Raw genomic sequence first — 123,327 nt, forward strand, 5'->3', positions numbered from 1 at the left:
TGTCGCTTCGGATACAGGTATTCCCCTACCTTAGCACTTCCCTTTTTGGCCGTCTTAGGGGCTGAAGTCTCTGCCTCTGCGTCTGAAACCTTCTTTCCAACAGGTAGAGTCGTAGCACTCTCGGTTTTTAGTGTGACTTTAGCTTCCTATCTCTTCTTTTTCCACCTGCGGATTTTCTTCCCTATCGAGGTTGCGTCAAGATTGCTAGGTCTTGGCAAAGAGATGCCGGCCTGCTTCATTTGGGCTCAGGTCATGACCCACAATGGGATAGATGTGGCCTCCCCATCGAGATTTTCGATACCAAACAGTCCCAATGGGACATATGGTACGTTGGCTGAGCTAGAGGATGGCTTTCGCTTTGGGCAATCTATAAAAAGATGAGTGATTCTACACTCTGCGCACCTTTGGTCAGCCTTGTCTCTGTTTTGCTGCTTTCTTTCAGGGCAGCATGATGAGACATGACCGAGGTGACCACTGGATCCTTCGTCTACCCTCCTAGGCCCCTACATCATCCCCTTCCTAACGCCATCACCGACATGGGTCGATAATCCATGAGGACCGCGTTGCCCTCTTTGTTGTGCGAGAAGTAAGGGTATATATAGGTCTCTTCCTCATTCGGCTCCTCCACATAGTGGACTGGAGCGTCGCTTGATGGATGGGTCACGTAAGGACCAAGCAGTCTAGGTATGCCTGTAGGGTTTATGTCCATTCTAAGGATGACTGGTTTCATATCGTTAGGCGCGGGAAGAGCCAATGGGGCTCCCCTTCCGAAGAATGGCTACGGCCTATTCGCTAGGTAAGGCTGGCCGTAGGGTTGCGAGTATGGAAGTCTTCTTGGTAATCTGCATTGTGCGACGTCATGGCCAAACCTACCGCAATTAGCACAAGGTCTTGACCTAGGGTCTTGACACTCGGCCAGTAAGTGGTTTCCACCACAGTACATGCATTGGACGTGCGGGTGCATTGGTCGTCTTAACATGTCTTGCAACTTGGCTAATTCCAACTTGACATCAGCCAAGCCTCGGTCTGTCTTGGTGGCCTTCCCCTTATCTTGGGATGATGGGATTGATCGCTCACTAGAGGCTGACGCTCTCTCTGAACCTCGCGGGTTGTTCTCCTCTACGTTCGAGCCCCTGGAGCTCTGCTCTTTCAGCTGATCATCGACTCTGATGGCTTCCTCAAACACTCTAGCCACCGCATCTCGCTGCAAGCTTGAATTGCCTGCCAAAGCCTTATATAACTCCTCGTCTCGAATTTCGCTGATGAATACAGTCAAAACTGCTCTTTCAGTCGGTCGCTCGCCCAGAGGGATTCTCTTGAAGAGACTCCTCACATGGGTTACGTAGTCGCGGATGTCCTCCTTCTCTTTCTGCTTGACGTTCATCAAGCGTACTAGTAGGTTATCAGAGTATCTGGACTCGGAAAATCTCTTCACGAAGAGATCCTTGAGGTCATTGAAGTTGGCTCGCTCTACAGCATCTAGGCTCGTATACCACGTCCTACCCTTGTTGCCTAAGCAAAGCCCAAACGCTTGCGAGCGTTGAGTTAGGTCGTTGAGGCCGTTGGCTTCACAGACTTGCTCAAACTGCTCAACAAAGCTGTATGGGTCATCATGGGGTTGGTACTTGTCGAGTTGCTTGGCAACGCTCAGTATTTTGGACTAGCTCTTTGAGCCTTGGTTCGCCCCTAGTCCTGCGAGCAGCGATGTCGCTAATGTCGCGGCACTTTGTTCTGCAGTCGTGTTATCTAGCAGTTGCTTCATGAGAAGCTCGCTCAACATCAAGTCCCCCTCTAGGGCTCTCTCATGATTTGTTCGGTTCCTACTTGCTAAGTTCAGCACTCGCTGCACCTCGTGCAACTCCGCACTTTGCCGTTGGCTTCTAGCCTACTAATCCTTATTGTATTCGATTATGCTTTGCAGGCTAGCTTTCTCTCCTCTTCTAGATATGAGATGATAGCATCTGCAGTCCTAGTACGGTGCTCATACCGGGCTTGTGCGTCATAACTGCTTACCAACTACTGCTGAATAGCATCTGGGAAAACGTTCAAATCGAGTTCCTCATTAGACTAGGGGTCTGAGCTTTCCTCTGCTTGTCGAGTTGTCTTGCTCCACCAAATTGTCGATCAGGTTCAGTAGACTTGTTAAATCCACGTTATTGGCGCCCCTTGCTTGGTCTTGATCTGCACTTTGATGATTTGTGTATATCTTGGGTCTTCTCCTATTGGTGGGTTCCTTGAGTGGTTTATCTGAGTGAGTTCCTTTGGTTATTGAATACAAACCTCAATTTATGATCACTCAGTGTGTGTGTCGTTTCTCGTGCACTTAAGCTTAATTAGGCTTTCAGCTTTCTTAAGTGTACTTCAAGTGCAGAAATTCAATGTGAGTGCAGCAAGAAATTCCTCAGCATCTCCCACGCTCTTGCTTGTTTTGGGCCTGATAGGCTTGTAGATCCATTTTCTGGCCGTTTTGTCAGGGTTTAGGATTTTCTCGTATGTTGTCTTGTTCGTTTCCGGTCAATCAGGTTTTACAGCTCAGCGGTTCACGTCTAAGTCCTTGGGTCTCACAACTGCCCACTTCTAGCTGCCAAGCGGCTGCGCACTACGAATTCTCCTATTACGTGTACCAGAATCAAGTTTTGAGCACCCGAAGGGTTTCGACAGTTTACGCTACTGCGTATTTGTCGGGTCAAGTCAAATTTCTAAAAAAATTGATAAAAAGTTACACTCGAACCAATTGGTCCGAATTGCAGGGTCCGAATAGGTCACTCGGACGGGCCGAGGGCCGAATTTCAAGGTTAGACTTGGACGGTTTTGATTCGGACAGCCAAATGGAAAATTCGGACAAGGTGACTCAGACAGGCCGAATGGCGAATTCGGACAAGGTGACTCGGACGGGCCAAATGGCACTTGGGCCGAGGACTGAATGTGGAAGGTGGCCAAGGGCCGAATTTGAGGCTCGGATGGGTCGTTCAGATGGGCTAAGGTCGAATGTGCCACGTGGCAAAAAGTTTTGACTAGGACGGGGGAACTCGGACGAGGGACCAAATGGGTTCACTCAGACGGTTTGGATTTGGACGGTTGAGGGCCGACTAGGGTTGGCCGAGTGGGCCGAGGGCCGATTCTGGGACTCCGCCCAAGAAAGGCCACTTGGACAGGCCGAATGCGGCGCGCATAACCCGTGCGAACACGATTTTGATCGATTCACCAGATGTAGGCCAGCACCACGACCATGCACTTCCAGATCCTATCTAGGAGAGTAGAGGGAGAGATTCATATACCTAAACAGACTGGTAAGTGCGTCAGTGATGCAATCAAATCAATACAGGCTGGAGCTCTCTCTCTCTCTCTCTCTCTCTCTCTCTCTCTCTCTCTCTCTCTCTTTCTCTCTCTCTCTCTCTGTGAAATGGCACGAATGAGCTCTCCCTTGGCCTCCTAGCTCTTATACCCCTTCCCAAGAGTGGCGTTGATGCCCCCAATTACTCACTTGCCGATCTTAGGCGTCACTAGCGAGCATTTTACCCATTTTGCACGATTTTTGCCCTGTTTCAAAATAGTAAACCCTACCCTTCTCCGGTTTGATTTCCTAATTCTAACCTACGCTAAATACAACAAAAATCGAAGGCAAAAAACTAAAATAGATTCTCCATGCTTTCCAATCATCAAACAACCAAAATATCCCAAAATACTTGTATTGAAGATAAAAAACACCCAAACTTCCAACCTATCTCAAGCTCCGTTTTGGGGATGAATCCCCTACTTCGATGCTCGATATGAGGCGCGCAAGTGCTCAAGCTTGAATCCGTTGGTCCCGACAATGAAACCAAAATGTGGGAGCTTTCGCTCAACCGCCAAGACCCATGGACCGCTTATTGCTTCAAGTGTTTCAAACGAGCTCTAATGGCTATCTCTCACCTAACCGACGCGCCGTCGATCCTACGAGTGTAGTGAGATTACCTTGACGCCAATGCGAGTAGCCTCCTCTCTTGCACACCTTGGTAGCTCCACGATTCTCAATGCTAGCTCAAGCATCCTCAATCCTCCTCCATCTCCAAGCTCCATCCTCCATAGTTGTGCGCACAAGAGAAGAGAAGAGAAAAGAAGAGAAAAAGAGAAGAGGAGATGGTGAAGAGCTTCATCCTCTTGATCCCTCACTCCCACACACTCACCGTCTCACACTCTCACACTCCCTTTCTCAAGAGCACACACAAGCAAGGAGGAGAGAAGAAGAGAAGAAGATGAAGACTCCTTTTGCCACACACCCAAAGAATGAGTTTCCATTCACTTTTTGAACTTTATATATAAACCCTAAAATCCCATGGGTGCCCATCCCCTTTTTTGCATTACCGGCCATTGTGGCAAGGTCATTTTCCCATTTCCCTCTTCTATCCTTATGCCTCTAGCCTATGCCCATCTAATATTTTACAATTGGCACAGGAGGGAGCCTGGCGCTCTTTTACAAGAGTTTTCCAAGTTTTTTGAGGCGCCTTTCATTTAAAATTATGCCTTTGGTCTCGGCTTAGCCTTTAGAGGTCGCCTGCGTGTCTTTGCTCTTCTTCCACGCTTTTTCCACTTTTTCCTTCACTTTTTGTCTTTTTTCGCCATCTCGACTTGGGGTTAACATTAAGCTCCTGGAACTCCGCTCCTTCATCTTATCATCGACTCTGATGGCTTCCTCAAACACTCTAGCTAGCACGTCTCGCTGCAAGCTCGAATTGCCTACCAAAGCCTTATATAACTTCTCGTTTCAAATTCCGCTGATGAATACAGTTGAAACTGCTCTTTCAGTCGGTCGCTCGCCCATAGGGATTCTCTTGAAGAGACTACTCATGTGGGTTATATAGTCGCGAATGTCCTCCTTCTCTTTCTACTTGACGTTCATCAAGTGTTCTAGCAGATTGTCGAAGTATCCAGGCTCGACAAATCTCTTAATGAAGAGATCCTTGAGGCCACTGAAATTGGCTCGTTCTGCGGCATCTAGGCTTGTATACCAAGTCCTTCCCTTGTCACATAAGCAGAGCCCGAATGCTTGAGAGTGTTGAGTCAGGTCGTTGAGGCCGTTGGCTTCGCGAACTTGCTCAAACTGCTCTACAAAGCTGTATGGATCGTCGTCATGAGGTTGGTATTTATCGAGTTACTTGGCAACGATAGGGATTTTAGACTGGCTCTTTGAGCCTTGGTTCGCTCCTAATCTTGCGAGTAGAGATGTTACTAGTGACGCAACACTTTGCTCTGCTGCCATGTTATTTAGCAGCCACTTCATGAGAAGCTCGCTCAACGTCAAGTCTCCTTCTAGGGATCTCTCGTGATCTGTTCGGTTTCTTCCTGCTAAGTTCAGCACTCGCTGTACCTCACGCAACTCCGTGCTTTGCCTTTGGCTCCTAGCCTGCTGGTCCCTATTGTATTCGACTATGCTTTGCAAAGCCTTGCGGGCTAGTTCCCTCTCTTCTTCTAGGTCTGCGATGATAGCATCTACCATCCTACCGCGGTGCTCGTACCGGGCGAGTGTATCGTAGCCGCTGACCAGCTCTACTAAATAGCCTTCAGGAAGACGTTTAAGTTGAGTTCCTCATTAGACCTATGGTCTGAGCCTTCTTCTACCATAGTTGCGTTGTCGTGCTCCACCAAGCTGTCGATCAGGTTGAGTAGATTTGTCAAATCCATGTCGTTGATGCCACTTGCTTGGTCCTACTTCGTACATTGATGGTTTGTCTACGTCTTTGGTCCTCTCCTACTGGTGGGTTCCTTGAGTGGTTTATCTGATTGAGTTCCTTCAGTTATTGAATACAATCCTCAATTTATGGTCACTCAGCATGCGTGTCACTCCTTGTGCACTTGTGCTCAACTAGGCTTTCAATTTCTTTAAGTGGATTCAAGTGCAAAAATTCAAGGTGAGTGCAGCAAACAATCTCGAAGCGTCTTATGCACTCCCTCTTTGTTTTGGGCCTGATAGACTTGTTGGTTAATTTTTTGGCTGCCTTGACAGGGTTCAGGGTCTTTCTAGTATGTCGCCTCGTTTGTTCCTGGCCAATCAGGTTTTAACTGCTCAGCGCTTTTCGCCTAGGTCTCTGGGTCTCGCTGCTGCCTACTTCAAGCTACCAAGCGGCTACTCCCTACGATTCCACCTATTCCATGTGCCAGAATTAAGTTCTGAGCATCAGGACTTTCTACAGTTTGCGCTGCTGAGCTTGGGTCAGGTCAAATTTCTGAGAATTTGATAAAAGTTTTCACTCGGCCTAGTTAGTTTGAATTACAAGGTCTGAGTGGGTCACTCAGACGGGTCGAGGGCCGAATTGAGGACTCGGACAGGGTAGACTCAAACGGGCCGAGACGCAAACTCAGACGAAGTCACTTGAACAGGTTGACTCGGACAAACCGAGTGGTCAATTCGAACTAGGTCACACGGAGCCGAGGCACTTAGACCGAGGGCCGAGTATGATACGTGGCCGAGGGCCGAATTGATCGATGGTCCGAATGGTCGACTCGGACGGGCCGAGTAGGTCTAGGCTGAGGGCCAATTAGGGTTTCGGGCCGAGGGCCGATTTCGGGACTCGGCCCAAAAGCGACCGCTTGGATGGGCCGAACGCGGCGCAATGTCGACAGCGAGAGCTCGATTTCACTCGGTTCTTGCGATTTAATCAATCGTGGCAAGCATAAATCTCCAGATCCTATCTAGGGGGATAGGGAAAGGGAATCGTATACCTGAATAGAGCGGTAGGCTCTCGTCAATGGTGCAATCGGATCGAATCATGCGATGGCTCTCTCTCTCTCTCTCTCTCTCTCTCTCTCTCTCTCTCTCTCTCTCTCTCTCTCACTGAAATGGTCATAAATGAGCTCTACCTTGGTCTCTTGGCTCTTATGCCCCTTCTTGGGTATAGTGTTGGTGCCCCCAATCACTCACTTGCCGATCTTAGGCCTCACAAGAGAGCTTTTTACCAAGTTTTGCACGATTTTTGCCATGTTTTGCCCTGCTTTGCAACAGTAAACCCTACCCTTCTCCAGTGCGATTTCCTAATCCTAACCTACTCTAAATGCAACAAGAATCGGAAGCAAAAAACTGAAATAATTTCTCCATGTTTTTCAATCATCCAACAAACAAAATATCCCAAAATACTTGTTTTGAAGATCAAAAACACCCAAACTTCCTACCTATCTCAAGCTCCATTTCGGGGATGAATCCCTTACTTCGATGCTCGATATGAGGCGCACAAGTGCTCAAGCTTGAATCCGTTGGTCTCGACAACGGAACCAAAATGTGGGAGCCTTCGCTCAACCGCCAAGACCCACGGACCGCTTATTGCTTCAAGCATTTCAAGCGAGCTCTAATGGCTATCTCTCACCTAGCCGACACGTCGTCGATCCTATGAGTGTAGTAAGCTTACCTTGATGCTGATATGAGTTGCCTCCTCTCTTAGACACCTCGGTAGCTCCACAATCCTAGATGCGAGCTCAAGGATCCTCAATCCTCCTCCATCTCCAAGATCCATCCTCCATAGCCGTGCGCGCAAGAAAAGAGAAGAGAAGAGAAGAAGAGAAGAGGAGATGGTGAAGAGCTTCATCCTCTTGATCCCTCACTCTCACTCACTCACTCCCTCACACTCTCACACTCCCTCTCTCAAGAGCATACACAAGTAAGAAGATGAGGAGAAGAGAGGAAGAAGAGAGCTCTTGTTAGCCACACACCAAAAGAATGAGCTCTCATTCACTTTTTGAACTTTATATCTACAAACCCTAAAGTCCCATGGGCACCCATTCCTTTTTTACATGACCGGCCCTTGTGGCAAGGTCTTTTTTCCATTTCCCTCTTCTAGCCTTATGCCTCTAGCCTACACCCGTCTAGTATTTTACAATTGGCACAGGAGGAAGCCTGGCGCTCTTTTACAAGAGTTTTCCGAGTTTTTTGAGGTGCCCTTCATTTAAAACTGCGCTTTTTGCCTCGGCTTAGCTTTGGAGGTCACCTGCGTGTCTTTGCTCTTTTTCTATGTTTTTTGTGCTTTTTCCTTCCTTTTTTCGCCATCTCGACTTTGGGGTTAACAGTTACTTTTTGATGCTCCATGTAACAGTTACACTACCAAGAGAAAACATAAATCCATTTGTAGATCTTCTGTCTAACATACTACCATCACAATTTACATTTGTGTATCCAAACACTTGTTACAGCATCCTTACTTGCCTCATTAAAAAATCCATAATGTAAAGTGGACTTCACTTACCTCCATATGCACCTAACTGCATCCAAATGAGGCTTTATGGGCATCTACATAAACTAACTAATAAGGCTTACAACATAGCTCAAGTTTAATTGTGTGGTAGTCATGTAAATTAGACTCTCTACTATCCTCTTAAACATAGTAGGGTCTTCTATCTCATCCTCAACGTCAACACTCAACTTCACATTTTGCTCCAATGGTACTGAAGGAGGCTTACATGCTGTCATATCATACTTGGATAACATATCCAAGCCATACTACTTTTGGGATAGCCATATACCATCATCATCACTAATCTCAATACCAAGAAAGCATCTTAGCTTACCCAAATCCTTCATCTTAAACTTCTTCTTCGAAAGGTCCTTAACTTCAACAATCCCATTGTCATTGTCACCTGTAATAATCAAGTCATCCACATAGATAACTATGATGACCAAACTTGCATCTCCTTTCTCACATAAAGTGAGTGATCAGCATCAAAAATTTAAAAGCTAATATTGACAAGATACTCTCCGATCTTATCAGGCCATGCTCTAGGTGCTTGCTTCAACCCATAGAGTGCCTTCTTTAACCTGCACACATATGTGGGATGATCTAAATCCTCATAACCTACTAGCTATTCTATATACATCTCTTTTTGCAATTCACAATGGAAGAATGTATACTTAACATCCATTTGCTGCAAACTCTAATCTTTGGTTGTTTGCTAAGGGAGTCATACATCTAACTATTACCATCCTAGCAATTGGACTAAATATCTCTTCATAATCTGTGACATATGTTTGAGCATAGCCTTTTGCAACTAGTTTAGCCTTATACTTGCTAATCGAACCATATGCATTGTGCTAGATTTTGTAAACCCACTTAAAGCCAATAGCTTTCTTGCCCTTAGGCAAGGGTACCAAATACCAAGTCTTATTGACTTCTAATGCAACCATCTCCTCATCCATTGCTACATTCTAATGAATATGACCAAGAACATCCTCAAAATAAGTGGGCTCAATATCCTCAATTACCTTTACTATATAAGTATAATGGTGAGCTACATAACCTTCAAAATCAAATCTTTTAATAGGGTATCTAACCTTGCTAGACATGCATACCATTGGATCACTCAATGGAGCCTTTACACTACTATGTGCTCTTTGTACACCTGCTGGTGTCTTGACTAAGGGAATACTAAGCTTATTATCCAAACTCTTTGAATCACTAGAATCTCCATCAAATCTCAAATGACTAGTAGATGCATCATTACCATATCTAACACTTTCTTCTTTAATTTATCTTTACTTACAACACTTGTAGATCCATCTAAAGATATGGGGCTACTCTTTAGTCTCCTAGTACAAGGGGTGGCTACTATAGGTGTAGTACCAGATGATGTTTTTGTTCCACTAAGGCTTCATGATTCTTGCTTTTCTTTCTGCATATAGCTATCATTATCGTTATCATTATCTAATACATCACTAGTAGATGTATACTAACTGTTCATCTCATAAAATATAATATCCCACTTATGACAATTTTATAACAATGATATCCTTTCTTCTCTAAAGAGTATCCAATAAAAATATTTTTGCAGCCTTCGGATCAAGCTTCTTTCACAGCTCATCTGGCACATGAATATATGCAATACATCCAGATGAGCCTGATGAGCCTAATGTGTATAGGCAAGAACCCATAGAGTGCAAGACATCAGGCTTCTTGCCTATAAAGCATTCTTCAAGGGTCATCTCATGAACTCCAACTGTGGGAGTTCTATTCATAATATAGACAACAGTATAAATAGCTTCAGATCAAAAATATTTTGGCATATTCTTTTCAGCCATGAATGTCCATGCAGCTTCTGTAATATGCCTATTTTTATTTTGTTGATCCCATTTTGCTGTGGGATATACCTATAAGTAAACTGTTTTCTTATCCCATGAGACCTCAAGAAGCCATTGAACTCATTAGAGAGGTATTCTCCCTCTCCATCTGATCTCAAGCACTTAACTTTCAATCCCATTTCTGTTTCAATAATTATCTCGAAAGATTTGAAGTATACCCATAGCTTCATTGAACAATCATCAATAAAAGTGACAAAGTATTTGCTGCCACCAAGAGATACATTCTGTGTAGACCCCCTAATATCTATATGCATAACATAAATTATATTTCTACTCACACCTCTGTCACGTGAAAAGGTTTATCTTGCTTGATTACTAAACTAGCATGATTCACATACTTTATGAAATTCTACAACTCTAAAAGTAGACAACCCTGTAACCAATCCTTTTGACTACATTAATTTAAGCTATATTTCAATGTCTATAACCACTCCTTTTTCTTTAGTGTACATAGTAGCATTCATTGTAAGAATTCCAGTATCTAAAGTGAACATGTGGCCAACTCTACTTTCTTTTTGTGACCAACTTGTACTTATCATTAAAGTCTTCTACAAAACAGCCTTTTGTATTAAATTGAACCTACAATCCTTACTCTACCATTTGGCCAACAGATACTTAATTCGTTGTGATTGATAGCACATATAATACATCTATTAGACTCTTTGTCTAGCCATCATACAAGGACAATGTAACTTTTTCTATGTGTGAAATTGGGTGGCATGAATCATCACACATATGAACATCACTCGGATGTTATAAGTCTTGCATATCTCCGAATCATTCAACATGACTGGTCATATGATAAGATGCACTTAGATCAACATACCATACATCATCATGTGTCCCCCTTCTTGTAACAGCATTCATCATATGTTGCATAACAAACATATGCTTATTTTTATCTTCATTCTCTCATGAAGATTATGCATAGTTACCTTGCTGCAATTTACCACTGTAGATATCATTCTTCTTAACATAACAATAGACTATAACGTGGCATGTTTTACCACAATAATGACAAACAATAGCAGAATTTTCAGAATCTCTATTTTTCCATCCACCTCTTTCTCTAGAGCTCCCCTTGCCTCTAAAGTTTCCACAACCTCCTAAAACTTGCATTTCACCAAATTGTTGATTTAACCTGTTTTGTTGATTATCACCAGCATGTCCCATACCACAGCATCTCAAAGAGAATCCGTCATGTTTCCTTCTTGAACTTAAGTAAAATGCTTGGAATTATTCACTATTTCTTTCAGATGAGTCACCTTGCATATTGATCTCTCCGATAATCATGAGAGAGACCAACTCATCAAAATCTAGAAATGGCTTCGGTACATATACAAAAGTGACAAATGATTTTAAGTATTCTCAGTATTAAGTCTATCCAAAGTAGAAAAAACCAAATCATCATCATCATCATCATCATCATCATCATTACATCAATCGCTATTAAAGCATCTGCAATGCTCCTCACCTTCAAAACATACTCATTAACAAACATTTTCTCTTTCTTCAAGGTATTCAACTCTTGCTTGAGTTGAATCTTTTGTGCCTTTGTATTTACTAAAAATATGTTCTCAAAAATTGTCTAAGCTACATGTGAAGTTTTTTCATTCCTAATATGTCTCAATATAGTATTATCAATGACTACAGATAGCCAACATATCACCTTTTTGTCTTTTTCATTCCACTCTTTCTAGGCCTTTAATTCATCTACAGTCGTCGCAGGGATACTCAGCTCTGGTTTATTTTCTTCGCCTGAAACAAACTACCCTTTCCAATGAGAAAGTTTGTAGCATAGAAATTCCATGAAGGGTAGTTATTCTTGTCTAGCTTCTCAATGATGGGATTTTCACTATTCTCTAACATTATCACAAAGATGATATAAAGCAACAAGCAAGTTTTGTACAACCTTTCACAAGTGTCAACAATACACCAAGCAACCTTTTTCACCGATTGCTCAAAGTTATATGTAGTTTGCAACCTATTTGCATATAAAACTTATGTTTACTTCATGGCAAACACCTCAAAAACTATAGATTCAAAATCTACAACTTGTACACCCACTTTCGATCAATACAATCAAAATCGTAGTAAATCTTGAAACTATTGTCCGTAACCTTGCGATTCTAAAAAAAGGCCCGAAACGACCTCAGATATCCAAATAAATAACGGACAAGTCCTTAAGGGCTAATGTATAGACTATACAATGCTCTGCTTGCACACCAAATCTCATAACAATATGAGATTTTCAATCTGCCATTGCTTTCAGTGCCTCCACAGGCACTATCCAAGAGAAAGAGTGAAATAATGGGAGAGCTTCTTATTGATTTATTGCTTGCTCAAATCCTTATTTCTTCTCCTTCACTTCAACCTTCAAAACCAGCCTCTCTCAGTGGCACCACTTTGATACCATGTCAAGAATCACATGGTGGGGAGACTTGCTTAAGCTGTTGTGCCAAACACATACCATACACATAAAAGGAAGCTCACTCAAGAACATAAAAAGAGAGATGAATGCCAAAACATTTTCTTATTGGTTTTTGCTTCTTCTTTCACACACAATACAATGTACACAAAGTATAGATAACATTCAATATAAAGAAAAGTGACCTACTAAGTTAAAATGTGCATAATTGACTATACTAATTGATTGACACTATAACTATGCCAACTCTAGGTAGGTGTAATAAACTAAATATAATAAGTCATAAGTTAGTGGCCATGTGAGAATCATAATGACAACTAGCGTGCTAAGTGTAGATGTGTAGACCCATCTGGTCAAGTTGTCCATCATCGAAGTAAAAATAAAACAATAGAATGCAAAGATCAAGGTTGAGGGTGTGATATAGGACTTGCATAGGGTTGAGGAGACTTAACAATCAAATACTTTTGTGACTCTTGACTTCAAGGGGAGATAAAATATGTGCAAGACCAAGTGACCCAACAATGCCTCCTTGATTTCGATAGCATTGTTCCAAAGTATCCCTTAGGAGGACAATGTTGAATTGGAAAACAAGGTAGTAATGGCAAAGGTAAGACAGATCACATCTAAATGCCTTCTTGAATGCACACACAATTTTTATATTCTCAACTTTAGTATTTTGTGCAATGGCACTTCTATCTTGAATTATATAGCATACAATAAATAGACTATGTGATATATTTATGACCTAAACCACCAAGAAGACAAACTATGCTACATAGCATAAATCAAATAGACAATGCCCTATATATCATAAAGTACATAGAATGTGTGGTTGTTATTCATGATAGAGTACACAAAACAAAGAGACTATGCCATACAACATAAAGTATATAGAGGACTTTCTCTCTATAGAGGGTATGGAATAACAACTCTTTAATCAATTGTTGTCTTTAATCAATTGTTGACACAATGTAGGCTACTACCAAAAAGGATTCATTGTGTGCTTCACAATCACAAAGTAGCATCACAAGAGTTTGGGGTCATAGGAACCCCCCCCCCCCCCCCCCCCCCCCCCCCCCCCCCCCCCCCTCTCTCCCACTCTATAGAGGGGATGGAATGACGATTCTATTATCAATTGTTGACACAATGCAAGGCTACTACCAAAAAGGATCCAAGCTACTAAACAAGAGGGTCAAAATAAATGGTTAGATTTTGCAACAAAACAAAATGGAAATGCAATGATCATGCGAATGGAAAAAACCTTTAAGGCAACAAGCAAGAAAAAGTGGAAATTGATGGTGCAAATAAAGTGAAACTAAAGCATTTAAGTCTAAGAAAAACCCCATTTACATTCTCAAAGAAACCTTTCTAGAGTATAGCTAGCATTCATTGCGTGCTTCACAATCACAAAGTAGCATCACAAGAGTTGGGGATCATAGAAATGCCCCCCCCCCAGAGGGGATGGAATGATAACTCTATAATCAATTGTTGGCACACTGCAAGGCTACTACCAAAAAGGATCCAACCTACTAAACAAGAGGTTCAAAAGCAATGGTTACATTTTGCAGCAAAACAAATGGAAATGCAATGATCATGCAAATGAAAAGAATCTTCAAGGCAACAAGTAAGCAAAAGTGGAAATCAATGGTGCAAATAAAATTGAACTAAAGCACTCACAAGTCTAAGAAAAAAACCCATTTACAATCTCAAACAAGCCCTTCTAGAATATAGCTAGCATTCATTGAGTGCTTCACAATTGCAAGTAGCATCACAAGATTTTGGGATCGTAGGAACCCCTCCTTACTACTAAAAAGGATCCAAGCTGCTAAACAAGAGGTTCAAAAGCAATGGTTACCTTTTGCAACAAAACAAAGTAGAAATGCAATGATATTGCAAATGAAAAAAACCTTCAAGGCAACAAGCAACCAAAAGTGGAAATTGATTGTGCAAATAAAGTTGAACTAAAGCACTCACAAGTCTAAGGAAAAACCCCATTCACATTCCAAAGAAGCCCTTCTAGAATATAGCTAGCATTCATTGCCTGCTTCACGGTCGCAAAGTAGAATCACGAGAGAGAGAGAGAGAGAGAGAGAGAGAGAGAGAGAGAGAGAGAGATATATATATATATATATATATATATATATATATATATATATATATATATATATATATATATATATATAAGAAAGGAAGAGAGAATTTCAAATTCAAATGTGGTAGGTTTGAGAAATCCTATAGGCTTGGGGGACACTCTAGAGTTCATGGACATCCCTTAGCCATGGCCAAAAATTATATAGCATAAAATAGATATAGATATATAACTATATGAATATATATGTTATATGAGTATAAAGAGCTTTCATATCTCTTGGGATCACCACACAACTAGTCTTACTTATGTTGTAGATTCAGAAAGCCCTGAACCTTCAAAGGGCTTCTTGAACCTACCCCCTTTTCCAAACCTCCATTTTTCAATTAAAACCCTCTCCCCTCCCCTCTCTAACCATGTAATCTCTACTTTTCTCTTTCCCTTCCCCTTTTTAATTAAAAGCCCCTTCCCCCCTCCTCTCTCTCATTGTACGACCTAGACTCTCTCTCTCTCTCTCTAAAATTTAAACCCCTCCCCTCTCTCTCACATATAATCTCTCTCTTTCTTTTCCCCTTCCCTTTTTAATTAAATTCCTCTCCCCTCTCTCTCTCATGCGTAGGACCTAGGTTCTCTCTCTCTCTCTCTCAGTAAACTTTCTTTTGATTAAATATTTTTAAAAGATTTTTTAATTTAAATTTTTTCGAGCATAGTTTTTCACATACTTTGAGAGCAAGATAGAAGAAGAATGAGAGAGACACAAAGAGAGAGAGTGAGAGAGAGAGAGAAGAAGGATTAAAAAAGAAGAAATAGAAAAAGACGTAGGGGGAAATAGGAAAGAGAATAGTTTTTTTTAATTAAAGATTTTTCGTCCTCCCCCTCTCTCTTCTGTGTTAGATTAAACTTTTTAATTTAAACTTTCCATTTAATTAATTTTTAAAAAATAATTTAAAGTTTTTTAAACAACTTTTCACACATTCTGAAAGGGAGAGAAGAAGAAGAATGATTTTTTTTTAAAGAAAGAAAAAGACAGAGAGGGGGGAAAAGAGAAAAGATATCTTTTTTAAATTAACCTTTTTTTATATAGTTTTTGACTTAGAGAGAGAAAGAGTAGAAATATGTAATCTGAAAGAGAGAGAGAGAGAGAGAGAGAGAGAGAGAGAGAGAGAGAGCAAAAATATGTAATCTGAAAGAGAGAAAATAGGGAGAGAGAAAAAGGAAAAGAGAAAATAGAGAAATAGAGAAAGAAAAAGAAAAAGAAGGCAAGAGAGAGAGAGAGAGAGAGCAAAAAAGAAAGAAGAGAGAGAGGGAGGAGTTGAGAGAAATTTATAGAGGAAATATTAAATTTAAGAGAGAGCAAGAGGAAAAGAAAAAAAGAAAAGAGAGGAGAGAGGGGGAGAAGAAAAGAGGGAAGAGAGACAGAGAGAAGAAAAGGAGAGAGAGAAAGAAGAATCATACTACTATATTATTTTGGTTGTAGGTTTGGAAAGCCCCAAACCTCCAAAGGGCTTCCCGAACCTACCCCTTTTTCCATACCTCCCTTTTTCAATTAAGACCCCTCCCCTCTGCTCCCCTCTCTCTCATGTGGAATCTTTGCTTTTCTCTTCTTCTTCCCCTTTTTAATTAAAAGCCCCCGCCGCCCCCCCCCCCCCCCACGGATCATTCTCTCTCTCATTATAGGGCCTAGGCAAGATCTCTCTCTCTCTCTCTCTCTCTCTCTCTCTCTCTCTCTCTCTCTCTCAAATTAAAACCCCCTTCCCTCTCTCTCACGTATAATCTCTCTTTCTTTTCCCCCTCTCCTTTTTAATTTTCTCCCCCTTCTCTCTCTTATGTGTAGGGCTAGGTTCTCTCTCTCTCTCTCTCTCTCTCTCTCTCAATTAAATTTAACTTTTTAATTTAATTTTTTAAAAAATAATTTAAAGTTTTTCGAATGGTTTTTCACACTTTGAAAGGGAGAGAAAAAGTAGATAGATAGATGGATAGAGGGAGAGAGAGGGAGAGGGAGAGAATGATTTTTTTAAATTAAGAAAAAATCAAAGGGAGGAAAAAGGAAAGAGAATAGTTTTTTTAAATTAAACATTTTTCTTCCTCTCTCTCTCTCTCTACTTTAATTAAATCAAACTTCTTTTTAAATCAATAGTTTATCCCTCTCTCTCCTGCAATTAGATTGAACTTTTTAATTTAAACTCTCTTTTTAGCTAAATATTTTAAAATATTTTTTTAATTTAAAATGTTTTAGAGTCTTTCACACATTTTGAGGGAGAGTTAGGATGATAAAAAAGAAATAGAAATAGAAAAGAGATGTCTTTTTTAAATTAACCTTTTTTTATATAGTTTTTGGCATAAAGAAAGAGGAAATATATACTTTGAAAGAGAGAAAATAAGGGGAGAGAAAGGGAAAGAGAGAAATAGAGAAGAAAAAATATAAAGAAAAAAGAACTATAAAAAAACTTGAAAGAGCACAAGAAAAATAAAAAAAGATAAACTGAGAAAAAAATGCAAAGAGAGCAAAAAAGAAAAAAGAGGAGACAGAGGGGGGAACATAGAGAATTATGGAGAAAACATAAAATTTAAGAGAGAAAAAAGAAAGAGGGGAGGGAGAGAGAAAAAAAGCGAGAAGAAAAGGAGAGAAACTGAACACATAAAATTATAGAATATATAATTTAGAAAAAATAGAAAAAAAATTAAAGAGAATAAAGAGAAAAAAAGAAAAAGAGAAGAGGGAAAGAAGAAAAGCAAAGAGAGAGAGAGAGAAGAAGAAAAAGAAAAAAGAGGAATAAATATAAAAAAAATAGGAAAGAGAAAAGGCTTTTAAATTTAATTATATTTTGAGAGAATAAAATTTAAAAGAGAGGGAGAGAAGAAAAAAAAAAATTTAGGAGAAAGTGGAGGAGAAAAAAAGAGGGTAGAGAGAGAGAACATGAACATAAATAAAAATTGTATATTAAAAAAAGATAAATTTACATACTTTAAGAGAGATTGAGAGGGGAGACGTGAAGAGAGAGAGAGAGAGAGAGAGAGAGGGAACATTGAGAGAACTATAGAGAAAATATAAAATTTAAAAAAAAAAGAGGAAAAAAAAATCTAAACAAAGAGAATAATAGAGAAAATATAAAATTTTAAAATTTTAAAAAGAGAATGAAGAGAATAAAAAAGGAAAAGAGAGGAGGGGGGGAGAATAAAAGGGGATGAGTGAAGTTGTCATACTATCGCACAATATCTTCACTTGCCGCTTTGAGGCAACGAAGTTGATATGAAGCAACCTAGCATTTCATGCGTACGGAACCCTAGTAGCTAAAATGAAACAAGCCCGATCAAAAGCCTCATACATCTAAATTAGAAGGTTGAATACTAAGGACTATTTGAGCTATAAATATGAGGTCATGTCCCTCAAATGCCCACCCTCTCAATCACTCACTTATGCTCCCAAGTGCCAAACATTGCAACCCCAAGGAGAAGCCATGATCTGGACATTGTAGATCAAACAATTATGAGATGCACTATGTGGACTTCGTAATTGGGTAAAGTGGGATGGGGTTAATGAAGGTATGCTAATGTATCCCAAGCACTTTGCATCAAGTGGCAACCCAATGGGTTGGAGGGGACCAACAAGCAAGTTCACCCTTACACTAACATACCAAATGTTTGTCACGTTGGATCACCCACACCCCATTGTCATCTATCCATTATTTCACTTGCACACAAAACATGTAGACAAAGCCTTGAAAGAAGCTAGTACCTATTTGATGTAAGATAGATCCCTCAAATCCTCTCATGTACTAGTGTTACTTTGTTAACTTCATTATGCCATGTTCTCTTTTAATGTTTACTCTAATTCACTTTGCACTAATTTGCCACTTAATAACACCCCTCTTGTAAAAATACGGTGGTAACTTCTCGTGTTGATTAGTTGACAGTGAAAACAACACATGCCCACCATTCCTACACTTGTCATCAAATATTATGAATACGTGTGAACAATACATGCAAATTTCTACACTTGTCATCAAATATTATGAATACGTGGGCCAACACTTCGTACAAAAAAATTTGGTCGCTAAGATCATTAAATGGCACTAGCAGGTGAATTTCTCAAATGACCTTTCAAAGCGCATTTGAGCTGAGCGGGCTATTCACAATCCAGATGATTTTCTCATTTACTTTTCTGCTGTGGCAAAGACATGATTAGATTATGGCACTTCTCAAATGAAAATTTCAAACGTAGTATCTGATTGGTTTGCTCAATTACTTCGGCTGTACAGTCCAGAAGTGAGCACTGTATCATCATATAGCAGCGTTGCATTCAAACATTCAGTTCATGATGGTCCAAGGAAATCTTCCAGTCTGCATCAAGTAATTTCATTTTGCTAAAGCCACTTTCAAGGTTCTTTCGCATTACCAGTGCAGCACGGAGCCTCCAATTGCATTTTCCCACAAACAGCATTGGCAGTAGAGAAGCCACCTGAGAAAATTATTTGCCCTGAGGATTAACGACATGTTGATTGGCTCTATTTCCTGGTGGAAACAGGTAATACCTGGTAAGCCAATTTTCATTTTCTATTCCGCCATCAACTGCTATGTACGATGCCAAGAACCTCAGAACCCCATTACTGCTTAGCGTCGGACAGAAAAGACTGCAAACATGTTTGGCTAGCCATAATAGTTGTACAGATGAAATGCACTTGATTGGCTAGCCTTTTGAGTTTTACAAATGAATATGAACTTGTTTGGAAAAATGGAGCTCCATGGATCCTCTTGTGAGGAATGCATTATCTATAGTACAACTCACCCAAGATGTTGTCTGGGTTCCCAATCAGCCCCACAGACAGACATCTGTCAAATCAGTATCTTATATGTACATCCAACCTCCTACCCCATAAAAAGACCCTTGCCTTCACAACTTCACATTTTGTGCAATTGGAAGCTGACACTGCATCAATGCCATCTCTTATAGCCATCCTCACGTAGCACTCCTACATTGACAGGAAATGAATCGAATGCCATTGACTGACAGGAACAAATTGTCACCAAAAGCGACCTCTCCATGGCAAGTTATCCTGTCAGATTCCATCGTCTGACATATTCAAATGGGTATGGAAACAGAAGAGATATCCGTCTGCTGCTGTAGATTAATATCATCAGTTCAAAAACTTGAACTTCGGAAGTCTTTTGAAAGCAACTTCTCTTCCCGGTCAGCTTCTGCCTGCCTGCGGTGTTTTTCATGGAGGCGGGTGTACAAGCCCACTACTGCTTCTGGATCCAATCTGTACAAATTCATCTTCCGTTGCGCTTGGCACTTCACTTTGTAAGCAACCATGATATGACCAAGAGCCAAAACCATGGAACAGAGGAGGAGAGAGAGGATTCCCCACGTGCGTTTCATATGCAGGGCCCCTATAGAGTGGGATAGGGCATGGTCATGGAATACACAAGCTTTTACAACAAGCACGATGGCAGAGAGCAGTCCACAAATGGAAGCAGTACCCAAGTAAGGTCCATAGGTCAGGCTTGGTATCCCACATATTGAATACACACCTGCATGAACAACAAAAGAATTCATCAGAGACCGAACTCAAAGATAACAGGAAGCAATGCACAAAGTGAGTGAATAGAAGACCGTAATACTTACAGAAAATGGCCAATGATCTGACAATAGATAAAAGAGGAATATCGACGAGAGAAGATTGGAAACTATAAGTGGACCAGTCATAGTTAAGCCTGAAGCATGAACTGCAGCATGCGAATGTCGAAAGTAATAAGCACGGAGCTATGACATCTATCACAGACACCAGAAGGGGAGCTGATGACAGCAGCAATGATGCTATTAATATCAGCATGAAAAACACAGTCCTGAAAGCTCTCCTGATAGCCTCTGCACCCGTGCTTCCTCTGCCGGACCCCATTTGCTAAGCCTGTACTGTTGTTAGCTCCTAAGCACAAGGCAGTGTGCTGCAAGGCTGAGAATCTTCAAATGTAAATCCCTGCAAGCCTGTGTAATTGCTAAACCCCTCTGCTCTTGAAGGTAAATAGTCTAATCCTGCACACGAAACATTGCAAATTCTTCCTTGTGATCTGTCTGTAGTATTCCTTGAATGCACCGGATCAGGATTACAATTATGAAGCTCCTGCAAATAGAAGGGGTAACATCAAGTAAGACAACCAATATCGGAAAATTCTGCTCTCAAATTCTTGAAACTGTGGCAGAAATCAGACTGGATACAAAGGAAGGTTTTAGGAAAAAGAAGAGCTACAATTCGTAGCCTAGCTTGCACAGTTTTCTAGTAAGAAATGCACACAACATAAGAAGTTCCATTAGATCGTCGAGAGAGAGTCCTGGATTTAGATAGGAAAACATATCAACTTCAAGAGAGAGGAAACCTTTCAGTGGACAAACGGCAGAAAGAAGGTGCACGAATTGATCCTATTAATTCATCCTGCACTTCCGATCGGGAGGGATAATTTTAAAGAATCATAATCGGTTTCGACGGGGAAGAAAAAGAAAGCCTCAGGAATGATCTGATACCTGTTTGACCTTGTATGGAGAGAACAGGGCCGAATCTAGTTTTGTTTCTTCATCCTCGCTTCAAAGACTTGTCCGATCCGAGGAGTACCTCCTCCACCTTTTGTCCTGATGTCGCAAGGCGCGGGCATCTGGCTCTGCTGCTGCTTCTTCTCTGAGATTGCGTGTGGCTAACCGCGGACGGTAGACGAGACAACGTTCTAGAAAGGAAGAGGACGAGAGAGAAGAAGAAGAAGGAGGAGGAGGAGGAGGAGAAGTAGAAGAGAACAAGAAGAAGACGAGATATGGATCTTTGGTAGTGTCTCCCCTTTCCTCCTTTTTGTGCTCTTTTCTTTAATCTTGCTGAGGTTTAGACTACAAAGTGAGAAGGGAAGAGGGAATTCTTACATCGCCGCCATCGCCGCAGCCTGCGTCAACGAGAAAAGCATTCCACGCCAAGTGGAAGCAGCACAGAAGAACACCCACACCCTCTCTCTCCCCCTCTTTCTCAGTTGAAGGAGAAGAACTAGAGAAGAAACACTACTTTTCTTTTAATAGATCAGTAATAAAGCAATCTTATTTATACATAATTTATATATAACTATAACTATAACTATCACTCGTTAAGATAAAGATCATTGCTATCATTAACTATTGTAATTATAAATATCATTTCTCTTCATCATTATTATTATTATCATGCACAATTATCGTTATTATTGTTACATCATTATTTCACATGTCATTTTTTGCTGTCTCGTTTAAATTTAAATTTAAAATAACGTTAAGGTTGAATTCGTTCGAAATTACTACTAATCTAAATCCATTCTACTATCTGTAACTAATCATTGTGTTGTTATTATATTCACCTCTAAAATAAAAACTATGATTATTAACCCCTCCAATAATTATTTCTATATGGAATACACATACTGGCATTATTTTTTTACGCATAATAATAATAGTAATAATTAAATAATGAAGTGAAGTTTTATATTAATGGATAAAATAACCAATAATAATAATATCGTTAGACGGCTTCCACACATTACTGCTCACGAACAGAACTGCAGGCCTTCATTTTTAATATTAATTATTCGTTTAAGACTCTCTTTACTATTTTCATTATTATTATTTCTTTTTCTTGAATTTCTCATTATAATTGTATATTGTAGGTACTCTCATTTACTGTTGGTTTCAATTAACTGCTGAATCCTCTGATGATTCGTGCACGCTCTGGAAATGAGTCCCCCCCCCCCCTCCCTCCCGCCCTTTCCTTTTGTTTATTTGGGGTACCTTTTCCCATTTCCAAAAGTTGTATTTTATATTTTGGGGGACTCATTATCAGAGAGATTCAGAGGCAGTGACCGTTTATATGGCTCCTTGCAAAATTCTTTTATCCAAATTCAAAAAGGTTAACTGACACTAACTAATTCTTTACCTTACCCCCCCCCCCCCCCCCAAACCCTCGGGTTCACATGTTCACATGCCTTGCTTGGCCTTATACCTTACCCCCTAGGGTTCACTCAAGATCTCACCAAAAGACGTGCACTTCACGCTTTATAAACTTTGTAAAGGTTTCCATGGTTTTTTATGGCTTTAAGTTGCCTTTCTAATGCCAACTCAACACTTGCAGTTTACACCCATCAAGTAAATGTGCTTAGAGCTAGGGCACACCCTCACCAATGAAATTTACTTCAACAAGCCACATTAATTACCACAATCAACACTTGTAGAACAATGTGCACTTAAACTCCTTGACTTTTAGAAGTTTATCACACCATTTCAACGTGATACTTTGTTCACTACTACAAGTTGAGCAATGTGGCACGAGTGACGATCTTGCATTAATCTCTTCATTGTCTTTCTCGCTCTCTCTCTTATGAGTGCGTAAAAATATATACGAGCATATCCAAGTATTCTACGCACATAGAAAATTCACAATTGAGTGAACATAAGCCCCCCTATAGGTTAATCAACACGTGAAAGGAAGCACTCTTAGGCCTAGTTCATTAACCCAAATTATCAAAGTTCCATTATTTGGTTGAAAGCTTCTTGATTAAGTAAATTAAGCATGGGTACCAAGAAGGGACTTGATTACTTGATTGCATCTACCTTGTAGCTAGCTTCTCACAATCGTGCTTAGAGATTGATGGTTGATATTACTCAAAACCAAGATTCAATACATGTTTCACATTCACACAAGAATTCCCATCTAATAACACTAGAATAAAGGCCCCACATCATCTGTGTGAGCTAATTGGTAGACACATATGGAGCTAACAAGGTCAATTGGTATCTTTTCAATGGATATACACATACTTCTTGTTTAGGGGAAGTTTGAGAGGCTCTAATAGATTATTAAAAAGGGATAACATTTAGAATATGAACAAAGGATACATAACTTGGTTGTTATTGAAGAATAAATTTGCAATAAGGTTAAGATAGAGAATCTACCAATAGTAGTTGCAAGCTACAACCATCTCACTTAAAATGCATCAAAATCATCCCTTGTCTAGGGAGGTTTAAAATAAAATACAATAGAAGATCACTATATCCCCCTTTCTTTTTTTGAGAGAGAGAGAGAGAGAGAGAGAGAGAGAGAGAGAGAGAGAGAGAGAGAGAGAGAGAGAGAGAGAGAGAGAGAGAGAGAGAGAGAGAGAGAGAGAGAGAGAGAGAGAGAGAGAGCTAAGGGTGGACCTAGGGCACATTTCTAGAATCTTACATAAATTCAACACATGCTAGAGGAGTTCACCAACATGTTGTGCATGTGTCTTCCTAAAAGAGGATTAAAGAAGGTTGGCCACCTACATGACTCACACAAAGTTCCAAGTTGAGATCAATAGCTATCCAAACATAATTTGTGTCCAAATTAAAATGTTTGAGCATTATTATAAATACATTTCAAGTCTAACATCTATGGAATTAGATATAGACGTTGTATTACACTTGATGTGTATGACCTTAATTTGTTTGACATTGGACAAAAATCAATTGCCTTTACGATAATTGACCTGACAACATGGTTTAGCATTGTTGCTTAGATGTGAAAAAAGTTCATGTAGGCAAAACATAAATGCAAGTTGCATATCAAAAGTGATTGAAGTCATTTGTTCTTCTAATGGGGGAAGGGGGGTGGTAATTTACATCTCTTAGGTAAAATATGACAAATCCACTTCACAATGAAATGTGTTCTAGATAGAAATAGGGTAGAAATATTTATTGCAATATATTGCACATGACAAAGATTCTCATTAGAGAATAACACTTGCAACAAAGGTTGTGGGTAGTTGCATTACCAACCACCATTTCCCTTATTATTCGAAGTGAAAGAAGTAGGTATATTCCTAAGTGATTAAGTGTTTTGGATAATCAACATTAACAGCATCCACAAGGAGTGTTAACATGTGGTCCGAATGTGTTTGACTAATGGACATTAAGAGCTTCCATGAATTGTGTTTAAATAACATGCTATTTAATTATAAGCTCATATTTGTCAAATCAAGATTCCACCATGATAATATAATCACTCTTTGGGAATCCTTGAACGTTTCAAGCAAGAACCAAGCCAAAACTGCTCCCATTAACAGGGGACAACTTTTCTCGCAAGAAACCATCTAAATCAAAAGAGTAAGCCATTACGTCATGCTTGGTTGGAAAAACATTAAACACCCCATTGCAAATCGTATCCAAGCTTTGACCACAGGTGACAAGAGCTTGAAGGCTCAAAAGCCATGTTGGGAATTGGAAATCTTATCTCTAAATCTTAGAAAATGGTCACGATTCTCGAAAATGGGCTCATATCAAAAGATTCTATTGTTTGTTTGATTTCGAAAAGCAATTCTTCAAACAAGGTGAAATGTACTCTCACATGATGAAATCAACTTGCACAATTCATTTTCTCATTTTTGTCCTCAACATTAAGTGGCATGTTCGAGAATAAACCTTTTTCATTTTCCAAGGGTTTTTGTTCTTAAAGCTTGGCATTATCGATGCCATATAAACATTATTTTTTCAATGATTCATGTAGATGGAGAAAATAATAGGCCTGCTAAAGTTGGCCCCTATCTTTAAACCCTACCATGCTATTTTTGACACTCAAAAGCAAACTAAGCATAACAAGTTAATCATAAATAACAAAAGTTTGAAATGGAAAGGTTTTCTTTTTACCAATCCAATTCAAGAATGAGGATTATAATTGTATTGATCTTCAATAGAGACTAATAATATCACAAATATTAAGAGTATGTGTTGTTATTGCCAACTCCTTCTTACTCATCAAGCACAAAATATTTGATTCTTATCTTTTTCTTCATAATGTATAAGCAACTAAATGACCAATGCATTCCGTACTATGAGTTGAACAACATACCATCTAAGTATAGGAAATATAACTAGGGTCACAAATCTTGTCCATCATCATTCTAGACTATATAGGTAGCATGAAATATTAACATGTCTTTGTTGCTTTGCCAACTCCTCGTCACTCATGAAAGAAGAAGCCATTCTAGTACTAGATGACATGCATGTTATAAAAAAAGGTTGAAGAAAGTACCATACATGCTTAGAAAAGCAAGTGTACAAGATGATGTCTATGTTTAGGTAGCCTCCTAAAAGATTGGGGGAAGTTTGTTAACTTCCTCTCAGGTCCAAAGTTTAAAGTTGATTGATGTACATGCTTTTGAATAGCATAAATCCATATTCATAAAAAAGTTTAGAAAAGCATGATGAAAAGAATGTGGAATGGATAATCAATATGTGTAACAAATGTGGAATGGCTAATAATTACATATACCCTTCATATCAAATGAGTGGCTAGCTACATTTCACATGTGCAATGGAACAAAAGTTGCAAATTTAGTACTACTTTTGTCAAAATAATACCTATGTAGACTGAACAACATGGAGTGCATTGAGAAGCTCGTTAGTTTAGTACATGATGACTTTTTGAATCCATAAAATATTAGCCAAAATTTTATAAAATCTACAAAGTACAATTATTCATGTTCACAAGCTTCTAAGCCTTCAGCAATAGTTCATTGTGACAACATACAATTATACAAGCCATGTGATAGCAACTCAAGCCACATTGATTGCCTTTATCTCATTCCAATAGTTATTAGGATTTGGTACTTAATGGATGAATTATATACATAAGAGGTGGCTCATATATAATGATGATATAAAGAAAACAAATAGCCATATGTATACATTTTAAAAGTGAGGGCAAGTTCCATTCACTCACTAAGATCTATCTTAGAATCCAATTAGCTTAGCATAGTTCTATTGTAAAACCCTTTTATGTAGGATTCACAAGACCATGCGGTAAGGTTTGTGCTTAGATTTTTTATATGCACAAATTTAGACTTCTTTACAGAGATTTAATACAATTGAGAATTTTGTTCATGGAAGGATTCAACTTTGTTAAATAAATAGTTTTACCCACATCATTCCATGAATGAGTAAGCTAGGTACTTCTAGATCAAAAAGCTATATTGAGAAGCTTAAAGGCCATAATTCTTTACTTCCCATAAATAAATCTATAGCTCTTGCAAATATAACCATTTATTCAAGTATTACAAATTATTTGAAGATATCATGTAAATACCAAGCAAGAAAAGCATATAGAGAGATCATATGCTCTTGTTGCTTGGTAAAACCATGTCACTAAGAGAATTTGTAACGCCACAATGTCATTCACCTTCTTTTGAAATGCCCCAAAGTTAAATCCCTATGGAATTGCATTCAAATGTGGCTACAAGAGGCACTCTATAGAGAAAATATAACTATGAAGACTACTCTCTTTGAGGGACCAAGCATCTTTTGATGAGGAGACCTTGAAGGATGTTAATTACACTAGGTCATTGACCATAAAATCCATCTAGAGGCTCACGCATTAGGCAATCTTTAGAGGTGTGAAGCAAAGGTGGATGAAGCCCATAAACTAAGGGATGAAATCTTGGCTATTCTAAAAATAGTTAGCTCTAGTCTATAAGGTCTTTTGTAGGGAGAATGGCAAGAACTAGAGACTTAGCAATAGCCACAAGGCATGTGTAATGTTGTAATTGCTTTACTTTCAATATAATATGCAATCATTGTTAAAAACAAAAAATCATATGGGCTAGCATACTAGCACCATTGGTGATCCCATAATTAAGCATAAGTGGAGAATAGTAGATGCAATGCATGCTTGGAGCCATGTATTTTGGTTATGTAGGAAGTGAATGACTGTGGGTGAAACAAACTACAAAGACCATGTGAAATTTGTGCTTGCATACTTTTCAAGATATTGCAAGCAACAAAAGCATATGGGCTAGCATATTAGAGCCATGAGTGATTTTATAATCAAGCATTTAATATATTACAAGCAACAAAAGCATATGGCTTAGCATATTAGAATAACGAGTGGTTCTATAACTAAGCATTAGTCTAAACTAGTAGATGCAATGCGTGCTTGAAGCCATATATTTTGACTATGTGGGAGGTTACTAACTATGGTGAGACAAATCTCAAAGCGTATGTGATCTTTATGCTTGTTGGCTTTTCAAGTAAGGTGCATGCATCTATAGATTAATATAACAAATGGACACAAAATGTTGAAAAAGGTTAGGCATTACTCAAGATAGAGTTCAACATTCACAACATTAAGCATCTACAATTATCAAATGAAGAAGTCAACACTACTTAAAGGTCATATGAAGTGTGCTATTCAAGTATAGGTTTCCCCTTCATTTGAAAGGATGTGTAGATGAGTTGGTCATCTATCAAAAGTTGGATATTCATATTTTGTCCAAGGAAACTACCTTTAGAGGATGAGTTTCATGATGGTCGCAAGAGAGAACATTAAAGCACAATGTATATATTATTAATAAGCAAGATCCTTTATGAAAGACTCCTATATTATATTTTTGGGCTTCTCTACACACAAAGACATGGTAATTCAAACTATTATGGTAAGGAGGGCTACCTTGCCTATGCACTTCCATGTTTAATCAAATTCTTTTTCCTAAGGATGTGTTTGTGCATGAGTATCCAATCTAGATCACAATCCTCAAAGTACATGCAAGTTAGAGCCAAAGCTTTCCCACATTAGATGTGTCGAATTTGTTAATTCATCAAAAAATTATGTTGTGAAACCAACAAATTTTTTATGCCTCTGCATAGTGATGGATAATACCAAAAGTTCATTCATTTCCTCATGCTTGTTTCAAGTGTAAGTAGTATGGCCACTCTACATAATAAGACCCTATAGACATAAGAAGAAGAGCTAAAAAGTGAAGTTTGGCAGAGGAGATGATATTTAAGCAAGAGAAATCCGACTCTAATAACTTACTAAAACAAGTAAGAGGACTAACTTCTTAGTGAGGGAAGAGAAATATTTTCTCTAGCAATTGGATTGAGAAAATATGGACTCAAACGAGAAATGCTCTATTAAAGTGAGTGTGATAAAAATGCAATTATATGCACAACTTTGGCCAACAAGAAATGGTAGAGTTTACCAACATGTCCATATCCAATGCAAGGTAAAGTGTTACAAGAGGGTCCATTAGGCCCCAACTCAAGCAACCTTCTTCCAATACCTATTGCACATGTCATTGTATTTTGGCCTTTGGGTATGTATTACCATGGTTCTAAGTGACCGTTTTTGTTGGTTAGATGGGTGGTAGAGAGGTACCATGGATGTATCCCATACCTAGAGTGTGGTCTTCTAGATGGGTGGTAGGGAGGTGCTATTGACCTACTCCGTACCAAGGTTGTGGTTTTTTTTAAGATTTCCTTACTTTGAAAGATTTTGGGTCGTTGGCTCTAGAATTTGTGAGTACTTCCTTTTGACTCACATGGACGCACTTACTAGTTTTACTTATTGCCAATCATAATATATTATTTAGATTTACATGATGCATCAAACGATAAGGCAATAAGCTCTTTCAAAGTAATTTATGTTTACTACTTTGTATTATTGAGCTGTAACTTTTTTAAGTGCCTTTAGGATTTACTTTTAACTAGGAAAATTTTGTTGATTTGACCATATCTTTAGTATATAATAAATTTAATCGAATTGCTTCCATTAAGCTAAAAGTTTACATATGCATGTTAAAAAGTTGTTATAATTCTTCAAAATGTTTGACTCATTTTGGGTTCACACATGTTATTAATTAACTAGTATCTCTTAAAGTGCAAAACATTTAGGTGACACATGCCAAATTCCCTTGAAGGCTCTTAAAATTTAGGAATAACTCTTACACAAATGAGCTTTGTTAGATAATTTATTCAATAAAAAGTGTTGCAAGTCTAGATGGCCAAACATGAAGAGCAAGTATTAAGAGTGATCCTTTTAAGGCAAAAAGAAAAATCATTTAGTTTCTCTCTCTCTCTCTCTCTCTCTCTCTCTCTCTCTCTCTCTCTCTCTCTCTCTCAAATTGAAAGAAGGTCAAGCTTGATGAGCTAAATTGAATTCATGGAGATAAGAAGGGGAAACTAATGCTAGTGAATCCAATTTTGGAGCTCCAACTTCATCATAAACAACTCTTTTGTCCATCATATTACAAGTATTTATTTATAATGCACCACAAGTGATTGATAAGGGGATAAATTTTTGTCTTCTTTACTTAGCATAGGTTCTAATTAGATCTAGCAAGTAAATGCATACTTAAGCCCTCCTATGCTCCATGTATGACTATGAATAACTCTAGGATTATTGAACCTACCAATGTATTGGATGATTTAGATTTTACGTTTACCAACATTAAAATAGGAATGACATTGGCAAGACTAGTTTCATTTGAAGTAGAAGTCCCAATTATTGGCCTTTATATAACATAATAGGGATTTCAAATTCATATTAGCACGAAAAATCTATGCAAATTGGATATTAACCAAATGGGTTCTTATTTATATTTTGAGCATTCATGCACCATGTTTCTTGAGTGGATAATGTTGATATGTCATTTCATACAAGATCCATTCCATTTTGGCTACATACATGCATAGATCCATTCCCTTTCAAGTATATACATGCATAAATGCAATAGCTTGATAAATAGATTCAATAGACCTATTTCATTTCATTCTAACTTGCATTATCTTGTGATTTGAAGTGGACAAAAGTAATCTCAAAATTAACTAGTCATCAACATAATGCATCAATTAATGATTCATCAACATAATGTTGTATTGGTATAGCTATGTGTTAAGAAACAATTTTGATAGATTCATATTCATCAACATAACATACCAATTAATGGTTCATAAACATAATGTTGTTGTAGTATATCTATGTGTTAAGAGATGATTTATATAGAAATGTGTATTCAAGTTGAACAAACAGAGGGTGTGTGTGTGTGTGTAAGGCTCGAGGAGTCACTTTCAATATATAAGTCCATCAATCAGTTCAATAGGAGTGATTTTAAAAAACTATTTTTTAGATTTGTTTTTGCATACAAAAGGTATAATTTATTAAGGATATTCACATGTCAAATAGGAAAAATGCATATTTTATTCATGATAAATTACATATAAGGGGTTTATAAATTAGACCATGAACTCGTATGACAATAAGGATTTACATATAATGAATCCCTTGAGGTGTAAGGGTATGTGTTAAGAAGCCACTTGTGTTAAAACTTATAGTCATGTTAAGCATAGTTGTATTACCATATTATGATAGTGATGTCTAAGAACACTTTAGAAACATCAATGAACTTTTTTTCTCTTTAGGTGGTTCCCCCCCTTTGCATGTATATATGCTTAGCTGGGCTACTTTATCTTTTATAGTTGGCAGAATTAGTAAGAGTCATCTTGTTGGTTGCATGCTATTGAGATAGTCAATCTCATTATATGTGTGTATTCCTACAACCCTAGCTCTATGTCTAACAATTGGTTCAAAAGCAAGCTTGTGCATCAAGATAGTGAGGTCATCTTCTTTATCTTGAGGAGTCATCTTAGGAGAAGAAAGGTCTTGATATAACATGCTTTGCACTACTTAAACCAAAATTTTCAATCAACTTCAGTTTTTGGGGGGTTATTTTTCATGCTAAAAAGTTATCATATCTTCTTTGGGTGTAGTTTTTCATCAATGTTCTTGACTGAAACTACCATTTTTTTCTACCTTGGGTGTAATTTTTCTTCAATGTTCTTGATTGAAACTACCATTTTTTTCTATCTTGGGTGTACTCTATCTTCAATGTTCTTGACTTAAACTACCATTTTTTCTATCTTGGGTTATGCTCTTTTGTAGGCTCACATTCTTACCATTCTACCTCTTTGTAGGTGACTATTCACTACTTGTAACTTTTGACACAATGGCAATAATAGTAACGTATTCAATGTGTTGAATGGATTGCAGAGGATAAGATAAATGAGACAAAATACCTAGACTTTATTGAAATATATGATGTGTCATGTAGTGGTTGAAAAGGGACTTTGGAATGTTGCTATGACTATGGAGTTGTGTGGTGCATTTGTACTAGCAACTATTGCTATTTCCTCAAGTGTAATGAAGAATTAGATAGGTCCTAATATTGTAGAGTTGTACCTCCACCTAATCCTATTGTACTAGCCACATGGACATTAAAAATGGGATAGTAGAGATGCACATGCACATGCTTTGATTTCTTTGTCTTGTACATGTACCATTATCTCACATATTCATAACTCATGCAAGATTTCTAGTGTTTGGAACACACTTACTACTTTTTATTAGGTTCTCAATGAGGTGCTTATTTGTGTAAGTAGTTGGAGTTCGAGCATAAAAATGGCAGTGACTCTATGCATTAGGAAAAATTGAACTCTCTCTTGGGCCTTTAAAAATAATATGATCCAAGAGTTGGGCCTTTTGGATTGTCCAATAGCGGGGTAGGATGTTCACCTTTATATTAATTGAATCATCTATCTCCAAATATTGGGTATGTTGAGATGGCAAGCTTAACACATGCAGATATTGATGATGGACCACTTGGTTAGATGGGTCTGCACATCTACACTTAGCATATCGGTGGTCATTATGAATCTTACATGGCCAATGAATTATCACTTATTGTGTTTGGTTTATTACACCTATCTACAACTGGCATACTTAAAGCACTAGTCAATTAATATAGTCCATTATGCACTATTTAACTTAGTATACCATTTTCCTTTATATTGTACCTTATCTATACTTTATGTACATTGAAAAGTGTGTAAAAGAAGAAGAAAAAACCATCAAGAAAATATTTTGGCCTCCATCTCTCTTTGTGTATTATGGAATGACCTTCTTCTTGTGTGTATTGTGTGTGTTTGGTGAAATAACTTGAGTTTGTGTCCCCACCACATAATTCGTGGCATAGTATCAAAGTTGCACCATTGATAGAGGCTAGTTTTGGAGATTGAAGTGAAGGAGAAGAAGCAAGGATTCAAGCAAGCAAGCAACGGGTAAGAAACTCTCCCATCCTCCCACTCTTTCTCATGGAAAATACCTATGGAGACATTGAATAGAGGAAAAATCTCAGATTATTGTGAGATTTGGTGTGCAAGTAGAGCAAGATATATTTTGCAAAGAATCCCTTTAGGATTTCACTACTTTTTGGCAACTTGAGGACGTTTCGAGCCTTGTTTTGGAGCTACAAGGTTGTAGATAGTAGTTTCAAGGTATACTACAATTTTGATTGTGTTGACAAAAAGTGGGTACACATGTACATATTTCCAATTTGTAAGTTTCGAGGTGTTTGAATACATTGCAAATTACATGTACTATTGAGCAGTTAGTGAAATTGACAGCTTGGTGTGTTGATGTGCACTTGTTATGAAAGGTTGCAGAAGACGTACTTGCTATTTTATATCAATTTTGAGATAATGGTAAAGAACAGTGGAAAACCCATAATTGAGAAGTTGGACAAGAACAACTGCCTATCATGGAAGTTCAGTGTGATAAACTTCATGATTAGATGTTAATCCCATTGCAAAGAAAGCAAAAAAAAAAGACACAGGGCAAAGCAAAAAAAGGTGGCCCAATGGAAAAATAGGAGTAAAAAGACTAAAAGCGTAGGGGCAACAATTAAAAGTCCAGGGTGACTACAAAAAGGAAAAGTCGCATTTTAAATATTAAAGTGCACCCTAAATTTTTATAAAAGAGTGCTAAGCTCCCTCCTATGTGCACTTTGTAAATGTAGATGGGCATGGGTGAAGGAACAATGTTAATAGGAAGGGAGTAGGGAAATAGAACCTAGGCTAAAAGGGCCGGTCATGTAAAAAAAGAGATGGGCATACAAGGAGGAGGCATGGCATGCATAAAAAGGCAAAAAGTGGTTAGCAAATATCACAAGAGTATTATCTCATAAGTTCTAACTCAAATCAAGCTTGTTTTCTTAACTGTAAGAGCAATCACAAATTATCAAATCAAGTACAATATGCTATCATGTATCATAAACAACTCTGCATTCCATCATTCATACATGATGCCATAGCGAATCAACTTTGCATGATTACATTCAATGTAGATTGTTAGGGAAGACAAAAGCTTATGAGTCAATTACAAGGCTTGTAGGGCAAAGAGACTTGCTTCAAGAGAGCTTCAAATTGAGTTCCTGATAAGAATAAGTTACCACGGGCAAGAAATAAGAGAAAAAGCTTCTGTTAATTCAACTCAAAGCATCTATGAATGATCTACAAACATTGCCATGCCATAGGGGCACATAATACTTGCATATTTTGACAAGATAACTTTTATAGAGTAAGAAATGAATTAAAAGAACAATGCTATAGCTAATTCTCTAAATATGACTGAAGATTTCAGCCCCAAATAAGCCCAAATATCTTCTGGAATTCACCTCTGATGATAGCATAAACTTCCCCTAACACAGTGTCGATGCGTTGGCATCCAAAGTCTACCACAGGGGTAAGAGACAGCAGGGTGAAGGTAGATTCACGAAGAGGAGTAGACGAAAGAGAAGGGGTTCGAAGAAATTGAAGACATAGAAGAATACTCCTAAAAAGAATTATAAAATGAAGAATACTAACAGAGATAAAGACTGTCAATTTATTCCTGCGTTATGAGAATATAAGACTCTAATTGACAATCTAATGCCTCCATTGGCTCCAAAAGGGGGTAAAATACCAGAACATGAGAAAATGAGGGAGTGAGTGTGTGAGAGTGAGGGACCATGGTGGAGAAGCTCTCCATCTTCTCCTCTTCTCTTCTTCTCTTCTTTTCTCTTCTCTTGTCTCGCATGTAGCAATGGGGCTTGGAGCTTGGAGCTTGGAGCTTGAGGATTGAGCTTGCTTGAGCTTGCACCTTTGGATTGTGGAGCTACCAACGAAGAGCACATGGGAGGACACAACACTTGAAACAATAAGCAGTTTGTGGGTCTTGGCGATTGAGCATAAGCTCCCACATTTTGGTTTCATCAACGGATTCAAGCTTTGAGTGCTTGCATACTCTAAATCGAGCATCAAAGTAGGGTTTGCCCCGAATCGATGCTTGAGATAGGTAGGAAGCAAGGGAGTCAGAGGGCATTCAATCTCCTTTGCAAGTAAGTTTTTTTTATTTTGAAGATCTAGGTTAGTAGGTTGGGATGTTTGCTTTGTGGTTTGGACGCATTAAGGTAGGAAGAAATAAGGAAAATAAAGGAAATAAATAATAGGATTATTGTTATTAAAATAAGGTAAAATAGGGAGAAAAAGGGCTTAAATGCATTAAGAGAGCAAAGAGAGAGAAGGAGGAAGTAAAAGAGCAAGAGAGAGGGTTTTAAGAGGCAAAGAAGGGGGGGAGAGAGCTTATTTGTGGGTATTCAGTCAAAAGAGAGAGCTGCAAGGTAGGAGCACATATTTGCTCATCGATTCGTATTCCTGCGTATCGGAGCCCTACAGGTATACTCTAAGCATCATTTGATGCTTGTTAGTTAGGACCTTGGTTGCAATATTAGGATAGGCACTTGGAGTATTTAATCAAATTTTCACCATTTTGGACCCTCGTCGCTGCACTTGGACGTTGTTTGTGTACTCGAATTGGCCTCGACTAACTCAGACAGTCCGAGTCATAGTCCACTCAGACGACCACAAAACTGTCAGAGTCCAAGACTCAGACTTGGAACCTAAACCTCATTCAGTCTTGGAGGCCCTTGCTTTTGGCCTCGGGCGACCTGAGGCATCATGCTCGGATGGGTATGCAACTTGGGCTCGAATGTTCGAGTCTAGAACTCAGACACTACACCTTGGATAAGTGTACATAACAATATTTCTAGCACATCAAACCCATGCCATGGCTGGTAGAGCCTCAGTCCAAGCAAGGCGACACCTTTGTAGGCCTACATATGCATAGAATGGCTAATAGAGTCGACAAACTCAAGAATCACGACTTGACGGTCCAAAAATGATTGCGATCACTGACCATTAGTCGCTTATCCCACTAGAGACCCAAATTAGCTAATCGAACCTGCTATCCCTTAAATCACACATCTAGAATGTAATAGAGACTAGAATGGACAATAAAGGGTGGTTGTTACTTGTATAAAGAAGCTATAATTAGCTGAAACTAATCGGAAAGAGTGTGATTTGCATTGCTTCCATTGAACTTGCACACAACATCACTTAAATACTTGGAGTGCACTAGAAAAGCAGAAAGCCTGATTTTGCACAATGTACATCTAAAAGCACCACTCGAGCGTCTAAGTGCATGCAACACTAAGGATTATTTTGAATAACAAGGAACTTATCTAAGATAACATAATGCAATGAATCCACTAGTAGGAGGAGACCCCCAAATGCTAGACGAATGACCAAGAAAACCAATCACCTAGACTGAGAGGCTTGAGTCATTGAGCTGCTTAGGGAGCAACAAAGACCGGCACGATTAGGAACACAACTTTACCCAATATGATCAGTCTGTTTGATACCCTAGTTGCTCAGGAAATCACCGACATGTCAAGAACTAGCACCAACCCTGGAAATGATAAACTCAACTTGGAGGAATTCCCAACAGATATCTAGCGGCTTGTAAACCAATATGACATGTGAACCAAAAAGGTGCATCATAGTAGCATTGTCAAGTTGATGAATATTAGCCAAAGGGACAAGGAGGATATTCGAGACTATGTCACACATGTGCAAAGCCTCTTTAAGAGAATCTCAAAGGCTAAATGACCTAATGAATGAGTAGCCTTCACTATATTCACAAACAAAATCCGAAGCGGAGAGCTTTACAAGGCCTTGGTGAGCAACTCAAACCTGCAGATGGACGTGCTAGCTAGGGCCTTCGAAGAAGCCATATGTGTGGATGAACTACTCAAGGAGAGAAGCTAAAAAAGAACTTGAGATAGCACTGCCTCTAGATCGTCAGAGAGAGCTATGACCAGTAGCAAAAGATCTAGCTAGAGCACATAGGACAAGGGAAAGAGTATTGACTAGAGCCAAGAGTTGGCAAACATGAAGTTGGAGTTGGCTAAGCTTCAAGAGATGATGAGAAGGCCCACACGACCTCACATACAATGCATTCTTTATGGAGAGAATCACCTTCCAACCGAGTGCCAGGATCCTAGATCGAGACCATGTGCTAATTGCAATAGGTTTGGCCATGATACAATGGATTACAAATTGTTGAGACGATTCCCATACCTGCAGCTGTAAAACCAACTATATTACCTAGGGAATAGACTGCATGAATTTAAGAAGGGGAGCTCCATTAGCTCTCCCAATACCCAATGACTCAATGCTAGTCGTCCCTAGGATGGATGTCAACCCTATAGGGATACCCAGACCACCTGAACCCATTATGACCCATCCACCAAAGCGACACTCTGATACATTACATAGAGGAGCCAAATGAGGATGAAGGACCTTGATAGATTTCAAACCAATGCCGATGATGGCATTAGGCATGGGAAGAGGTAAAGATCTATGAGGACGATAGAACCAAGAACTCATCACATGCTAGAATTGTGGTCACCCAAGCCATATTTCATCTCATTGCCCCAGAAAAGGAAGCAAGCCAATTAATACAAGGCTGACTTGAGATGTCCAGAGTGCAGGATCACATACTTTTTCATCAAGTGCCCTAGGTAGAAAACCTCCACTAGTTCAACAATTGCGCCATCCATACCATTGGGGCTGTTTGGAGTTGAGACACGATAGTAAGGCCACACCAATTTTGTTGAATGTCATGACCCAAGCACAAACCAAGCACACAAGAAGAGCCATAGGAGAAGGAGAAAGAGAACAAATGCAAAGGTTACACTCAAGACAGATAATACCACCACATTACCCAAGGGGAAGCAAGTCACAGAGGTAGAAGCTAATGAGACGTAGAAGTTACCCACTTGTGGAGACTGCAAAGTTTAATGTCATGCTAGCTAATGAGATGAAGGTTAGAACATTTAGAGTAGTGAAAATTTGGCCCTTCAAGATAGCAAGAGTTCAGTTCTTCTCAAAGAACTTCATAGTCATGACGGGAGTGGACTATGACATCCTACTAGGCTGACCCTAGATGCGAAACACATTAGTGAAAGAAGATTGGGGTAACGGTCTAATATTCTTAGGTAATAGGTCGAAAGTTGTGAGGGTCGAGATGGACACCTGAAAGACCATGCCGGTTGACCTAGATGCCATCTTTGCCATCTTGAAAGGAGACTCACAAGTCAAGGATTCCTATGGGCTACTACTGAAGTATATCCCTTGCCCCAAGATGAGTGAGATTGGATGCATCTGCTAGGCACTATCGATCTACTATTATCAGATGACATGGAGGATTATAAGCAAGTTGCGAGGACAACCAATGAGTCTGACAAAGCCACACCATCTCAGTTTGCCAAAGAGTAGGACCACACCATCAGTACCACTCTACATGATGGCCAGAAGCTCTAGCAGTCAACCAACACTTGTCCCTTTCCACATTCCATCTAACAAATTCGAACTCCTGGGGATTCTTGAACATTTGATGAGAGAGCTAGTTGGCAACCCATTTGCCAATCTCAAACCCCTCAAGAACCTCATGGAGGAGCCGAAGTGGAAATGGAACAAAGTGCATGACTTGAACCTATTGTACATTTGGGCACTAATCATAAACAAGAAGAAGATTGAGAATGAAAGCCCAGGAAATGATGAGCAGCTAGAATATGACAATTCCGATGACGAGTACGAAGAGTTCTACTCAACAAATGAGAAAAGTGAGGAAGGGGCTGAGACAATAGAATACAATACAGATGACCAAGTGATCAAACACATATGAGTAGACTCCAAACCATAGAAAGCCAATGTTTTTAGGATTGAAAGAGAAGTCATCAAGATGGAATGCGACCAAGATTACCTAGGTGTATGTTAATCCTAATTCGAGATGGAAGAAAAAGAAGTCAAGAATGTGGATGCAACAGAAGAAGTAGGATGGAGAACGGCTAAAAACGCAAGGACGGCCTAAAAAAGAGAGCACCAGGATCCCTCCTATGCAAATTGTAAAAGGTAGGCAGGCATAGGTAAAGAGAGAAGGCAAATAGAAGGAAATGGAAAAGAGAACCTTGCTACAATGGCCGGTCATGTAAAAAAGGGATGGGTGCCCAAGGGATTTAGAACATGTATAAAAGCCAAAAAGTGAATAGAGAAGCTCATTCTTGGGTGTGTGGCAAAAGTGGGCTCATCTTCTTCTCTTCTCTTTGCTTGCTTGTGTGTGCTTGAGAGAGGGAGTGTGAGGGAGTGAGTGTGTGAGGGTGAGGGATCTTAGAGGTGAAGCTCTCCATCTTCTCCTCTCTTCTTCTTCTCTTCTCTTCTCTTGTCTTGTCTCACGCGCGACTATGGAGGATGGAGCTTGGAGGTGGAGGCTTGAGGATGCTTGAGCTTGCATCACGAATCGTGGAGCTACCGATGTGCTTGAGGGAGGAGGAAACTCATTCCGGCATTGAGGTAAGCTCACTACACCCCGGTAGGATCGAAGGCGCATCGGCTAGGTGAGAGATAGTCATAGGTGCTCACTTGAAATGCTTGAAGGAATAAGCGTCTGTGGGTCTTGGCGGCTGAGCAGTGAGCTTCCACTACATTTTGGTTCCATTGTCGGGACAAACAGATTCAAGCTTGAGCACTAGCACACTTCAAATCGAGCGTCAAACTAGTGCTCTTTGTGGATAGGAGCTTTGGGAGTTTAATCTTTGAAGAAAGTAAGTATTTTGTGCTTTTGATGATTAGGCAAGTAGGAGAAGTCATTTTAGTACTTTACTTTTGATTTTTGTTGCATTTAGAGTAGGTAAGATCGAGAAATCAAAGCGGGAAGCTTTAGGATTACTGCTGTAAAACAAGGCTAAATAAGTTACAAACCAAGGAAAAAAGGGAGAAAAGAGTGCATGAATGGATTTATGTCACTAAGAGAGTGATTGGAAAAGTCGAGGAAGGGTTTATAACCCAAGAGGCTAAGGAAGAGCTCATTTGCAACTGTTGCATTGAGAGAGAGAGAGAGAGAGAGAGAGAGAGAGAGAGAGAGAGAGAGAGAGAGAGAGAGAGAGAGAGAGAGAGAGAGAGAGAGAGAGAGAGAGAGAGAGAGAGAGAGAGAGAGAGAGAGAGAGAGAGATGCATTGCCCGCATTGGATTGATCACTTCTCCTAGGTGTTTTTTGTGCATTACAGGTACACACAACTCTTCTTCTTTATCTATAGCTTTGATCTGGAGGTGCATGATAAGTGGCATTACCTAAATTGTGCAATTTGATTGATTCTTTGTCGTATCTACCAAAATCGTGCTGCGTTTTGGCCTGTTCGAGCGATGGCGATTTCGGGCCAAACCCTAGAATTGGCCCTTGGCCCTTGTGTGCTTGGCCATTCGTCCCATTACCATTCGAATGTTCACCGCTTGTCCTGGCCCCACTCAAGACAAGTTGACATTCGGCCCGGCGTTTGAATTAACCATTTAGACCAACTTGGTATTTGGCCCACCTGACGCCCTTAGACACCTACATTCGGATGGTCCGAATTTGATATGAAAGAGCACACACACACACACACACACACACACACACACACACACACACACACACACACACACACACACACACACACACACACACACACACACACACACACACATAGAGCGATTGTAAATTGAGGATTGTTTGTAATTAACAAGGAACACACTTAGATGTAACCATGTAATGAACCCACCAGTAGGAGAGGACCTTGAGACATAGTTGGGTGATCGAAAACCCAAGCGTAGGACAAAGCAGAAGAAACAATAGAGAAGCCAAACATAGCAGGGATAGATTCCATGAAAGAAGAAGTGGATCTACCCAATCTAATTAATCTCATCAACAACCTGGTGGAGAGAGAGACCGCTGACATGGGAGAGACAAGCACTAACCACGGACGAGATGAAGAGCTTGACCTGGGTGGTCTCCCAACAGAGATCCAGTGGCTAATCACCAATTACAATCTACAAACCTAGACAGACCACCATGGTAGGATGTCCAAGGATATCATAGTAGACTTAGAAGAGAAGAGAAGCCTAGTGCAAGAAGCTTTGCAAGGCCTAGTGACCTACAATCACGAATAGCAGGCCAGGTAAAGCATGGAAGTGCACAAGATTCAGCGAGTGTTAGCGCTAACAAACAAGAATAGGACATGCCCTAATGTTGAGAGGGAAAGAGCGCTGGAAGGAGATCTTATGCTAAGCTTCTCATGAAGTGACTACTAGATAACACTTCCGTCGGAGCAAAGTGTCGCTGCAATGGCAACCTCATTGCTTGCAAGATTAGGAGTTACCCAGGGCTCCAAGAGCCAATCTAAAATCCATGTAGTCGCGAAGCAGCTAGAAAAATACTATCCAGACAACAATTCCTACAACTTTGTAGAGCAATTCGAGCAAGTCTGTGAAACCAATGGCCTCGCCGATCTCGCTCAGTGATCACAAGCTTTCGGCCTATGCTTAGGTGATAAGGGGAAGGACTTGGTACATTAGCCTAGATGCCATAGAGCAGAATGACTTCAATAACCTCAAGAATCTCTTCATTAAGAGATTCTCGAAGGCTGGGTACTTAGACAACTTGATCGTACGACTCATGAATGTGAAACAAAGAGATAAGGAAGACATAAGGGATTATGTGACCCATGTGAGGAGTCTCTTTAAGAGAATCCCGATGAACGAATGACCCATGGAGAGAGTGGTGTCTACAGTCTTCATCAGTGGGATACGAGGTGAAGAACTCTACAAGGCCTTGGCAGGCAACTCAAGCTTGCAATGAGACGCACTAACTAGGGTCTTTGAAGAGGCCATTAGAGTGAATGACTAGCTCAAGGAGAGAAGCTCTAGGAGCTTAGGTTGAGAGGAGACTAATCCTAGAAACTCTGAGAGAAATTGAACGTCAAGCAAAAGATCAAGCCCAAGTATTCAGGACAAAGGAAAGGGCGCTGACCCAAGTCAGGAGCTAGCAGAGATGAAGATGGAGCTGACCAAACTACAAGAGATGATGAGACGACCAACACGCCCTCACAACCAACACCACATGTCAGAGCTGAGTGCCAAGACCCTAGGTCCCGACCTTGCACAAATTGCGGTAGGTTCGGTCACGATGCCATGCATTGTAGACTACCAAGGAGACTTCCGTATTCACAACCTTACAATCAGCCTTACCTAGCAAATAGGCCACCAACCTTCTTTGGAAGGGGAACTCCATTCAGTCTCCTGCCACCCAATGACGCTAAACTAGCCATTCCTAGGATGGAGATAAACCCCACATGAATACCTAGACCACCTGGACCCTATGTAATCCATCCATCGGAGCAACAATCCAATCCACTATGTGGAGGAGCCGAACAACGAAGAACCTTATGTGAACCCTTACGGCTCGTATGACAAAGAGGGTAATTTGATCCTTATGGATTACAGACCAACATCGATGATGGTATTAGTTAGAGGAATAAGAGGGCAGTCCCAAGAGCCAATCTGATCCTTATGGATTAAAGACCAACACTAGTGATAGCGTTAGTTAAAGGCGTAGGAGGGCAAACCCAAGAGCCGATCTCATGGTGGACGACTTGCAATCACCCAGGACATATCTCCTCGCGTTGCCCTGAGAGGGATCATGCCAACTGCGATAAGGCAGATCTTAAATGTGTGGGGTGTGGAATTACTCATCTCTTTACCGATTTTCCTAAATGGGAACCATTCTCTAGTTTGGCAATCGTGCCATCAGTCCCATTGGGGTTGTTTTGGTGTTGAGACACTCGACAGGGAGACCAAACCCATTGCATTGCGTGTCATGACCCATGCGCAGACAAAGCAGGCTAGCATATCATTGCTAGGGTCTAGCAAGATAGATGCAGCCTCAATTGGAAGAAAGAATCGTAGGTGAAGGAAAAAGAAACCCGATGCAAAGGTCACGCTAAACATGGAGAGTGCCACAACACTGTCTGCTGGAGAAAAGGTGTCAGACGTAGAGGTAGAAACGTCAGCTTCTAAGACTATTGAGAGGGAAAATGAGAAGGTAGTGGAATACCCTAGCCCAAAGTGCCAACTTGAATCCATTGAGAAAGTGAAGGAGTGGGTGAAAGAGGTCCAAGAACACCTGAAAGACACTAAGCCCATATTGGAAGATGAGATCGATGATCTCTCAAGCATAAGCATGCCAATCTTACCACCATGACCAAAATCAAAAGATGTGACTGTACCACAAGTAGTGCCGCTTAGACAGACCTTGAATGCTATGGGCCAACGAATCAGTCAAGGCCATTGGCCTAGAAATGCATGATTTGGAGAAAAGAAAGTAGCTAGCAATCTCCTCACCACACTACTGAGACCACCCCTCGACCTTTGGCCCGTGAATCAAGCAGTACCCTCTCGGGGTAATCCGTGGTGCGATCTTGGAGATTATCTACCTTGATGCTAAGCAGCCTACGAGATTTTCTTAGGCAGCATTCGACGATGTGGCAAGAGCATAAATAGTGGGTTGAAGGTTGGTTGACTTGCATGAACATGATGCAGAGAAGCAAATACCGAGTCTAATGCTGTACTCAATACCCAAATCCTTGCACGTCAATGCTTTGTGGGAAGGCATGGAAATGCATGTTGTCTTACTGGTCTTAGCTCTCGGAGATACCACAAGAAAGGGAATTGTAAACATGGGGGTAGGAGTTAGTGTGCTTAGCCATGTAGTAATCTAGGCTTGGGATAACCTGCATGTTGAGAATGCTAGGTTTAATGTCATGCTAGCTAAGGGAATGAAGGTAAGGCCATTCAGAGTGCTCAAGAACTGGCCCTTGAAGATCGCAAGAGTCCAATTCTCCGTTGACTTTATAGTCATGAAGGGGGTGGACTATGACATCCTGTTAGGCCGCCAGCCATGGATGCACAATGTACGGGTCATTATAGAGGATTGAGGTAATTTTCTAATCTTCTTAGGCAATAGAATAAAAGTAGTGAGGGTAGAGATGGACACTTGGAAGATAACACCAGTCGACCTAGATGCCATCTAAGCCATGCTAAATGGTGACTCCCAGATTAGAAAATCTTACGGGCCATTGACTAAGTATATCCCTTGTCTAGAAGATGAGTGAGATTGGATGCACGTGCTAGCCACTATCGATCTGCCATTCTTGGATGGTAAGGAGTACGAGCAGGTTGAGGTAGTCTCGATAAGCCCAGAGACGAACCTTCAGTGCCAGTCTGCATGATGGCTAAGAGCTCAAATGAACGACCAAACCCTATCAAATTCCATATCCCTAGCAACAAGCGAGAACTCCTTGAGATCCTAGAGCATATGACAAACAAGCTAGTAGGCAACCCGGCCGCTAACCTTAATCCTCTCCAAGATCTCTTGGAAAAACCTAAGTGGCGATGGACCAAAGTGCACGACTTAGGCTTGATGTACAATTGGGCCTTAGTCTCATCGACAAAAAGGAGGAGCCATATCAAGACTTAGGAGATGACGAGCAGTCGGATGAAGATAGCTCTAACAATGAATACGAGGACTGTTGTTCCCTTAGTGACCAAAGCGAAGGAGAGATGGATACCATAGAATATGACACTGAGGGACGAGTTATAGAACATATACGAGCAGACTCCAAACCAAGCAAGAAGAATGTTTTTAGGATCGAGAAAGGAGTCATGCACATGGATTGCGACCGCACATGGTTGGAGCACATAGGAGTGATAGATTACAAGCAAGTAGGCCTAGTCCAACCAAATGTCGCACCATTATTCAGGATGGATTCACCCTTTGAGCTCTACGACCTCTGGGAGAGACTCCCTCTTCTAGTAGCGAAGATGGAGAGCTCAATTCTCAGTCAGAAGTGAGCTCAAAAAGTGATCCTGAAATACCTCAACCTCTTGAGACTCGACACACCAAAGGGGACCTACGCATTCACCTAAGGCACCGAAGGCTAAAGGAGGAAAGGGGGAAGCAGCCTAAGGAACCACAGAGGCTGATGAGCAAAGAAAGTCGTAAGACCTACCAAAGTGATTCATAGAGCTCAAAAAAGATGATAGGGTAGTGATCTTGCTAGGAGCCAAATGTCAAGGGCAAGCCATCGAACCAATAAAAGGACCTGCTAAGGTTAAAGAGGTCAATTTAGTCAAGGAAGGGGAGATACCTTGACCTGTCTTTATATCCAATGACTTGACTAGGGGAGAGGAAGCAAATCTCATTGCTCTCTTGCGAGAGTATATAGACATGTTGGATTGGTCCCTCGATGAGCTAAAAGGGGTAGATCCAAGTGTAGTTACTCACAATATACCCATGACATCCGATGCAACTTCTGTTAAAAAGCAGCGACCGTATCTAATGAATCCCAAGCACGCTCACATAGTAAAAGAAGAGATTGATAAGTTGTTGAGAGTAGGATTCATTTATGAGATTGAGCACATGGACTGGGTCTCACCCATAGTGATAGTGTTGAAAAAGAACAGAAAGATCAGAGTGTGCATCAACTACAAGAAGGTAAACACTGCTACAAAGAGAGATAATTATCCATTGCCATACATGAGCATATGCTCGAAAGAGTGGCTGGTAAAGAAGCCTACAGTTTCCTGGATGACTTCTCAGGATACAATCAGGTGCAAGTGCATCCTGACGATAGGCATGAGACTACATTCACCATGGAGTGGGGTGTCTTTGCCTACATAGTTATGCCCTTTGGGTTGACTAATGCACTAGCTACTTTCTAGAGGCTCATGATTGCCATCTTCAAAGACATGCATAGGAAGGAGTTAGAGGTTTTTGTAGATGATTTGTGTGTTCAATCTACATGGAAGGAACACTTAGATAATCTCCAAGCGGTCTTTGAATGATGTCGTTTATATCGCCTCTCGCTGAACCCTTTGAAGTGCTAGTTCTGGGTAAAACACGAATGCATTCTAGGGCACGTGGTGTCAAAGGATGGCATTGCCACAAACTTCTCGAAAGTCAAGGTTATTGTCGATCTTCCACCACCATCCGATTACAATGGATTTGAATGCTTCTTAGGCCACACGGGATACTATCAGCGCTTTGTGTTAAACTATGCATTGATTGCTAGACCTCTATACAAGTTGTTGATTATATTTGAGTGGACCAAGGAATGCCAACGTGCGTACGAGGAATTGAAAAAGACTCTAATCATTGCACCAATTCTATGAGCCCTAGATTGGACAATCACCTTCCATGTTCACATCCACGCTTCAAAATTCGCTGTGGGAGCTATGTTGTGCCAACCTAGTGAACACAACCTAGACTATCCAGTGAGCTTTGCTAGTAGACAACTCACGGATATAGAAATGAATTTCTCAACAATGGAAAGAGAAGGCTTAGACATGGTATTTGTTGTAAAGAAATTTCAGCATTATCTTTTGGCCACGCCTTTTACCTTCTTTGTTGACCACCATCAAGCATTGCTTTATCTTGTTAATAAACCTTGCGCTATGGGATGCATTCCTTGATGATTACTTCTACTTTTAGAATTTGACTTCTCTGTGGTGGTACACAAGGGGAAGCAGCATCCTTAAATGAATTGCTAGATGTGCATTTGTTTTATCTGTCTAGCACGAGAGATTTATTTAGAGCTGATTGGGCAGACGACATAGTCTAAGTGCTTGAGAATGGACTCCCTGATTGACCTATCGAGAAGGCCCAACTTAGGCAACTCATCCTTTAAATCCAACCCTATCAATTGATAGCAGGTCAACTTTATAGAGTGGGGCAAGAAGGGTTGCTACGTAGATGTGTGTGGGAGCATGAAATGCATGACGTACTGGCAGAGCCACACGGTGGGATTACAGGACACTTTAGTGGATATACAACAGCTTGCAATGTGCTGCACTCTCAACTATGGTGGCCTACTCTCTTCCACGATGCAGAACGATTCGTAAAACATTGTGACGAGTGCCAACAAACCAATGTCCTGATTTGCAAGGATCAAATGGAGCTAACTCCTATCATTATTGCAAAATAGCCTTTTGAGAAATGAAAAATTGACTTCATTGGGCCGATTAGTCCTGCGGCACAGTATTCAAAAGCCAAATACATCATTTTTGTTGCCACGTATTATCTCACAAAGTGGGCTGAAGCACGAGCAACTTGAAAGAATGATGCTAGGACCACTGGCAAGTTCTTATGGGAGTAGGTGATCTCACGATTTGGTTGTCCCATCGAACTGGTTAGTGACCAAGGCATGCAGTTCATTAATGAAGTGATCACACATCTCCTGTCTACCTTTCTAATCATCCATCAAAAGTCTTCGCCTTATTGTCCTTAGGCGAACGGCCAAGTTGAGTCTACTAATAAAATCTTAGTGAACATCCTGACCAAAGTAGTCTCTGCTTCACACAATGAGATTAGGATAACAAATTGATGTGGCAGCTTTGTGGGTCTACCGCACAGTCTATAAAATGGTTGTAGGATAGACTTCCTTTAAGTTGACCTATGGGACTAAAGTAATTCTACCTATAGAGTTCTTCATTCCTAGCCTGAGAATCTCTCTTCAAGAGAGATGGGATGGAAAGGAGGCATGGATAGAGTACCTGATTGAGCTCGAACGCTTATCGAAAACTCGACTTCTAGCCACCCACGCACTGATATGTGAGAAGGCAAGATGCAAACGTTGGTTTGACAAGCATGTCAAGCAGCGAGATTTCTAACAGGGAGACTTGGTACTCTTGTACTCAGTCAAGGGTCATAAACAAAAGATGAATTTTATAATGCTAGGGCCTTTCAAAGTCTGCACCATCAGTAGAATCGGTAATGTGGAACTCGAAACCCTAGTGGTAGAGGGCATAGTTTTCTTCAATGTCAGTTGCATCAAGAAGTACTACCCTCCCACGCACCCATTACATGAACCTCTAATGCTAGAGTCCCTTGTTAACGTACGAGTGGCCACAATCATGAAGATTGAAGATGAGGATGAGGAAATAGTAGAACCACCTTACTTAAGCATAATGATCACTGCCAAGCACACAACTACCCTCAATGCACTGATCAATGAGGGAGCTGACTTTAATGTCCTAACTCATGAGCATTGGATCCAAATGGGCAAACCGTAGTAATAGCCCACTAATGCCAAACTTAGCCCATTTGGGGGTTGATCATATGCACTCTTGGAAAAGTGCAAAGTAGTAATCTCTAACAAGTTTGCGAGCATACCAATGATCTTTTATGTATTTCCAAACACTAAAGATGCAGGTATAGAATCACTGTTAGGACGCACGTTTAAAAAGAAAGCTCATTGCAATGTCGACTATTACGAGTCCCAACGTATTCACCTCGCCATAGGCAATGTGTGTATAGTCACTGCTTTTAGCAAGGGCTATGCGACTCCTTCAAAGTCTACAAAGGCACTGATAGAGAAACCTACCGTCAAGTCTAAGGAGGGGATCATGACCCATCACAACCCACCAAACCTCAAGATGGGCAAATCACTAGAGACAAAGCTGAGGCCTACGAAACAGAGCTTCAATGGATACCTAAACATTAAGGCCCACCACCTAGGAGCACACTCCCATGACCTTGCAAGGCTAAAAACCCGCACTTGAAACCTAGAAGGCCGAGACAAAACTACCGACATCGAAAAATGGTCAAGCCACGATGGGTCTCCAAAAACTTTTTGCAAGCTCAAGGCTATTATGAGGGTAATACATGGATATGGGTACCTAAAGCCAAGATGGCCAAGGGCATTACTCAAACATCGCCCTCAAGTTTGACCACCCAAAGCATCAAGGCAAATCAGACACACATGCCACAAGAGACTCAGGCTGCGAAGCCCATGAAACCTCAAAAGCCTAGGCCAGTTAGAGCCTAAACTAAGCTATCGACAAAAACCACAGCTCGCTACTCACAAGCTGCTTGAACCTGATCCCACTTGTGCCCTTAAGGCCTTAGAAGAATCTAGTGGTGAGACACCTGCAGATCCAACCAAGCTTGTCCAATAAGAGGCCAAGCCACAACCTCAAGAGCAACCCAAGCTACAACAATCACTTGCTGAACTATCTAGTTCAATGAGACCCCAACCACCAACAATTAGCCTTAGATGCTCTTATGAGCAGAGATAAGTTCTAACCTTGGTGGAAGACTTAGGAGAGAATATGGGGGATGACTTGGTTGCTTGTCTTGGATGCTTGGATGCTACCTTTATGACACTTGCTAAAAGCTATGATAGACTGGATTTAGGTATTTTGGATGAACCTATAGCGACGGAAGTGCATATACTCCCTTGTTCTTGGGGAGAATTGGAATTTGTATTCATTAAGGCTCCTGAAGAAGCCGAGGAGCTAATTGCCACCAAGATTTCTAGAGAACACACACGAAACCGATGCCTCATTACGTCCTATCACAAGAGCACTATCCTTGCCATAGACCGAGAAATTGAGGAGTTAAAACAACTCGCTAACATGGACTCCTCTTTCTTGAGAAAATAGTATGCTCTCTGACTTCAATGGGAGCTAGAGGGCTGCCAAATCATGACTAATGTTGAGAAACAATATGCCATCAAAACCTCGGAGTATGACCCCACTTATGTAGCTCCAACCTCCTATAGGGTGTTAACTACCATTCGTAACCGACCCTTAAAAGAGCACCTCCTGACCCATAGACATTTAGATCAAAGACAAGGGATTGTTAGCAATATGGTTTAACACTTGGGATCTCATGGGCTAAATATTCGACTTAGACACTCCATTGACATCAAAGATCCAAAACATCATCCTCCAAAGGAGGATGCCAAGCATAGCCTCTACACCACAATGTCTGCTAATGATAATTCTTTAGGCCATCAACCAAATTCATTTCAATAGAATGTACATACATGACTACCTGCAAAATCACATATCCTATATAAAGATTCATGTCCTCCTCATCAAGGATGTATAGATCTCATCGAAGATACACAAAAGATAATAACTGGGCCTCATGAGAGATTAACTCCTCTACAAATCTATCAAAAACTACTTTGAGTAAATCTGCAGACCACATGTTTTGCCACCCATCCTCTAGAGATTCTAAGTCCACATCCTTTTTCTGGTTTTGTGTGTGGGTGGGTGATCTAGTGTGGTCTAAATGGCATCTTCTTCCACACCTTTGCTTGTGATTCAACATGTACCATTACTAGTCCCTGGTTACTCTCTTCTTTTGGATGCTAACTGTATTTGCAAGGCTAGCCTTCATCTCTTTGTGGCCTTGAAGTTCCCTCTAGTGGATACGAAGCTCTATTACTCTTTTTTGGAGACTCACAAAAGCTTTCGAGCTTGGTTTATGGCTGTTGGTTTTATTTTAAATTCCCTGCTACTATCAACAAGGCATTTTTCCTGCCTTTTGCAGTTTCCCCTCTGTGCCTAGTGGTAATCATTTATTGTCCACTGCAAGGATCCTTGCCTTGTTGTAGAAGGAGACCTCTCTTTCCTCTCCTTTATGGAAGCAGTTATGTCAATTCCTCCAAGACCACTTTATGTCAGCCAAGCTTGCATCCAAGTATTTGTCTTACGAATTATTCACAGCATCTATCAGGATCCTAGAGGGGGTTAAGCTTAATTGGACAACCTTTTTGTTGGCTAAAATGGATCAACATTTTCAGTGTGTCACGAAAGGTCAAAACAATATTGTTTTTCCTATGGGGTTTTTCTACAAAAGATCATTCAATTGGCACCTCCCCCAAGTGGTGTTCCTATGCCTGATCATGTTCCACTTTTGCAACACTCTCCTCCTTCTATTCATTCCCCTCCTATGGAAGTCAATTCAGATATAGCCGATGTATCCCCTATTAGAATCATTCGAAAGAAATGCCCCACATAGGGTCCTGATTCTCTCCCTATTTCCAACCCCTATGGTACAAATTCTGATACCTAAGGTGTTTGGTAGCTCCCTTCCCTCGTTCATGTCTTGTACCAACCTCTCTACAATGCAACAGGAAGGACAACTAGATCCACAGATTCCTATTTCCTTGCAAACAATACTTTCTAGATCTATGCTTTCGCAGCTAGTTTATGGTGTTCGGTATCTGCTTTGGAGACCTCCATTACTTCCTTTCTCTAGATAATCTATACATGAGTATACACCTCATTGCAAGATAAGGTGGATTCTTTAACCAATCAACTTAGCAAATCTCTAGAGAATTTATCTTTTGAGAAGACTTCTTTGAGTAATATCCATACACAAATGACTGTAGCTATAGCTTTGATCAATCCACAGAAAGCCATGATTAAGGAGTTAGAAGCTAAGGTTGCCACTTTAGAGGAAGAGAATGTGTTTTTAACCAGGGAGAAAAATGCAACTCTTGAGGAAGTGATAGAGTCAGCTCGTAAGCTTGGTATATGTGAAAGCCAGTTGCAGCATTCCCAAGAAACTGTAGAGTTGTAGAAGAAGATTATTGAAGAACTTAGCAAGAAAGTTGCTACTTTTTTTGTTCCACCTCCAGCCCCAGTGTTGTCTTTTATGTTGTCTTCTAAGGAAGACCTAGATTAGCTGCAGCAAAAAGATAAACTATGTGATGGGTTCTCTGCTAAGGTAAAGTGCCTTCAGCAGCATATGAATTGTGTTCACAATAATATTTTGTCCACTATGATGAATTGGTGTCACCTCCATCATCCTTCTAGATTAAGTTTCAATTCAAGAATACTCCCACTGGCACAAAAGTTGTATGTACGAGCTCAAGAGCTCAAGCCAAGGCAAGACACAGTGCCAATGACATAAGTCCAAGACAATACATCAATAGTACATCTCGAACATGTAGGTGGTAGAGCATCCGTATGTAGCATCCGTAAGCATGTAAGACATCAAATACATCCCAATCCCAACTCAGACAAGCCAAGTAACATCCAAGACTACTCCAGATAATCCAAAATGCATCCAAGGTGGAGCTTCAATGAGCACTCAAGTTCAACGTATGCATAGGGTAATCAACTGTGACATGAGCATCAAGCCGTAGGCAACGGGAATGCATAAACCCAAGGAGCATCACTATCAAAGCATATACCACGGTCGAGCACGAACCATGTCAATGAGTGTGTAATGTCAAAGCTCTTCAAAAAACATCCGAAATGAAATCCAAGCTCAAAGTCGTACCCCGAAGATCAACACTTCATAGCATATATTCAAGACATAGGCCGGAACTAATAGGCATAACCCAAAGCATGTAAAATAGCTTTAGCTTGCTTTTATTACAGCATGAAATGATTGTAAAAATTGAGAAATTTCAATCCCAAATCAGTGCCAAAATGATGGCATAACATGTGCAATCCATCCCCAAGTCAATTGGCATCCAATAGGCATCAAACCGGTTGACTATGTATGCCTAGCCAAGCATAGCATTTACTGTCAATGTAGCATCAACATAACATGACTGTGAACTACTGTAAACAGCCCCAAACAGTGTTTGAATCAGCCTCAAATCAATGTCCAATGCTCAAGCCTACAAGACCAAGCATCAAGCATGCGCAAATGCCTCAGATGAAGCTTGTGGAAGTGCCCAATGGCTTGGAGCTTGAGGATGACCGGTGTGGAGCAGATATGGATCAGCCTGAAACAGGCGCAAACAATGTGTTGCTGTCTTGGGGGGACCTGCAGCCCATGTGGCATACCTGGGGTGGAGTAGGGGCTCAAGTAGGTGCCCAAGGAGGCACACACCAAGCCTCAAGGGTTCTTGAGCAGAGGCAATGAAGATATGAAGCACCCGAGCTTCAATGGTGGCTGCCCCAAACTGTTCACAGCCTGTGTGACCAGAGAACTAAAGTAAAACTTGAAGAAAATGATCAAATACCTCTGATGTAATGTCCTGAAGGTACCCAACAATGCCGAGAAGGTGCTCGGGAAGCCGGGAAGTGACGGGAGCTCGAAGGAGTCGGATATGGCTCTGCCGGGAAGGAGACCCAATGTAAGTAGGGAGTCGATGGGATGCTGAGAATGCCACGAACAAAGCTCAAGAGTCAAAAATCAAAGCTCTGATACCAGTTCAAAGGGAGCGACGTATTGAAGGTTGGACTCGAGAGCTATGGCAGGAGAGCAAGAGTAAGAAAAGGAGAGACTAGAATTGGGAACTCCAACCGTCACAATGTGTGACCAGGCCTTCCTTTATTCAAACTGTCACTAAAAGAATAAAGAATAAAGTGACGGTGATGGGCGCTTGCCACCTGCAGTGTGCAGTGGCGGTGACTGTCAGTGTAGTAATATACGGGCGGCTAGGTAAAGGCGCCTTTATCCCCAACAATAAACTTGCAAATACACAAAAATAAATAACAATGAATCCATGCATCAAAAAGAGGGGATGTAAAAAGAAAAAGTGTCTGCAAAAGGGAAAAGATCAGGGCTATCACATCAAATTGTAGTTTTGGTGAAAAAAGATATGTTCACATGGAAACACTTCCTAATTGCATTAAATACTTCAAAAATTAATAACTCATGAACCATTGCTTGGAACTGAGAGCTGTAAAAAAAGAAAAAATAACAAGTTCAAGAGACAAATAGGGTTGTAGGATCAGATTGCAATTTCAGTGAATGTAGGATGTATTCACAACATGGAGGATGAACAAAATGATAAAACCACCAAAACGGTTAAAGACAACAACAAAAACGGGGTAAAAGAGGGTGGGTGGGTGAGGAAGGAACCTCAATATGGCATATTGAAGACGGGGTATCGTGTAAGAATTGATTAACATGATGCTCATAAATGTGTGTAACCAATATGCGCAAGGACGTGTCCCTACACTTTAGACGTGAATAGATTGGGTTGACTAATCAACATGGGCCTAACACTTGACCACGACCCATACCTATATTCCCCCACACTTAAAACATGGCATGCACATACATGAACGCAAGAGGTAGGGTTAAAAACACTTGGCCCATTTAATTGGTTGATGGAGATCGTTGTTGATATGTGTTGGGGAGTTGAAGTCATCCATAGGAGGTACCAAGGGTCACCACAATACGCCTTTGGCATGGCAGGGACTATGTAGCAATACCCAGAGAGGTAGCGTTATGGATGAAGTTTCGACAAGTCATTAATAACGGGATATATATCACTCAATCACAACTGTCACTCACATTGATGAAATGATAGATCGGTCACTCACCTCATAACTCACATCACTCGAGGAGAAAGATTGAAACCCATAGCTCACCCCCGGTTTAGAAATTGACAAGAGGGATGGCTCAAAAGGGGTATACTAGCGTGCAACACGGTTGATGGTGCATCATGCATTCCAACCCATCAAGCATAGGTGTAAGAAGAGAGGATAGGGAGCCTTATTGTGTAGTGCACCAAAGAGAGTGAGGTGTGTAGTGACAGCGGAGGCCCGTTCCGTGTGTGGATAGGGAAACAAGAACGTACTTGACTTTAACTGTTGTAATGTCCCTCAATCCTCACCCCTCAATTGATAAAAGGGAAATCAATCACTCTCAACCCCCCCTCTGTCTCACATTGTGTTGATGAATACAGGAGGGCAATTGAGTCCTCACACCCATTGATGTAATCCTCACTATTGCCACTAGTGCGATGTTTTATGCCTTGTGTGCAATTGATGGTGTAATAGTGTACCTTGCCGCCCTGTGTCGGCATACATGTAAGAAGGAAGGCCAATGAGCCTTATAGTACCATGCAAAGGAACATATCGTGCAAGGGCAAAGATTGGCCATTCACTTCACCCTTTGTCTCACACTCATTTGATAAATACAGAGGGCAATCCATACTCACATCCCCATTTGATTAGGATGAAAACTCACATCACTTAAAGGATCGTCGAGATGAAGAGCGGCTTCATCTGGTTGATGATGCCAACTTGTATTCATTGATAAGGCGGCATACTTAGGGAGACAGCCAACAACTCCGAGCATCAAATGTAAGTGAAAAATGTTGTATGTTGTAGGAGTTAGATGCACTGATGGAGTTGTAGGACATAGTGCACCAAGGGAGGCTTCTTCATAACTGCATCTTGGAAGGATTGGACTAATGATTCAGCTGATCTGGACTGCAAGGTGTTGCCACCTTTTCCACAACCAACTTTCCATCCAAGGGTATTGACCACCTTTTCTTAAAATGAGGAGTGTTATGATAAGGAATTTCTCCCATAATAGTTATTATTATTATTATTTCTTTTTTTTTTCTACTCCCGAGGGTGTTTCCACCTTTTCCCATAGAATAGGTCAGCATGATAGGGATCAAAGTCCTTTTTTCTTTTATATATATATACTTCAAAGAGGAGAATGGCAAGAATACCATGTATTAGAACCATCCTCGCCACCTCTATGCTAGATTTGACGAGAAGGGAGCAATAGTAGGGGTGGGAGGTGGCTATAAGGGGCTATAAGAACAAGGCCACCTCATCAAGATAAGTAGAAGGGTTATCATGAGCAATAGGAAAAGCCTTACCAAATCGACACACAAGGGATGAAGAGACTATCAATGGTGATTGTTAGGATCCCTAGGGAGGGTAATACTTCTTTAGGCGATAGCTATTAATTAGAAAAGGATAATTAAAAGCATCGACAGCTTGTATTTGGATAGAGTCATTAGGGTTGACAGCAAGTACCTTATAGGGACCCATCCAATGTTGTTGGAGCTCATTGGGAACTTGCCAAATCTTGAGTGATAAGGCAAGAACTAAATCACATTCCTTAAATTCCTTATGCTTGATAAAGCTATCGTGATAAGCCTTTCATTGCGCTTGTGTGGCTTCCATACACTCTAGGGCCATCATCCTACGAGTCTCATCCAAACATTCCAAGTGCAGGAGACGACGTTGTAAGGACTCATGATCGGCCATGCATTATTTGTTGATATCCACGTGTAGAAAGTGTAGCTCTAACTTAAGAGGATAATTGACTTTTTTACCGTACACTAATTGAAAGGGTTTTTGTCTTATATCAATCTTATGGCAAGTTCTATATGCCCAAAGGGCCTCTGTAAGTCATTTTCCCCAATCATGGTGATGTGCAGCAATCGTCAATGTCAAAATTGAGTAGAGGATGCTATTGGCAACTTCAACTTGGCCATTGGCTTTGGCATAGTAAGGCATGGACTTGCAATGGTAGATTTTGTACAGCTTTGTCAATTCTTCCATAATCTTGTTGAAGAAGTGAGTATCTTTGTCATTGACTAGCTCTAGGGAATGTTAGAGTGGGTGATGATGTTCTCTTACAGAAACAAAGCCATGATGTTGCCATCATCCTGTTTAGATTTTGGCTTCACACCACTTTATCACATAATCTGTACATATTAAAATGTATATGTTATGCTTCCTTCTAGTTGGCAGATCAATAGGGCCAAAGAAGTTAATTTTCCACTTCTCAAATGGCTTTAGGGGAAGGATGGTTGAGCTGTAGTGGCATAGCACTGGTTTTGGTAGGATTTTCCATCCTTTGACAAGCATCATAACGTTTATAGTAGTCATAGGCATCCTTGTGGAGGGTCAGCCAATATCCTATGAGGAGAGCCTTTCTGGCATCGTCATAGTACTACATCCTTGCCTCTCTTATACAGAGCACCTCCTAATAGGGTGTAAGGGCTAATTCCAACAAAAGATTCTTCTTCTTACGAGATTGGAGATACTAGGAGGATACTATTGAGTTGTGAAGAGGTTGGCTATGTTTGTATACCATGGGGTTACACTTTTGACTAGAAAGAGAGAAGCATCAGGGAGGTCAGGGTCATCCTGCTCCTCTTTGTTGCATCTTAGAACATAAGTAGCCATCTTAGTGTCGGAATTTCTCCAAAGTGAACACCATTGCTAGGCATTCAAGCTCTGTCTCACTGTGTGGTTTCTTTCTCAATCAATTACTTTTCAGCTTGCATAATAGATAGGTTGATCTAAATTTGAGGAGACCTTTTGACATAAAACTTCTCCTAACCCTTCTACAAATGCATCAATGTACACATGGAATTCCTTCTTCCAATCGGGAGGTTGCAAGATGGGTGCTTCAATCATACACTGCTTTAAGGTGTTGAATACTTTGTTACAATGAGTGGTCCATGTAAACTCTATATTTTTCCTCAGGAGCTTATGCAAGGGATCTGCCTTTATTGCAAAGTGTGCAATGATCTTCTGTAATAGCCCACATGGGCGAGGAATCCTCTCAATTGTTTAACGTTGGTTGGTGCTGTTAAAGCTGCAATCTTCTCAATCTTAGCAAAGTCTGTTGCTATCCCTTGTGTAGAGACAATGTGGTCCAGAATAACTCCTAAAGGGACTCTAAAGATGCATTTGTCGATGTTAAGAGAAATTTCATACTCTTGAAATTTGTCAAAGCACTGCTCCAGGTGTTCCCAATGCTCATGAATTAGGCTATAGACACAAAATTCATCCAGGTATACCTCAATGAAGTCATGTAGATGGTTTTGGAATATGAACATCGTCACTCGTTGGAAGGTAGCATGAGCATTACAAAGCCCAAAAACAGCATTACTCTATAAGCATAGGTTCCACATTTTGTTGTGAAGGTTGTTTTGGATTGATCTTCTTCTGCGATCTAGACTTGGTTATATCCACTGAAACCATCCAAGAGGGAATAAAGCTCATGGCCTGCCACTGTGTCTAACACTTGGTTTGTGAAAGGAATAGGGAAATGATCCTTCTTAGTCTTGGAGTTCAACTTTTGGAAGTCCACACATATTCACAATTTTCCATTCTTCTTGGGTACTACCATAATAGACGAAACCCATTCAATATTGGCCACTGGATAGATAAACTCAGCTTCAAAGGGCTTTAATAATTTGACTTTCACAAGGGCTGAGTAAATTGGATTCATACGCCTTTGGCTTAGCCTTATTGGCTTGGCATTAGGCTCTAAGTCAATATGATGTTGTCGCACCATGGGATCAATCCCCTTTAGATCTTTGTACGACCATGCAAATAGGTCCAAGTTCTCTTTCAGAAGATCATGCATAACTAATAGATCCTCTTCTGGAAGATTGGTTCCCATCTTCAAGTGATGTTCAGTATCATTAGTATCCACGAACATTAATTGCTTTTCACCTTCCACTTCGTGGATGAAGGTCCCACGGACTGCTTCTGAGTACAGATTCGACTCCTTCAAGGGAGTGGACTCCTCATCTAATGCGCCACTTGAATCGACGTCCTTTTTTAATGAGGACTGTGCTTACTCCTTGGGATGCCAAAAGGGTATCATGGATGTTTTGGCTTTGGTTTGGGAATTCATTGCTTGAGGACTCTTCTTTCAAGGATGCCTCTAGGAATGTCACACGACACAAACCATCTAATTTTTTCTTGGGCTGTAGGATTGGTGGTTGTTGGCAAGGTGCATCCTCATCATCATCTCTTGAGAAGGGTAGATTTGGCCAACAAGAGCCACTACTAAAAAGGAAGGCTTATTCAGGAGAATCTATTTGTTATGTATATTTTGCATATGATGTGACTCATTTACTAATCCAAAGGGTACCAGAATCATTTTGTCTAATAGCATAGGATCTTCGGCTTCTGTAGCCTCTAGAACTTATTTCTCATTTGTATCCTTTTCAAGATGGATAGATCCTTCCAATTTACTTCATAATCTTCTTCTACAATTTCATAATCGTCCTCTTTAGACTCCATCTTTGCCTATCTTTGCTCCTGTGTTTGTCTGTCTCTGCTTCTGCTATGGCCATGTAACAAGGAGAATAGTATATCCATGCCTCTATCTCATAGTCAAAGGTGACTTCAAAAGTCATTCTAGGTTCAGGCAAGAGGTATTCACCCATTAACAAAGACTTTGCTTCTTTTGAGAGTTGGCTTACAGTTTCCATTGTCAAGGACTGCACCTCTGTTTTCTTGGGAAAGATCTGTTTGATAGCTTCTTTGTCTCCTCATGTGCCATTTGTTGCTTCATTAGAGGATTCTATTAAGGCTTCAATGGAAGTGGATCCATTACCTTTTTGCAAGCCATACAACACCACTTTGTTGGATCCTTTGCCAAGGGTTAGGGTTCCTTTGAACCAATCCATCTGTGCCCTTGGTAGCCATGGTCTTTCCAACAACAAAGGATATGAGGTCCCATAGGAATTTGGTTTTACCACCAGATAGGTCAGCCAATAATCTCTTCTTGTGAGGGTTATCTTGACGTATGGGAGAATTCCCAAAGGCTTAATTTTACTTTGGTCTGCCAGTTTGATAAGCCACTATGTAGGCTGCATACCTTACAAGCCTAGATCCTTCATTGTCACATCCATAATTATGTTCAATGATGAACCTCCATAATCAATGCATTTGCTATAATAGAGTTAGAATTCCTATTTGAGATTTGACTCCTAGCAACCATACACTAATCTGTTAGAAGGTAAGATGCAAGAGATGGTTTGACAAACATGTCAAATAATATGACTTTGAGTAGGGTGATCTAGTCTTGTTGTACTTTGTAAAGGGCCATAAGCAGAATATGAAGTTCAGAGGATTGGGACCTTTCAAGGTCTATAGCATTAGTCAAACCAGCAATGTAGAGCTTAGGGCTCTAGATGGAGAGGGCATAGGCTTCTTCAATGATAATCATCTCAAGAAGTACTATCCTCCAATGCATCCGCTGCATGAGCCTCCAATGCTACAACCACCAATGAACGTAAGAGTTGCTACCATCATTGAGATAGAGGACAAGGATGAGAAAGCAATAGCACCTATCTACTTGTGCATATCGGTCATTGCCTGGAAGACACATGCCTTTGATGCACTCATTGATGAGGGAGATGACTTTGATATTATTATACACGACCATTGGACCCACAACTCAGTTGTAGCCTACTAATGCTAAATTCAGCCCGCTTGGGGGGTAGTCTTACTATTGGGAAAGTGCAAAGTAGTAGTCTTTATCAAGACTAAAGGCCTACCAATGATATTTTATGTATTGCCTAACACTAAGGCTATCAGCACAGAAATATTGTTAGGGTGTGCATTCAAGAAACAAGCACACTACAATGTCAATTACGACTCACAATGTATTTACCTTGCCATTGGCAATGTTCAAATAGTAACGGCTTTCAACAAGGGCACTGCGGCTCCATCTAAGCCTGTAGTACCACTAGTAGAGGAACTTAGTACCAAGCCTAAGGAGAGGGGTCGTGATTGTCCCACCCCACCAAAGCAAACCTCAACTCCCAATAGACACACCTAAGACCACTGAGTAGCTCAAATGGATACCCAAACAATAATCACCAATGTTTAGAAGCCAACCCATATGAACTCATAATCCCAGAACCTCAAGCCCTAGGCCTAGGAGACAAAGCCAACCCTATAGAAGCAGACAAACAACCAAGCTGTGATGGGTCCCCAAAGCCCTATTACACACTCAAGGCTACTCTGAAGGCAACAAATGGATTAGATATTCCAAGGCCATGAGTGGCATGCATGCCCATCTCGAACACCACCTTCTAGCCCATCTCCACAAGACAGTAAGCCATCTAGAAATGAGAAACCAATTAACCCAAAAGATACCACACCCATAGGACCACAACAGGTGTATGGGCCAAAATTGCAATCCTCTACACTGAAATTGACTCAACCTGACACTTCTAGTGTCTCGATTGTTCCATAAGCATAAAGCAGTGCACCAATTGAGCCACAAGACCAACCCATCGCACAAGTGGTTTAACAAACACCATACTGAGACCAGTCCATGAAGTAGGCATCAGTTGTTGCAAAGTTATCTAGTCTAGTCAAACCCCAACCTTCCACATAGGCCTTAGAACCTCCTATGAGTGGAGATCTATCCTTACTTTAGCCTCGATCCTAGCCATAAATACAGGGAATGACCCGGTCACCTGTATTAGATACTTGGATGCCACCTTTATCATGTTTGCAAAAAGCTATGAATGGTTGGATTTAGGTCTCCTAGATGAGTCACTATCAACAAATATATGCTCCTTTCTATGCATCTGGGAAGAATATGAATTCATGTTTGTCAAGATTCCCATGTTAGCCGAAGAGTTGATCGCCAATGAGATTTCTCGAGAGCAAGCTCTCAATTAGCAATGGCGGGCCTAATCACCTCCTATAGCTATGGGAGCCTCTTGCTCAACTACCAAGACCCACGAACTGCTTATTTCTTTAAGCATTTCAAGCCAAGTGCAATGGATACCTCTCACATAGCCGTATGCACTCTCACACCTATGAGTGTAGTGAGCTTACCTCCACGCTTGATCAAGTTGCCTTCTCCTTCAAGCACTCCGGTAGCTCCATGATCCAAGGTGCAAGCTCAATCCTCAAGAAGAAGGGAGGAGAAGGCAGAGAGCTTCTCCACCATGATCCTTCACCCTCACACACTCACTTCCTCACTCCCTCACACTTCCTTTCTCAAGCACAAGCTCAAGCAAGCAAGAATAAGAAGAAGAAAAGAAGAGAGCTAGTTTTGGCCACATGCAAGAATGATATTCTTCATTCACTTTTTTCCTTTTTATACATGTCCTCCTCCTCTTTGGGCGCCTATCCCTTTTTACATGATCGGCCATTTTAGCGTAGGTCATCTTTCCTTATTCCTTCCTATTTTCATGGTTTCTTTACCATGTCCATTTACATTTACAAATTGCATGGGACAGAGTCTGGCGCTCTTTTACAAAATGAATTACAATGCGCCCAACACTTTCCTTGCTAGAATATTATGTGCACTTATTATTGTAAGCTTCCTTTTACATTGAGGCTTTTCCTGCATTTTTCTCAGCTTGCCTTTCTCTTTTGTTTTTTCTCACCTTGGGATATCTTCCATTTCTGTCTTTTTGGGGCTTTTTCATTCCATCTTGGACTTCCAAAGATGTAACATTACCCCCTGCCTAGTCAAGTGCCAGTCTTGTGGCACTTATTGGTAAGGGCTTGGGTGCTTAAAGGTTTTCCATGTGGATTGATAATGGGTTTTTGGGGAGGTTGGCAATGGAGAAGAAACACATCAAAATGGATGAGAGGTTGTGGAGGTCAAGGATGGATTGAGTGGATGATGGGGGCCTCCAATGTCGATGGTTGATCATGGATTTTTGAATGTACGTGAAAGGAAAAGAAAGTGTACTACTTGGGGGTGTGCCTACCTCATTGTGCAGTGCATGGTGTCAGTGGAAGTGGGAGTTGGGTTGAACCTTAGGCACAAGCTCGTGGTGTTGTCCCATACTTGAGGACCCAATTCATGTACAAAGGGAGGTGTTGTGGGTGTAACTTAGTGAGACAGGTGTAACCGCAGGCAAGGGGGATCTCCCTAGGCTTGTCTTGCTCTTAAGGTGTCCTAAGTATGTGAAGTGGGGGAAGGGCTAAAGTAGTCCCTAGTAGGTGCAGTGCTTGTGACGCTTGTAGAGCTAATTTTCTTGTTGTGTTTATTTTGTTTCTACTTCTTTCCTTATTGTCCTTTCTTTTTCTCATCTTTTATTTTCTCTCTTGTTTTATTTTTTTATTTTTTCTCTATTTTTATAATTTTAATTTAATAAGGGAGTATGCTAAGAGGCATCTTGCTGATGAATAGGGGCCAGGTTGCATGGCGGCTTGAGGGATTTACTGAGAAATGCCTTGCTCTACAGATACCCCTTTAAGTTGGTTCCTATATTGAGTGGAGTAGATGTCAAAAATGGGTGGCTACACCTAGTGAATCTACTGTCACTCATATCTTCTAAGATGTTCATACAAAATATTGGTAGGAGAGTGGCTTTCATCATGAGGCGTACCATCACACATCTGTCTATCATAGCATTGAGATAAAAAAAGAGGGGTGGCAACCACTCTTCCTCTATAGTAGGTTTTTGTTTTAGTAATATTTGGAGTAGGCAGAGGTAGTTACATGTAGTGATGAAAGCGGGGTCGGGGCATGAGGAGAAGTCCTTGTGAAAACTTGCTATAGATGGGTGGAGGTCGCTTTCAGTGAAAACCAATCTCTCTTCAGGGATTGAGGCATTTACATTGTAGATCAGAGGGAAGTCGTATCTACCATGCACCTCCTAGTTAAAATCGACTCTAGACCTTCTTGGATAGAGCATGTAGATAGGATCATCCTATTCATGGGGTAGGGTGCTGTAGAAAGTGATCCATGCCTCTAAGCTAGAGTCCCAGATGTTCCTATGCCACTTAGGCTATGCCTCATATCCCTCTACCTTCCAGGGCACTTGCATTGTCTTATCTTCCCAATGGTTTGTAGGTTCTTGCTTCCACCTTGCGGGATGTCTCCTTTGTTATTCTAGCCATCTTCTTCCTAGCCTTGCTAAAAGCTTGATGACTTCCTCCACCACCCTAGGAGATAATACTTTGTCCAGTGTGCGAGGGAAAGCGAAGAAGAACTTGAATAGGTGGCAACAATTCTCGCATTGCTCCCACAATGCAAGTTCTTGGCTCCAATTGATGGGATCATGCTTCTCACTTTGAGGGATGGCCACTTGTGGAACTTGCAGTGTCTTAGCTTGAAACTTCTTGTAGGCATGCTCCACCTAGTCTCTGCACTTGTATCTTATCTCTATCATCTGTTCAGGTGACCCAGGTTCATCCCCTTACTCTTCTAGTTGCATTTGTGGCTGCATAGGGGAGCTTGATTCCTACACTTGTTCTTCCTCCTGATAGTTTTCTTCAAAATCAAGCCCTTCTTCTTGAACCAGCTCTAGTGGCTCCTATTGCGGTGGCTGCATTTGCTATTTTGGCTCCCCAAGCCTTAGTCAGGTAAGTTCATGTGTGGTTAAACTAGCTGAGATTAGGCGAGCGCATTGCTTCTCTACTCCCAAGCTGGTGCTAGGCTTGGGTGCCATGTCATGGAGTCCATGTTGCAGGGCCCTCCTTGTTAGTTCTAGCTTTCTTCTTAGTTGCTCCAATGTCTCTTCTTCTCTTGGCTATGTGACATTCAATACTGTGCTTAAGAATGCGCATTGTTGCTCCAACATTCCTGTCTTGACAGTTGTAGCTTTGCTTTCCATCAGAAGGTGCTCTCTTAGAATGGGCCATCTTGTAGGCTAAGTTTTTTATTTGATCTTCATTCCTGGTTGCCCATTCTTTTTCTTTTTCCTTCATCAGCTCTAACCCTTGGTTTTTGTACTAGGCTAGGGTGGCAATCACCTGCTCTTGCTCTTGCCATAGTGTATGCATTTGCTCTTGCTCTTGGTTTTTTTGTTCCACTTGCTCTTTCAATATAGCTTATTCGTGGAGAGATGATTGTGCAACTCCATCAATTTCTTCATGTTCTCCTCATCTCTTTGGTTCCTCGCCACTTGCAGCTCTTTTCTTTCTTCTTCTCTTTGCCTCTTCAACTCCCTCATTTTCAACTCTAGGCATTTATTTTCTCGGGAGTTGAAGGCACACATATTTTCTAGGGAGATACAATTCTCTCTCTTCATTATACAACTAATGCGATCACCTCCCTATTTGTGATTGTCATCACTCTTGCTTACTCCATCTTGTAGTCGATGAAGACAATCTTTTCTTTTTTGAGCTATGCAAACAACAAGTGTGGCCTTTTTCTCTTCTATTGCCTTGTGGAGTTGGCTTTAAAACTCCTTTACCAATTCATCTTGATCTTCATTATGGCGCATGGTTGAAGGTGTCGGAGTGGTTGACACTTCTAAGAGGGGTACCTCTGGTCCTTGGTGTGACTACGTCACCTGCTACTAGCCTCTTTGTTCCGACAAGTTGGACTCCTTCACTAGGTGCATGCACAATTTCTTGCACTTTGCTAACTAGGAACTGCACCCAAGCCATGATATTGCTTTGATTGACCACCCCTTTTGTAGTACCCAGTGTTGGGGTGATTGTTGGTGTAGCCAAGACTGGTGGGGTTGGTTGTAACGGGGCTTTACCCTTGTCTTCCACCACCAATCTTGGTCTTGCTTCTTCAACTGTTGTTATAATCATGCTTGTCACATCCTCTCTTGTTGGGTTGTTGGGCTCATAATTTCCAATTCCTGATATTGGTAGGATTGCTCCACAGATCTTTGAATGGCTAGGGCAATCCCCTAGTCCTCCTATTGTCTTAGTCATTCTTCCTCCTCTTTTTGCCTTTTTCTGTGCTCTTTTTCTAGCCTCTTTGACTCCTCCTCCACCCTTTGTGGCTCTCTGTTTTCCTCGATGGTGGAGTGAGTTCTTTGTATGGGGATTTTGAGAGTGACCTTTTTTCTCCCCCCTTGGCTTGAAAACTTTGAGCCTTGATGCTCACTGATTGTCCTTTCGCTCGAGGCTTCTTGCGGTTGAGATGGTTGGTCATTCTCCCTTTCCTTGACAATTCTTTCCGCATTGTCCTGCTGCTCTTTGTGGCTTTCTTCTTTCCCTTTTTCTCCTCCTAAAAGTGAGATGTTTGGGCTTGTTGGGGTGGGAGAGTGATGCACGGATTGGTGATGGCTACGGGGTCTCCTCTACCACTTCTCTTTTTGCCTTCCCTAGAGCTTCTTGGATAATGGCCGTTAGCACTCCTCCAAAGCCTATGGTCAAAGCTTTAGAGGTAGGTTTTTTCCTCTCAAACTCTGATCTGGTAGCTGAAGACTCCCCTCTTGCCACCCTTGATGCTATGGCTAATACATTTGCTATTGCTTGTATTGTCTTTTGGATGTAGGTATTCCAATTCACCTCGTTCAGGGTGTTGGCTACAAGGCTTTCCAACAATGGTGTATTGATTCTATTCATAAGGGCATTGTATCTTTGGCTTGAAGAAAGGATGTGGACTATTTTATATTGCAATCAAATGGTGGGGTCCAGAATGTCATCTAGACTGATTCCATCATTAGTGTAGTCCTTTTTGTCCATCCCCCGTATTCCATACACATCCCTCTTTGGCCTCTTCTCCGGCTTCTCTACTAACCCTTATGCCTTCTCCATGATCTCTGGATCAAGGGAAACTTCCACCCTTCTAGAGGTTTTGCCTTGCTTGATAGTCACCATGCCACAGTTCCTTTGGACGTCGAAAGTGCTCATGAATTCTATACATTTATTGTGGTTGATGTCTTGTCCCACCTTTTTTGAATACTTGGTAAAGTTACGTTGCTCTATCATTTGTGCCACTGCCCCTTCGGATGTCACCACTCCTTCTAGATTGTGGATGCTGTGATATTTTAAATGATTGAATGCTTAAATCTCTATGGCTAATCCATATCTTCTATGTTCCTCCTGCGAGAAGGGGAGTCTATTGGCTTTATCCTATTGTCCTACCATTTAAGTTCTTGTTGCCACACAATATCCCACAATTAGTTTTCTTTAAAGGCTATCCCTTGCACAAAAAGTAAAATGACCAGAAAGATTAGTGTCCAACAATGAGGAATATAACCCATAAACTAAGAATTCTCATACCAATCAATCCACACACTTTACACATTCATTCCATCCTTTAAAGATTCAATTTCTATTTTGAGTTTTCATCCATTACTTCCCTTCCCCTTGGAAAGGATGAAGATCCTTCCTAGGATTGAGGAAATCAAGGTGTATCGGCATTCGGTGCACTTGTGGTGTGCCTCACTTTCTCAAGAACTAGTTGTAAAACTTGGGGTTATACTCTGTTGAGAAATGTGCAATCACATCCACTATAGACTATTTGTAAGGTACATCAAGGCAAATAATAACATTGCAAATAAAGCCTTAGACCAGGTCATGTATGCATGGTTTAATAAAACCAGAGTTGGTGAATACCATGGTCTCTTTCCACCTTTTTCCACCTACCAATACCACCTATTGTAACTATAAGCCTATAAAAGGTACTCATCCCCACACTCATTTCATCTATCATTATTATTCAATTGTACTTGCATTATGCTTGGATAATATTAGTTGTTCTTCTTTGTCATTACTTATGCCTCATTATGATTGTCTATTTGCTCATCAATGATCCACCTTAGCATGCTCCTCAATATTTTGACATGGTATCAGAGTGGACCCCAAGCTAATGAGTCATTAGGCCACTAATTAGGTAATTTTAGTTTGAATTTTTGGCTCCCTCCACTTTCTCATGAATCTCTCACCTACCTCCATAGCTACCCACCTTCATTGGAGGGCTTGAATCTCTCTTTCCAGGCATTATCAGCCAGTGCTTTCTTCTACGGAACTCTTCCTTGACTCACGGCGCTCTTGGCTATCACTTTAAAGTGTAACATTGGTGTCTCTCCTCTCCAGCATTGTGCCTGAATCAAATTGTTGTCCAGATTTGTGCCCAGTATGTTCGTACAGCTCGATCAGCCCTTACATGCAACAATCTCAATGATTTTCATAGGGCATCAGAAGCCTACTATCTAAGCTACCTCTCCATCAAATCTTATGCCATATAATCACATCAGTGAGCTACAATAAGCAAATTACTAGTCGCCTATCAAAACCCTAAAGAGGGCAGCCATAGCCATTAATCTCCAAGCTCATATTTTACTTCATTTTCTCACTTCCTTTGGCTCAGTGATGTCATTGACTCTTTGATCTACTACAACACTTAGTTCTCTACAAAGCTAACACTTCAAATTAGCAAGAAGAAGACTCAACATCAAGTACATAGTATCTCTGGATACTAACTAGTGTTGGTTAACACTAATCTTCTTGTGTCCTCTAACACACTCAAATTCAACTCTTTTGCTGGTCTATTCTTAGTTATTTGCTACTGCTCCTACCAACAAAATGGGCAAAGATTTACCCTCATGCTGGTTCAACAATGTTGGGTTCCACACATGGCAAACTAGGATCAAATTGATCCTGAGATGAAGAAAGGCTTGTGGTCAATCCCACGTGGTCAAGAGAAGAAACCAAGGGAAGCTGCACTCTCAGTCATATGGGATAAAAATGATGATAAGGCTCAAGCTATTATATTAAGCTCGAACTTGATGATATCTACATTCATCATGTTGATGATTGTGAAACCTCTCAAGCAACATGGGATCGATTAGAAACCCTATTTGGAGCTCACTCAAAATTCTCCAAATATGGCTCACTAATTGAATTTTTTAAGGCTTGACATGAAAAGTAGTACCTCACTTGCAACTCATTTGAATTATATGGAAAGCTTGTTGACACAAATTTGCAAGAATCAACTTGAAGATGGATGAAGACATTTGCATTGGAGTACTTCTCAAAAGTCTTCCACATGAGTATGATAACGTGTCTACCACATTGATCAACATGCCAAAGCCAAAACTTGTGGATATCAAAGCCTCTCTCCTTGAAGAGGAAAAGAAGATCAAGGGTAAAGGAGAAACAAGCACCCCAAGAGGACATCAACAACTCCTCTATGTGAAGGACAAAGGGAAGAAGAGCATAGTTTGTGATTTTTGTAAGAAAATTGGGTATATTGAGAAGTTTTGTCATGCTAGGAAAAGATCTCAAAGAGCATATCTTGCAACAATCAAAGAAGATGAAGACAACAGTGGAGAAGAAGAAGAAGAAGACACCCAATAAAAAAAGGATAGGACTCACCACTAGTCCCTTGTAGCTCATTTTTCGATAGACTTTTTTAGGTTTTAAGTGTGTACTTGCCGAATGTTCTTACCATAAGCCCTTGTACTCCTCATGTAACCCTTGCACACTACAACCTCTACACACTTAGTGAGGCCTTGTGACAACCTCTAGCTTTATATGGTTGTTTCTTTCCATGTCTACACTTAGCAAGGTTCTACTCGTGACAGCCACTGTATACTCAGTGTCTTTCTTGGTTGTGATTGAGGAGGGATGTTGAGAAATGTGCAATCACATCCACTATAGCCTCTTTGTAAGGAACAACAAGGCAAAGAATCACATTGCAAATCAATCCTTAGACTAGGTCATGTATGCATGGTTTATAAAAACCACAGTTGGTGAATACCATGGTCCCTTTCCATGTTTTTCCACCTACCAATACCACCTACTGTAACTGTAAGCCTATAAAAGGCACTCATCCGCACACTCATTTCATCTATCATTCTCATTCAATTGTACTTGCATTATGCTTGGATAATATTTGTTGTTCTTCTTTGTCATTACTTATGCCTCATTACGATTGTTTATCTGCTCATCAGTGATCCACCTTTGCATGTATAATTAATATTTTAACATACTTAAGAGTCACATAATAGTCCATATATTGTGGGCAAATACCTATTTGCATGGTAAGTCAATACATCAGTCAAGAGGTTATTGGAGTTGAGCCGACTTGCAATATGAAGTTCCTCCTCTGTGAGAATCTTATCCAACTATATGGGTGAAGGCTTATATTGTCTTCTAATGGCCAATTCCTAGTTATGGCCAATACTCTAAATGAGGTGGGGGCCACATAGATCGGGTTGTACTCAGAAGTCTTGATGGCACATCGTTGCTTTGCATTGGTCATGATTTGGTAACCCTCTTGAGCCCATGAAAGGTGCAAATTATACCACTTGCATAAGAAATTGATGTTATGAAGCGGAACACATGGCAAATCTAGCAAATCAAATCTCAATCATAAATAACTTTATGACACACATAATAGAACTTAGTGGAAAAATCTAACAAATCAAACATCTCAACAATTAAGTACAAACAACATTATAATACATAAGAGGATTTGAATAACTCAATAGATTGAGAAAGACAAGAGAAAAAAATGCACGATTAGGCCTAGCCTCCCCCTCCCCATGGAAAAGCCATGGTTTGCCATCCTTAATTATATATTATAGTTTTAAACAGATATTTGCATTCATATCTTACATATAATTACAAATAAAGTATAAATATAAATTGAAATACAGAGTTTTAAGAGTCAAGAGGTATCCTCTAACATGTTGCAGTTGCTCAGAAAATTCTGTCTTTGAATCTTGACGTTTAACAACACCATCGCGTCCAGAGCGTGCCAAAATCCACAAAATGACTCTTGAAGCTCTGAATTCTGATTCCGGATGACGGACAAATGAAAAAACTCAGTTTTCACATTGTTCTTCTATTTTGCATACGATCCCATTGCTTTTATAAAGAAAGCTAGAAAAGCCTTAAAAACTTAACCACATTAAGAAAATAACAATGTATTCCATAAAGAAAGCTTATTTCAATAAAATCATATCTTAAATCTCATATTCTAAAACAATCTATATTTTAAAAAAATAAATTAATAATACTAAGGATAGTGACCTAATTATTACTAAAGAAGTTTAAACTTATAACTTACAAATAGAGTAATAGTTTTAATAATACAATATCATATAAATACATAATATTATATATTATACTTAAGATAACTAATCGTAATTATGAAATTAATGCTTGGACTTACATTAACACCCGGTGCTACCCAAAGCCAATGTTATGTGCTCTACACATCAACTGAAACATTCACAATTGTTTATCAATAAAATAAATAAACAATAATGAATACCTAATAGTATTCAATTACAAAATAATTAAACAGGTTGAAAATTTGTCCTAATCTTAATTGAATTCGAGTGTGCACTCTAAACTCGTAAAAGCTTAATTAATTAATATAATTTTTACAGAATCACCTGATGTGGAATCACCCACGTGCACATTAATTAATAAAACACTTGAGAAGGCCACGCGTCCCCTTCAACTTCTCGCACAAGGAATCCACCTTATGTATGAGCCCTGATCAACAAATAAATTTTACAAAATCCACCGTGACTATGCCTCCTAGCATCATATCCCCGGGGTGGGATAGCAATTGTCCACAATTGCTATTAGCTGCTTAATGTGGAGCTAGCAGTGTAGGGTAAGCACTAAGGGCGCAGACGGTCATCCGTTACATGTCTTCAACTGTATGAGTTTTTTTTTTGAATTTTACCAAGTATCTAATATAGGACAATGAATCAATCGGAGTCTAATTATTAGCAAACAATTGATTCTAATAAGATTAAAAACTAGTGTTAGTGCCATAGATGTATTTCATGGGAGTAAGAAAGTCAAAAGATAAGACAGAAATATTATAAATGCTAGGTCTCATACTCAAAGCATTGACAATAACAAATAAAATTGTTTTTCTAGTTTAGTAGTAAGTAAAAATTTAACTAAGAATTCTAAAAAAAAGAGAGTAAAAGACTTATCTATCTTATCTTGATTGGAGATCTCTATCTTTACTAAAAAGCATGAATTCGCAATAGAATTAAGAAGTTGAAGAATTTTCCAAAGTACTTTTAAGAAAATTTGTTAGTCTCAATGTTTATCAAATCAAAAGATAACAACATTAAAGGCATACTATAATAATAAAAAATTAGAGTGAGAATCATTTTGAATGCCTGCTTTGAATTAAAAAATAACTTATATCTTCTTGTGAATCAAGTTAGTCTATAACTAGAGAGTTGGAGCTTATAAGGAATTTTACAAAACATTTACTTATGACTAAGACTAAAATTGAAAAAGAAACATATTATAGATAAGCCTAAAGTTGGATAAAATACTAGTCTCTTGGTAAAAAACAGTAATATTCAAGTTCTATGGCATATTTAGATATGATTATCTTTTAATATATGCATCTTTAGACAAAACCATGTCTAATATAAGTTTTAGATATTTGTACAAGCTAAAACTTTTTCTTTTGGGAGTATACTCAAATTCCAAATGGATTAAAAGCTATCCTACTAGAAAATGAGATGTCTGTATAGGTTGAAATTTACAAATTTCAATAAGTTTGGGTTAACTGCAAGACTTACTTTCAAGATAAATAACTTTCTTTGTAGATAGAATTAGGTCATGATGATAACTAGAGAGTTGTAGAAAACAAAAAGATCTACAATTCATGTCTTATGAAGGATTACCAAATCTGAAGGTAAGGTCATAAAAAATAGGGCTCAAGGTTGGCTACCATACAGTTTTCTACATACTGTTGTGAAATTTGCATTCAGGGTCACTTTAGGACTCAAATAACTCGCTAAATATTCAGAATTTGTAAAATATATGTCTAATAACAATTGTTACTACTATAGATGTCTTTCATGGGAGTAAGAGAGTCAAAAGATAAGACATAAATATTATGAATGCTAGGTCTCATACTCAAAGCATCAACAATAACAAATAAAATCGTTATTCTAGTTTAGTAGTAAGTAAAAATTTAACTAAGAAACATGAGAAATATAGCTGCAATATTCATATATAGTGATTTGTCTTGTAGATTGCGATTCTTCCATGGTGTTCACCTTTATACATTGATATCATACAATTAAAAACTCGGAGCGTAGCCAAACTCTAATACCAATGTTACGAAGCAAAGCACGTTGTCAAAGAGTTTACTGTCCATGATATAAATCATGGGATTCTTATGAACTCAGAAGAGTTTCACTGGGAATTATATGAGATATTTTCAGGCATTGTTATCAAATATCTACCTTAGTTATACAAGTTCTTTTGTATTTAGCATATAATTTGCAGATATGCCATGTACATTTATGAAAAATAAGTCTATGGGAACCTAAAACTTGGACATCTAGAAGTAATTGACACTCTGCTGGATAAATCACATTAATTCAGGTACAAAAATATGGACAAAAACCCAAAAATGTTGCCAAAAACTGTCAAAAGTCCACTAGGTCCACACGGGACCAAAAGTAACTCACTAAGGTGACCAGCAGGTGACCTAGGCTGGTCAAAAAGTGACCAGGGTTGGAGCAGAGAGCAGCCCATGTTTTTCGGCGCAAAATGTGGGCTGCCCTGCTTGAGGGAAACTGGGAGAAAGCTGGAGCTGAGATGCATGGAATGGAGCATGCAAACTGAAGATTTTCAGGCCAACAAACTGAAGATGATAACTTGGTGAGAGCTCCACTTCTTTGCCTCTTTGGTTTGACGAAAATGCATGCTGAAACTGTCTATAAAAGAGGGAAAATCTGAGAGAAGAGTATTCAGCCTGCTTTTATGCACGACTTCTCTCATCTTCTCTACCTTAATCTTGGTCCAATGAAGCCCGACTTGTGCCCCCAAGTACTTGAGTGGCTTTGGGGCAAGCAAAGGGTGAGGATATTGAAGACTTATGGACTGTTATAGGCTGGAATAACCAATCATAAACAGGGCAGCCCACTATTTTGCTCTATTTTTATGAGCAAACATGGGTTTTTTATGGTTGTAATAGAGGAAAATGACATCTTTTCTTCAGGGCATTGTTCATAGATGATCAAGAGTGCTTCTTCTTGAGTTTATGCACTCATTTTGAATATGTTTATAGGCTGGAATTTTCTGTTTTAAAACAGGATTGAAGCTAAAATTATTCATTTTCAATCCATTTCATGCATCTTTGGCCCAAATCTTGAATGTATTTGATTCTAGCATCATTATACTTGACCCAAAGGATTAAAATCCATCTATGTACATGAAATAAATGCCATTGGAGCTTGCATTTGACATTCATAAATGAATTAGAAATTTGAAAATATCCTTTATGAAATGATGTTTGCATCCTGAAGCATTTGATGTAATCAAGTTAGTCTTATTCCTTCTGTTCATGAATGCTAAATACAATGTGAGAAGGCTTGAATTCCTCTTCCGTACATAAATTGTTTCTAATCCCCGAATCTTATTTAAACCCAATCCATTTTTCTTTTATGAATCTTGTATCCCAAACTCTTCTTCTGCACTAAAAGCCCCGATGGTAGACCTTCAACACCTAATGCAACGACAGTGGTGAACGCGACGTGAAGGTCCGTTGCAGAAGAAGTCCAATGGGAGAATCATCAAGCTCGGGAGCAGATGCTTTGCAACATTTGGTTCGTCTAATTCAAGAGAGCCAACAACAACAGCTGCAATTTCAGCAAGAGTTGCAATTGCAACAACAACGGAGACAAGAAGAAGAACGAATTGATGCTGCTGCCATTAAGGCCTTAGAAGCAGTTGGGCATGAGCTCAAGTAATTTAATGGGCAAAATGTGTCCTCTTTTATCCATCTCTACACTGACAAAATGTTCTTCTTTGGAGTTTCTCAACATGCCTGGAGCCGTTACTTTGCCCGCCTGGCTGTGCATGGCCTCCAGGACCGAATTCATGGTCTTTTTCAAAAAGATGCTGGATGGATTGTGTTCAAGAAGGCTCTTCGAGAAGAATTTTTCCTTGAAGATTTTGGCCTTATGACAAAGAATATCTTCACCGAATGGGTTGAAAATGCCAATAAAGGTCTAACTGCTACTGCTCTTCATCGAGAGTTTGAAAGCAAATTTGCCCAACTAGATCCTGATGACCAACAAGGTATGGAAAATCAAAAGATTGAGTTATTTTTAAAAGCTGCAGATTCTTCTCTTCAGGAGAAATTGACTGACCAACTTGAAGACCCTGACTCTGAGTCGGGATTAAAGACTGCTTGGAGTGATGTCACCGAAGTAGTTAATATGATTGCTCGAAGAGAGCGATTGCGCCTAAGATGGGGATCAATCCCTGTAACAACTGATTCTATGAAGGAGCCTATTCCAGCTTCTCGAACTCTTGTCTCTATGGCCAAGCAACCAAGAGATTCTATTGTTCGTTCTCCAAAGAAGGATGTCATGGATGAGTTAATTAAAAGCATGCGGGTTCTCCATCTTAATTTAACAAAAATTAATTCTAAAGTAGAAAGGATTGATGTTAAAGTAGAAGAAAGGGGTCGGACGACCGCCCAAAGACCCGCACGAGAAGGCTTTAAAAGACGCTGCATTTGGTGTGATAGCCTTCAGCATGACAAGAGGGAGTGCGGAGCATTCCGTGAAGCCGAAGCACAAAAATTAGTCTTTTGGAAGGATGGCAAAATTCATGCAACAGAAACCGGGCTTCCTCTTGAGCCAAACTTCGGTAACAGCGGCATGAAGAAAAGATTGGAGGATTTGGCAACAAGAACAGCCTATGCAGCTGTTGATGCTGCAACCTATGGGTTGCAAATTGAGCCAACCAATGAAATTGTTAAAGCATGTAAAAATAATGCAAAATCTAAAGTGTGGACGCAGGCCTTGGAATGAATGGAACAAGGCAAGGCAACTAAGGATGATTTAACTACAGCCAGTCAATGTATTCGAGGAAGAACCGGATGGTCCGAGCATGTGGATTCATTTTCAGCTTTTGCCCGGCTAGCTGAAATTAATAATCAAGAAGCCATGATAGAAGAAAAGAGAAGAAGAGAAGAAGATGTTGCCGGTTCTTCTTCTTTAGGCCCGACTAAACGGATAACAAGAAGCAAACCAGACCAATAGAAGGCTGCTGAAAATCCAACACCACCAGAATTTGACATGGGAGATGCCCCTTAAGCAAAGAAGACAGAAGGAAAAAGAAAAAGCAAACATCCCAGTTATAAGTTGCAGTCAGACATAGAGACTGCAACGGATCTTAAACGGATCCTAGAAAAAAGGATTCTTGGAAGTAGAATTGAATTTACATTAGGTGAAATTCTCGGTATTGCAAAATGAGGATTTCATGATGTAATAATTGATGTAATTAAACGAAAAAGACAATATGTTGGTGAGGAAACTGAAGAATTCGTACATGCTTTTTTGCAAGTACTTCATGTGTATTTGTAGGATGAAGAGAAGCTGAAAACTCAAGGGATTCGATTGGAGGCAATCAAAGAATTGATTGCACCCCCATAGAAGCCAAAGATGAAGACATTTATGAAGCAGAAGGTGAAGAAGCCATAATGGTGGAAACTTCTCAATCTAAAGTGCAGCCCATGCAAAAGAAAGAGACTTTTCTTCACAACATGCAGGAAGAAAGTGAAACTCACTTTATTCCAAGTAGTCACTATTCCCGTACCCATTGGGCAAGGGCGACTACTGAAACTATTATTAAAATTGGCGAGAAAGAAACTCCATGCATTGCCCTTATAGACCATGGTTTAGAGATTAATGTTATGTCAAGAAGTCTCTATGAGAATGGTGGATGGCCCATTGACGTGGACCCAGGGTGGCGCATGAAGGCAGCCAATAACTCTTCTGGTGATCTTTATGCAGCATGTCCTTGTGTACAAGTTACTATTGGTAATGTAAAAGATGAATTTCATTTCTTTGTTCAAGATTCTTGCAGCTATCCAATCATTCTTGGACAACCATTTATTTCCGAGTCTCGTTTAGAGACGAAGGCATCATACGCTCGGATAAGAAGCAAGGATAATGATAAGGCTGTTCAATTCCTAACTGCCTGTGTTAATCACCATCGGAATAGGGATCGATTGAGAGATCATCCCGTTCCTCCTAATGCCCGAGAATTTAAGGGTTTTCGGGTAGCGCTGCTATAAGTGGAGGCTATGGCAGTGCATCATGTCATAAAAAATTGCCTCCACATATGAAGGAGGCAAGGTCTAAAGCTGATTTGCAGGTTTTTTCAGCCAATGGAGTGGGCTATTATAAATAATTTTCAGCCATGAATAGGGCTGAAAGAAAGTATTTGAGCCATTTGAAGCAAGAACTGAAGCAAATTGAAGTCTTACCTAAAGATGAAGAAATTTCAGGTCTATTTTATGGGCTGAATTATAATGATACAATGGCTGAAATTTATACAGCCATTCATGTAGAAAATCAAGCTAAAAATCAGTCCATACAGGTATATACATTGAATATGTATGACATAATTCAAGAATTTACAGATTATGAAGCCTTTGGACAGCCAAACAAGGATGAAGCAAGAGTAGAAACAAAATATAAAATAGTTGATAAGAAGGTCAAGCCAGTAGCTACTCCTCTACCACCTGAAAGTGAAAGATTGGTAGAAAGGGTATCCAAACAACCAAGCCTTCGTGATCCTAAAGATATTGGCCATCAATTTACAGCTGAAAGTCTACAAAATCTGAAAATTGGTGAAGACTCTTTCCTCTTGCTGGGCTAAAAAACAAATCTTCATGCACATGTTAAAGAACCATGGTAAAGCCTTTTCATTTCAGCCGCATGAAATCGGCTGTGTGGATCCAAGCATTGTAGCTCCAATGGTAATATTTACGGTTCCACATGTGCCTTGGAATCTTAAACCAATTCCGGTTCTGAGGGCTCATTTCCCTAAGTTATTGGAACTTTTAAATGAAAAGATAAAAATGCGAATATTGGAGCCATCTTCAGCTCCATATTCCAACTGATGGTTTACCGTACCTAAGAAGAATGGATCTTTACGATTCATTCAAGATTTGCAACCCGTTAATAAAGTCACTATTAGAAATGTTGGATCAGGACCAATTGTGGATGAGTTTGCTGAAGCTTTTGCAGGCAAGGCAATCTATTCCATGGGAGACTTATATTCAGGCTACGACCAATTTCAGCTTGCTTTGGAAAGCCGTGACATTACTACAATGAAGACACCTCTTGGCCTAGTCCGCATGTGTACTCTACCTCAAGGGGCTACGAATTCAGTAGCTCACATGATGAACGCCATGCATAAAGTATTGAGGGATTATATTCCTCAATTGACTCTTCCTTTCCTTGATGATGTTCCAATTAAAGGATGTGAAGTTCATGAGAAAAATGAAGAACTCAATGAACTTGGATGTCGAAAGTTTGTTTTTGATCATATCAATGATTGTGCTCAAATCCTGTCTAAATTAGAAGAAGTCCATCTTACTCTTTCAGGAGCTAAATCTGTTTTTGGAGTTGAAGAAGTTCTTGTGGTCGGTCATATATGTGGTCCATATGGCCGAAAACCTTCTCCATCTAAAATAAATGCAATTAGCAAGATGTAAGAAGAATGTACAAATGTTTCATAAGTGAGAAGATTTCTTGGTGCATGTGTCTTCTACCTTATTTGGATACCACATTTTGCTCATGTTGCTGAAAGTCTTTATAAGCTTCTAAGAAAGGGCCAAAGGTTTCTATGGACAAAAGAACACACTCAGGCTATTCGGAAACTCAAGAAAATGCTGACTTCAGCTCCCACTTTAAAGAAGGCTAACTACTCTAATGGACAGCCCATTTTTCTTACAGTGGACACAAGTCCTATTGGAATAGGATGGGCAGTTGGTCAAGACGACCTTGAAGGCAACAGATATGTGATCCGCTTTGGAGCAAAGGTTCTTAATGAACGACAAAGAAGATATGCTCAAATTAAAAGAGAGCTTTGGGGAGTAGTAACTGCATTAAAATGTGATAGGGAGTACTTCATGGGCGCACATGTTATAGTTGAGACAGATTGCCTTCCACTCTTGGGCATGATAGCCAACTGTTCCACTCCTGACATAGCCATGCTAAGATGGATAGCCTATATTAAATCCTTAAATCCTGATTTGAAACATATTGCAGGTAAAGATAATCCAGTTTCTGATATGCTTTCACATGCCAGATATATGGATGAAGAAGAAATGATGGATGTAGAAGAATCAGAGTTTATAAATGAAGCTGTTAATGCAGGTACAACAAAAATTACAGCAAGAACAACAGGTTCAGTTGATAATACAACTCTTACATCAGCAAGGATGGATGAATCAACTAAAGAAAGACAATGGACAGCTAATAAACAGCATATTCCATGTTTTGTTATGGTTTGTTCACACTTTAAAGAAGAATATTATGTAGATGATTGGCTAAAAATTGGCCAATTTTTGAGCACTATGACAAAGAAGGAAGAATGGAATCATGAAGAGTTCAAGAGAATTAAGAGAAAAGCCTATGGCTTTTTTCTTAAAGATGGCTACCTTTGGAGGTATGCAAAGAAGAAAGGAAGAGTGCCTGTTCGTGTCTTAGGTGACAAAAAGACACAAAGACAGGTCATGCAAGAATTCCATGAAAGCCTAATGGTTGGTCATAGAGGCATATGGGGTACTTTTGCCAAAATAAAAGAAAAATTTTGGTGGCAAAACATGTATAAAGACATTGAGTATTTTGTTGAGTCTTGTCATGCTTGTCAAATGTATTCCATGGTAAAGCATAGAGATGGGCTTCAGCCTACCTATCCTTTATCTATTCACTATAGATAGGTTATTGATTTAGTAACCATGCCTACAGGAATTTGGAACATGAGATATCTAGTACTTGCTAGAGAAGATCTCACAAATCAAGTGGAAGGAAATGCCTTGACAACAAAGTCCACTCATGCTGTTTGCAGATTTTTACTTGAAGAAGTATTTTGCAGGTATGGATGTGTTGCTAAAGTAACTGCTGATAGAGGAGAATTGGATGCCGATGAAGCTCGCCATTTCTTTGCTCAATTGGGGATTAAGCTATCTCTTACTTCAGCCTACAACCCTGAAGGCAATGGTAAGAGTGAAAGAGGTCATCAACCAATTCTTAAAGCCTTAGCAAAACCATGCAAAGGAAAGTTGAGAGAATGGCCTAAAATGCTACCATTCGCATTATGGGCTGATAGAACAACCCATAGTGCAGTGATAGGATATATGCCAGCTGAACTCATGTATGGACAGCCACCTATTATGCCTATTGAGGAATCGATTGTCACATGGAGTAGCTTGCCTTGGGATGAAGGCATGAACAGGGAAGAATTGCTGTCTTTACGCATAAGGCAACTTGAAAGAAGGCCAGAAGATGTTAAAATAGCCATTGAAAGGCTAAAAACAGCAAGATTAAAGAATAAGAAGAGGTTTGATAAGCACCATCGACTCCGTCCAAGAGCTATTCAAGAGAATGACTGGGTTCTTGTTTATGATAGCAACCTGGATAATCAATATAGTACTCATAGGAAGTTAGCCAAGCGATGGTTTGGACCATATGTTGTAAAAGTGGTATATAATAATGCTACTTACTCTTTGGCTGAAATGGATGGGACCATGATAAAGACTCCAATAGTTGGGAAACGAATCAAACTCTTCAAACGAAGAGAATCTTCAACTTATGAACTTGATGACTTTGATACAAGCCCTTTACTTGAAAACATGCAGGAAGACGAAGACTTAGAGAATGAAGATGAAGAAGAAGAAGACCCTCCTTGACCTATAATCTTATGAAATGGCACATGCCGGAGGATGTGTAGGTTAGGAGGGGGTGAATGTCAAAGAGTTTACTGTCCATGATATAAATCATGGGATTCTTATGAACTCAGAAGAGTTTCACTAGGAATTATATGAGATATTTTCAGGCATTGTTATCCAATATCTACCTTAGTTATACAAGTTCTTTTGTATTTAGCATGTAATTTGCAGATATACCATGTACATTTATGAAAAATAAGTCTATGGGAACCTAAAACTTGGACATCTAGAAGTAATTGACAGTCTACTGGATAAATCACATTTATTCAGGTACAAAAATATGGACAAAAACCCAAAAATGTTGCCAAAAACTGTCAAAAGTCCACTAGGTCCACACGGGACCAAAAGTAACTAACTAAGGTGACCAGCAGGTGACCTAGACTGGTCAAAAAGTGACCAGTGTTGGAGCAGAGAGTAGCCCGTGTTTTTTGGCGCAAAATGCGGGCTGCTCTGCTTGAGGGAAACTGGGAGAAAGCTGGAGCTGAGATGCATGGAATGGAGCATGCAAACTGAAGATTTTCAGGCCAACAACTGAAGATGATAACTTGGTGAGAGCTCCACTTCTTTGCCTCTTTGGTCTGACGAAAATGCATGCTGAAACTGTCTATAAAAGAGGGGAAATCTGAGAGAAGAGTATTCAGCCTGCTCTTATGCATGACTTCTCTCATCTTCTCTACCTTAATCTTGGTCCAATGAAGCCCGACTTGTGCCCAAGTACTTGAGTGGCTTTGGGGCAAGCAAAGGGTGAGGATATTGAAGACTTATGGACTGTTATGGGCTGGAATAACTAGTCATAAACAGGGCAGCCCACTATTTTGCTCTATTTTTATGAGCAAACATCGGTTTTTTATGGTTGTAATAGAGGAAAATGACCTCTTTTCTTCAGGGCATTGTTCATAGATGATCAAGAGTGCTTCTTCTTGAGTTTATGCACTCATTTTGAATATGTTTATGGGCTGGAATTTTCTGTTTTATAGCAGGGCTGAAGCTAAAATTATTCCTTTTCAATCCATTTCATGCATCTTTGGCCCAAATCTTGGATGTATTTGATTCTAGTATCATTATACTTGACCCAAAGGATTGAAATCCATCTATGTACATGAAATAAATGCCATTGGAGCTTGCATTTGACATTCATAAATGAATTAGAAATCTGAAAATATCCTTTATGAAATGATGTATGCATCCTGAAGCATTTGATGTAATCAAGTTAGTCTTATTCCTTTTGTTCATGAATACTAAATACAATGTGAGAAGGCTTGAATTCCTCTTCCGTACACAAATTGTTTCTAATCCCCGAATCTTATTAAAACCCAATCCATTTTTCTTTTCTGAATCTTGTATCCCAAACTCTTCTTCTGCACTAAAAGCCCCGGTGGTAGACCTTCAACACCTAACGCAACGACAACGTGGCAAATCTAGCAAATCAAATCTTAATCATAAACAACTTTATGACACACATAATAGAACTTAGTAGAAGAATCTAACAAATCAAATATCTAACCTATTAAATACAAATAATATAATAATATAAGAGGATTTGAATAACTCAATAGATTAAGGAAGACAAGAGAAAAAAACACACGATTGGGCCCAACCTCCCCCATGGCAAAAGCCATGGTTTGCCATCCTTAATTATATATTATAGTTTTATATGGATATTTGCATTCATATCTTACATATAATTACAAAGAAAGTACAAATATCAATTAAAATACAAAGTTTTAAGAGTCAAGAGGTATCCTATAACATGATGTAGTTGTTGCATAAAATTTTGTGCTCTAAATCTTGACGTTTTGACAACACCATCGCATTCGAAGCATGCCAAAACCCCTAAAATGACTCTTGAAGCTCTGAATTTCGATTTTGAATGAGGGACAAACGAAAAAGCTTAGTTTTCACCTTGTTTTTTTGTTTTGCGCGGGATCCTATTGCTTTTATAAAGAAAGCTAGAAAAGCCTTCTAAAACTTAACCACATTAAGAAAATAGCAAGGTATTCCATAAAGAAAGCTTATTTCAATAAAAGCATATCTTAAATCTCATATTCTAAAATAATCTATATTAAAAATAAATAGATAAATAGTACTAAGAACAATGATCTAATTATTACTAAAGAAGGTTAAACTTATAAGTTAAAAATAAAGTAATAATTTTAATAATAAAATAAAATATAAATACATAATATTATATATTATACTTAAGATAAATAATCATAATTATAAAATTTACGCTTGGACTTACGCTAACACCTAGTGCTATCCAAAGCCACCGCTAGCTACTCTACACACATCAACTGAAGCATTCACAATTATTTATAAATAAAATAAACAAACAATAGTTAATATCTAACAGTCTTCAGCTACAAAATAATTAAATATGTTGAAACTTTGTCCTAACCTTAATTCAATTCAAGTCCGTACTCTCAACTCGTAAAATATTAATTAATTAATATGAATTTTACGGAATCACCCATGTGCACATTAATTAATAAAACGCTCGAGAAGGACAAGCGTCCCCTACAACTTCTCGCACAAGGAATCCACCTTATGTATGAGCCCCGGTCAACAAATAAATTTTATAGAATCTATTGTAAAATCTCACGGAATCCATCATGACTATGCCTCCTAGCATCAATTGGACTTAGATTCAATGAGTCATTGGAGTTCAGAAAGCTCCTATGGTGGCATGAAAATTTTACTTTTCTGATAGAATGTGATCAAGCATTGGCTTACGACCTTTTTCTGTGAAATTTTATTGCCAATCATCTTGTTTGCAATATTGATGGAAGTCTTAATAAAAATACATTTGTATTCTTTCCAAAAACACGGCAAGGAACGTACCTCGATTGCTATGGGTTCGTTAAGTAGGCCTAGATCTAAATGTTTATAACTTCTAACAAATAGTGTGAAAGTTGAATTTAGTCATCGGATGCACGTAGCCAAGTCATTCCCTATTTCCATGGCCATATTGGATGCACTTTAAGAATGGATTGTCATGGTTGCGATGGCTTAAGGTGTGATGGTGGCTTGGGTTTAGTTGAATAGGACAAGTTGATGGGGGGTACTTCCACTTGAAGATTCACAGTGGTGTGGCAGGCTTGGATTGTGAGGTTTGCAATTCGATTTACGCTTTGTCATCAGGTTTTGCAGTGGTGATCATCTTAGAGTCCTTAGGCAAGGGCTTGCTTGGTTGCTCGTGGACTCTTGGTTGAACTTTGGGTCGATAGACTATTTGAGCACTCAAGGATTGAGCACCCTCCCTTCTAGCTCTTCTCCCCCCTTATTTTGGTTGATGTTGCTGAAGCTTGGTTTTTGGGGCTTGAGATTGAAGTCTACACTTAGTATCGCAAGTTTAGGCAACCACAGTGAGGTGTTACCCTCATAGTATCCTCAGGCTCACATAGCAGGCCTTTTGGAAACCAATGCTACTTAGTCACATGTGCACTATAGGAGCTCCAACTTCATTGTTTAGGCCTAGAGCATGAGGCATGGAAACTATGTGTTCCCAATGATTGACGTTTGTGAACCTGTGGTCTATGCTTAGGGACCCACTTGAGTGGTTGGTGGACAATGGTTCCTTGATGTGGTTGGGAAGGTACCATGGGAGCACATTGGGATGTACTACCCCCTCCTTAGGATGGATCTGAGGTTTAACTGTCGGTGGCACTATATGCTTCAAGGCAAGTGTGGTGCCCTTGCTCAAAGCTGTTACGATTCTAACATGCTCGATGACAAGGTGGATGGATTGTGATTGTAGTCTACATTACAATGAACTTGTTTTTTGAATGCTCATCCTAGTAACGATTCCTTACCAACACTTTTCTTATTGGGTAGCACGTAGAAAACGATTGGTAGACTCTTAGCCTCGATAGAAACCATCAATTTGCATTTCCCCAAGAGTGGATAGGATCGCCCCCCAAATGGGCTTAGTTTCATATTGGTTGGTTGAAATTGGGGTTGACTCAAGGCAATCCAATGTTTGTGCATTAAGATAGTGGCATTAGATCCCTTGTCAATTAGCACATCAAGGGTATATACCTTTTGGGAGGTTACGATGATCCATAGTAGGTAGGCTAGTGCTACTACTTCCTCATCCACATCCTCGAGTTCTATGATGGTTGCAACCCTCACGATCGACGGTAGTTCTATCATTGGAGGTTTATGAAGTGGGTGTGATGAGGGGGTAATACTTTCTGATGCGACTTGTTGAAGAAACCTATACTCTGTCCTTCTAGGGTTTCTAGTTTCACATTCCCTGTTCTAGTGACATTGTGAACCTTGAAGGGTCCCAATCCCTTAAACTTCATTTTCTACTTGTGTGAGTATAGCAAGACTAAATCTTCTTGCCCAAAGTCTCATTACTTGACATATTTATCAAACCAACTCTTGTGGCATGCTTTTTTGCATATTAGAGCATGGATTGCAATGAGATGGTCTCAAGTAGGCATTCCAGCTCCAATAACTAATTTGTTTACGCTTCTTGGCCCTCCTATTGCTCTTGGATTGCTATTCTCAAGCTGGAAACCAATAATTCCACTGAAAAAATAGCTTCAGTTCTGTAGGTCAACCTGAATGGAGTCTGTCATGTGGCTGTTTTGTAGGCCATTCTATATGCCCATTTTCGAGACCTAAAATGAGCCCGCGACACTAGCTTTAGGCACTAGCCGGTCGGGCCTTTATAACACTCATAAGACAACCCCACATGGCCTCGCGGTCAGGAGCATCTAAGGGACACGTTGCCCTAATTACTGCTGTAGATATCGCATTTGTAGTAGAACGTAGTCCAATGATTGCCCTCCCTTACTTCTCAGAGGGAGATCCCATACATCTTGGTATAATATACCATGTAACACAAAAATAGAGGATGCACCCCTCTAGCTAAATGCCATGGCCCCACTGCAACTCTTCTACACCGAGAGGATTGGCCCCTTGATGCGATGCTCTAACATAAAGAACGTGTACGAATAATCTCCACTCTTATATCTTTCGAACAATCTAGGAGATTTGATATTCCCTTATCAAGATTTTCCCAAGAAACCGTTCATCTACCTTAAAGCTTGGGTTTCCTTACATACTCCACATGGGTCAATGTTCGGAAAGCAATTGCAATGCGTCCAGGTTTAATACCATGTTATGCTACTCAATATGCAAGTGTGGATGTCCATTGTGCTCAAGAATTTTATCATTAGAAACCAACTAGGTGAAGTGCAAAAACAACCCTTCAATGATTTTTTCAACTAATCGTACGTGCTGCGTTGATAGAGACTAGTACTGAATTTCTTCGTGCTACTAGTCTCTTTAATTCAAATGATAGTCCATCCTATATGTTATGCTTAGACAAATAGATTAGAATTTGAATCCTTTTCAGCAACTAACCACTTCCACAAACCCTCCTTTCCCCTACCGTTTAAGTTATGCTTTCATTGGGTAGGTGTAGGGTTCATTTTTAAGTAAATTTTCATGTAAAAATCGATAAAAACACACTATAACATAGAAAAAAGGCCTGATTGAGGCTTGATCCTCATGCTCCAGCCTTGTTATATGCTCACAAGTATGAAATGTATTTTTTTCCTAAATTTTTAGGCAAAAAAATTTAAATGTTCTCTTATTTTCTCTATTTTTTCCATTTTTTCTTCATAAAAATGAGATATTTCAGAATTATGAGTTCTTACTAATCAAGGACACTCAACATCATTTTCATATTCATTTTCATCCCATATGACCCCCAAACACTCAACAAAAATCCCAAATTCCATTATTTTTATTAAAATCGTAACTTGCGGTTTTGCAAGAATTATTATATAATAATATTTTTTGGTTTTCTTTCATATTTCAAAGAGAATGCAATATGGGAAATTAAGAACAAACAATATCAAGCACTTCCTTTAGCCATTTTTCGTAAAACAAAAGAACCGCTCACTTATGCATAAAAACCACGATTCCAAGGCTCGTATCTCATAGACGGGAGGTTGACGCTTCTTCTTTGCTGTTGATGCACTCTCTCAGTCGGATCTACGTCCTCCATCGCTCTATCGTCATCATTTGTTCTAGATTCTTCATCACAACCCTTCCCCTTCTCTCTTGAATTGATGCATATGAACAACCACAAAGAGGAAAGAGGAGAGAGAAAGACTAAAAAATTAGATTTCTTAATCCTCCATGAAAACATACAAGATTATAGCCATATCCTTCCTCTCTCTGCCCTGATCAGGAATCTCACACACTCTCTCTAGATAGATATGTGATGACCAAGCTGTAGGAGTCCTCGCATAGTAGGAGGTCCTGGTCTAGTTGTTGTAATTAGGTAGGTCGTTTAGACCACCACTAGGATAACTTCTTTGATAAGCTTTTTAGCCAATTCGTGTTAGAACAATTGGTTAGAGACTCACTCTAGATTTTTGTCAGATTATGTTGGGCCTATCCCTTGTGGGTTTTCATGCCTTGATTTTGTCAAGGGGTAGGGTGAGAACTGTGATGTGTTTTGTTGTGATTTTTTGTCTCAGTTTGATGCTCTTTATGGTTATGCATATGCAAATTTGTTCGTGGGATTCGACAGGTTGAGTCACCCTATCCCATGGTCACCAATGAGAGCTGGATTTTGGGAGCTGATTTTGAGCTGTGCTTAAAGCCTTTGAGGCCATTTTTGGAGCAAGAAGTGCTTGGGAAGTGCCAAAGACTGAATTTTCATGAAAAATCAGGAATCCAATGCAAGACTTGGTTCAACATTGGGAATCCAACACAAGTCTCGGTTCATCGTCGATCGGAGGTTGTTTGATCCCCCATTTAATCCCTGCAAGGTTTGGCGTTATAAAGCAACTACTGGATCCAAGAGCTGGAAAGTGCACGACAAAGGCCAAGTTGATAGATTTTGCTGCCGTGGAGTCACCTGTCCAGACAGATCTCAAATCTGAGTATGTTTTGCCTTCCTAAAATCGAAATATCCACTTGCGGGACAGTGTGAACACAACAAAGCTGAGCCAATTATTTCAATCATTAAAACTTAGGCCTAATATTTATCGCAAAACTAATGGAAAAATTTTAACGAACAAGAGGGGGGCACAAATTTTTTTGCGCCCTCTCAAAATGTGATCGGTGCCTCTCCCATTTGTAATGTCACTCCCAAACTAACTTCTTTTTTGACTTTTTGGTGCAGCAAAATTTGTGCCTAGTGTTCAAGCATTAACAGTGGAGAATGCAAAAGAATGAATGGCTTTTTCTTGACTCATGAAAATAAAGTTGTGGATGCCCATACTCTTTGGCAAAAGAACATGAGGCCCAAATATTACAAATGGAGGATGATTGCCCTTAAGGATCAATTGATAGGAAATTGCCCTAGCAATAAACAATCCACTAGCTAAAGTTTCAAAAATGCTAAATGGTAGAAAAATACAAAAACAAGGTGAGAGTGCAAGTATAAGTACAAGTGGAAAATTCATTATTCCACATAAATTTTAGAGATTGTGGAGTTGCATTGAAAATTTGTGTTACTGGCTTTAATATCTCATGGTTGTAGTACTTTGAGTTTTAGTTAATGACAATACTATTTTTTTTCGTGACATATTATTGGGCTTTCTTCTTAAATCATATGTTGTTCCAAAATTTTAATCCTAGGAATATGTGCATATATCCTATGTTGTATGTAATATAGTTTTTAAAATATCTTTAATAAGTTTGAATGTAGTTCAACTTCATATTTCCTTTTAAAACATAGCTTCATGCTAAAATTTCAAACTTTGACTTCTCATTTCATGCTTCCTTTTCATTGACTCACTTCAATAAGTGGATGCTCGTGTCCACTTCAGTAAGTGGATTTGCAAGATTGTCTTTATCGACCAAGGGGCTACCATCTTTGAGCATGTGTTCACATGGCTTGATCTAGAATTTTGAGTCATGCATATGAGTTTGTGACCATTTTTTATTATCATACTTGTAACATTGATATTCTATAGATATCTCAACCAGTGCTGTATGATGTGGACTAGAGGAGAATATAAGAAAGTAGTAGATAGGTTCCTAGCATATGTGTCTCTAGGGCACAAAGCCTTTACTAATTTTGTAAGAAAAGGTCTAGACATGGAACAATAAGTGCTCACAGAGTGATGATACACCCTTAATGTTCTTGTTTGTGCTAGACTTTTCCAAGGATGATGAGGATAGTGACAAGGAAATAGGTTCCAAATCCTTGCCATCACTTCCATTAAATAGGAGCCTATCAAGGAGCCTTGGAATCTAACAAAGGAGTATGCTAAACCGTGTCAAAAGCATTTACTCATTTTGTTCCATGTTATGCAAGGAACCAATCACATTGACACATGTAATCTTGCTTCCATGGAAACTATTGTGATGAATGGAGTTGAGTCATTGTTGCTCTTAGATATCTTGTAGTATCTACTCATGAAGAGAGAAGAGCTATATTGCAATCTTGTTAGTAATTCCTTCAATAACCTTATAAATTATGATTCTGTAGATATACCTCCATCTGTAATAGAGACTACAATATATGAAGGGACTAACTTGGGCAAGTGTGAAATTCTAGAGACTAATTTTTAGCCACTATAGGATGAGTTGTTTGGACCTAGAAGTCTAAGGCATGTTGATACAAGAGAATTTCTTGATGTTAAATGAACAAAGGGTAGTTGTCTAAGGCTCAAAGGGTAGAAGCCAAAGGATGAAGTAGAGAATGTGAGTTTTGGAACATTCATGTAAGCATTTTTAATGAAACTTGATAGGTAGGTGCATAAGAAGAGGTGATGGAATAAAGGTCTTGGTAATCTTCTATGCTTGCAATGGAAAATATCTCATGTATTCTCTCCTTGGGGAGATGCTAGTCTTTGTTTTTGTGAAAAACACATATATCATTGGTTTGGGAGATGTGTTGAACCCCAAGCAACATTGTCCCACACTTGAGGATTCAAGCCTTGCATATGTTGTTGTGGTATATGCATACTTAGGTATTAGTTAGTTAGGAGATAGTTTCACTAGTTCTTCATAGTAGTTATGTGGTTGATGAATCAAAGAAACTCTCAATAGTAGTCAAAGATGGAGAGAATTATCAAGCTTGAGAAAAGGGTAATGGAGAAGATCATGGGGAGACACCATTTTTAGATTGGACAAAGTGTTTTATCCAAGCTAGCTGACTTCAAGGGCTGGGTCTTGAGGGGTCGCAAATGTATGTTGTGGTTGGAGAAACTAGTTTCGTTCTCAATCCCCTCTATCTTGCTTTCATTTTTGTTGTGATAGCAATAAGGTGAATGAGAATTAGAGATGATTTAATTTGTACAACATATATATGTTAGGTAAGTAGATAACTAATTTAACTATTTGAAGAGAGGGAAGTGGGAGAGCAAGATTCCTAATGAATCAACCCCAGGGCAAGGTGGTCTTAGCAAGCTAAGAGCTTCTTTACAATTCACATTATAAAATAGGAAACATTGACCACATAAAGCCAATTAAAACCTTGACTCCGTATTTTTTAGGGGAATAGAGTAAGATTTTGCCCTATGGGCAAGGGGGTTGATGTATCCATACTCCCCCTCATTTCTCACTCTCCTTGAACCAAGTGCGATACAAGTTGGCTTCGATTCTTGGGCAATCTAGCCCAAGCAAATGCTCAAAGATCGATGTAGTTAATCTGAATAGATGACCTTAGTTTATTTAGAACTTGAAATTCAGGTTGATTCTTGTGGGAACGGCCAAGACCTTCCATTGACAAGTGGAGTCGAGAGACTAGGTGACAAACCTTGTGTTATTCAAAAGAGTACCAAGTAGCACCACCTAGAAAGTCATCTCAATGGACTAGTAAATTATGCTGCTGATAATGTCTTAGAGTGGGCATGCCACACATAGTATCAAAGTGAAAACTGAATTAATGCATTGAAAGATTTGTTGCAACCTTGTTTAATGGATAGTTCAATGCAAATATAAATCACCTTTTGACACGATCGGTGGAATCTCTTTTCAAATAACAAAAGATTGGAAAAAATTCTTGGTGTTCCTAGTAATGTTTATTTCCACAATGAAATCCCTTGATTTTGATTAGCAGGATCGCTTTATGAGAATCTTGGAGCGTATGTATAATCCTCACCACTGTATTAGGAGCGTCGGTGGACAGAAGTGGAGTCTATTATTTCATTAGTGCAAATTGACTTGCCTATCTTCAAAACAATCTCAAAAGAATCAAGTGGATTGAAGACCTTAAGCTAATCAATCTATTCATCTTTGAAGAATTGCACCTAAATCCCATCCTCAATATAGACAAAGAACAGATTTGCCAAAACCATTATCAATATGAGTAAGTGCTCCGCATCCTCCTAGTCGAGTGCATTGCCATTTTAGAGTGCTCGCACCATATACTTATTATAAATATGGTTTTCTGAATCTCCCTTAGAAATGTAAAGTCCTAAATATATTCCATGAGCCTCCAACCTACAAAATCATGGATGTATTTGAATTTCACAATTAAAATCATTGTAACCAAAAAAGTCTTCCTAGCTTGATCTCAATTATCTCTATTTGATGTAATAAAGAAATCTAGCTAGTACTATTGCAACCTTGAATAATAAAAGATTCTCAAATTCTTTGGAAGATAATGTATTTTTGTATTAAACTTATGTTGTAAATAAAACTCTAAAAATCGTGGATTCAATTATTGAAAAACTTAGAGAGAGATGAAAGTTGTAGCATAGAAAATGTACATATAATCTTGTAAATGTTAATAATCCTATCATATTATGACTTTCATGCCTATGCTTACCTCAGTCGCAAGAGAAGAAATTCCTTCTCAAGAAAATCAAATCGTTTGAGTTGTTTGATAGCAAAGGAAAGGATGTTGAGTCTAAAGTAGAAATTTGGATTGAATTTATGGAGGATTACTTTGTTGTTGCAGCACTACTCCTCCTAATCAAGCAATGATAGCTAAGCTAAAGTTGATGGGTGAAGCTCAACTTTGATGGAAGGAATGGTGCAAAGACCAAGGGATTTTGGAAGCAACCATCACTTGGAAAAAGCTAAAGGAAATTGTACATGAGCGATATCTTCCACTAGCATACCGCACCTTAAATATGAACAAAGTCTGTAGTTTGAAGCAATTTGGATTGATCTTGGTTGGAAGCCTAATATTCTAGATTTTTATCCCTTTTGAAGTATGCCCCGCCCATGGACATCACCCAGGAGGTCTCAAAGTTTTGCCATGATCTAAAACCTCCATTGGATACCCATCTTGAAGCAATGCACCTATTTGACTTAGAAAATATATTAATTAGAGCAAGGCTCATTATCTAAGAGCTACAGATAACATGTAAGAGTGGAAAATTTTGGCGACATGGTTCTCCATACAAAGGACCATGTGAATGTGTCAAAAGGATCCAAGGACAAAACTAGAGCAGTCAAAGGAAGAAGGCCAAAACATATGTAGTTGAAAGCTTGGTACCTACGATCGGAAACAAGGAGGTACCAAGATGTTTCCATTACAACAAAGCCAACCACTTCAAAAGACAATGCCCAAAGTTAGGTTAATTAATTCACCAAGGACAAATTCATGACCAGAATCGAACAATTTCAATAATAAAAGGAAAAGTTGCTAGAGTAACCTTCAAGGGAAAGTACAAAGGAATAGATGAGGGTGAAGATCCTACTTTAGAAGTGGACATGGAAAGAGCGACAATACATACTAATCTTAATAAGAAGGGCCCAAATCACTAGTTCTAACACAAGGAACTTTTAATCATTTCTTATATATTTAAAAAAAATCCCTATCAATTTCCTAGTTAAAAATACACATAATTTCCCATAAACTAGGGAATCACATAAGAAATTCCCTACGTAGGAAAAATCCCTTATGTAAGGATCCCCTCTGTAGGGATTTTTCCCTATGGAAATTCCATATGTAATTCCCTATTTTCTCTAACTAGAAAATGTTCCATTTTCCCTATTATTTACTTTCTCTACTTATGTGCAATTTCAACTAGGGAATTGAAAGGGAATTCCCTTCTTATTTTGTCTTTCCTAATGTGCAAAAATTTTCCTATGTTTCCCTACATAGGAACATTTTCCTACACATGGTGATTTTCCTATATAGAAAATTTCTTATGTGATTCTAATTTTTCTCTAACTTGAAAATATTACATTTTCCTTAGTTTACATATTCCTACTTATATGATTTGAGCAAGTTAAAAATTATATAGAGATTATTTAGTTAATTTCAAATAGGACATAATACACACCTAATAGATTAGATAAGAAATTTTCACTATATGGGGTTTTTTTCCTATGTCAAGAAAAAGCTTTGAAATAGATAATATTTTCCTATATAGGATTTTTTTCTTATGTCGTGAAAAAGGTTATACATATGTAATTTTATTTAAAAATATTATTTAATTAATCTAAATGATGCCATAATATGGTGATACTATATTCTTACTCAAGTTGATCCCTGATGCCTAATGAAATTGTAAATAGAAGCATCGAATTGTACGTTACCCCAACATAGAATTGGAGATTTTCTATCACTTGTGTCGATGCCAATGCTAGTAACAAGTTACTTGGCAATTGCTCGAAGGAGGGCTTGCTCATCATGGTCAAAAACTCCCACATAGCTATCAATGGTTATGGCATGCATGTCCCTTTGTAATACAGATAGATATATAAGAATGAGAATGTGATAAGGATATTATAAAACCATGATTAAGATTGTTTAACAAGGCTTGGCCTAGCCTAGCTTAGCTATTGCATGTTGGAGTGCTCAAAGATAACAAATAAATGCATGTATCACATTTCCACTTACGTCCCCCATGATTGCAATAGGCATAGAAGCTAATAATGATGATGATGTCATGGTGTAAGTTTCCTATTGTATTAGAGTAGGCAATTAGAACTAGTCTTTGTAATGGCTGCCCACTAAGTATAATGGCTATCAAGAGCTGCCACCAAATGTATGTTTTATATTGTGCCCACAGCATACTTGCTAGGAGGGGAGTCACATGACTACCATCTACCATTATAATCAATGGAGTCCAACTCCAACTACATAGATGCCACCCAATGCTTGCTCTATGAGTCATCCTCCAAAGAGGTTCTTCATTACAAGTAGTAGCTACAATTGCTTACCCAACAAAATGAACCTATCCATGTCAAGCAAATTCCCTAGTTCTATCACGAAGTGGAGCGGTTGACTATTTGTTGTTCCATAATGTATCCAATAACCATCTAGGGACTATTTTTGCCTCCCACATAGCAGCCTTCTCCTTAACTACTACATCCTTGGTAGTGCCTTCATCAATGGATTGAAAATCAAGCTCCTAGTCAACATGGAAATGCTACTAAATCAAGTGCTCCTTGATGAGACAAAGGTAACAAACTATCAAACATGTCCATGGAAGTCACAGTTGGTTGATTTTTGCAGTTCATAAAGGGCTGACTTGTATTTTTAGCGAAGACCACATCTCTACTCACAAAGATATTTTCATATAGGGTTGGTAGAAACATTGCCCTTTATTTTTCACACTATATCCAATGAAATTACATTTGACAGGTATATCTTGTAGCTTTTGTTGAAATGGCTATTGTATTAAAGCATATACCATATACCATATGACCATAAACTCACATGGGATAGCGTTGGCTTAAGCCATTCCAAGTCTTATAATTTGTGTATGCCATAGTTCAACAAAGTTTCAAAAATGACAAAAAATGGAATTTTGTAGTTTTTTGTGGCTTACTCTTAAGTGGTTGCCATCTCTAATCTTTTTCAAGTTGGGATAAGGTAATAATGTAATAAATCACTCACATCAAGGCTCTACAACATGGTAGAATATTGTCATCAAGCTCAAATGACTTTCTGCTAGTAAGGAGAACTATTGCATTCTGGAACAACCAACAGCAGGGAGATATGACAAGGCCAGAGGTAGAAGGAACACACCACTCCACAATTTCCATATGGTCCTCACTTCCCAGCCTCACCAACTGACATAATTGATTGGGCATTATTTATTCATGAGGCCTTGTCCATTCAATATCCCATTCTGACAACCACTTGTAAACTATATGTTCCACGAACCCTCTATTTAATTAATAAATAGCTATTGTACAAGACTTGGTTTGAATCTTATTTGTACAAGTAATAAATATTTGGCTAGTACCCATGCAGGTAAGGATGAGGCTAACTACACCCTTTAAGAGTTAAAGTTGTTAATGAGAGAGTAACTTACATGGACTCCTTCAACCCTTATATCTTCAAGCCGATCTATTCTCTTTTGCACTACCTCACTCGTCGCCAAGCCACTCATAGTTACAATGAACCTATAATTTTTCATCAAATAGGGACTCAGAAAACACCATATCATATCAGTAAAGCCAAACCCAAACGTGATTGGAACCAATAATTATGCACAGAAAAGATTGAGATGTGGACTAGTAGACCCTATAGCCATCTCAATTGCCTTTGCTACACTAGCTTCACGAAGAACTTTCATCTCATTTAGGTCTCCTTGAGAATGTGCATTGACTCTCTTTCCCTTATGGAGTTCAAGGACCTTTCCAGTAGTATCCACTCCCAAATCCAAGATATGTTGTAGTTGCTTAAGAACAACATCAAAAGAAGACTTCTGCTCATTAGACAATTTCAACTTTGCTCTATTCCATAGAAACATGTGATAATTTGATAGATCCTCTAGCTCTCATGTTAGAACAATGATGACAAATTTTACATCTAACATACCAAACGTGTAACAAATAGAGTTTGAGGTCATAGTTTATATTAATTAGCATAAATGTTCTAGCTTTCCTAACAAGGTTGAAATCCAAACCTCCAATTGCTTAGGACCTCCATAAATGTAGAAGCAATGATCAAATGTTGCATCATATGTAAATTGCTCATCTTCCTCTATCACCTCACGATTAGGCTACTCTGGATCTATTTCAATTTCAATTCCTTCCTCTGTGGAGATAAGATCTATAGCCTCCCTCCCAACATACTCAAGGACCTCTAGGCCCTTAGCTGTTATAGCCTTCCCACCCTTCAATACATCCCATAAGGAAAAACTAGTGCTAAGACCCAAATTGATTTATTACATTTTACACTTTGTAAGAGAAGCTTCCTTACTTTTGAAAGATTAAATTACCCAAGCCACAAAAGTCATTCTTCTTTATTCTTAGAGTTCTATCTCTTGCATCAAAAGTCTATAAACATGGCTTGCCACTGCGAAACCCAAACCCCCCACCCCAACCGAAAACATAAAAAAAGCTCTTTAAGTGCTCGCTTTTGAATGAAATTCACCCTACCTTTCAAAGGAGTTCTAAAGGCCTACCATGCTCCTGTTGCCAAGTTCTCCATTGATGAGTCAATCATCTTCAATCCCTACAGCAAAAGCAAACTAACCATCAAGGTAACTTTAAATTGGTTAGAAGTGAAAGGAACTTGCATATCATAGAATGCAAAGTATATGTGCCCAAAAGTAGAATCTTGACCAGCTCCTTTGAGCTTTTCAAATACAGGTTATCAAAACTCATATTGGGGAGATTCTAATCTCGTGATTTCTGCAAATTCATTAACAATCTTGTCTTTTATGATGCTTTCTTCCGATGTTGTGCCGCTACACACACACCGTGTAAAAAAATCTAGAGTGTGGCTTTGTTTTAGATTTAGAGAGCCAATGTCACTTTAGGCATTAGTATTAGTGTTCATGGTTCAAAATATTAGTTTTTTGGACAAGATTTTAGTCAATTTTTGATATTCTAGATATTATCTCTTGTAAAAAGTCCATGAAACTATAGATAACTTCTAGATTAGGAGGACATGTAAAAGAAAGCATGTAGCTTTTAGCTAATTTGAGAGGATTTTATGTAAAAAGAGAGATTAGCGAAGTCGCGCGATGCGCGATCGCTGTTTTCAGGTAGTGAACAGTACTCCGAAGGTGGGAGATGAACGAGTGATCTGGCAGGATTCTGGCCAGGTGTCTTGATATTTAACCCCCCTTTTGGAGCCATTGGAAGCATCAGATTGGCATTCTGAGCAGCATAGAGGAAGGTATTATTTTGTACATGTTTTTGTCTATTAGAGTTATATTTTCTCATAATGCTGAAAGAAACTGATAGGCTTCATCTCTGTTAGTATTCTTCTATATTTTCTAATTCTTTTTGGGAGTATTCTTCTACATCTTCAATCTCTTCAAACCCCTTCTCTTCCGTCTACTCCTCTCCTTGAATCTACCTATACCCTGTTGTCTCTTATCTTTAAGAACTTGGCTTGAAACCTTCAACCCTTCTCTTATCTCTACCATCTTTGAAGTCAAAGCTCTTGAACCCCCATAAATTCTTCTCTTGCCAAACCCCTGTGGTGACCTTCAACCCTATGTGCTGCGACATTGGTGAACTCGACGTGAAGGTTGGTGTAAGAGAACTCCAAGATGGGGGATTCTTTAGGAGATACTCTACAACAATTGGTGAGCATACTGTAGCAGACTTAGCAACAACAAATCCAAATGTTACAACAACAACAACAACAAAGGCAAGATGAAGAGACGATTGATTCCACAGCTATCAAGGCCCTAGAGGAAGTTGGGCGTGAATTAAAACAATTTAATGGTCAAAATGTCTCTGTTTTTATTTGCTTATATGTTGAAAAAATGCTCTTCTTTGGTGTACCACAATATCCATGGAGCCATTATTTTGCCAGACTAGCCAAGCATGGTTTTCAAGCAAGAATCCATGGTCTTTTTCAACAAGATGCAGATTGGGCTGCATTCAAAAAAGCCCTACACAAAGAATTCCTTTTAGAAGACTCTGGCCTAATGACGAAGAAAAGTTTCACTGAATGGATTGAAAAACCCAACAAAGGTTTAGCTGCAACATCTCTATACCATGAGTTTGAAAGTAAATTTGGACAACTTGATGCTAAAGACCAACAAAGTATGGAAGATCAGAAGATTGAATCATTCCTTGAGGCTGCAGATCCCATTCTGCAAGAGAAGCTTGCTGATCACCTAGAAGATGCTACCTCCGAATCAGGAGTTAAGATTGCATGGACAGATGTTATTGATGCAGTTAACATGATTGCTCAAAGAGAGCGGATGCGACTAAGATTAGGCTCTACTTCAACTTCAACAAATTCATTGATGGAGCTTGTTCCACCTTCAAAATCCCCTATTCCTTTGACTAATCAACAAACTCTTTCTTCTTCAGTTCCTTCTAAAAATGATGTAATGGATGAACTCAGTAAAAGCATGCGTGACCTTCATCTGAATCTTACAGAAATTAGTTCCAAAGTAGAGAAGCTAGATGTCAAAGTCGAAGAGCGAGGACGAGCATGAACTCAAAGACCCATGAAAGAAGGCTTTAAGAGGCGCTGTATTTGGTGTGACAATCAACAACATGACAAGAGGGAGTGTTCTGCCTTCTGTGAGGCTGAAGCACAGAAGCTCGTCTTTTGGAAAGACGGAAAAATTCATGTGGCTGAAACTAATCTTCCACTGGAGCCAAAATTTGGCAATGGTGGAATGAAGAAAAGATTAGAAGATTTAGCTATAAAGAATGCCTATGCAGCAGTTGATGTGGCTATCTATGGGCTGCAAATTGAGTCAATTAAATCAAGTTTGAAAGCATGTAAAGCTAATGTGCAATCTAAAGTATGGATGTAGGCACTAGATCAAATGGAACATGGTAAAGCAGCCAAAGAAGATTTGGCTAACAGCAGTCAGTATATTTGAGGAATAATTGGTTGAAAAGAATCGGTAGATTGTTTTTCTGCCTTTGCACATTTGGTTGATGTCAATCATAAAGAAGTCTTGATTGAAGAAAAGAGAAGAAGAGAAGATGAACCAGGGCCTTCCTCTTCTGGCACTCCAAAATGGGTAACTAGAAGAACACGTGAACAACCAAAGCTTGCTGAAAATATAACCCCAGATCCAGAGATGGAAGATGTGCCACAAACAAAGAAAACCGAAGAAAAGAAGAAAGGCAAGCAGCCAGGCTACAAATTGCAGTTTGACATAGAATCTACAACTGATCTCAAATGAATCCTAGAAGAACGAATTCTAGGAAGCAAAATTGAATTCACCTTAGGCAAAATTCTTGGAATTTTCAAACGTGAATTCCATGATGTAATTATTAATGTAATCAAAAGGAAAAGACAATATGTTGGTGATGAAGAAACAATGCATGCTTTTTTGCAAGTTCTTCGAGTTTTTGTGCAGGATGAAGAGAAGCTGACTTCACAAGGAATTCAACTTGAAGCAATTAAAGAATTAATTGCAGCAATTGAAGCTGAAGATAAAGAAAACATGAATGCAAAAATTAAAGAAGTGAAAGCTGAAAATGTAATGGTCAGCTGGTCCAAACCAGTTGGGCAGTCCACCTCTCAAAAAGAAGGCCGTCTACAACACATGCATGAGGAAGAAGAGGCTCGGTTCATTCCAAGCATTCACTACTCTCGTACGCGTTGGGCAAGAGCAACAACAGAGACAATCGTCAAAATTGGAGAAAAAGAAACACCATGTATTGCACTCTTAGACCATGGCTCGGAGATAAACGTCATGGCAAGGAGTCTCTATGAAAGTGGCGGATGGCCCATAGATGTTGATCCAGGTTGGCGAATGAGAGCTGCAAACAACTCTTCTGGAGAGTTATATGCTGCATGTCCTAATATGTAGGTAACTATTGGAGACATAAAAGACAATTTTCACGTTTTTGTTCAAGACTCTTGTAGCTACCCTATCATTCTTGGGAAACCTTACATTTTTTAAGCCCGCTTGGAAATAAAAGCTCTTGATAATGGTTCTTCCTATGCTCGAATCTAAAGCAAGGATAATGAACGAGTTGTCCAATTTCTTACTATGTGTGTTAACCATCATCGAAACAGAGATCCACTGCATGATTATCTTGTGCCTCCTAATGCCCGAGAATTCAAGGGTTTTTGGGCTGCACTACTATAAAGAGAGGCTATGGTAGTGCGTCATGAAAAAAGATTGAACCTCCTCATGCAACAGAAACTATGTCTCTAGCAAATTTATATGTATGTACAACCAATAGTATGGGCTGTTATAAGTCTCTTCCAGCCATGACTAAGGCTGAAAGAAAATATTTATGTCATGTAAAAAGGGAGCTGAAAACTTATGACATAATGGCTGAAAATGAAGATATTTCGGGCATTTTTTTTGGACTGATTACTACTAACACATGGACTAAAATATATGCAATTGCTCATGCAAAAAATTAGGTAGAAAATCAGTCCATAGAAGTATGCACATTGGATTTTTATCAAACAATTCAAGAATTTGTTGAATAGGAAGACAATGGTTTACTCAACAAGGCTGAAGCACAATTGAAGACAAAATACAAGATAGTGGATAAGAAAGTCAAACCTATGGCAATCCCACTGCCTCCTGAAAGTGAAGGGCTCGCTGATAGGGCAGCAAATCAGCCAAGTCTTCGTGATCCTTCCAACATTGGTCAGAAGTTCACATCTGAAAGTATAAAAGAGCTCAAAATAGGTGAAAATTCTTTCGTTTTGTCGGCTGAAAAACACTCTTTTATGAAAATGCTAATGAAACATGAAAAAGCTTTTGCATTTCAACCAAGTGAAATAGGTTGTGGGGATCCAAATATTGTGGCTCCTATGGTCATTTTTACGGTCCCACATGTGCCTTGGAACCTCAAGCCCATTCCCGTTCCAAAGGCGCATCAGCCCAAATTATTGGAACTTCTAAATGAGAAGATCAGAATGAAGATTTTAGAACCTTCTTCAACACCTTACTCAAACCGATGGTTTACTGTGCCTAAGAAAAATGGATCTTTACGATTCATTCAAGATCTATAGCCTGTTAATCGTGTCACAATCCGAAATGTTGGTTCAGGTCCAATTGTTGATGAGTTTGTTGAAGCTTTTGCAGGTAGAGCAATTTGTTCTATGGAAAACCTACATTCAGGATATGACCAATTTCAGCTTTCATTAGAAAGCCAAGACATTACCACAATGAAGACACCTCTTGGATTGATCCTCATGTGCACTCTACCACAAGGTGCAACAAACTTCGTAGCCCATATGATGAATGCCATGTACAAAGTCTTAAGGGACTTTATTCCACAACTTACTCTTCCATTTCTTGATGATGTATCTATCAAGGGATGTGAAGTCGATGAAAAGAATGAGGAGCTTGACGAAGATGGTTGCGGGACATTTGTAGTTAACCACATTCATGATTGTGACAGGATTTTGACAAGGCTAGAAGAGGTACATCTTACCCTTTCTGGAACTAAGTGAATTTTTGGAGTAGAAGAAGTCCTAATGGTCGGTTATCTATGTGGCCCCTATGAACACAAACCTTCTCCAATCAAGATAGATGCCATTAGCAGAATGTAAGAAAAATGCACAAATGTTTCAGAGGTGAGAAGATTTCTTGGCGCATGTATATTCTATCTCATATGGATACCACATTTTTCTCATGTAGCCGAAAATCTTTATCAATTATTAAGAAAAGATCAAAGATTCTCTTGGAATAAAGAGCATACTCTCACTATGCGTAAATTAAAGAAGCTATTAATTTCAGCCTCTACTCTCAAAAGGGCTGACTATTCAAATGGTCAACCCATCATCCTTACTATGGATACAAGTCCCATTGGAATAGGATGGGTTGTTGGCCAAGAGGATCTTGAAGGTAACAAGTATGCAATTCGTTTTGGAGCAAAACTTCTCAATGAACGTCAAAGAAGGTATGCACAAGTAAAAAGGGAATTGTGGGGAGTTGTAACGGCATGAAAGTGTGATCGTGAATACTTTATAGGTGCTTCTGTAGTGGTAGAAATTGATTGTCTTCCACTCTTGGGCATGATTACCAACTGCTCTACACCCGACATTGCTATGCTAAGATGGATTGCATATATTAAGTCTCTCAACCCTGAATTAAATCATATTGTAGGAAAGGAGAATCCAGTTTTGCTGACATGCTATCACATGCAAGATATGACAATGAAGAAGAGCTGATGGAAGAAGATGAAGCTGAAGAATCTATACTTGCTGAATTTCATTCCATGGCTGCTAAAAATACATTTTCAGTTACTGCATATACTAGTCCAAAGCTGAAAACAATAGGATGGTCAACTAGAAGCTAGCATGCTCATTGCATTGCTCAAGTTCTAGTTTGTTTCTTTGAAGAAGATTATGAAGAAGATTGTTTGGCCAATATTTGAGCACAATGAAGAAGAAGGAGACTTGGATTGATGAGGAGTTCAAGCATATCAAGAGGAAAGCTTATGGCTTTTTTCTAAAAGAATGACATCTATGGAAGCACGTAAAGAAGAAGAAAGGAGTGCCTATCCGAGTTTTAGGTAACAAAAGATTGCAACAACAGGTAATGAAGGAATTTCATGAAAGCCTGTGGGCTGGCCATAGAGGCATATGGGGAACCTTTAGTAAAGTCAAAGAAAAATATTGGTGGCAAAACATGTATCGAGACATAGCACATTTTGTTGAAACCTGTTATGTGTGTCAAATATATTCTATGGTCAAGCATCGAGATGGGTTACAACCAACTTATCCTTTGTCTATACATTATAGATGGATTATTGATCTTGTAACCATGCCTACATGAATATGAAATATGCGGTATTTAGTGCTTGCAAGAGAGGATCTAACCAATCAAGTTGAAGGCAAAGCCTTAACAACCAAATTCACTCAAGCTGTTTGTCGTTTTTTTCTTGAAGAAGTGTTTTGTAGATATGGTTGTGTGGGTAAAGTAACTACAGATAGAGGAGAGTTGGATGCTTATGAGGCACGCAACTTCTTTGCTCAATTGGGTATTAAGTTGGCTTTAACATCATCCTACAACCATGAAGGGAATGGAAAGAGTGAGAGAGGTCATCAACCTATTCTCAAAGCTCTAGCAAAGTCTTGTAGAGGAAAGATCAAAGAATGGCCTAAAATGCTACCTTTTGCATTATGGGCTGACCGAACTACTCACAGTTCAGTGATTGGCTATATGCCAGCTGAACTTATGCATGGACAACAACCAATTATGCCAATTGAAGAATCTATTCTCACATGGAGTCTTCTAGCTTGGGAGGAAGGCATCAGTAGAGAAGAGTTGCTGACTTTGTGCATATGGCAACTAGAAAGAAGACCTGAAGATGTTCAAGCAGCTATTGAGAAACTAAAGACAGCAAGACTAAAGAACAAAAGAAGATTTGATAAGCGACATTGACTTCGGCCAAGAGCAATTCAAGAAAATGATTGGGTGCTTATCTATGACAGCAGCCTAGACAATCAATATAGTGCTTTTAGAAAGTTGGTAAAGTGTTGGTTTGGCCCATATGTGGTAAAGGTCGTTCATGACAATGCCACATATTCATTGGCTGAATTGGATGGAACAAGCATGAAGATACCCATAGTTGGAAAAAGAATCAAGCTCTTCAAACGAAGAGAAAGTTCAACATATGAGCTAGAAGGCTTGAATATAATTCAAGAGCATGAAGACATAGAGGAAGAAGAAGACACAGAAGATGAAGACATTAACATGGCAGAAGATACTTCTTCTGACATTGCAAATCTGTAAGACTTTGGCACATGCCAGAGGATTTGTAGGTTAGGAGGGGGTGGATGTCGTGCCGCTACGTGCATACTGTGTAAAAAAATCTAGAGTGTATCTTTGTTTTAGATTTAGAGAGCCAATGTCACTTGAGGCATTAGTATTAGTGTCCATGGTTCAAAATATTAGATTTTTTTTGGATAAGTTTTTAGTCAATTTTTGATATTCTAGATATTATCTCTTGTAAAAAATCCATAAAACTATAGATAACTTCTAGATTAGGAGGATATGTAAAAGAAAGCATGTAGCTTTCAGCTAAATTGAGAGGATTTTATGTAAAAAGAGAGATTAGCAAAATTGCGCGACGTGCGATCGCTATTTTCAGACAGTGAACAGTACTCCAAAAGTGGGAGATGAAGAAGGAGTGATCTGGTAGGATTTTGGCCAAGCATCCTGGTATTTAACCTCCCTTTCGGAGCCATTGGAAGCATCAGATTGGCAATCTGAGTAGCCTAGAGAAAGGTATTATTTTGTACACGTTTTTGTCTATTTAGAGTTATATTTTCTCATAATGCTGAAAGAAACTGACAGGCTTCATCTCTGTTAGTATTCTTCTATATTTTCTAATTATTTTTGGGAGTATTCTTCTACATCTTCAATCTCTTCGAACCCCTTCTCTTCCGTCTACTCCTCTCCTTGAATCTACCTACACCCTGCTGTCTCTTATCTTCAAGAACTTGGCTTGAAACCTTCAACCCTTCTCTTATCTCTACCATCTTCGAAGTCAAAGCTCTTGAACCCCCATACATTCTTCTCTTGCCAAACCCCTATGGTGACCTTCAACCCTACGTGCTACGACACCGTATCAAGCTTGAGTGATTCTGTCATGCTTTGTTATTATTCAGCTACTCCTTTTGTTACATCTTTAGTAGCTACAAGCATCTAATGTTCAAGGCAATCTCTTAGAACATTGCAACTCAATAACAATAGTACACAATTGAAGAGACCATGATAGACATAATGAGCATACCCAAGAAATTGACCAATAGTCAAAATGGTGTTTATAGTATGATTAGTTTCTTGACTCTTATAAGATTTCATATGCAGTGTAAAATGTGAATGTGAACAAATTCCCCAAAAATTGTTGCTAGAAGCAAGTCAGGAAGAGAAGCACATGTTGGAGATTATTTGGAAGCCTCCATTTGAATACAAAAGCGAACTCTTTTTTGACTAGCCCTTGTTGAATCTCCATGTATACTCTGCATGTGCATCCTCCCAACCTTCATACAGTGATAGCTACTAGAATTTCAGCCACAAAATCTGAGCAATTTTGACATTATAACCCTTGCTAAGTTTCCATTTATATTCTACATGTGCATTCTCTTAAGCTTCACACTGATATGTCATCTATAGCTTTGACAATGACTTTTTGCATGCTGGTTAGCACGGTAAAAGCTGAGATGCTCCAAGTTCCCTAGCCCCATTGGGATGTTACCCTGGGGCCCCCATCTGCTGCATCCAGAGCCATGATCGGTGGGGAAAAGCCTCCCATAGACTTAGTGGACAAACAAATGTAGGGAAAATGGACGGTGCAACAACCTCACAAGGGATCATGGATCGTATCACGCAAACTGTGCCTACCTTGCACAAGAAAGATCGAGGCTACTTATTTGTGAACAGAAGTGAGATCTAGGGTTGAAACCTGCACAGACCACAAGGATTTAAATACCTCTCAGAAGTTGCAGCTCTTCCTACGCAACAAGAAGACCCTTGCAAAGGCAAGTAAATAATCTCAGTTCTCAAAGATAGTAGCTCGCATCAATCAAGGAGAGGAAATCCCAACAATATGAGCTATGTAAAGTCTATACTACCCATGTGCATTAGCGTTGGCCCCATCCGATTTTCTTTGCACACAACTTTTTGAACATATTTCGTACATTATCACATGGCTTTATGTTCATGTTGCATAGCACGATGAACTCCTTGTTCTATGGATGGTTGGGATGTAAACATTCAATACATGGATGACACTAGAATGAACTTTGTTCCCAAAATATGGATGGTTGGGATGTAAACATTTCCTTAGTATTGAGATGGAACTTGTGTTTAATTTCATCCTTGTCCATGAGTTCCCCTTCCTATGATTTCAACATTTCTAGCCATCTTCTCCATTACGTTGGAATTCTTATTATCTTTGTCTATTGGAGCTATATTGTCCTTGAAGGCAACTTGTGAGAGCCAAGTATGTTGGAAGAGGGAGGAATCTCCTCTCTAATTTACCATATTCACTCCACCTAAATTCCTTGAGAGATGCCCACCAACTTTTCAATAGTATGTTTAAAGTCTAGCTACTAGCTTCAATGCTATGCAATTCATTTTGGTACCTATTGCCTCAGCACCCATTCCATCATTCACTTCGAATTCACAAAGTAGGCTCCATGCTATGGACTACCATTTGTTGCCATTAGCATACCCCCATAGAAATTCTTTGCACATCCTTTCTATTACTTGCCAATTTGATTTAGGGAAAGGATTTGTGGATGCCACAAACATAGTACCTGGATTCATGACAATGTTCATTACAATAATTCTTCTAGCAAGTCCAATCGAAAGCTTTTTAAAATTGGCCAATTTGTTCTCTACTTTGTCTCCTAGCCATTGGAACCTTTGATTTTCTATGATTGATATCCCCATAGGGTATCCTAACTACCAAAATATTTTCAATGGTTTGATGATATTGAAGCAATATTATTTGAGCTAGTCCTCCTCATCCCCAAAGGATAGCAATAGGACTTCCATTTTCTTTTGACTTATCACTAAACTTGACACATTACTAATTCGATAAGCTTCCCTAGTGGATTTGAGAAAATAAGCAAGACCTACCCTAATGCAAATTGCAACCCCTGCTTTTTCCTGTCACATGTATGCCCTACCCCATTTTTCTTGTGTACCCTAGCACTCTTTGCAGGAGAATCACGATCTCATGTATAAGATAGAGTATGCTTTTTCATTGTAGTCCAAACCTCCTCCAAATAGGCTGCAAAATAGTCACGCAACCCCCTTTTCTAGGCCAAAAAAGCATAATTTCAGATCATACATCACCTACTCCCAATGTAGATACAATACTTCTAGTTGTATGCCCTATTGCTTATACCATGGAACCCACATATTGGAATTCAATAGAAGTACAATAGTGGCATGAAGACTTTAGGCTAGTAACTCCTACAATCATTATTTATTACTAATAGAGAATCAAGATACTCATTTTCTTCACTTGGAAGGAGAAAAATCTGTTGCTCATTAAAAAGACAATGCTGACCAAACTCAAACATTAGCATTGGCAACCTTTAAACTAGCATGAACCTCTCTTCATATCTTGAGTTTCAGGCCTTCTCCTCCTATTTTGTTATAATATTGTTATATAGAGGATGAACCACCAAAGAGCTCCTCCCTAGTATATATAGGAGGCCAATGAGCATTATACCTGACAATGTTGCTAACAAATTTGCATGGTCTAGCTTAGCATTGTTGCATGTAAGGATTCATACCATATAATAAATTATTGTATGTATTTGGATACTTGCATAGTGCTAGAAAATGGATTTCACAATGAGGATACAGCAATTTAAGTTGGTAAGTTACCATTGATATAGAATTTGACAAAAACCAAGTCATTTCCAATCATCATTTCCTAGTTTCCAATCAAAACTTGCATATATTTTGCATGTCCAAAAATTTGAAACTAGTCAAGAGCATGCAACAAGTGAATTAATGCCTTTCAAGTACAATCAAGAGACAAGGTATGTTGAGTGCATTACACATGCAACTACTTACAAATTTTTGCACCCTAAACACATGAAAGCACTCCCATGTTTGGTAAGAAATGTCTCCAATGAAAAAGAACATCATAGAGAAATATATAGAAATGTGTTTGCATCCCATGAATAGATCAAGGCTTTGGGAAACGTTGAAGGGAAAAAAATCACAAGAGTAATATATAGAGAAATATATAGAAATGTGTTTGCATCCCATGAATAGATCAAGGCTTTGGGAAACGTTGAAGGGAAAAAAAACATAAGAGTGTACCATCTTAGTAGGGGACTAGAACAAGATGCCGATTGAGGTTGACCACTTCCATGGAAATAGTACCATGATTGCATCTGAAAAGGAAACATTGCATGACTTGAAGAGGACCTATGATTTGCTACATGTTTCCCCCATGATTATGGATGAAGAGGCCCATGCCTTCACTTGGCATAACAAGCATAAAGACTAGTCTTGGCAAGCTACAATATTAGACAAGACCTATACCAATCAAGGAGATGGTGGTGGGTTGTACCATAGCTGGGACTCAAAATCTTTGCAAAGTACCTAGACCACCTATCCAGTAGAGAGTGTCAGTTACCTATTGATGAGCTAGAATATTAGTTTATAGTTTATCAATTCTTGGAACTAGTGAAATCTACTTTCTTGATTGAGGTGTCCCTATTATTAGCCAAAATATTGATGAGCTAGAATATTAGCTTCTAGTTTATCAATTCTTGGAACTAGTGCAATCTAATTTCTTGATTGAGGTGTCCCTACTACTAGCCAAGACCATTTCAAAGGACAAACTCCACTATGTGGTGAGAAAAATAAAAAAAAGGAAAATGCTCTATTTGAATTGTATCTCTCACTTGAGGTGTATGAGACAATCCATGATGTCAATTGATAGAGACTTATGTGCCTTTTCCAATGCTTATGTAATAAGAGGTAATATCCCTAGAATTGCTAAAAGAAAACAAGAATTAAGCTACTCTCCAAGTCTTGGATTCAAGATAAACCAAACATATGAAGGCCTCTCACATTTTAAATGTAATTTACAAAATCATTGCAAAGGTGAAAGTGTGAAGAGTGAAGTTCATACTACCATTAAAGATGCTACATAAGTCTTAGTATGGATTCCTCTATGGAAGGGAAATACATGACACAATCCTCAATTTACTGATTACCATTGAATATGCAATAGAAAGGGAGGGAAATTTGATGATCATCGACATAGATTTAAACAAGGCCTATGATAGGATTTGGCGGGATTTTTTCACTATAGCTATGGCTAGGGGGAGATAATTTTACTATATGTTGAATGTACTCTTCAACAATGTAGCCAAATTTAAGTTTGGCTTATATGGCTAATTTGGGGTTGACAATTATGAGTAGTATGTAGTTTAGAGGTGTAAAAATTAGTGAGATTTAGACAAATATTCTCTATCTAGGTTTGGAAGATACTTGTGATTGGGTTTCTCAATTGGGCTATAAGATAATCAAGGTGAGGGAAGTTTCTTGGTATCTAGAGTGCCCTCTAGGGGTTGGGCATATGGATTGGATGCTAGGAAAGATGGGAGATATATTAAACACATTTTGTTCCTTGCTTGTGAGTTTTGGAGATAACTCAATAGTGGTAGATAATATACTCTCACCTTCCTAATTGTTTTTAGTAGTTGTAACCCCATTCTCTAAGGTGCAATGGAAAAGAGATGAGAAGCTACTACATATATTTTTGTGGAGCTTCAAACCAAGTAATAGGAAAAATTCAAATTTTGGAAAGTGATAACCACAATAAGGAATTGTGGACGAATAGGGATAGAGAAATCTGAGAGAAATCATGTTAGAAGCCAAAAGGTTGATCTTTAAATTGCTTTACAAGCTTAGTGAGGAAAACCATGGGCTATCATGATTAAGCACATGTTAGGGAAGGCAAATATATATGTGGAAATGGACATGCCTTACCCATAAGGCAAAGTTACACATTAAAAAATGGAAAAACTTTCACGGTTGAAAATGGACAACACTTACCTAGGAGCATAGTGCTTGCCAATGGGAAAATCTAGCTCCCAATATCTATCACAACACAAGTTCTCCATCACTTGTGGAGATAAGTTGTGTCCAAGCTTCAATGAAAATTTGAAAAGGAGAGTTATATGAGAGGCAAAGTGTTGCTACAATGTGTCTAGATGTTTCCTCAACCTTATGCTAGGAACATCCCCCCCATAGCCGAGGACCTCAAAATGGCAACAAGGGACTAGTGAGATGGTTAGATATTTGGAACATTGACACATAGGGACTACTTGAGTTGGAGGAAATAACATGTAATTTGTAGCTAGATAAATAAGAGAGGGAGTGCTTGATTGCACTCCTCTAAATGAAGAAGGCAAAGTGGTAGACATGAAGGTTGTGGTCTAAAAGACATCTGGCCCACATCTGGTGCTCTCTCATCAATACAAGGGAAAAATCAACATGCAAAACGAGGAAGAAATAGGACTTCTAGAAGAGAAGGGCCACACCGCTGCCCACATCAAAGAAGCATAGAAGACATGCTACCCTTATACCATTTTTGACACTTTGAGAAGAAAATTACTAAGAACTTGAAAGATGACACCAAGTCAAGTATTGAACTTAATGCTTTGGAAAGTATGTGCTAAAAAGATACCTACTAGGGTTAAGATTTCCAAATTCAAGAATATCAATGATTTATGACTTCTTTGTATCATACATAGTGACATAGTCACTCATCACTTTTGGCACTACATGGAGGTAAGGAGATTGTGAGAAAGAGTGAGAGAATGGACCCATCTTGTTGGGATAAATACTACCATTAGGATGCACATCGCTTTGTTTGGTTGATAAAGGATCCCTCGATGAGGAGTCCTTAAAATCATTTGGAAAGTAGTAAGGACCATTATTCTAAAAATCATTTGGACCATGAGGAACAAGGTTTTGATAAAGAAGGAAAATAACTTTCCAATAGATATTATGTTTAAAAATATAAAGTAATGCTCTCGTTGTACTTATAAAGTTACTTAGGAAAACCAACCGAGTCTTAACCAAGGTTACCTTCAAAGACCCAGATGCATTTTCGCATAGCCAGGCCACCCAATTTTATGTTTGTACATATCCAATATAAATTCTATTTCATAGTAAAAACAATAAGTTATACAAATCTATCATAGTATAACTTTTATTGATTCTCTACAATTAAGGAAACCAGCGAGGCCCCAGAGAACCAACTATAGCACTTTCATAGAATAAGCTAGTCGTAATCTTGACCCAGTTTTGTAGTAGGTAGATGGCTGGTGATTAGCAGCTTTCAAATTTTGATTAGACCACTCCTGTGTGGCTTACAGTCTTCTCGTCTTCCCCGCTCAGAAGTGTCTGAGAAGTCGCTAGCTCCTTCCTTCCAAAACCATAGCATCCTTCCAAATTATGCCGACGCGCCATAGCAATAACTGTGGACGCGATATGCGCGACTGACGCGATATATGAAAACGAGGGATAAGTGGACTTAGCTGAAGCTTTAACCTCACTTACATTTTGGAGAGAATTCATTCTTCTTCCTTCAAGCTTTTTTGAAGCTCCCATAGTGGATTGCCTTCAATATCTCTCTTTATATGTATCAATGACTTCAACCACACTTGTAGCTCTTCTTCACACCTCAAGGAGCTTGTTGATATCCATTGCTGAGGCATTAAATAGCTGCATGGACTGTTGCTGTGTCTAGAACATTTCATAGTAAAAATTTTGGCTGAAATCTCCAAAACTCATCCTACTCTACTTCCTGTACTTGATTCTTGTCCAAGGGAATCTATAGTCATTAGCAATGAAGCCTATTTCCATTCTTTTGATCTCTTGAAAACCCTACCTATCATAAAATAGGTCATCCATTGAAGCTTCATCCAAGTTTATGTGATCTTTAGGGATTTTGGTCCTTTTCATCTCTAAAGCTCGTCTACAATAAGGATTCTCCAAGATTTGCCCAAGATTTGAAGTATTGAAGCTCTCTTCACTCTATCAAGCCTCCATGGGAGAAGGAATTTAGGGATTATTCATCAAGCATAGGGATTCTTCATTTTTGAGCATAAAGAGAGTTAAAGGCACTCAATCTAAGTCTTAGAGGTTTCAAGTGATCTTGCTTCTTCATGTCTGACATTGAAGCATTATGGTACATAGAAGACATTAAGGAGCTATGGAGTGCAATTTTTGAGCATTATTTTGGGTCTTTTGCTTATAATGGAGTAATGTTTACTTACTAATTATGGGAGAGCTATTAGAGTCATCTATTGAGGAGTTTACATCAGCTAATGCATCCAATTACATTGATTTTTGAAGCCATTGAACATCAATTCTATTGCAAGGCATTCTCTTAGTCCTTAGTCTCTCTTTTTAAATTAGATTGATGAGCTTGAATCCAATTGTTGGAGAGACTCAATAATTAAGTGTTCTAGCCAATTCGAAGCTATGATCTTGCTTGAATACTCTTTCATTTCGAATCAGTAAGCTCTTTAGTCTTCCATCTCTACAAATAGCTTATGCGTTGCTCATAGAGGCTCAATGGAGTTGAAATTTTATTCTAACTCTCAATCTTGATTTGTGGTGTTTTATTTGATCATTGAAACTATATAATCCATTGTAAAGGGTAAGTGGTAGTAGTGAGTCATTGCCTACCTATACTAAATCCCTATTCGTAACTCCATTTCTTACAGTTGCATTGTATCTCATTAAAATTTGAAAGCTTTGACTCAAGTTTATGCACATCATGCTGATTGATGAACATAGCATTCCATTGCCACATTTAAATTCCCACAAGAAAAAATTGGATGTTGAGTGAGATACAAGCCAAAAGAGAGGGGACCCTCCCTTGTATATAGAGGATCTCAAAGGGATGCACAACCTAACTTGAGGAGGGAATTTGCACACCCCTCAAGTCTTGGAGCCCATGTTTAGAGCCCCCATCCTACTGTTTTATACCTCACATGGCTACAACATTGAGGAAGATTGAAGAAAATTTCATTATTGAAGATTTAGGCCAATTTTCAGCCCCTACAATTGTTTTGTAGGGTGGCCATTAGTGCATTACATGTCTCAGTTGTTGATTGTTTAACATAGTCCATAGGCAGCCCAAAATAGGGGAGCCCTCTGTCATTACACTTTATGCTCATGCTACATAGTCATTTGATGCCCGATTATGCCTGGTTGTTGGTGCCTATGCAAATGGGAAAGTCTGCCTATGGTTTGTCTATAATTTTGAGCTTGGATTGAGCCATTATTTGCTCAGTTTTGGATGTTTATTTGTTGGTGGAATATTCAGGGCTGAAGCTATTTTGCTTATGTTTGGATATGCCTATTGCATTTGGGCTATGTCTTGGATGTATACATTGATGTAGTGACTCTCAGGGATCGATAGATCTTGGATTTGCTATTGAATCATTGGTTGAGATTGAGTTTGCTTCACATAGCATTTGGATCTTCATCTCTTATTTACTTATGGCATGTACTTTGCTTATGTCTAACTGGTCTTGACATGCTTGGCCTATGCCACTACTACATGCCCACTACATTGTTTGGAGTTGGTTGCTATTGAGCCTTGCTTTGGCTTGAAATTTGATTTCTCGGTGCTTACTTTGGCTATTTCTCAACTTGCCAAAGTTACAGTTTGGATGTACTTGATGTCTATGGATGCTATGTACAGATGCTACATGGCCTATATGCTCATGAGGTCTTATTGATGCTTGATCTTAGATCTTCTAGCACTGGTGCTATCATATGCCCTTGTTGAGATTCTTTGCTTGATATTTATGCTTTTGTGCCACTGGGAGCGTCTTGATACGCTGCTTGATAGACATTCAGCAGGCGGTTTATGCTACTTGAGCATTTGGATACTTGAGACTGGGATCTTCACTTGGATGTCGAATGGTTGATATGCGGTGGTCCTCATAGATATACTTGGGCTGATTTGGGCTTTGTACTCCTTGAGCATACACCTCTTTGTCTCAGGTCTTGCTAGTGTTGTGTACACTTTGCCCTATTACATAGGGGGTGTGCTAGCTTATTGATGGATTCATTTGATATGCTTGGGTGTTTGCTCAATGTCTGTATGACTGTCACATGTTGATTTATGCATGCTTGATGTTGGTTATGCTTTGATAGTCACTGGTTGACTTAGTGCATTCATTTTGCCTATAGTTTGCTCTCATTGTACCTGGCTGTAATTTATTGTAGCAAGCAATTATGCATGGATTGATGTGGAATTTTCAGGTTGAATCATCCTGATTTTATGTACTTTTGATGGTACTTGGTGGGTAGCATCATTAGCTATTAGTTCATGGTCATTTTGCCTTGGTTTTGGTGGTATTTTGGCTGTTTACAACAGAAAACAACAAGCAGTTTTGAACTGTCCACACCATTTTGGACTGCAATATGGTATCTTCTTCCACTGAAAGTGCTATCTTCAACATCACTAAGCTTGATGGTATAAATTATGCCTATTGGAAGAGCCAAGATTGGCAGGTATTGGTGCAGAAATCACAAATAAAGCCACTAAGGATGAATGGCGAGCAGCCTAAAACTATGGTTAATGACGAATGGGATGAGCTTGATGAGTTATGTTAGTCCATCCTTATCTTGTCTCTCACTGAACATGTGCATTACAATGTGGTTGAGGAAGCATAGAGTGCTTGGCAGCTTTGGGATAAAATTAAGAACCTCTATGACAAGAAAAGTCCAGCAAGTCAAATGTATAGCTGAATCAGCTTATGGACCTGCACATGAAGGAGAATATGAAAATGTCTGCTCATTTGAGCCAGTTCCATGCTATTCAGAAGAACTTGACTTCACAGGCCATTACCTTTAATGATGAGGTTACTCCATTGTTTTTGCTTGGCACTTTGAGTGAGTCATGGGATGTATTCCGTACTGCCTTATGTGCTCCTGCTACTATTTTAAACTTGCTTGATGTAGAGAGTGGTCTTTTGCAGGAAGAGATCAACCGTAAGAACTTGGATGCCTCTCGTGTGTCGCATGCTTTGACTGTTAGAGGCAGAGATGGTAATGGAAAGAATAACTGTGGGAATGGCTATAGCAGAGACTCGCAAAATTCTAGGTCTAAGTCACATGGTAAGTCATGCAGCAAGTCTTCCGAGAGAAATGCTAATGTGACATGTCATCATTGCGGCAAGAAGGGCCATATACCCCCACAGTGTCATGAGTTGTGCAATGAGAAGCGCAAAGAGAAGGGGAAAGACAAAGTATAAGAAAATTCATTTGATCATAGCATTATGCTTGCGAAATCTAGTGTGAAAATCAAGGAGATAAATGTCATGCAGGCTGATGACTTCGATGGGGAGTACATACTTGCAGCTAGTTCTTGTGATGCTATACCGTTGACCGAGGTTCACTCTATGTATGTGCAATGCCAGCTTTTGGATTTTGGTGCTCCATTTCATGTTACACCATGCCATGAGTGGTTCCATTCCTACCGCATTGTCTCTGGTTTAGTTCACTTGGGTGATGACAGGTCACTTGCTACTGTTGGCATTGGAGATGTACGACTGCAGTTCTCTGCTGGCAACACTTTTCTGTTGTAGGATGTACATCATGTACCTGTGCTTACATGCAGTCTTATGTCTGCAAGGTAGCTTGATGATGCTGGATTTCATGTTTCATTTGGGGATTCTGCCCGTAAAATCACTCGTGGTAGACTTGTGCTTGCTAGAGGTGCCAAGGCTGGCAGCCTCTATCCTCTTGTAGTTGATAGGTCCTCTATTAACCATGTTTTGTCAGTCAGTTCCATCCCACATGTATCTCTTTGGTATGCCTGTTTGGGCCATATGTACTTGAAGAGAATGAAAATGCTTTCTAGTTTTTACAATACTTACCACCCCTTGACTATGCATGTTCTAATTCATAAGAGCATTGTCTTTATGTCAGACATACTAGGAATACATATAAGAAGTTTGGTAGGACATGCATGAGTGAGCCCCTAGCATTGGTACATTCGGATGTCTCTGGATCCATGCCCTGTCAGTCTATGGGTGGTGCGAAGTATTTTGTGACGTTCATTAACAATTTTTTGTGTAAAGTCTAGGCTTACCCCATTTAGCTTAAGTCATATGTATTGACTGTGTTTCAGAGATGGCTTAGATTGGTTGAGAACCAGACTGGGCATAGGTTGAAATGCCTTAGGTTTGATAATGGGGGAGAATATGTGTCACGTGCCTTTGAGCAGTTATGTGAGGAGAGGGGTATTAAGCGTCAGTTGACCGCCCCCTATACCCCACCCCAAAATGGTTTGGTTGTGATGCCAAGAGGCATATTCCATGGTGGATTCCTTGAGGTTTTTATTCCATGGTGGATTCAGTGAGGTTTTTGCAATGGATTCCATAAAACTATATTTATTTGTCGGGGCTTGTACACAATGTGGATTCCTTGTGCGAGAAGTTGACGGGGACGACTGTCTTTTTCGAGCGTCAGATTAATTTAATGTGCACGTGGGTGATTCCACAATGGGTGATTCTACAAAATACATCTTTAAATTAATGGACGTTTATGAGTTTAGAGGGCACTCGTATTAAATTAAGGTTAGGACAGAGTTCCAACCTATTTATTTATTTATTAGTTGAAGACTGCTAGGTATTCACTTTTATCGATTTAATTTGATTATTTTCTAACAATTGTGAATGCTTTAGTTGCTGTGTAGAGCAAGCAGCGGTAGTGTTGGGAAGCACTGGGCAATGGTGTATATTCAGATTACCTAGAAGAAATTATCATTTTTGATGGACATGTGCCTTATCATTAAAGGCGTGGTGCTAATATTTATTTAGGCACACTTATTTATTGAAGCACTTGACAAACATTTATTATTTTGTATGCGCATAGGTACTCGATTTAAATATTTCATTATTGGACATTGTATTTGGACACAGCTCGATTTTTGGGATGCCCAATCGCTTTATTCTTTATTTGGACAAAAGAAAACACAAAAGCCAAAGCATGCTAATTGTAAATTGGGCTATTTTTGAGCTTGAAGATTAATAAATTTATAAATACATGCCTTGTGGAGCACTCACACAAGGCATGGGGGGAGATTGTACCCAATTTGTCTTTTTGTCTCATGTCGTGCAAACTCTCTTATTGCTTTTATAAAGTTTATGTAGAGTTCTTTGTTCTTAGGGACCTTCTGGTGTTCACTACACGCGCATATAGCATCCAATTTGCGCACCAGGCTGAGTGGATGAATAGAACCATCTAGGAGTGTGTACGCAGTATACTTAGCCATGCATACCAACCACATAGATTTTGGGCTGAGACAGTCACTACAACTATGCATGTCATAAATAGATCACCTTCAAGTGGTCTGGATTTTCAGGTTGAAGAGGAGGTATGGATAGGAAAACTCCATCTTATGTGCATCCACGTTTTTTGGATGTGATGCATTCTGCCATGTGCCCAAGGACAAGCTTAGTAAGCTGGATCCTAAGAGTGTCAAATGCATTTTCCTTGGCTATGGAGATGCAAGCGAGATGGATTACCGCCTCTAGGATCCGCAGGCGCGGAAAGTCATTTGCAGCCATGATGTAGTTTTCCATGAAGACAAGATGCATCGGTAGCCTGAGAAGGTGGTAGAGATACACATGATTATATTCCAAGAGGAGCCATGTGCTCCTGCACAGTTGGACAGCCTGCAGCAACAACAGTTGGTACACATGGGCAGGGTGTTGGACAGGATGCTAGATATGCAACAGAGCCTGCAGTGAGATGGTCTACTAGAGCTGGACGTCCACTTGATCGATTTGAGCCCTCAATGTATTATGCCTTGGTTAATGTAGGAGAGCCTCTCACCTATGATGAGGCTATGTGTAGGGGTGACAATCAATCCTGGGAGAGGGCTATGCAGTCTGAGATGGACTCTGACCTATGATGAGGCTATGTGCAGGATCCTGGGAGAGGGCTATGTAGTCTGAGATGGACTCCCTGCATAAGAATATGACTTGGGATTTGGTTGCATTGACTAATGGCAAGAAGGCTTTGCCATGCAAACGGGTGTACAAGCTGAAAAGTACCCCTAGGCATCCCAAGCTAGCTTATAAGGCAAGACTTGTTGCTAAGGGTTTTAAGCAGAAGCATGGAGTTGACTTTGATGAATTCTTTTCTCTTGTGGTCAACATGACCACCCTACACTTGGTTTTAGCCTTAGCCGTGTAGCTTGACTTGGACATGTATTAGATGGATGTCAAGACTGCATTCTTGCATGGGGATTCACATGATGAGATTTACATGGAGCAGCCTAAGGGCTTTGTAGAACTTAGGAGGGAGCACCTAGTGTGCAAGTTGAAGAAATGTCTTTATGGCTTGTAGCATGCACCTAGGGAGTAGTATCATAAGTTTGATGCCTTTATGTAGTCACAGGGCTACATCAGGAGTGCTATGGATCCGTGCCTTTACACAAGAAACCCTATGATGGCTCATTGCTTATTTTGGTACTTTATGTGGATGATATGCTAATAGCAGGGAAAGCTCATGATGAGTTGGATGCTCTTAAATCTCAAATGAAGAAGAGCTTTGAGATGAAGGATTTGGGACAAGCCTCTCACATTCTTGGTATGCGCATTGAGCGCGACAAGCATTAGGGACTACTCTACCTCTCATAGAGGGAATATATTCATAAAGTCCTTGAGTATTTTCGCATGCAGGACATGAAACCTATTGGCTGCCAATTACCTTATTATGTGAAGGTCTCATAAGCCGATTTTCCACAAACAGATGAGCAGAGGGCCGAGATGGCCAAGATCCCTTATGCATCAGCCATGGGCAGTTTGATGTATGCCATGATAGCCACTCATCCAAATATTGCCTTTGTAGTCGTTGATGTGGCATGCTATATGGCTACATCTGGCAAGAAACATTGGGATGCCATGAAGGGTATCATGAGATACTTGAAAGGCACAGTAGATATGTGTATTTGTTATGGCAGCCAGGATACTGGAGTTGTGGGGTGCATAGACTCTGATTATGCAGGACATGTAAATAGTAGGAAGTCCACTTCTGGCTATATGTTTACCTATGTTGGAGGTAATGTCTCTTGGATGTCCAGGGTTCATAAGTGTACGGCTCTCTCTACCACTGAGGCAGAGTATGTTGTAGCCACTAAGGCTTGCAAGGAGGCCATATGGTTGGGCCGTTTGGTTCATGACCTTGGGATTTATTCTATACCTATGCTGCATTCGGATTCTATGAGTGCTATTAAGCCAGCCAAGAATCCGGTCTTCCATGCAAAGACGAAACACATTGAGATGAGGTATCACTTCATACATGGGGTCATGGAGGACAAGTCTGTTGACCTTGTCAATATCTCCACTAACTAAAATCCTACAAATCTACTCACAAAAAGCCTCACTATTGAGTGCTTTGCCTACCTCAGGAGATTGATGGGTGTTGGATGAGATGACATTTTTCCTCATCTTGTTGTGTATGTGTACATTGTACTGCCAGTTCTTTTTCTTTTCACTCCTCACAGGGGCAAATTTCCCTTTAAGTGGGAGGTTGTTGGGGGTAAAGGCGCCTCTGCCTAGCCGCCTTTACCTAGCTACCCATGTATTACTACACTGATAGTACCTGCCACTACACATTGCAGGTGGCGGGTGCCCGTCACCATCACTTTATTCTTTATTCTTTTAGTGACAGTTTGAATAAAGGAAAGCCTAGTCACACATTATGATTGTTGGAGTTCCCATTTGGTCTCTCTCTCTCTTTCTTGCTCTTGCTCTCCCACCATAGCTCTTCCAAGAAAGCTTCGATCCTTCTCACCTTTCAAAACAATGATTTATCCTTCCACTTTTGAGGTACGAAAGCCTTCTCATAAGAATGACAACCCCATTGGCAATATTCGTAGGGGAAAAATTCATCCTCCAAGACCACCTATACATGCATCAAGATCTCAACCTTCTTATGGACAAAATTACTCAAGTAACAATGGTTTTACAAGAAATCATAATGATCATTTTCATAATGGAAGCATATACACAAAGAGTGGAAAATTAGAGATAAGATAGTGCTACATAATCAAAAGATTCAATTTTCCAATTTGCATTTAGAGGCTTTGCAAAGACATGGTGATGCTATATGAAGAAGGAAAATCATATTGTTGTAAAATATTACATGGCGCAGCGAACAGAATCTGAGAAAGAGATAGAGAGTACACAACAGATAAGAGGAGAATCAGTAAAATTCTTTAACTCCAAACAACTGATACAAAGATGGCTCTGTCCACCCGTGCGGTTCCACTAAATGAAGCTTAGATGGCGATCTAGACAGAAGATAGGTGAAGAGCTTAAGGCTAGCTGGAACAACAACTCTGACTGGGTGAAAGATGAGTGTAAGATGGCTGCGAAGGGGTTTAGCTTTTATAGCCCGCGAAGGTCGTTAGGTTGGCCTACTGACCGACCTACCATATGAGCCTCCACTAGTCGGCCAGGGAATATTCCAGGGAATATTCCCTTTACCATCGGGCCGGGGGCGCTGCCCCCGGACCCCTGCCAGGGGGGCCGCTGGCCCCCCTGGGACCCCCCAGCCAGGGGCCGCTTCCGCGGCCCCCGGACCCCACAATAGGGGCCCCTTTTAACTCCCTTACTACGCAACTCAATGCAATGTGCCTCGAGTTGCTACCAGCTTAACCACTCTGTCTAACCCAAAGATTAGACCCACAATGGTCGCCTTTTTGCCATCCGGTCACATAGACCTTATCTGATATACAAGTCAGGACTCCACCAATGTCCGGGCTCACACGTGGCTTCTCCTCATAATGGGGGCCTTACAACTTTGAGCACCATGGATCATTGGTAGTACCTAATGAGGGTGGGGCATTGATCATATCTAACACCCCCCCTCAATGTCCACCCATAGGTGAACTATCTCCCCGGCCCAATGCCGAGTCTCTGAAGATGAACTTGAAGCAGATCCTTCGTAAGTGCTTTGGTGAAGATATCTGCTCCATTCTCCTCTGTTGGACAGTAGACCAATTCCACTATCCCATCCTCCATCAAATCACGCACATAGTGATACTGGATCTCTATATGTTTGGTGCGTGTATGAAACACTGGATTTTTGGCAATGGCGATGCAACTCTGATTGTCACATCTCAGCACAGTTGGTTCTTCATCCTGCACTCCCATATGCCATAGAATCCTTCTCAACCGTACGGCCTCACATGCAGCAAAACAAGCAGCCTTGTACTCTGCTTCGGTAGAAGACAATGCCACTGTTGGTTGCTTCTTACTAATCCAAGAGAAAATTCCTGAACCCAAAGAGAAACAATAACCAGAAACTGACTTCCTGGAATCAATGTCTCCTGCCCAATCTGAGTCACAGTTCCCCACAAGAGAAGTTCCGAAACTGTATGTGATACCATAGTCAAGAGTTTTCTTCAAGTATCTGAGCACCCACATCCCAGCCTTCCAATGACTCTCATGAGGTTTGTTTGAGAACCTGCTCAAAACACCAACAGCAAAACTGATATCTGGTCTGGTGTTACACAAGTAGATTAGACTGCCGACCAACCTCCTATACCTCCCAATGTCTGCTAGTGCTGATGTATCCTCAACGGATAACTTTACATTCACCTCCATAGGTGTAGCTATCTCCTTGCACTCGGTCATGCCAAATGCCTTCAAGATTTCCCATGCATACTTCTTCTGAGAGATGAAGATCTTTCCTGGCTCTTGCCAGACTTCAATCCCCAAACAATAGTGCAGCAAGCCCAAGTCTGTCATTTCAAACTCAGAACTCAAAGCCTTTCGAGTTTGGTTGATCATATCTTCATAGTCACCTATAATAAGAAGGTCGTCCACATATAGGACAATCACTACAGACTTTTTACCATCCCTGTAAACATACAAGTTAGCATCTGAGGCACATCTTTTGAAGTTTAGGTTTAAAAAGAACCTATCTATCCGCTGGTACCATGCTCTGGGGGCTTGTTTCAGCCCATACAATGCCTTCTTCAGTTTACACACTTTGTTCTCAGAATGGGGGGCCTCAAACCCTGGTGGCTGAGCCACGTACACCTCCTCCTTGAGGTCACCATTTAAGAACGCTGACTTAACATCCATTTGGTACACTGGCCACTTCTTGTGGGTAGCCACTGCAAGTACCGTGCGAATAGTGGTCATTCTGGCAGTTGGGGCAAATGACTCTTGAAAATCAAACCCTTCAACTTGTGAAAATCCTTGGGCAACCAGTCTAGCTTTGTACTTTTCTAAGGTACCATCAGCCTTGTACTTTACCTTCCAAATCCACTTGGTGCCAATAATCTTCCGCTTTGCTGGCCGATCCACTAGCTCCCAAGTGTCATTCTTCATTATGCTGTCATACTCCGCCTGCATAACAGCCTTCCATGATGGATCTGCAAGTGCTTCTTCTAAGTCAGTTGGCTCCTTTACTTCTCTCATAATCTCAACCATCAAGGCCATGTTGACTATGTGAGCAGAAGCCCTCCTTTGCTCCTCTATTCTCTGAGACCTCCTTGGTCCGTCTGCCTTCTCCTCAACAGATGCAGGCATAGGATTATTGTGGTCATAGAGCTGCTTCACCCAGCGCGGCAATGGCTTTTCCGGTGGGGTGATGTCAGGTTGGTGAACTTTTTCCTCATCATCTGAAGATGATGCTTCCTCCTCCTTAAGGATAGGGATAGCTCTCGGGACAGGTTCATAGTGGACTACTTCTTCGCTTGATGATAAAGTGGAAGACCTTGCCTTCTCCTCCTCCACTGTATGCGGCTCCTCCTTGAACACCACATCACGGCTTGCGATGATCTTCTTTGCCTCTTGGTCATATAACTTGTAAGCCTTCTGCTCATCACTATAACCCAAGAAGATACATTTTCTGCTTTTTGGTTGTAACTTGTTTCTCTTCTCATCTGGAACATGTGCATAACATTCACATCCAAAAATTCTGAAATGTGAAACAGATGGTTTCTTACCAGTGTAAGCCTCATGAGGTGTTTTTCCCTTGAGAGCCTTTGTGTAGCTCCGATTTAGAATGTAGACTGCAGTATTAACAGCTTCAGCCCAAAAATGGTTAGGCAATCCCTTGCCCTTTAGCATGCATCTTGCCATCTCCACAATGGTACGATTCCTGCGTTCCACAACACCATTCTGCTGAGGTGTGTGAGGCGTCGTTAATTGACGCTTGATCCCTTTGCTCTCGCAAAAGCCTTCAAACTCCTTTGAGTTGAACTCACCACCACCATCTGTTCTAAATTTCTTCACACTTTTCCCTGTTTCATTCTCAACAAGTATTAGCCATTCTTTAAACTTACCAAAAGCTTGAGCCTTATCACGAAGGAAGTACACCCACATCTTCCTACTGTAGTCGTCGACAATCAACATAAAATAAGAAGATCCCCCCAAGGCCTGTGTAGGCATCTTACCACACAAGTCAGCATGCACCAACTCTAGAGGAGCATGTGCTCTATTCTTGCTTTCTTGTGGAAATGCCTTTCTTTGTTGCTTGCCCATCATACAAGCTTCACATGGTTCCTTCAATTCAGTTATTGTAGGTAGGTGAGCAACCATACCTTGCTTTTGCATCTCCTTCAATACTGCAAATCTGATGTGTCCAAACCTTTCATGCCAAAGCTTACTTGTGCCCACTCCAGCGGTGGCTGTAAGAGCACTTAGCTCATACAGGTTGTTCCTTCTTTCTCCTTTGCCAACAATTGTGCCAGCACTATCAATAATTTCTGCACCTATCTTCTTGAACCTCACTTCATGACCAAGATCAGTTATGGCAGCAACTGATAAGAGATTTCTCCTGATTTCAGGAACATACAACACATTTGAAAGCTTTTTGACTTCACCATTTGCAGCAACAAAAGAAATAGTACCTGTGCCCGCAGCAGGGCATTTAGCATCATTTCCAACCGTCACAATGATGGATTCTTGTAGAGGCTGCATAGAACTGTATAGACCTTTCTTGTTGGTCATGTGACGGGAGGCCCCACTATCCAACACCCAAGAGTCAGTGGTAGATTCTTCTTGCGCCGAGGAGCACACTTCCTCAATGGTCGCCATGAATAATTCCAACTCTGCTTCAGCCGTATTGGCTGTCTCTTTCCCTTTAGTTTTAAGGGTACCATTCTTTTCATCTGCCTTCTTGACACGACAATCTGCAATTGCATGTCCTTTCTTCTTACAGTAGAAGCACTCTCCTTGAAACTTCTTCTTGCCGCCCTTTTTCTTTTTGTCACCATCATTTTTGGTGGAGGAAACACATTTGCCTTTTGCATTGGTAGAGAATGCAGCATCTCCATTGTTGCTTCCTTCTCGAGCTTTCAACCTCAACTCCTCCTCCATTAATAATGCACAAAACTCCTCAAAAGTCAAAGCTTGAGGTCTCACCTAAGTATTAAGGGCAGTTACTAGTCCATCAAACTTTTGTGGACAAATCCGAAGACACCTCCGAGCTAGCTCTTCGCTAGTCTTTTGTATCCCAGCGCCAGCCATCTGGTCGCGCAGATTCTTAATCCGAGTGATGAATGCTTCAACCGTCTCTCCTTCAGCAAACTTCTCCGCTGCTAGTTGATTCTCCAAGTTTTGAATCCTTGTTTGGTTTCGTGTTTCATACTGACTCCTTAGTACATTCAAAGCCTCTGATGCTTTGGTTGTATGCTGAATCAGAGTCAAAACACTGTCAGAACAGCTTGTAACTAAGGCACACAATGCATTTGCATTCCTTCGTTTCCAAGCTCGTAGAAGATCTGCATTCGGAGGAATCATCACACTAGGATTTGATGGGTCGGGGATAGGCTGTGGTTCTGCGTCAGTCCCCAGCACAGTCTCCAGAAGCTCATAAGAATCAAGGATAGTTGTAATTTTGAACTTCCACAAGGTGTAGTTTGTACCATCTAACTTGCCTTCGCTGAAGGTTGGTGGACGAATCCTCAGTGTTTGAATAGCCGGTACAGCAGCACCACCTCCTGCACCGCTTCCTGATGCGCCAGAACTGCTTCCCGGAGTCGACATCGTTTCTCTTTGCTGTTGAAGCCTTTGCCTCTTGCACGCTCTCTGATCTCTAGAGCCCCCTGGGCTCTGATACCATGTAAAATATTACACGGCGCAGCGAACAGAATCTGAGAAAGAGATAGAGAGTACACAACAGATAAGAGGAGAATCAGTAAAATTCTTTAACTCCAAACAACTGATACAAAGATGGCTTTGTCCACCCGTGTGCTTCCACTAAATGAAGCTTAGATGGCGATCTAGACAGAAGATAGGTGAAGAGCTTAAGACTAGCTGGAACAACAACTCTGACTGGGTGAAAGATGAGTGTAAGATGGCTGCGAAGGGGTTTAGCTTTTATAGCCCGCGAAGGTCGTTAGGTCGGCCTACTGACCGACCTACCATATGAGCCTCCACTAGTCGGCCAGGGAATATTCCAGGGAATATTCCCTTTACCATCGGGCCGGGGGCGCTGCCCCCGGACCCCCGCCAGGGGGGCCGCTGGCCCCCCTGGGACCCCCCAGCCAGGGGCCGCTTCCGCGGCCCCCGGACCCCACAATAGGGGCCCCTTTTAACTCCCTTACTACGCAACTCAATGCAATGTGCCTCGAGTTGCTACCAGCTTAACCACTCTGTCTAACCCAAAGATTAGACCCACAATGGTCACCTTTTTGCCATCCGGTCACATAGACCTCATCTGATATACAAGTCAGGACTCCACCAATGTCCGGGCTCACACATGGCTTCTCCTCATAATGGGGGCCTTACAACTTTGAGCACCATGGATCATTGGTAGTACCTAATGAGGGTGGGGCATTGATCATA

The 123,327-nt window shown here is 39.8% G+C and overlaps 1 protein-coding gene and 1 pseudogene across 1 annotated transcript; both read right to left on the reverse strand.

Annotated features, from left to right (window-relative positions):
• Positions 1–18,595: 18,595 nt before the first annotated feature.
• LOC148016177 (uncharacterized) lies at positions 18,596–21,644 on the reverse strand. Its single transcript, XM_087664643.1, has 3 exons — positions 21,134–21,644; positions 20,240–20,735; positions 18,596–20,145 (listed from the first exon to the last, which is right to left on the reverse strand). The coding sequence occupies exons 2-3, from the start codon at positions 20,511–20,513 to the stop codon at positions 19,754–19,756; spliced, it is 666 nt and encodes a 221-aa protein (XP_087520769.1). The 5' UTR covers positions 20,514–20,735; positions 21,134–21,644; the 3' UTR covers positions 18,596–19,753.
• LOC148016178 (uncharacterized) lies at positions 20,541–103,223 on the reverse strand (annotated as a pseudogene).
• Positions 103,224–123,327: the final 20,104 nt, after the last annotated feature.

This window comes from Lygodium microphyllum, chromosome 23 (assembly GCF_053477565.2).
Source record: "Lygodium microphyllum isolate KBCC chromosome 23, Lygodium_microphyllum_v1.1.10, whole genome shotgun sequence".
Taxonomy (NCBI): Eukaryota; Viridiplantae; Streptophyta; class Polypodiopsida; order Schizaeales; family Lygodiaceae; genus Lygodium; species Lygodium microphyllum.

What these genes read in the sequence shown, in the direction of transcription:
- LOC148016177 (XM_087664643.1), bottom strand. Translation starts at nt 20,513, where the DNA reads ATGGGGTCCGGCAGAGGAAGCACGGGTGCAGAGGCTATCAGGAGAGCT. An exon ending in CAGATCATTGGCCATTTTCT is followed by an intron (nt 20,146 to 20,239) that starts GTAAGTATTACG and finishes TTGTTCATGCAG; the next exon opens with GTGTGTATTCAATATGTGGG.